The 144,179-nt window shown below is 42.1% G+C and overlaps 1 protein-coding gene across 5 annotated transcripts; it reads right to left on the bottom strand.

Annotated features, from left to right (window-relative positions):
• Positions 1-83,691: 83,691 nt before the first annotated feature.
• Positions 83,692-141,885, bottom strand: DNAJB6 (DnaJ heat shock protein family (Hsp40) member B6). Of its 5 annotated transcripts, XM_041488121.1 has the most exons (10): positions 141,747-141,885; positions 132,752-132,860; positions 131,927-132,036; positions 129,166-129,225; positions 128,689-128,799; positions 117,206-117,340; positions 116,285-116,429; positions 114,743-114,813; positions 93,028-93,231; positions 83,692-85,094 (listed from the first exon to the last, which is right to left on the bottom strand). In XM_041488121.1, the coding sequence occupies exons 2-10, from the start codon at positions 132,814-132,816 to the stop codon at positions 85,012-85,014; spliced, it is 984 nt and encodes a 327-aa protein (XP_041344055.1). In that variant the 5' UTR covers positions 132,817-132,860; positions 141,747-141,885; the 3' UTR covers positions 83,692-85,011. The 5 variants fall into 5 exon arrangements, with proteins under 5 accessions (XP_041344055.1, XP_041344023.1, XP_041344041.1 ...); XM_041488089.1 differs by lacking the exon at positions 83,692-85,094 and having other exon boundaries at positions 85,101-93,231; XM_041488107.1 differs by lacking the exons at positions 83,692-85,094; positions 141,747-141,885 and adding an exon at positions 140,821-140,940 and having other exon boundaries at positions 85,101-93,231.
• Between the last annotated feature and the right edge of the window lie 2,294 nt (positions 141,886-144,179).

Here is a 144,179-nt window from a genome sequence, read left to right as displayed (position 1 = left end):
AGCAAATTCCAGTCTCTAATAATCTTTTTTTTCTCAGTTGAAAAAAAAAAAAAAAGAAGAACATGTTTTTTGTCAGTGTTGATCTTTTTTTTCTTAGTTGAAAAAAAAAAAACAAAAAAAAAAAAGAACATGTTTTTTGTCAGTATTAGGTATTTATCCTCGAAGATCTTCACAGATCTTCTTTTTCTGCATCTAACTTTCTTTTCTGTAAGACACACAACATCTAAAGTGCACAGAACCACACAAATGTCCACAAAAGTTATTTTTTTAGCAGAACGCTGGCTTGGAAAAGCTTATTCAGTTCTCTCTGGTGATTTCCAGGCCTGTAAAAGCAGGATTTATGTAAATGGCAGACACAAGCAGCCCTGCCATACATAACCAGGGCTGGTCCCCCCCTCCTAAAGCAGACTCCTGTACATATATATACAAGTCGAGCTGCATCTGACCAGTGTGAGTCACTGAGACCATCCCATTTTAAATGTTTCTTCAGAATGGATGGCTGATGCTGCACGAGTTACACTATTTCTAATGTATGTCAATTAATTAACAATTTAATGCTGGCTGAAAATGCCATTATTGCTTTTACTTTTGGCTTCCGTGAAAGCTCATTTAATATTATTAAGTATTTTAAGTCAGGGAAAAGTAATTTAATTACTTGTCTGAGTTTCCCTTTAATGCACAGTGAGATATAAAGGGTTGGGCAAGAAGGAAAGGAAGCATAAGGATAAACTTGTTAAAGTTCTCTTTCCCATATCTAGGGTCAGGGAATGCAGTGGCAGGTTAGACCTTCCAGGAGACAAGAGGTGAGTGAACAGCACTGTACCACTAACAGATATTTTTCTAAACCCTCTAATAAGTATTTACTTACACACTTTTCTCTTCCCATACCATCTGCTCCCCTACCCTTCAGTAAGTAATGTAGGTAGAGAAGGTGGGATTTGCTTCCTCTAATCCAAACAGCTAAAAATTAAGTAGTAGTCCCAGATAATCCTTTCAGCTTTCTTCCAAATCAGCAGAGAGAAAAAAAACAGTGGTAAATTACTTAGTCCAGAATTATCTGTGGACTAAGAAAAGAAAAATACAATTCCCAGTGGAAAATACAGGCTGGGCAGGCAGGCAGGACATGACTGAATAGCCTCCCTTGCAGAAGGAAAGCACCATGAGATGTGGAAGGACTCCCACCTGGCCAGGGGCTTTAGGTCTCCCCTGAAAGCTGCCATTCCCCAGCGAGTTCAGGGCTCTGAGCAGGGACACTCATCCCTTATGGGAATGCTGCACTGCCAACAGGCAGCTGCTACACCCAGCTCCCACAAATCCTCACTGGTGTGCCAGGAGGACTGCAGCACAAAGCTGAGAGGGAGGATTGGCCCTGCATAGGCCAGATTTGTGTGAGGATTATGAATAACTGGCACTTTGAATTTAGGGGGAAAAAAAGACATCTGTTTTTCTTTTTTAGCTAGAGACTACAAAACCAATACCAGAGAGTGCTCCAGGACTTAGGTCTGCCCCTTGTACTGTGACACAGGTGTGCTCCTCAGCCATCTTCACCCTTAAATTCACCAGGTACCCAAAATGAGGGTGAAGGTGGTAGGCAGCAGCTCTGGGATCCTGAACCAGAGCAGAGGTGTGAAGTGACTCAGGAATAGATGGGGATGGAAGGCAAACTGTCTCCAGCAAAGTTTGAAGCCATCTGGGGGATTTTGTTGCCATATGGGTTAGCACTGTGTCCATGCCAGAGATGCAGAATCACCTCCTGGCCCGCGGTCCAGCCTTCTTTTCACCGTGTTTCAGCCAAAAATTTCACTCTTATTCAAGCTTTTGGTGAAGGATAGGGGAGCATGTTCCACTCACTTTGTGCCCAGGTTGAGCCAATGAAGGAGCTTTTGTGCAGTAACAGAATAAGCAGCTCCTGGTGTGAGAAGGGACAAAGGTGTGAGGTTTTCCATTGCACACTGTGGCCTCTCCTGACCCCAAAAGCTCTGAGACCAGACAGCAGCCCTTGAGCAGAAGAGGGTTGGAGCTGAACAATGGTCTGCCCTCTTACAGCACCAAACACAGGAGGAAGGAGAGACCAGCACCAGGGAAGCTGAACAGGGATTTCTTTCCCTGCCTCATCTCAGCATGAGATATGCTGACAATGGCATCATTTTGTAAATGACAAGATCTTCTTCCCCTAGAGACAGGGGCATAAATTCATTAGCCAAACAAAGGGCTCAGAGGTAAATCATGGCAGGCCTGGTAATCTGATAAAAAAATAAATGTTTCCTTATTAAAATAAAATTGAAGGCTTTATTATTGTTATTTAAAAATCCTGTCTTCCCACTCAAAGGCCAGCAGGTAAGGGATATGGTACAGATATTTTTTGTTGGCTCTGGGAAAAAGTGAGCTATGGACAGAGGGGACAGGACAGGTTTACACTTTTCACCTGGCTGGTCTGGAGACTTTATTGCTCCTATTCCTTAAGTTCCTTCATGTCTGCCAGGCTACAATAATCCAATCTACTTTCCTTTCACATTTGACTTAACATCAGAAGCTCTGCTGTCTCTGAACATCTTCTGGCACTTGAAGGGCAAACAAATGAGTTTGTAGTGCCTTGCTAACTTTCTCTCCGATATTTTTTCCCTAAGCTTTGTTTATTTTTGGAAATGCATTCTGTTGACCAGTTGCAGCTAATAGGACAGTGCCTATCAGTTTTGACTGCAATTTTGTGTTGGTTTCTCTGCTAACACAGTATTTTCTCTCTATGGACCATACCTTGCAACAGATGTTTATCTGTGCAAATATCTCCGGAGCTGATTTAGAGAGATATATATCTCTCACAGATCTAGACATAAATAAACAACAGCAGGAAAAAAAATAGAAAAAACAAGGAGAATAAATAAGAGCACAGCTATGTGGACAGCCAACAGATGGATAAATGTCCCTCCAGACATTTGTGCTGGATAAAATAGCATCACAGCACTCCTACCAGGCACATGTTCACTTACTCATGGTTGGACATCTGTAATTTTTGGTGTAGGAGACATCCAACCCTTAGCTATCACATTGGGTGTGCTGGGATCTGGGAGTTATTCTGGATCTGCTGGCATCCCCACACCTGGGCTGGCAGCAGTGCCCCTCCCTCCAGTCCCCTCCAGTGATTCCACCAACACAAGGTGGTTCTAACTGGTAGGAAACTGAAAATCTGATAGGAGGGTAAAAGCTGGAAAAGTCATGGGTTGAGATAAAGACATTTTAAGTGATAAAGCAAAAGCCACTCCATGTGCAAAGCAAATCAAAGAATTCATTTACCACTTCCCATGGGCAGGCAGGTGTTGAGCCATTCCCAGGAAAGCAGGGCTCCATCACACATAGCAGTGACTTGGGAAGAAAAACACCATCACTCCAAATGTTCTCCACTCCCTCCTTTCCCCCTCTTCATGTTCTGAGCGTGGTGCCATATGGTGTGGGATACCCCTTGGCCCAGATGGGGTCAGCTGTCCTGGCTGTGTTTCCTTCCAATTTCTTGTGCACCTCCAGCCACCTTTGCTGGCAGGCTGGAAAAGTCATGGGTTGAGATAAAGACATTTTAAGTGATAAAGCAAAAGCCACTCCATGTGCAAAGCAAATCAAAGAATTCATTTACCACTTCCCATGGGCAGGCAGGTGTTGAGCCATTCCCAGGAAAGCAGGGCTCCATCACACATAGCAGTGACTTGGGAAGAAAAACACCATCACTCCAAATGTTCTCCACTCCCTCCTTTCCCCCTCTTCATGTTCTGAGCGTGGTGCCATATGGTGTGGGATACCCCTTGGCCCAGATGGGGTCAGCTGTCCTGGCTGTGTTTCCTTCCAATTTCTTGTGCACCTCCAGCCACCTTTGCTGGCAGGCTGATATGAGAAGCAGAAAAGGCCTTGGCTCTGTGTTTGGCCCTGCTCAGCAATGACAAAAACAGCTCTACATTATCAAAGCTGTTTTCAGCACAAATCCAAAACACAGCCTCATACTAGAAACTGTGAAGAAAATTAACTCTATCCCAGACAAAACCAGCACAGTGATACACCTTACACCATCCTCCCTTTAAATCATTGCCTGTCAGATGCATTTACTAGGCATTTATATTGATTTCCTTCTTTTTCTGAACATTTAAGAGAAGGTTTGGGTCTCACTACAGTACTCACTGCCTTTGGAGCAGGCAGGACAAAGGGCTTTATTATTCCACATCCAATCCTGACACTGCCTAGTCCCACAGAAGGGTGGTTAAGAGTTCTACCCCTACACAGCCATTCCACATAAGATGGCAGGTTTGGGACTCTGAACTCTTCTGTCCCACCAGCTTCTGCCTGGGCCTACATCCCACACGCTTCAGTCACCAGGGCAGTCCTTTCCATGTTTACTGGACAGCCTGGGCTTGCAGTCCTTTCCATGTTTACTGGACAGCCTGGGCTTGCAGTCCTTTCCATGTTTACTGGACAGCCTGGGCTTGCACATGCTACTTCCTTTGCAGCCAACACTTGGAAAGTCATCCCTGCTGGCTCCAGGGAGCAAAGTCTTCCTCCTGCAGCACAGGGGAGGGAGCACTTTTGATAAGGCTGACAGGACACTGCCCTATCTCCACAGGCAATCCTTCTCCTTCTCTGGCTGTTCTGTGGGAGGTGTTCCCACCAGCTTCTGCCTCGGTATTAATTAGCAGCCTGAAGTTTTTTGCCCATCAGTAGTTAAATGCTGGACCCTATGACAAAGCCAGCCTGCTCTCATGGAGGCAGAGGGAGCCAAGATCTCACCTGCAGCATTTAACCCAGACATCAAATTTTGTGGGAACACTGCTCCTGTCTCAGAGGGAGGTGAGCCTGGGCATGTCCCTGCCAAACCCCTGACCAGGTGGTATTGGCTTGGCCAGCCTCAGTCCCTCCCCAGGGAGTGCAGGAGAGAGGCAAGCTACACTGCTGGTTATTAGAGGGGGAGAAGGAATAATTTTCACAGGTTCAGTTAGGAGATTTCAGACAAATTGCTGAGACATATCAAGTGTACATGATGGAAGACTAAAAGGTGAAACTCTGAAAACATGAAATTATTCTTGCTCTCAGCTCCCCTGGGCCTTATCCAGAAAATGCTTAACTTGGCTTTTCCATATAGCACTATTCAGGAACGATGTTCACAGCGTGTTGTATAGAGCTGGGTCTTTATTTTATCCATCTGCATTTTCCCCTCTAATTTATTGACTTCTCCAGTTCTGATGATTAGGTCAGGCAGTGTCACATGCTTCAAGTACTGAGGCCAATTAACACTCTTTCTGGGTGACCAGGATTGCTGATCGATTAAGCTGCTCCATCCCACTGAGATTCCTTGCTGTTGCAAAGGCAGGCACACGGTCACATAAAACACATTGAAATAGAATTAATGAAAAGGCAGGCCTGAATGACAGCCAAGATGGGTTTTTTATTTTATTTCTGGAAGGAACCTAAGGAGGGGTTTATTGGACTCCTCTTCCCAGCAGTTGCAAAGAAAAAACAACTGTTATTAAAAGAAAGCTTTCTGGGGAGGGGGGAAGGAAAATGGATAGAACCAGCTAAAATAATCTCTGAACAAAATAACCCTGTTCCTTCCAGAATACAGTGAAAGTGGGAAATCATAGCAATAATAAAATTGAGGCTTTTTCTAAAAGTTACACACATTTAGCATACTCCCATCTACCCAGAAAAGATGTATTTTTAAACAAAATTCAAAAGCTCATCTTCCTCAGATTTTTTACATATCCAAATGAAAATGAAATAACTGGATACAGAAAGGTACATGACCTTGAAGTGCTGTGCTAACAATATTTGTTTTTTGTACAAAAAACATTCCAGTTTACATGATGTTAAGAGGGGCAAGAGTCTGCTGGATATCCTTGCACTAGGTAAGGAGGGTGGGGAAGAAATGGAGAGGGGGTTTTGCTGCTGGAGGTGACTCTCTGCCCACATGGCAGTGGATCAGACCAGCCTGATCTAGCACCAGAGACACCCCTTGGACATTGATTCAATTTTTTCCAACTCCAAGACAGAATAGCTTAAAAAGCAATCCACATCATTGCATCAAAAGCAAACTCTCATAATTTTCTCTGACTGAATACATCAGAAGAGCACTGGGCATTTGCAGAACTAACACTTCAATGCAAGTGAAACTTGAATGAATAGCAGCACTAACTACCAGCCTGCATCAGAATCATTGGCTTGTCAAACAGTCTGGGTTGGAAAGAGCCTTTAAAAGCCCATCCCTACTGCAGTAAGCAGGGATAACTTCAACTAGATCAGGTAGCTCTGAAAACCTGTACAACCCAACCTTTAATGTTTCCAGGCATGGGGCATCTACCACATCTCTGAGCAACCTGTGCCAGTGTTTCTATACACTTACCACAAAAAAATTCTTCCTTATATCAAATCTAAATCTACCCTTGTTTTTTAAAATCATTACCTCTTGTCCTGTCTCTGCAAACCCTGATAAATCTCTCTCCTCATCTTTCTTGTATACCTCTTCAGGTACTGAAAGGAGCTCTAAAGTCCTCCTGAAGGTTTCTCCAGGCTGAACAATCCCAGCTCTCTCAGCCTGTCTTGGTAGGAGAGGTGTAGAGTGTTCCAACCCTCTGATCATTTTTGTGGCCTCCTCTGGACTGACTCCAAGAGGTCCGTGTCTTTCCAAGGCTGGGGACCCCTGAACTGGACACAGCACCCCAGGGGGAATTGACAAGAGCGGAGTCGAGGTATTTACCCAGGGGCAGCCAAGATGATGTCCCAGCTCAGGTTAGCACCCTCTGGACCAGGCACAAACCCACCACAAGCTTTCTCCAAAGAGTAAAGCCTGACTGCACAAGAGGCATGAAAGTTAACGATGGAAGAAGGCAAACTGTTGCTTTAGTTGAAAGTAACATAGAAAACCTGAAGCGGTTCCTGGGCTGATTGACTCTGTGTGGCAGAACACCTTCTGTGGGACAAGGTCCTGTTTCTAGTCTTGACCCCTCCTCCTGGAATTTTCATGCATGGCAAATCCTGTCTCAGCCTGGCTGAAGATCTGACAGTCTGTGCATACGCAGAATATCCTGTTAGCATCACTAAAGGTTTGGACACAACAGACCCACACAGGACATTGTGAAAATGGGATTGCACTCTCTCCAAACCTTCTCTTGGGTATGTGCATGATTTCCCCTGTGATTTGTACATTCTGGCTCCTTGGGCTGGATGGTCCCTAATGCCAGTCAATTCATCAGCTTTCTGCAAAAAGAGAGTAATTTTGGAAAGCTGAAACATGGTCTTAATTAACATGCTATTGTGGTTAATCTGTTTTACCAATCCCTTAATGCAGAGAATCAATAGTTACAGACATCAAAGTTGATGAGTTTCCTCACAGGAAAAGAAAAATCTATAAAACATAGATGGTTACACTTCTCAAAGCTGCAAATTAAAAACAATGAGTTTCACTAAACCTTACACCAAGGTGAAAGTTGCTGATATTTTAAATAAGCCTACAGCTGGCTCCTGGGCCAAAATTATTGCACAGCCCTTTGAGCAGCAAGAAGACTGGGACAACTGCCTTCATAACCTTCCTAGCTTGAATGGCACCTCAGTACCTGACTAGATGGATTTGCAAAAGTAATATTTTTCTTAGTACATGCCAACCAAATGGCTGTGGTATGGATCTAAATACAACAAATCTTCCAGACTTGTTGAGAAAATTTACCAGGCACAGTATTAAATGGTCTTACAGGACTACAGTTATTGATGAAGACCAAATGTGAATAATAAGATACTTAACTACCAAAAAATTTCTATGTCACGGAGTATAATATTGTTTAGTTTCAAAGTATGCAAGAAAATTCTATCTTTGCAACAATTTTTCATCTTCTTTAATATTCTACTGAAAAAACCACAGAGACCTGGCTAAATTCCACCTGTCCAGGAGGAGTGGAAACGCAGCCATTGGGGGCAAGAGCTTTGTCCCTCTTTGCAGTTGGTTGTTATGGTCTAGCTAAGATAAATAGCTCTCAAATTCATCATCTGTATAGGGTTTGCTCCTTTGCCCCTGCTAGATATGGCCACATTATTTAGTGAAATGTTTTTAAATGTTTTCTCATAGCAGATTTTATGCAAAAAAAAAATTTCTCTCAACCTTCACAAAATATGCAGGAATTGAAGTTTACTCTCTATGTCTATAGACATATAATTTTACATTTATGGTTTATTTAAATATTTTACTCTTTAGCTCTTCTACAAAAAGGCTAAAAGAATACACATACTCCTCAGACAATCTGAATATTGGAGCATTTCCTGTAAGGAGGAGTTGCAGTTCTGGATCCGGGGAGACAAACAAGCTATTGAAAAGAAACTTGTAGTTTCAGTGCTAAAGTTTTGCTGCATTCCTTGTAGCCTCCCTGTGCTAAAAGGCATTTCCATTAGGTACTTACAGCTTAGAAAAGAAGACTTAATCTGGTAGGAGTTTTTTATGGGTATTCAGTGGGACACAAGGAGATTTATGGTGACTTTCCTTGGATATTTGGCAGTGGCATGAATCCCTTTTGGTGTGAAATCACAAGATCAGAGCACATTTACCATAAATATCTAGGTTGTAGCAAGCAGAGGTTTTGCTTACGTTAGATACATCTCACATAGAAATACTGAAAATTTCTAGCCTTTAAAGATTTTATATTTTCCTTGGAGAATAAATTTTACAGAGCTGCCTAAAAGCTAACCAAGAACGGAGTACAGAGCACTGGGTAAGTGTAGTAGTCAATCCCTGCTCAGAAGAGCTTTTGCAATTTCAAATACCTTGTTTAAGCATTTTTTTTTCAGCTGTTGCTGTTTGAACATGGCTTTCAGTGAGGAAGCTAAGCAAACAGGTACCTTCTCTGTAAAGGAACAGCAGTTTTGGGGGTCTCAGAACCTCTGGGCAAATAGCAGAGTTCATGGTTGGAATGCTCACTGCTGCCCCTGGGGCATTCAAGTAACAAAGTTTTTGGTGCCTGACTGCCTAGGAGGTGCTCAGGGTGAGTGAGGGGCAACACCACAAATCCAGGTATCAAAGTAGACCCCTCATTGCACATCTCCTGTTATGGCAGCTTCTGTCAGAATCCTGACTGCTCTCAGCCTGAGTTGGTGATTTTTCAGCTTTTTTCATATTTCAGATTTTTTCACTGGGAGCAGGAGCTTCCCAGTGTGGTCAGTTTTACTGGACTCATATAAACACTCTGCTTTTGGTGAATCTCCAGCCTGGTGTGCCTTGATCCACAATGATATTTCCTATGCTGCCACAAAGACTGATGTCATCATGACAGCATCTGAACAGAGAGTCCCAATGGTCTAGCTCGAGGGACTGTGTAGTCACTGGGGGAATTACAGATGTTCAAAGTGAAAAAAAAAAAAAAAGAGACAAAAAAAAAAATTAGTTAAGTACCATTCCTCCTGGCACTAAGCAACCAAATTCCCAAAGGATCTTCGTAAAGCATCCCTCCTAATATCCATCTCTTCATCTGATTAAAATCCATTCTTTGTTTAAAAATAAATCTTGAATCCTTTCAGTTTTCTAAAAATTCACACTTTTAGCTGAGATGCTGCTAATTGGTGACAACTTTGTATTCTGAGTCTTACTCATTTCTCATCAAATCTAAGAGTCAGGCTTCACTGATTCTTTATGCTGGTGTTAAAAGCTTTACACACTGGATGCACCTTCCCTGCTTTATGAAAAACAGAGCTTGTTTGGGTTTTTTTTCCCCTTAATGTGCATGAAATTTTGAAGGTCATCTCCTCCTAAGGCTTCTGACCTGCCTTACTATTACAGTTTTCATATGTTTCTGTTCTCTTTCTCTGGCGTCCCCTTTCTGACAACTGAGAGAAGACACTGTGTCTTTTTAAGGTCTGCTGGTAAAACAAAGTCACGTCCAGGAATAATTGAGCCCAAATCCAGTGCTATAATCTATGTGGGCAGGATGCAGATCCATTAATTCCATTAGGAGTCTGAGTGTAGGACAATCCTGTGAACAAACCTAGGGAAATCAATGATTTCTGGTGAGTTAAATTCATTGACAGGAAGAGGACTTGCATATGGAATGGAAGTGACAGCACATATAGGATGAGATCCTGGCACTGTCCATGGCAGGGATGGGAGTTTTGAGTCAGTAGTTTAGATTCCACACATGGCTTGTTGTTTTCCTCCCTCCAAGTTTTACAGACATGCAATTATTTGCACAAGTAGGACAGGACTGGCAAATTCAATAAGGCAAGTTTTTGATAAAGGTCTTTGGCTAATTTAGTGCCAAACTTGGAAAAAAAAATATATAGCCTTAGGTTGTTGAGATTAATGAAGTGCATTTCGGAGGTGTCCTGAACTGGATGCATTAGCAAATAAGCCAAGAAAGCATCAGCAGACAAATCAAGCAAAATACTTGACTTAGGGACTCCAGCAACTAAAGAGCTCACTGAGGAGCCAGAAGTAAATAAAGCCACAGTAAAATAGGGATGCAATGGGCTTCTAATTGCTCTGGGCTGAGCAGATACAGAGCACCCTACATGGAAAGAGAGAGAAAATGGGAAATCCCTCTAGAAGGTGCCAGGCTGACGTTGCCCCTGTACAGTAGAGCAAGCCATCTCTTATTATCACTTCCATCTCTCATGCTGGGTTTTTTAGTGTGATAAAGAATTAGGTTTAGCAAATTAGGTAAGGGAAAGGGAATTTGGAAATGACATCCCCAGTGATTGATGATACTAATAAGTGTTGTGTCAAGGAGATCCCCTTCCCCCATCACACAGGGCACATCCTCACACAGCCTTGCACGCTGCCTGAGCATAAACGTCACTGCATTCCACATACATCGAGCTATTTAGAGAGGGGGAATAAAAAATGTACACAACAATATTTATGCATGCAAAGTCTGGGCAATGCTGCTAAGTATACACACACTATTCAGCCAAGTAGAAGAGCGCAAAGAGGGACACAATTTATATGCACAGAAATATGTATATTTTAAAAATCCCCCTGCGTACATATCTCCCTTTGCAAAAACATAATGGAACCAAACCATGACAGATGATTGTTAATCTTGCACTGCAGGAAACTCCAGCTCAGTTCCCTGGTTTTGCTTCATTTGAGGCAAAATTCGAACCATTCCCCTGAGGGGAAGGTGTTGTGCAGAGGAAATTTTTTTGCTTGAGCATGTTCATTCAAACAGGGAGAGCTGGCAGGAGGGTTATAGTAGGATGTGGGAGAGGAGTCATATTTCTCTGCATCAAATGATTCAGAGCAAAATTTGAACCTGCCTGTCACACATCAGTTCTTTAACCAGCAAGCTGGAGGGGCCTGCCAGGGTCGCAAGACTGGCAGAAGTAATAGAATATAGGGCCATATTTGTCCCTAGACTGTCCACCAGGTGAACCACAGCTCATTTAATCATCTTCCCAGGGTTTCAACGGTACTGGATAGTGAAGTGAGGAAATTCTGCATTTGGGGATCTTTAAGTGTTGTTTCAGCTTGAGCTGGAACATTTAGCATATTCTCAGCTATGGGCAGCACCTGTATCCAGGAACTTTGAATAAACACAGGAGTGTGTGGAAGCTTAATCTTTTTGTGACTGCAATAGCACCCAGCTGACAGATTTGGGTGCTGTAGGATACCTAAATTCCATTTGAAGAGCTGGACCTCTGTTGCTATGGTGATGAGAACTGTATAAAAAGCTACACAGAATGGAATAAAATATTGTATTTAAACAGACCCATGGAGATCTACAAGTTTATTTCTTTTTTAGGTTTCATACTCATGCACACTGCTGTGTGCCTGCTATAGTTGCAATTTCCTTCTTCAGTTTTACACGTGGGATTAGGTGACATGGAGTGCACTCTGTTCTCCCCGTGCAGCTGCCAGCCCAGACGGTCAAAGACTTGGAGTACAGCAAAAAATGGAAATGCTGCTTTTGCCCACTCTACAGGAATATGTTCATCCCATAGGAAGTATGTGGTGAGTGGTGCTAGAGGGTATTTAAAAGTTGTAGATGTGTGTGTGTGTGTGTGTGTGTGTGGACTGCAGACTTCTTTGTTGCAGACTAAACTGGGGGCTATCACCACATCTGCAAGCCTAAGACTTCAGTATCGCTCGCTCCGAAACACAGTAACAGTCAAATTAATGCTGACTTCTCTCCTCAAGGTATTTCCTTCTTTCTCCCCAGCATTTTATTCCAGAGCACAACCACTGTCAAGAGATAGAAGGGGCCCCACACACACACTCTCACTCCTTGGTCTCTGTGAGAATCATTTTAGAGCATGGAAAGACTTTGTTCTGCTGTCAGCTGAGGCAGCTTTTTACCACTCCAGCAAGCAGTTTCCTTCCAGCAGGCTCCTTCTGAAGTTATACCTAACTCTTCACATCGTGATAAGAAACTCACAGTCAGCCCATTCAATGTAATGGCACATCTTCTCAGATTGCTATAGCATATGGGTACAATTCCTTCAATTTTCTGGTGCATTGGTTTTTAGAGCAAAACTTTTGCTTTCCTTTCTTTGTGTTCTAGTCTCCTGATCTGCCTTAGTCTCACTTGAGAAGTCTGGAACTGCATTTCAGCTACAAAATGTACTAAAAATCTTCTAGATCACAGAATCACAGAAATGCTGGTTGCAATGGACATCTGGAGATCTCTAGTCTCCATCATTCTGCTCATCACCTGCAAGGGACCAGCCTGTGGCTTTTTGTAGGTGAGATATGCAAACTTCAAAATATGGAGGTTGAACAACATTTCTGGTGAGCTTTTCCTCTGCTGTGCATTCTGCTGAAATCTTTTCTTAATGTTCAGACTGAAACCCCAAATCTCATTTTGTGCATTCTTATAGTGCCTGGAACTACTAAGAAGGGTTTGAGTCTTCTGTCTTTGCAGCTGCCCATCAAGTCCTTTTAGTTACAAGCATGTCCCTTAGCCTTGTCTCCACAAAGGCAGGACAGACTCAACTCTCTTGGCCTCTTCTTGTGAGCCATGAGCACTCAACCTTGTGCCATTTTGGTAGTCCCCCACTATACCTGCTGCAGTTTCTTCCTATCCTTCTTCAGCTGGAGCCCAAACCAGACACAAAATCCTAGCTGGGATTTCATGAGAGCCCAGCGCTCTGTTCACTGCCAGCTATCAGCCAGACATCAAACCACTGACTTCTCCCCATCTCTTCATGAAATCAAGGGGCACCTAAAATCTGCAGGCATCACAGCCTCAAGCACCAGTGCTCCTGAGGCAATTCATGTTGTATTTTCAGCTGTGCCCAGAAGTTTCTCAGTTTTAACAGATCTGAGCAGTTCAACATTCATCTTAGACATGACTCCTGTTGGTACCCACAAATGAGGCATCTGCCTTGCATGCAGGGGAGCCTAAGCCTGTGATCAAGGAGCAAAAGACCAGATGATTCACAGAAAGACAGAAAATAACCAGCAAAGTCTAGGGTGACAACCCACTGCCAGTCTGCTGTCAGTGACCCTACAGATCTTCTCTTTTCCAGCATACTGGCTGCCTGTGACATTTTTTCTTCATCCAACATTCAAATTAGAATGATCAGAGGCTGACCCACAAAGTCTAGTTCATCACGAATTTTTTCTTACTGATTGCATAAATAATCACAGGCAGGAAAGTGCCTTTTACATCAGTACACAATTGCATAAGCTTTCGTAAGAACATAAGGAGGAGTATGTTGAGTGGTAAAGGCATGCTTGAATTGTCTTATTTATCTTGTAAGTCTAAAGGCCTGTCATCTGCAAAGTGACAAAGCTGTCTGTTTAACCTAGACTCATCTCCATTTTCTAACCTACTAATGCATTTGGAGAGCATGGGTAAACAAAAGTATTTAACACCAATGTTCTTTGGAATACTCTTTTCTCTGGGTTCTGAGAGATTTTGTATATTTTGCACCTTTTTTTTTTTCTTTGTGGGATTAATGGCAGAATCATGGGCAAATTCAAGGGATTAGGATGGGATTCTTTCTTAAACAAAAGAAATGTGCAAAAGCAAAGGAATAGGCAACCTGCTATGCAAATCAAAACTATGAGGTTAAGTACAAAATAGACATGGAATTGCCTGGAGGAATATGATGAAAAGAGGCACAGATCTGTGAAAACATGACAAGGATAAGGTTATCAGCTTCCTGCATTCAACAAAATATGGAGACTGTACTGTGAGGTCAGACTGATGGAAAAATCTGCCTTTTGTGTGACCCACCTCATCTTTGGTCTTCAAGGAGAGATGGACAAATGCAGCACAGAGGTTGCTTCATCTCGGTTAGTGAAATTTCTGAATAAATTCTCTCCATTTCATCCGAGTGACGTGTCTTTCCAACAGATGATTGAAGGTCATAGGAAGGAAGATTGGAGACTCTGTTTGGTTAGGCAGTTGGGGTAGCAAATAGAGAAAATGAGTCACAAGCTCTAATATTAAACATAGATGTCTTTCCATTTCCCAGAAAGTGGTCTTTATATGCAGGCTCTGCAGCCACTCAGCCAGCTGGCACAGGAGCCCGAGACACCTTCTGAGCATTCTTTCATGTCACTGTGGCAGAATTTTCCTCTGTTCCCTTCTTTTTTGGCACAGCTATGGAGCCTGCTTGTGGCTGGCCAGTCCCTTCAAGCTTCAGATCTGGGCTCAGCATCACAGCTGGGCCCTGCTGCTACCAGAGCTAATTAGAGTCCTGCAGGTCCCTGCCTTCATGAAGATGTTTTTGTTGTTTTATACCGAGTACCCCATTCCCTGGCTACTGGCACTTATCCTGCTTTCAGCACTGAGCCCTAAAGCTCTAAGACACCAGAGAAGCCAGATTCTCAGTACAATAATTAGGCTGAAACACACAAGAAAAGCAATCCATTTTCTCCTGTCACAGCTAGCATCACGTCTTAGGTCTTCTCTCCCACTCCCCTCCCAGATTGCTGTGTGGTGTGTGTAATGGTAGCATGCTCTAATTAATGCATGCTAGATAGGGAGCTGTGCTGGAAGGCTTGTGAGGTGGATCTTACAGAGGAATGACACTTGTTCACCTCTAATGGGGAAGTTTCACAGGCAGGGAAGGCAAGCTCACAGCTCACTTCTTTGGGGTACAGCCCCTATTCCTGCACATCCCCCTGCTGCTGGCAGTGCTGGCCCACCATGTCCCTCACACAGGCTCAGCTAGCACACTAAACATCCGTTTCTGCTTTTCTTCCTGTATGTTAATGTTTTCTTCTCTGCAGTGATACAGACTGGTTGCTACAAGGTCCAAAGATCAGAGTAAATGCAAGGGAAGCAGTTAGACCACAGGATGCCTCACAAAGCCTTATTCTAAGTACCTGGGCTGTGACTGATTGGGGGAAAACAAACAAAAACTGACTCTGGTCTTAGCTTTTTCTTGGGAATATTTAGCCTTAAAAACATGCACGTACTAAGCAAAGATCAGCCCGAGAGAGATGCTGTATCTCTCCATAAAGTACTTGTGGCATTCTCTTAAGGGTGCTACACTTACATGCCATATCTTATGTCAAGAAAATCGTAGACTCGTCACAGAATCAAAGGATAGTCTGGGTTGGGAAGGACTCTAAAGGCCATCTAGTTGCAAATCCCTGCTCTAGGCTGGGACACCTCTCACTAGACCTGGCTGCCCAGAGCTTCATCCAGCATGGCCTGAAACACTTCCAGGGATGGGAAATGAACACTGACTTTTGCATCCTGAGCACAGGTAACATCAGGAAAAGACTAGCAAGGAAAGAGTAGCTCTTTACTTCTTGTGTAAACTGTGGAGCCTTCAGATATGCAGTGAATGTCTAAAGAGGAAATGGTGTGACAATGATAAAACAAGAGACACTTTCTTATGCAGGTGTATGGATCAGTCTGATGACAACTATCTGGTTAGGAATGGAACAAATCCCATTCTCAAAGAGGCAAAAGTGAAACACTGTTTTACTGACCAACTTCAGTGATAGTTGCCAAGGATTACATTCATGCAACATCCAGAATTATGCCCTTTGTGCTTAATTTCCAGGCAAGGTAAAAACCTTTTTGAATAATGAAAATATATGAATATGGATTGCATACTATGCTGAAGCCTCTGGGGTTTGATTCACTGGGGTGCTGGAGGTGACTAACTGCTGGTCTATGTGCTAACTTCCAAACCAGCCATCTTCCAGACCTCCTTGGTACCTAAATTATATAGATACCGTGGCTCTCCTCCTGTACAGAAATCCCTGTGGCACCTGAATTTCAACTACTGCTGCTCCCTATCTCAGGCTCACAAATCAAACATTTCCCTGCTTGCTGTGCTCATGGGATCTGAGCTATTCCATGCTGCAATAAAAACATACATATTCATTAAGGCACAGGGAGCAAGAAGCTGTAAAGAGTTGATTCTGCAGCCTTGAGGGTTGGATCCTTACCTGCACTGGAGGAGAGGCAGGGCTGGCTGCCCCAGTCTGTACATATGAGTTGCAAATGCAAGGGAAAGGGCTTCTATTACATTGAGAATAATTTATGGGATTGACTGAGACAGCCACATCCTATCTCAGTCAGTGCCCCACTGGCAGAAAGTTTCCATAAAGAGGGGAGATCTGGCTGAGTTTCTGTCCCAAAAACACACAAAGCAGGGATTTTGTCTCAGGGATACTCAGAAGAGCTGAGGTTTGCATGTGTAGAGGGAGGAGTGTTTGGCTGTGTTTTGTGAGAAGATGCAGGGATATGGAGGAAAAGGATGGCTTCAGGATATGGTACTCTGGGAAAGAGAGAAAGTTTGTCAGTGAAACAGATGTCAAGCACCACAGAGTCATCATGCAGGTGAAGGTCTATCTGTGCAAGCACAGTGCCATAGCACCTGGAAAAACTGACCAGTGGAAACTTTTGTATTTAGGGAATTAAACATTTCCTGCTTAAATAAATTTAATTAAAGGGATGAGAAGAGAGTTTAAAAATTTACATTTAAACTTAGAGCATAAAAAGGCTCTTAGTATCCTGATCTGTCCTCGTAAATCCAGCCCCAAAGCTTTTACTCACTTTTTCTATTTTAAGTTAGTATTTTTAACAACTTGTTCCTTCTCTACAGAATTTTCTAAAAATAGCAAGGATAATAATATGGGTGGAAAAACCACAAAATCCAAAGACCCTAAGGGGCAGAGCCAAGAGCACACAAATGATCACCTCTCCCCTGAGTGCATGGCAGGCAGTTATCAGTGCCAGCCTAATTCCCTGTCTCCACTCTTGTGATATCAGCAAAACAAAAGGGGCCAAGCAAATCCCTGGTGTCGCTCCAAGGAAGCTCGAGCTACCTCAGGCCTGGGTTTAGCAGAGTGATGTATGCTAATGTGCAGGCATCTCCCTTGTGCATCTGCACCTGGCCTCGGGTCCACACCAAGTATCTGTCCCTCATCGCATTTCTCTACTTCTGTTTTGGATTCCTGTGAAATATATTCTTGCCTCTTTTGTTTAACCTTTGTCTTCCAGTTTTTGTCTGCCTTGTGAGTTTTGCCTAATTAGGAACCTTTCAGATTCCCTTGTGGCCTCGAGTTTTCTCATGCAGAATTTGGAATTAGTGCATTATTTTGTGGCTAGTTTTCAGGGCCAGGTTCATGCTTTTAAAGTGCTAAAATAACAATTAACAATACTTTGCACTTCCATACAATTTTTTTTTTCCTCTGGGGATCTGAAAGCACTTTATAATCAGCAATTAATTAAGATTCAGCATTATGAGGGGAGGAATGTATAGGGACACATTTCTGCTGTAGGAATGCAGCCGTTTCTGGGGTAGCTAGTAATAACTAGTTTAAGAGAGTTACTACAATATATTCAATACCAGACAGCAGTTTTTAGACTGTAAAGTAAAAAACCAATGCAATACCCAACTGAATTTGCAAAAGAGATTTATAGAATCAGAATGAAACTACAGAAGTTAATTTTGACTACAACGTCAAAATGAAGACCCCTCTCACCCATGGCCAGAAGTGCTGCTTCATGTCCTGCACAGAACCAGCCAGCCCTGATAACTGACTCAAACTGGGCCTTAAGGCTCCCACACATGGTGCTGGGACTCAGATTTGATCCTAAATCCAGAGGAAATAGTGCCACCTACTGAGCCAGCACCCCACCAAGGACCAGGGCTGAGGGTGAATTCCTGTAATAAGTGATACCCACACCCAATATGTAAAATCCAGCATATTTTCTAAGTGATGTATATACAATACATATAGAGATAGACAGGCAGACAGCAGCACAGTGCACCTGCCAGAAAATATGCAAACTTGGGCTTGTGTGATTATATCACTTTTTTATGACAGCAAGGAGAAAAGACCTGAGCATGGACTGAAGCACCAGCTGGGAGCTGTGTACTTTGAGGCCCCACAGTAACTAGCAGTCATGTCTTGCCTTTGCTTCCACAGCCTTCAGCATGTTAATGAAGGAAAGAGTGTTTATTATTTTCAACACTCTTCCTCCCTACAAGGATAGTATTAATGATGTAAGGAAGTAAACAACTCACTGAGCCACAAAGCTCTAACAGTTATTAATTTCTGAGGAACTATCCTCACACCAATCTAGGAGCTGGAGCATTGAAGAATGGTGTGAATAAATATGAACACAGACACATGCTGGTTTACAAATATCAGACACTGGTCCAGTTTGTCAAAACTGCTCCTTTTCAACAGTTTCATATTTGGATGATGACAGCTAAATCCACACAGGTTTAGCCTCAGCTTTGCCCACACTCTTTGCTGCAGTGGCTGCTGCAGGCAGTATGGTTGAGGCTACTGATCCTAGAGCAAACCAAGCACAGACCAACAGGCACCTGCAGCCTCTCTCAGCTTCCATATGAACCAGGACTTCTCACACCACCAGGGTGGTGCAGCCATCCCCCCACTGCTGTTGTGGCTGCACCTTGCCGGGGCAGATCTGCTGGTGGAGTTCAGAGTGACTGGATAAAACTAGGAGAAAGCCATGGCAAAACTTGTGCATGCCTGAGGACTGACCCTGCATGGGTCCCCCCTGCTTGCTGTCTCTTGCATGTGACTCCTGACAGCTTGGCTGTACCCTGGTGTGGCTTGGAAAGAAGAGCTGGTGATTGCTCTCATCCAGGATACAGTAAATCAGGGCTGGAGATCTGGAAAATGGGAGAACATTTCTTCCTGCATTAGGGGAAAGCTGAGAGCTATATAATTCTCATCTTAAATCAGTGTTCTAACTGCTGCCACACAGTTCATAACATAACAAACGGCACCATCCAGTACTAGAATCCTACCTTTATAGAAAGGAGTGATTTCAAAGGCATGAAGACAACTAACATTTCCAGTGAGTCCCCTCTTCTTTCCTCACACATCACAAATATGGGAGACAGGAGCAACCTCTGGAAGTTTTATGGTTGCTTATACCTTTGCATTGACTGCTATCTGAAAAAAAAAAAAAAAAAAAAAATCTAAAAATATTTAGGTAGCTGCTTCCATCTCTTTTTCCTTCTGCCCAGGTCTCTAAAATTTCAACCATACATGCAAGTTAGACCAGCTGGATTCAGGCCTCTTTCATAGATTCATAAAATCACAGAATAGTTTGGATTAGAAGGGACCTTTAAAGTTCATCTAATCCAACCCCCATGGAATTAGAAAGTATATCTTCCCCTAAATCAGGTTGCTCAGAGCCCTGTCAGCATTCCTATTTCCAGGGATGGGGCCTCTACCACCTTTCCAGGCAGCTCGTTATCCCTTTGTGGTACCTCTTCAGGGCTTTTTGTGCAGTGTCAGGAGGTCTAGACCTCAGAGAGCTCTGCAAAATCCAGGCAAAATCTGCAATTCAGGATCAGTTCTCAGCAGAGCTTAAGAGTGCAAAGTCAGCTCAAGGCTGATCCTTACTACAGGTAAAATTCAATTCTGCAAAACCAAAAAAAATATTTAGAGGAAGACTGTGGAAAAAGCTGGGAGACACCAGTTTGGGGGAAGATTGCATTTCTAAGTTGTCTCTGAGCTACCTGCCTGTAAACTTTGTGAGTGGGAACAGGAGATAGGTGAGAAGAGGAAGGCACAAGCCTGGGAAGGAGGACCAGACTTGCTTCTTTAGTTGGTGCTGAGGAGGAAGAAACAGATTAGTAATCATTGTCTGTGACAGTATCTGCCATCATCTGTGCAATAGAGACTGGCCAGGCAGGGACTGGGGACCAGGGACTGGAAGGGCTTGCCATGTGCCTTGTCCAAGCAAGGCAGTCTGCCAGCCACTGCTGCCTCAGGGAACCACCAACTCTGCCTGTCTGCAAAGGCAGTGCTGGAGGAATGAAGACAGAGCAGTAAGTTTTTCTCTTGGAGCATATTTTTTCCCCCAAAGCTCTGTGTTACTCCAGGAACTCATCTTGCTGGAGTCTTTTAGAGACAGAGGATCCTTGTCAGGAAGCTCTGCTGCACACCATGGCAGCTGTCTCTTCTTTTCAACCACCTCTGTCTGAGGTCACTTATCGACCTGTTGGGAAAGGAATTCAATTTTTCTGAAAGGGAGTAGTTTCATTTTCTTATATATGAATTCATATTTGATTGCAAGCTGTTTGTAACATGGTACTGAGCACAGAGACCCTAATCCTCACCAAAGCCCTTAGGTATGTGTTCACCACAGGAGCAAACAAAAATAGTGATTGCATTAGCTACCCACTCAGCAAACCAGGCTGCCATTTAAGGATGCTGCTTCTTGGTGTCCCTCTGCAGAGCACTGTCCTCAAAAATGAACATAATTTCAAATAATCATTTCAGCTTCAGGTTGCTTAAAGCCAGGCACTTGTAAGGGCAGGCTGTCAACGTTCCTGCACCAATTAATGTATTGATAAAGCTTCTGGAGTAGTGACATTAATAGCATTATCTTACAAAGATACCTGCAGGTAATATCAACACAATTACTATTGAATCTGAAGTGGGGAAACTGGTGAGCCTGCCTTAACAGAATTACCAAGATACATTGAATTATTTCTACCAATATGGAAACTTATATAAGAACAAAGCACTGAGTGAGACGTATTTGTCTTTGTTGAGCAAAGCTGAAGCACAGATGTTCCCCAGGCCATTCTGGCCCATGCTAGTGATATATTCAGAGCTCTGGATGTTTCAGGTAAATACATCTTTAGCCACACTCCCTCCACAGTTTCTACTGCTTTTGCTTAAAGGAACAGACCCTTAAAGCAAAGGGTTACTCAGCTACAAAAGGTGATTTATATCTGCAGCACCGCAGGGGAGGAAGCTTAGCCCCAAGGTGGGATGTCAGAAGAAGGAGCTCTTACTGAAGTATAGATGGGCATAAGGCATTCATCCACTTTCACTCCTGTAGCTAAACCCAGTGGCCAAACCAGTGTTTAACAACCTTTGGACTTACTCCAGCCAGTGCAGAGATGTTGGCTTCAGGGTGAGGAGAGTGGGGGATGTGATCAGACAGGAACAGTCACAGGGCATTCAGTGAAAACAAAGGAAAGGATGCTGGATGAGAGAGAGTTGGGATTTGTCCATCTTAGCCCTATGTAGCAAATGCCTCTACTCTCAAAATTTGAGCATGCCCTTATAAAATCTTAATGTGCCCTAGCCACGATCTGTCCCTTTTTCACTTAACCCATGTATGTATGCATGTACACATACAAATATATAATTTTAATATATAATAAGAGACCCATTGAAGAAACAAAGGAGCAAACACCACACAGAGTAAGCACTCCTACTCAGAGACATTGCTTTCCCTGTTTCACTTGCTTTGGCAGACTGCTATATTGTGCAGAGATATCTCCTCACTATTTCCTCTTAATTATCCTTAATTCTATTAAACAGACAAACATCAACTGCAAATAATGCATGCTTAATTATGCAGTGTTGGTGGTTGATACTGTATTATCACCAGCTTTTCTTTTAATATTTTGGCAACATTCAAATGTAACTGCTACAATATGCTTAAATAGCCTCTGTCAGAGTGATGGTCATGAATCCACTGCATGCACAGTAACCTCACCTCTGCCCACAGAAGAGCAGCAGGGATGGTGAAAGGGAGCAGTTTCCATCCCAAACCAGCTTCCAGATGCCCTTGCTCGATATGGATCTGATGGCAGGAGGCTAGCAAATGGTTGCCAGGCGACCCCAGAGAGAGGCAGGAAGCACCACCATGCAACACAAAACAATCATTTTCAAAATAAAGCAAAAATTCTCTGGGTTTTGTCATCATTATTATTTGTAATCGCTTCTGAGGATGGAGAAGGCTTGTCAGACCAGATGGGACCAGAATATATAATGAAGGACACAGTACACTGCACAGGAACCAGAGGTAGCTGAGAGCAATAGGGCCCCAGGACTGTCACTATTGCATTAGGGATAAACAAAACCACAGGGACACCAGTAAAAGATGCATCTATTTTCACAATGACATCACAAAGATGCCATATGACAGACAGAATTTTTAATCACTAAATAATCATCTGGTACAGACACTCTTTACCTGTCATGGCAGACTTGGTCTGGGCCTCCAAGGGTCTAGGATCTTCCTGGGTTTGGCTCTGTCTGTCATATTTGCTACAGAATCTGTAATTCAAACCACAATAATTTGTTTTCTGTGTTGAATATTTCCAGGAACAAGGTGTAAAAAACTTGGCAAAGTGGGATTTCTTTTGTTAGATGCTTTACTTTGCTTTCTTGTCTCTTCCACTTACGTACTGCCCAAGCAGAAGTGGTACATTTTCCTGCTGTTACACAACAGCTTAAATACATCCATAAGCCACCTCCCCATTTCAGAGGACACAAAACACCTGAGCCATGGCCCTGTGCCAGCATCCAGGTAATAAGAGCTGAACCAACTCCTAGTGGGCCCAAAGGAGGGTTTGGAAGTATTTATATAGAACAGTCCTTTTCCAGTGAATTGGTCAAACTGTTTCAAGTAGATTTATCCTCATGCTAATTTATAGGAGTCCTGCTTGAAGGCACTGCATTTGCCCAGAATGAGGCTAAAAAGAGGATCTGGCCCTTGATAAGTATACACCATTCCAAACACAACAAGCCAGGTGCAGCTCTCCTTCCAGACCCCTCCTAAATACTTGAAATGGGTTGGGTGAAATAGGTCTCAAGCCAGTGCTGGCCCTGCTTGAAATGGGAGTTTGGGCTGGGTAGTGTCCCAAGGCCCTTCTGGTGTGAACAGTGCTGGAGTGGTGCAGTGATGAGGAGGAAACCTGGGCACTGGGAAGCCTCTCCAGAGCCCTTGAAGCATCCTAAATTCATATTGGCAGAAGTGCAAGGAGTAGAGATTCCTTTCTTTGCTGACCGAACCAGTCAAGCACTTGAAACACCTTCAGGGTGCAGGAGCAGCTCCTGCATTCACATGGCTGAGTCACACAGGCCAGAGACAGCCTTGTGCCAACGTGGGATTGGCACAAAAGCTGAATAATGAAGAGATGTTTACGCTGCTGCTGCTGCTGCTGCCTTTACTCAGGGACTGGTTTTATTCTTGCAGGCTCTCAGGCAGTCACCATTCATGCACAGGTGCAACCATAAAGGGGCCAAATGTGGAAGGCAGGGTGTGACTAAGCCCAAAAATGAGCGACACAAATGCATTATTCATGCAGGAAGCTTACAATGCTCCACAATTCCTTTCTTCAGAGCAGATCACTCCACTATCAACGTCAGCTACACGATTCTTCATTTCTGACACGTGCCTTTGTTCCTTTTCTACCTCAGAAGTGAGGTGACCTGGGTGTTTGCCTGAAATTGTTGCTCAGGACAAATTTACCAGCAATGCTGGGCAACAGCCGGGGACATTTAGGGGGTAGAAGCAACGAAAGTGATGACAGGGTCCTGCCCTCTTATGCTGTCTGCTCCTCTGAGCACAGGAATTTGTGTGATGTCAGGAACTTTGCTAAAGAAATGTATTAGAGGAAAAGGAGGGTTTAAAAAGGAGAAAGGAAGAGGAGACCAGAGAAAGCAAAGTGGAAGGTGAGGATGGGAAGAGAGAGAAACTTCCAATCAGCATTAAAAAAAAAAAAAATAAAAAAGATGGAAACTTGACTGAGAGAAACTTCCAATCAGCATTAAAAAAAAAAAAAAAATATGGAAACTTGACTATGTTGTTGAAAATAATAGGGGTTTTAACAGTTAAAAGGTTTTAAAAGGTCATTATGCATTTAGCAGCAAAAGAGCAATATGAATTTCTAAGCAGCAACATCTGGAAGATCAAAAGAAATCATACTTCAATCAACATGAAAATCTCTGCTCATTACACACAATCATATTTAGTTATTAATAGACACAGGCTAGACACTGACATTTTATACATTTCATCCCATGATGCGCCAGGGACACTTCTGGCATTTAGTTTATCATTTTCATCAGTGTCATGGAAAGAGTGACCGATATGACCCCAAAAAATCTCACACTGTCAGTCATCGTAAGTGAATTTATCAACACATACAAAATCGGAATCCACATGAGAGTTTTAACTGTTTGCATACTAAATTACTTCATTCTTCACACTTCAAAAAAAAAATCAGTTTTGCATAATAAATAATGATAAGGGCCAGTGGACAATTATATAGGTGGAAACAGTATGCAAAATACTTGGAATTCAAATCTGATGTGTGAATATATCCAGAAGTTGCTTAAGTAATCAGCTCAGCAGCTGTATTAGCCATTGTTAGAGCTTAATACAAAAGCTCTTCAGCTTATATTAAAAGCAGCCCAACTTAAACTGCAGTTGGCACATGTCCTATTAGTATTTTTGTTTTGTTAGACAGCTTCCAATAGATTCAGATGTGCAATTAGGTCAATATTAAAATTAAATGGTCTGTTGTTTTAAGTCAGAATACAAAGAGGTCTTTGGGAGGAAGGAGCCAGTCCAAAAATAATGTTGACTCCAACATGAGCACAAAAACAAAGTGCTGTAAGCCAGCTTAAATCTGTACCTTGTGGTGTGAGAGGGGAGGCTCTTAGCTGAGAATCGTTTGCTAAACTGGCATATTCGATTTCATGACTGATTTTTGTGTGTAATAATTGCATTAAAAAAATAATGAGAGTAGGTTTCTTTCTAGTTTTAGCAATCACTATGGCAAACATGCTGAGACGCTTCAGACAGAAATGTGATTTTACTTCTAATGACAATTATTTTTGGACTGAATTGTAATTTAGTTCGTTAATTAGATCTGTCACTGCATTTTCTAACTCGGTTATTGCATCCTTTGATGATTTTACTAGAATTATACTTCTATTTCTGCCACTTTGCATTCTATGCTTTAATAATTCTTCAGACAAGTATGCTAGGCAGTTGATTACATTTTGTGGCAGCTTAATGTAAACCCTCTCCTGTGTTACATTGATTCAAAAATCATGCTGGTCACTGAACCAACGCAGGAAGCCAATGCTGCTCTGAGGGAGTGAACTGTTCAGAGGATTGTGGACATGCTTTTTTAGTCATTAAATGGATATAAACAGTTACGAGGAATTGTAAATATAAACAAGATTTTTTTTTTTTAAATACCCTGAATGTTCTAAAACTCATTTAGTTATCAGCAAAATGAGATCTTACCTACTAAATTATTTCAGGGCAAGCTGGTGTAGGTTTATTATATATTAATGAAATGACAGATCTTGCTATTTCAACAACTTTAGAACATTGACTGTTTTTATGCAAGGTCTGGCTTTTTATTCACCCAGAACTGTGGGTGTAGCTAGAAATTCACTTTTGGAATAAATACAATATGATCAAAATAATCACATCCAAAAAAACTCCAGCACTCCCAAACTACTGATTCCTCCCAGCCTCCCTGTGTACCAGACATCTGCCAGTCAGGTGCTGTGTGACGGGGATTACAAGACAAAATCCTGCTGCTGAAAATACCCACCACTAAACATAGCTGGTAGGGCAGTGAGTAGCCCACTGGACTATGCTGGCTGTAATTCCACTGTCTGCCCTGCACAGGAGACAGCTTGGAGCTGCCCTGCAGCCCGGGCAGAGCAGGCAATGATCACAGTTTCCCTCTTCTTTTTGCTTGCTCAGAGGAGAAACATTTGCTCTGTTTCTTTTCCTGGATATAAACTGCTTCTGTTGTCTCTCTTTCAAGAGAGGGATCACAGAGCCAAAATTCCAGAAATTACCTAGTTCTGCCTGACATGTCCTTACTCAGTTCTGTTCCACTCCTAAAAGAATGCATTTGATAGAAGATTTTTATTTAACATATTCAGGGATATTTTCAATGCCAGTTTAAGAGCATTTTCATGCTTACTGTACAGCGGGATTTTTTCAAAGTAGCTTTGCAGGCTCTAGGAAGATATCCTTTGAATCCAGTATCTGGTTTGGCTGTAGCAATGCTGTGAATTTCCCAGCAGTCACTTACCAGAATTCCAGGACACAGGGACCAGCTGATCACTTCCCAACAGTCTTCTTCCCACATTTCATTTAATTTGTCCAAGTGGGCTCAATTTTCAATCCACTAAGCAACAGCACAGGGTAAAAATATTTGTAATTCTAATAGATGATTTGTAATTATTTCTTAAACTCTATGGATTTCTTTTCACTTCTTGAAATGTTGGGCTGCAGAACAGAAATGGATATTGCTTCAAAAGGTTCTATAAGCCTGGAAAATGGAGCAATGTTCACGTACCAGGCTGGTGGTTAGAAAGGCCTTGCTGGGGCATGAAGGAAACAGTGAATCAACAATGTTCAGCCCCGTGAAGAGGCTGTCCACTATTCCAGAGACCAGCCCAGAAACTGAGCACTAATTTTCTTTCTTTAAATGCTCTCCCATATGGTTTTTGATCATAAAAGTGCACCTTAAAATAACTAGACTTAATAACATTTGAATCTCAATTGTTAAAATTTCCAAGGATTTTACTAAAAATAACCAATAATTCCTCATGAAGGTGCTTTCCAGTCTCAGAAATACATCCCAAGCTGGTGGGAATGAGTTCATGGGCTTGGAAGTGAAGGTGCAAGAGAGGATGTCTAGGAATTTCTGCCTTATCATCTCCATGAGTTTTTGTCATGTTGTCATGGTTTAATTTTGGCAATTTACCTCCTCTACTATAAATACAGTTTAAAAACCTAAGAGGCAGTTCTGAACCATGGCTTTTCTGAACCAGTTTTGTTTGGTTTTTTTTTAATCTGGTAAGCAAAAATATTTGCATGTCTACAATACTTTCTGAAGAGGCAAGACAGAGAAAGATAAAGCACATGGGCATGAGGGAGAGGTGGGATATTTGGCCAATTGCTGCAAAATTAAACACTTTGAACAAAACAAAGCCGTTTAAAGTATAAAGCTGTAGGAGCACCATATGAGCAGGGCAGGAGGAGGGTGGGTTTGAAGGGCAACAGCAAAGAAAAATAATCACTTATCTTTTAACAACCACTACTTATAACTATTTAAAACTTGGAAAAATCATGTGCGTAACTTTAGGTGGAGGCAGCAGCAAGAGAGCATCTTGTATCACAGTAAAGCCACACGTGTTCCTTGGATGCAGTAGGGTGCTGGCCCTTGTCCCCACAAGTGCTTTCCTCCTGCATGCTCTGCCCCAGACACTGGGAGGTCACAGCAAAGAACAGAACCAGTAAGGACTGGACATGCTCTTTTTCTGGAAGAGAAAAAAGCCCTGAGAAACCCTGAGGCATGACATCCACACTGGGTCAGTAATTGAATGGAAGAGGGGAGGAGGGGGAAAAGGAGCAAGAGGGTTGTCAGGCAAGCAGAAAAGCAAAGGAGCAAAAGCAAAAATGGTTTTCTCTTGGCATGAAAAGTGCCCTGTGACATCTGGTCAGGATGCTTGTGGAGCAGGAGGATTCATACAGGTAAAAAAACCTATCCTGATGCAGGCCTGAAGCAAGGCAAGGTGGGCTAGCTGTGGGAGGACTGTCAGAAGGGATGCAGTCACTCTGAAACAAAGATGCCTCTGCACAAAACTTGTACCAGTGCAACTCATTCCGAAACAGAGTCATGCTGCTTCCAAAGTGGTTTAATTAAGGCAGAATCAAAATGTCAGCTTAAAATAAAGAAAAAAAGAAAAAGAAAAGAACTTTTGTATGAAGACACAAGGCATCTGATGCCAAAAAAACCCACAGAAATTACAGGGGAGGAGAAAAAAAATCTCAACATTTCCATCTTGCCAAAGACCTTTCTCACTGGAGGGAATTTCAGTTGAATTGTTGCCACTGCCAGCAGCTGGAGTTGCAAACTGAGCAGGGGAGCAGCAGGGTTCTTATTCTCTCGCCTTGCTGACCAAGGACTCTGACAATCCAGCTCATTATTTTCAAAAGCTCAGCTCAAAGCAGCAGCCCCAGTGCTTGCTGGGCCCACATTAGTCCATTTACAGCATTTGTACCATCCAGTGACAGGGATTCTGGCAAGAACTGAGATAAAAACCATCTTGGAAAGGAGGTTTGGTGAATGGCAGCCCTAAAGAGCACTTCTAGTTTTTCTGTGCAAGAGGAAATTCAGTGAGAAATCCAGCACAATGCTGCAGCCAGATGTAGTTTTGGGGGAGTAGTGTAAAGGATGGGAAGGAAGAGCTTCATTCCAAGTGGAGAAGCCTTGGGTGCCCTTCTTCCACTGAATGTTTGCTGGAGGTTTATGAACCTCCACATGCACTTTGGAAGGGGAACTGAAGAAACTGAAACTGTGATTGCTGCTTTTGCTCCAGACTGGCTTGAGCATCTGGTAGTTCCTCAGCTGCAAAGCAGCATCTGCCAAGCAGCACCTGCCTTGCCCTCATGCAAACCACAGGCAAAGGTCCAGGCAGCGGCTCCAGAGATGGATTTGGAAATGGTATCCCAATGCCAGACTGGAACAAATCAGCTCACGACAAGGAGAGACTCAGAACACCTGCAACAAAGGTGGTTATTGTTGTTGGATGCTGTTTCAGCTTTTCTAATCTAAAAACAACATTTAACAAAACTGAGCAAAATCTTCTTTGAGAAACTTCACCATTGTGCAAATTTTTATGCCTGAGTTGTAAACCCAAGTAATTAACAGCACTTCAATGGAAACGATAGTAAAAACCACACTACAGTAGTGCTCTGGGGAATGCTTTCCCTCTGTCTTGTTACAGTTCTTTTTTCACAAGTTGGAAATAAATATATAAGTTAAACAAAATAAAAATGCCCACTGAATTGTGCAGATGCACAGCTAATTAGTCACTTAATTTAACCCACTTAGCTTCAACAGGAAAGAAATGCAATCTGACAGTCAAGGAAATGTTTTTCCATTCATTCTAGTGTTTGAAAACATCTACTTTATTTTAATAGCATCTGAATTCAATGGATTGATGCTAATGTTTTTGCTTAATTTGGTTTTAGCAAGGTTGTATAACATTAAATAGGTAAGAAAATACCATGGGTAAAAATAACTGTCATTATGTTTTTGGCAAATATTAAAAAATGTTATTAAAAATAAATATATATATATATTTGTGAATGGATTGATTAAAGAGGTACTTAGCTGGGAAAATTTGCTTTGGGATGAAAGTTGATTAAAAAAAATCATGTGCTTACGGCTCCAAAGAAGACCCTGCTAGAAAACATTGAAGTGTGTGGTTCGTTATATTTGAAATCCGAGATTCCCGTGTTAATGGCTCCCCGGTATTCATTACCATAATGCAGCATTAAACAAGCTATGCTACACTGCCTCCACAACACGCTGCTGTCCATCAGCAGGGAGCAGGGCACTGGGGACCTGATCTGCAGCTCTGTGCAGCCAAAGGCTGCTCTGCTTGTTTTCCCTGCCTTTCCTCTCACCTACAGCACGAGGTGGCACCTGCGCCCCAGGAGCGCTCACGCTGGGCATCGCTGAGCAGGCTGTGCTGCTCCTGCTGCACCTCTCACTCAATACACCCCGTCCACAGATAAGGGCAAAGGCAGCCCAGCCTGACTCAGGAGGCAGGCAAAACTGAGATATGGCCTCAGGGTGAAGGATCGGGGCCAGGTTGCTGGATCCATGCCCACCACAGAAGGGTTGGAACTGAATTTCCCTATCCTGATATTGCCAGGGATGGCAGCAAGAACACCTTCTCCAAGAGCTGTGTAACTACTGCCCTCAGAATCCTACATACCACTGTAATACACACATGTATTACATCACAATGGTTGCCTAAACAAAAGACAGTTTGGGGATTGGGGTACTATTAAAAGGGTTAGTAACAAAATCCACACTGTGTATTCATGGGAGATTTTTGGGAAAGACTTAAGGAAAACTTTCATGCAAAGCTTGGTGCAACTATAGATATGCTCAAATATAATTGGGTGCTTAAGTCTTGGCCTGGGTCCAAAGCTGTAAAGAAATAATATCCACAATAATGCTGACTGCATGCCTCTCCAGGAGCTATATGGAGCCCTACATCTGAGGGCAAGCCCCTGTGGCACAATTCCCTTGTTTATGAATATATGCTCATGCTTTCATATGGGTGCATATATAAACACACACACACATAGATATACTATATACATATACAGCATCTACCATCTAAAGATCACAGGATGCTTTCAACATAACCCTCATGGCTTAGATTCTCTAGTCTGAGCTTTACAGATAATGGGTTTTTTATCTCACTAGTGACTCTGAAAAAAATTACATTGAAATTACTGTGTCATTTCAAACTACTTTGTTATTTATCTGCAAACAGAAAAATATTTTTAAATCATTATATCAGTTAAAACAAAATGCTTCATGTACCAAAATATTTTATTTTTCATCTGATGTTAAGAATTTAGAACTTTTTTGGAATAAATTTTCATGTCATTTCTAGCTAAAATGTACTTTCTAACTAAAAAAATCAAACATACCACCCTGACAGTATTACAAAGAAGCACACTTCCTATGAAATTAGAAAACAAAATTCACAGTAAGATAACATTATTTTTTACAAGTAAATATTTAGTATCATGGAAACTTCTTGGTTCACCAGAAGTTTTGCATAAAATAGCTCATCCAGGTGTGTATTTGGGCCCTGCATATGGTTCCTGGTTTTGAAGTTGTAGACAGACTGGAAGCAGTTTAAGGTATGCCCTTAGTCCCCCAGTCTTTTTGGTGCAATTATATATTATGTGCTGTTGGGGTAAGAGACATTAGGGAAGGGAATACACATGTCCTTGGTTCTTGAGCTGCATTAGTACTGGGAAATGAAATATTTACTTTGGTAATGAATACTTTGGTAATGAATTAACAGTAAAAAGGGAAAGGAGAGTCATTACTTGTCTAAAGTGTAGCAAACTCTTTTGCTGAACCTGCTTCTGGTATGCACCATGGAAAACAAGTCCCTGCACTTTGTCTCCATCCAGCTTTGCTTTTCTCCAGAAGAATACAACACAGGAAATCTAGTGGGTGAGTGCATCCTCCTGCCTCTGTCTAAGGCCATGGCAAAGAAGCTGCTACCTGCACACTGCCACACAAGAGCAGGCAAGGGGAGGATAAACAGATGTGGCCCAGCTCTCTCTGGGATGCTGCCCCTGCATCCAGCTCTTCTCCTCTCATCTTCACTGAACAGCCAGGGAAAAGGGAAGGGAAGGGAAAAAAAGGAAGGAGCTCAAAACCAAAACCCACTGATGTGACTACAGCAACATACAAAAAGCTGTTTATGCCCTGCCTCACACACTGATGTCACATTTGTCAAGCATCCTTCTAGGACAAAACACGGGACCATGGTTAGTCCTGGCACTCTTGGGGTCTCCAGCTGCCTACAGCCAATGGAGTCTGACACTCCCATGTCCAGACTGTTTCCTTCTCAGCTCCCAACTCCAGGGAGCTGAGAAGTAAACCAATCTTGAGGAACTGGAGACAGGTGAAAGAAATCAAAGAACGCTAAAAATATGTTATTGTCATAATGCATAGCAATAGATTTTAATGACTGTTCAGCTGAAAACAGAAGTATCAGCATGTGGAAGAAACCCTGAGCAGGAAATAACAAAAAAAAAAAAGAAATGTCAGGTAATGTTATCATTTGTTTAATTATGAATATAATGGATGATGGTGAAGGAAAAGGTCTTGCCAGCAATGCAGTTTAGTTGGGTCCTTAGTGAGGCATAAGCTTTGCTCTCAGAAAGTCTTTCTTGAAAAATAAATTCATATTGGCTTGAATACAGGCACTGTCACACAGAGTGACAACTGGCTGAGTGGCTGTAAACAAAAGGTAAAGATAAATGACACTACCTCAGGTCGGTGTGTCTGTATGGAAACGATGGCCAATGAGATACCATCGAGGAGAGGCTGGAGCTGTCAGAGAGCTACGCTGGCTCCACTTAACATCTTTGCTAATTATCTGGAAAATGAAGGAGAAATGCACTGCATTTACTTCATTTGATTTTCAAGAAAAGAGGCAAGACTCTCACCTGCTCCTGGGAGACCCCTAATACCAAAGCACTGTCAGCAGGGAGATGGATTGCTCTGAGGCTGCTCAGGCAATTGTTTGGGAAAACGCCCGATGGTGGAGGTGGTGGCAGCAGTACAAAAGAATATGTAGCAATTATCTGCCTGGCGAGGGGGCTGTACAGGAGCAATCCAGCTCTTGACGTAAGCAAAATGCAGTAAAGCAGATAAATAAATCTCTGCGTGTCGAGGGGGGTGTTTTCAGTAAACCTGCAGGGATTTTTGCTCCAAATTATTTTAAGTATCTGTGATATTTCCATGGGGAATTTCTTATCTCCTCCTTCCATTGTGAGGGCATTCATTCACCTTGCAGGCATATAAGTGAGGAGAAAAAGGTGAGACAGCATTCATTACTTGGATGTTGAGGTTTTACATCACAAGGAGGGGGAAGAGTAGCAAGAGGAGTGTTTGAGTGGGCAGCCCAAAGGAGGAGCAGAGGCAGAGAAAGAGAATGGTGAGGATTAGGCAGAGATCTCACAAAGTATGTTAAAGCCAGAAGGAAAAGGACTCCTTTCTGCCTTTTAGATGAAGGCAAGCCTTGCTCTGTTGCATCCTGCACTCCTTACCGCCAAAAACAGAGCAACACTGTTTAAATAAGAGAGGGGAAAACTTCAAGACAGGGAAAACAGAGTAAACGGTAGATGAAAAAAGGACACAAATAACCTTGCATGCTGGAGGAAGGGATAATCCTTCCACAGCACAACAGGCCCAGGGGATAGAGATTGCTTTGGTCTCCTGTGGCTAGAGGAAAGAGGAGGAAAAAAGCAAGCAAGTGCTGATGGGTTTCTCCTACACAACGTCTGAATTTTCTCATTCAGAAGATGGTTCTTAGCAGGCTGCTCAAGAGACAGATCTCCTAACCACTCCCCTGATTTGCTGAAAATTTCTGCTGTATTGCGTAAGTGGTTCTATTGTCAGATGCGGAAAAGAAGACAGAGCAAGGGTAGGAAAACAAAAACAAATTATTAGTAATCTCTTCAAAAATTCAGTAAGTGACTCTAGAACACAGGTCTGCACTTACATCCTGGTTTTAGCAAATTAAGTGTACTATTGTCTTTTCTCAATTTTGTCTTATTTTCCTAAAGGTATTTTTAACAGGTATTTTTCCTGTGCTATAAACCAGGGAATAATATCCCTCTGTAGAGGGGAGTTCTGCCATTTCCTTACAGTGTGCAGAGAGAAGTCTGCTGCTGCTCAAGGTCAATCTATTTGCAAAAACTTGAATGTTGAAGCTGAGAGGCAGGGGATGCTCCCAATAGCCTGAGTCTCATCCTCAGGTTGAAAGGTAGAGCAACAGCTGACGTGGGCTGATGCTGCTTCATGGAAGTCAGTCTGGTTGTTCCCACACCTGCCCTGAAAGCTGGAAATGATGGGCTTTCAAGCAATGTCACTCTATATGTTTGGACCAAACATGTGCATTAGTAAGTGCTGTTGGAGAACAAATAATTAATAAATATGACCATGAGTGTGTCCAGTAACTGTTTCACCAAAGAACCTCAAGCATCAGTATCAAACAGCCTTTCAAACAAATCTTTCTACATTGCCATTATAAAGTGAAAGTGGCCTTTGACTCTTTAAAAGTTTTTTTTCCTCAGCTCTGAGTGGTATAAATGCAATATGATTTCATATGATTTTAGATATGTGATACTGTCCAGAGCAGGCTGCTCTGTATCACTGAGATGCCAACATTTGGCTAGCAGAAGTGGAAACACAGCAGGTAACAATCCAGCAGAGGGAGGCTGATTATTCTGTGCTGTGACCCATGTTACTACAGGAAAATATATTGGATTGCTGGTCTCTCCTTGTGATCCAAAAGAAGGGAAAGTTGTCAAGACACAGTCACGACCCCAGGTCAAGAATTACTGACATGATGGTCTAATAAAACTTTTCTCTTTCCCTATGGCAATCAGGTCACGCTGGGAAACTTGCACCTTTCTTGTCATAAGAGATTCAACAGTCAGAATTCAATCCTATTCCTATTCAAGGGCAGAGATGCCACTGGCATCAATAGGAGCAGCCCTGGTATGAAATAGTTGAAATGTCAAGTGTGTATATGCAGAAAATGATTCTGCTGAAGACTATGCAGATATAATTATGCTGCTCTTTTCCCCATTGCTCTCCTTTTATATTATCTAAGGCAAAGTGCCCACAGAGGACACAGATGTACTCTATTAGATGTAGAGTGAGTATTGTTAAAAATATCCTCTCTAAAACCAGCTAGATATTTACTCCATTGTAACCTCATCAACTGTGACACGATGCAATTACAGATTGTTCAAGAGTCTTGTCTGCCCACTCAGTGCCAGACTGAAAAACAACTAAAGAAAACATAAAAAGCAAAACAGACAACTGAGCATGTGCCCTCCACCAAGTTCCCAGGAGGCTCAGTAACCGAGTACACACTACACATCTCAGGGAAGAGAGTGCCCATCTACAACATTCTTCTTCTCCACAAGGCACTTTTACAACACTGAAGTTGCTAACAGAAGAAAACAGCAACATGTGGGAAAGTAAAGTTTAGACAGATTCAGTGTGGATGAGTCACTTTTGTTTATTTTATTTCTGCTGCACTAGCTCAGAAAAAGGCTATGGTTTTTTTCTGGGTAATGATTTCCTCTCTCATGCTGTGTTGGTGTACCCAGTACTGCGCCAAGGCTCTGCCTAAAGGCCCTAAGGTCTGTCCCTGTAGCACAAACCTCAGGCCTTGTCCTGTAATCAGCCCCACCTGAGCAGAGCATCAGTACATGCAGAGTTCTGCTGAGTTTTGGGAGCTCTGCATGGATGAGACAATCTTCCCACGCAGATCAAGGATTGAGAGTGGGGTTTAAGAGAGAAAATAATAAACAAGAGGATAAAACCCACTGTGAAATACTGGGTAATTTTTTAAAATGTAATTTAGCAGGTGTTTAGTGATTACCCTGAAAATAAGGCACAAACACTTTCATGACTCATATTTGTGCTTCAGTTGAATTCTCTCTTCCATGCTACAGCTGTAATTTAAAACATTTGCTTCATCCTGAGAGGAAAAATGAAGATGTTTGAAACAAAGCACTGCTGCAGAACATACACCCGTAGGGTACACAAAAAAACTACACCACCAGCAAAGGTTGAATTATAATCATGGTTCCTCTTGGGGAAGAGCTGCATTCACCTTCTTGTTTTGAATTCCTCTCTCCTTTTACACTAAAGGCTTAGACCCGGTCAGCTATAAATAGCAAATATTACAGTATAAACAGCTAATATTGCAGATCAACATTTTGGTGTTATGGGGACTGTATTACATTTTTGTCCTAATCTAGTGATGTTCTACAATGGCAGGTCTGTCTTAATGTTTTCATAATGTGAAAGGTAAATGCTGATTATATAAATTAATAACTGGAGGGGTAGCGTGACAAATGACTTCTTGACAGCAAATTGGTAGTGAAATTGTAACTGTTCCTTTGTGTTTAACATGACTTGCTAAATTAAGTGGTTGGGGTTTTCTGTGATTTCACGATTACTCTGCAGAGCACCACATAGGTTATCCCTGCTTTAGCTAGTGGTCCTGAACCTAATCCATGTGCTTCTTTGTAAAGCACTTTCTACATCCTCAAGCGTTATAAAGAGCAACAGCTCCCCAGATAGGAGTTGACCCCACCACTGGAGGTTGGCTGGTTTATGCCAGGTGTGGTCTAGGACATAGCACTGCTTCTCAGTATTGCAGAAATGAGTTGAAATCAAGAGAAAACGCCTCTTCCAAGCAATTCCTTTTGACCTTCTCATCTTTCTTAGATAATTTCTTCATCTTTCCTCATATCTTATTAGAAGACAGCATTGGTTTCTCACCATCCAATATATAGTATGAAGAAATCTCTGGCAGAAAGATGTGGGGAAAGCAAGAGTTGGGAAGTGATTTTTAGAGGCAGAACGTCAGGTAAGTTATACAATGAGTCTATCAGTTTATATAGGTATTCCCTGGTGGAAAAGATACCTAATAAAGGGCTTTCAATCTTTGTTGACAAAAGCTTGAACAAGATTGAATGGCTGGAAGTTAGACAAATTCAACCTTGAAACAAGATGTAACTTTCTGGCTGACAGGGTAATTAAACACTAAAAGATTACCAGTAAAGGTGAGGGTCTCACTACTGGCTGCAGGTTGCAAGGCAATACCACACACCTTCCTAAAAGATGTGGTTTCAATACAACATTAGAGCAAGCCTGGACACAAAGGATCCCCTCCCCCTCTCCCTCTTAAGCTCAGCTGGTCAGATGGAGACAACTGGTCATTTGGACATTGGAATTTTTTTATTTATTTGACTGTTTGAGGGTTGGAGTCTGCTTTCAAAATTACAAACTTGCTGTTACTGACGAAAAGGCACCAAAGATCTGGCTTCTAACCAGACAGAGACAAATGTTCCTAGATACTCTGTATGTATTTCTGGCTTAAATGCATAGAACCATATTGATTAAAAGTTGGAAAGAATTTCTCAGGTCAAATTGAAAAAAAAAATAGTTAAAAGATTGGACAAAGCACTACTTTTACTAATTGTGATCAATTAGGCATATCCCATTTAATAAGCTCTCCATCACACACTTGGGACTACAGCTTGTTCTTTCTGTGTTATGCCTGTGGCATACAACTGCTACCCCTGAAGACTTAAATTCTTTAATCTAACTAAAACCATCATTTAAACCATGAAAATATTTGTGCATCAACGAAAACTGAATAGACAATATTATACAGGAGATCAAACTTAGAGGACCTTACGGTGCTTTCCTATTTTAGATAGAATTACTCTTAAGAAGTCAAGGATTGATGTTGTTTTCCTTTACCACAATATGAGTTTTGATACCAATGCCAACAAAATTCCTATATATGCACAGGGATATTCAAACCTGCCACCTTTGCTAGTAGCTATGAGTTCAAAACCTGATTGAAAAGCTCAAACACAAAATGCTGTAAAAAATGCACAATGCAGCAGCCCACTGCATCACACAGGGATTGCTGAAGGTAAATTGGAGTTTTGCTTGCAAATAAGCTGAGTAATGTTTTAACTATTACACCCCAATTATCTATGCTGCTTTTATTCACACAACCTGTTACCATATCAACATCTCTGCAACACAGGCACTTATTCTTTATGAAACATCCATAATTCTGGTACCATAGTCCTTTCTCCAGAAGGAACCAATCCATCATGATACCTTTTCTTCCCAGGCCACACATAACAGTAGCTGTTTGTAATCTAGTAGAATTATGGCACATGGGATCCACATCCAAAGTGCTGTTATTCCTCTTATCTCACTGTTTTATTTCAGTTTTGGATAAATGGCAACATATTGACTGATTCTATTTGATCACAGAGCATGGACAAAACAGTGGGACATGTCACTATGGTAATCATGGCATACACACAGTGATTTCTGGAGATGTATTAGACGTCTCACTGCTGGTTGGCTGCAGCTTCACAACTCAGCTGCCAGCTGTCTTGGAAAGCTGAAGCAGCTACCAAGCTGCTGTTAAAGCACATTCTGTGGCTCCACTTGCCATGATCCTACCAACAGCTGCTGCTCAAATAGTGGGGAGGCCAGTAACCAGTTGCTTTGGAGTAACTGTTCCTGGCTCATTCAGAAAAAGGCTCTTTCCAGGCTTATGAAAAGTTTTGTGTGAAAGAGGATTGTGTGGCAGACAGCAAAGAATAGCAGGGATGAGATGTTTCACAGAATCTTTTAGGTTGGAAAAGACCTTTAAGATCAAGTCCAACCCTTAACCCTGTACTGCCAAGTCCACCACTAAACCAGTCCTTAAGTGCCACATCTACACATCTTTTAAATACCTCTAGGGATGTTGATTCCACCACTTCCCAGGGCAGCCTGTTCCAATGATTGATAACCCTTGAAGAGAAAACATTTTTCTTACTATCTGATCAAATCCTCCCCTGATGCTAGCTGAGGCTGTGTCCTCTTGTCTGTTGCTTATTCCTTGGGAGGAGACACTGACCCCCACCTGGCTGCACCCTTCCTTCAGGCAGTTGTAAAGAGTGATAAGGTCTCCCCTGAGCTTCCATTTATCCAGGCTAAACAACCTCAATTCCCTCAGCCACTACTCATAATATTTGTGCTTCTGACCCTTCACCAGCTTTGTTGCCCTTCTCTGGACAATGTCTGTCTTGTAGTGAGGGGCCCAAAACAGAATCCAGGATTAGAAGTGCAGCCTCACCAGTGGCCAGGACGGGGGGACAATCACTGCCCTGGTCCTGCTGGCCACACCATTTCTGATCCAGGCCAGGATGCCTTTGGCTTTCTTGGCCACCTGGGCACACCTGGCTCGTGTTCAGCTGCTGTCAACCAGCACCCCCAGGTCCTTTCCCCCAGGGCCACTTTCCAGCCACTCTGTCCCCAGCCTGTAGCACTGCCTGGTGCTGTTGTGACCCAAATGCAGGACCCAGCACCTGGCCTTGTTGAACCTCATACCACTGGCCTTGGTCCATCAGTCCAGCCTGTCCAGCTCCCTCTGCAGACCCTTCCTGCCCTCCCACAGATCAACATTCCCACCCAAGTTGGTGTCACCAGTAAATTGACTGAGGGCACACTCAATCCATTCACCCAGATCACTGATAAAGATATCAAGCAGAATTTACCCCAGTCCTGAGCCCTGGGGAGCACACTTGTGATCAGCCACCAACTGGATGTAATTCCATTCCTCATCACTCTCTGGACCTGGTATTCGGCCAGTTTTTATCCAGTAAACAGGGCACCTGTTCAAGCCATGAGCAGCCAGTTTCTGGAAGAGAATGCTATTGGAAATGGTGTCAAAGGCTTTCTTACAGTCCAGATAAACATCTACAGCCTTTCCCTCACCCACTTAAGTCACCTTATCATAGGAGGAGATGAGCTTGGTCAAGCAAGGCCTGCATATCATAAACCCTTACTGGCTGGGCCTGATCCCCTGGCTGCTCTGAAAAGAGATATTTTGAAGCAGATATAAAGTGAGTTTCCTCAACAGCCTGGATCACCATAACACACTGACAAAATACTCATTTTGGCCTTGTGATCCCAACACACCTACTTCCAGGACATGGGCTTATTTCAATCTAAGGAAGACAGAATTAAATAGATCAAGCAGATGATGTGCCAAATAATGTTTATCTCCAATGCCTGGGCTCACTAGATCTGCTGTAAATTTCTCCTCTCTAAATATCTAACATATGATGAAATAAATGCTGTCACTGTGGAGAGAAAGGTTTGGATCCATAGTAGATTGCATCATATTGGCTGTTCTTTCTCACAGGACAATTACTCTGCAAACAGAACCAAATCCGAAAAACTGTCTGGCTCTAATAACCGTAAAGTATTATGGCACCAGCAGCCTCTGAGTCACTCATCTGTTTCTTCCCAATCTATATCTCCCAATATCCACTATTCAAACAATAAAATGTTAGAACATATTTGCATATTATGACAATTTCTAAATGAGTAGGCCTCATCAGATTGACTAATGCTCTGGCTGAGCTTATACGCTTTGTACTGAAGAAGTTTTTCACCTAGTGCTGTATCATAAAGATGCACAAATCATACCCTACAGAACGTTTACAGTTTGCATGTAACAAAATACATTGCAGTTTTGCATTAGGATTTTTCCTCTGGCCCAAAACACAGCATTCAAGAACTAAACATGCATTTTAAAGGATCCCTGAAAATTTAAAGAGATTAAAGAACACCAGCAAGAAAAGAGTCGTGCAGTGCTGTTAACCTGCACAATTCTGAACAATCATTGCAAAATTCCTTGGTTTTTGGTGCACATCCATGGGACATCTACAGCAAAGTGCCTCTTATGGCTCTGAATTCACAGAGCCAAATGAAATGCTTTGCTTTTCAATTCAGAGTGGTTGTCAATAGTGTTCTTATTTTGCAATACCTTGCTGGGGAAATTTTGTCAAGCAGTATCAGCATGTTCATTCTCCCAAACCAACTCTGCTTCCTAGTCACATGAAAGAGTGCCCATTCTTCATGAAAGGGCTACCAATAGAGAGGTTCATCCAGTTATTACCCTGCCCACACTTTGGTCCTATTTCCTCAGATGTTCCACCTGTCAACTTAGTATTGTATCAAGAGGTAAAACTCCCTTAAGTGGTGATAAACAAAGTACACTCACAGAAAGTACATGGGTGAAGAAAATCCTTGCTGTGAAGACAAGCAAACAAAAAGAGCAGTTGCCCACAATTTTGTTCACTTTGAAGGTCTGGCAGTGAGCCCACAGAAAATCCTAGGAGCAGGATTTTCACTGAAATCCTGGCCTTTAACGAACCTGATGGGGAACATTAGAGAGAGCAAAGAGGGTATGTTTTGAAAAACTCCCAGCAATCCCACAGAGGTGAGCCCAAATGGGACAAATTCATGTCTGGGAAGCCAGAAGGAGGCCCAGGGGTAGATTAAAAAGGACTCACCATATCCTTGTTCATACTAATAACAAGAGCTGCCTGTCTTAGGGTTTGCTAACAGACTGTTCCCAGTGCCCTTGACCTGAAACTCACTTTACTTTTGACATTTCCTGAGCAGCTGGCATTAAACAGAGGGTTTCTTTATCTGGGCTGCAATACTCTACTTTATCCTTTGTTGATTCTCATCAACTTCATCACACTATACAATGTTTGTGGATTAATGTAAACTCTATGAAGATTACTGATAGCATAAACTGGTTGAAATTACTTCAGGAAAAAAAATGTTTTAAATTACAGAAGGATCTTTGTGAAGAATATGTTTGTACTAAAGCACTATTTTAAAGCTATTATTGATAAAAATGCAAAGCTTTTCTTGTTTATACAGTCCTAATAGAAAAGGAGCATTAGAAAGTTTGCATTTTTTAAAGCAAATTGAAAGAACCCTTTGTTTCTAAAAGAAAGAAACTTCTACTGAAACAATAACAACAATAACATTTAAAATTTGGGGGAAAATATAACTTTGTTATTTTCCAATGAAATAGATTTGATTTTTTTTTTCAAAATAGATTAATTTTTTTTTCAATCAGATGCCACAGAAATGAAGAAAAAAAATAGTTCAATATTTTTCCTTTGTTTCTCCTAGCTTCTCCTGATTTCTGAAGATTCCCTCCTGCTCCACCCTGGCCACACACCAACCTCCTACTCATAATGCACCAAAATGTTCCATTTCCTCATTCAGCTCTTTCTTTAAGAGCTGCTTCTTTTGTGAAAGCTTCCTGCATCATTTTTCTCCCTGTTGGTGACTCCAGACCTTCTCTCACTTGAACTATTGTCCAGTATGTATTGTATTCATTTGAGTCAGGTTGTTAGGTCCATACCCCAAAGGCCTCCAGCCCCTCCTTCGCCCCTCAGCGCACAAACACAGCAAAGGGAATTATAAAATCTTAATCAGGAGAACTCAGCAAGGTTCCTCCTGAGGAGCTGCCTGCAAAATGTCCTGGGGAAGATGCAAGGCTTGCTGGAGTTGAGGTGTCTCTGCCCTGAAGGTTCAAGCACTGTTTTGGTGAAGTTTGGACTGATGCAGGAAGGCAAAAGCTGTGCTGCAGACATCATTACAAGAGCTTTCCACAACCTGACAGCAGACTTACAGAAAGAGCTTGGCTGCTGCTGGTGGAATTTCTTGTGATTCCTCAATGGAAAGCATGGGAGAGATGCTTAGGCCATTTAAAGCACTGGAAATATGGATTTGTTTAAATTGCTTATGTGCTTAAGAAGTCGTTTGCTGCCTCTCTGCTGACTATTTAAGCTGTCCCAAATCTCATGGTACGTGCAGCATGTATTTGTATGGGTGTGGGAATAATCATCTTCCAATGCCTTAAAGTATTGTATACAAAAATGAAGATCAATAAATGAAAAGTGTTAACCACAATTATTTGGTTCACAAAAACCATGACCTATATTTCCTGCAAGTGTTAACTGTTAACATATCTTTTGTTTTAGTGCATGTTGCAAGGAACCAATGCCACCAAAAAAAAAAAAAAATCAACAAAAAATCAACAAAATTAATACATCCATATATACACACTTTAGTACCCTGTTTTCAGCTAAACATATCTCAGACATTTCTCAATTTTAAGCACATTGGGCGCTTTAATTCTATAGCCTGGATTTTTTTAATGGAATTTGATGAAAGCTCTTTCAAAAATGGGTGGGATAGACAATGAAGTTTTGTCTTAATCATTTTCTTCAATGGAAAACATTTTAATAATAGAAAATAATAAAACATAAAGACCATTATAGCTGAAGCTCTTAGGGACTGCTTGATTGCCAGAGCTCAGCATAAGTGGTTTTTTCTCCTGTATGCAGTGTTTCACAGACTTTCTTATTTTTTAAGTTGGTTTTTAAGCTGGTATCATGATTTTTACATAACAGATCATTTTGTTTAGCAATCCTAGAAACAAGGCATCATTCTGCTCTGAATCACAGGAGGGTCGGATATATTTCGTCTTCATCTCAGAGCTCTTACTTGAGTATTTACTTCTCCCAGAGGAGAAGTTTACTTGCTGAATAAACTGTTTAGTGTGGAATTCTCTGAAAAACAGGGCTCTGAGGAGGAGCAGGGATATCTCATCTCTCACATACGTGATGAACCTTCAAGGTACAAAGAGATCTCTGCTGAGGTCAATATTTGGATAGCTAAGGGTGCCCACTTTCAGCTGAGTCTGGCCCAAATTACACCACCGATTCAAAACAAGAATCGGGTTCATTATTTTTGCTAGAATTAAGAATTTTTCAAGTCACATTTGTCCATGGAGGCTTAACACAGAAAGGATTGAAACAATTTGTCACTGAAACTGAAACAGTTTGGAAAAAGAAACCCAACCAAGACTAAACTCTGCATGAGCCCAGGAGAGGTGTCTCTTCTGACATCAGTATTCATTAGGTATAGGAAAATATTATCATTTCTGTAGCATAACATCCACCTTACTTCTTAAGAAGATTAGGGGAAATAAATGCTCTGTAGCAACCTGTGTATTCAGGTATGAAGCACCAGAGGCTTTGTTCCAGCTGGGGAGCAATTTGTGGGGAACAAGGTCCAGTTTTGCTGGAAGCGAAGCGGGCGTGTTACAGCTGTGGCACTCACAGGCAACAGCTCCACAGCCAAGGGATTCTGGCACCATTTCCAGACGCCTGAGCCACTCAACCACACCGATGGAAGGTCTTGGGTCACGTCCGAGCAAACGTATCTTTCAGGAGGCCAGAAAAGCCAGCCTGGCTGCTGCGCTCCTCGCACACCGAGGGGACAATTTCCTCTCCAACTGTTGGAAAATACCACTTCTGGTGTTTGTATCCTATTTTGTCTCCAAACCAAAGAGGGGGGAAAAAATAATACCCCGGCAGGTCATGGAGTTCAGTGAAAAATCCTACAAGCTTTTCCTGAACAAATAACAGATAGTGACCTCTGGCCCTGCCTTTGCATGAGAATTGCCATGGGCTTCGGGAGCCACTGCTGCGGCGGGGGACGCGCAAACGGCAGATTCTGATTTAAAACTGATTTCTACACACACACACACCCCACCCGTTTTGGGTTTTTTTAATCTATTTTTTTAGGAACCTAGAAGAAAAGGGGGGGTGGGGGATTGGGGGATGAGGGGGTGGGGGGGCGGGGGGAGGCCTGGCAGCTCATCTGCATTACAGATCAGGCCCTCTTTGAGCAAACCAAGCATCCATAATTCATTACATGTTTCCTGCAGGGCCTGGAGACGGCCGAGCCTCCCTAGCAACAGAGCCATGGCAACAGCGCGCGCCGCCCGGCCAATCCGCTCGCGCCTTACAGCTGCGGCCGGGCCAATCAGGAGGCTCGACACAAAGGGAGGGCGGGTTGTGAGGGAATTGCGTGGCTGGGGAAGTGTGTCCGTGCAATCCTTAGCTGCGAGCGCTGCGTGAAACTGAGGGAAACTTGAGGGGCTTGGGCACTAGGAAGGGGATTATTTATCTGCTTGTTTGGTCGTTTTTTTTAGGAATTTCAGGATGTTTTAATTTGGCCTCCGCGAAGCAGAAACGCTCCTCGAGAGCGTGCTGTACTGCTCCGTGAATGACGCATCACTTTTAGAGAACCAGCTTAAAAATCAGATTATTTCTCCCTCCACTGCACCCTCCAGCAATAATCATTGCGTTGCGGCTTTGCCCTTCCAAGCCCATGGCTTGTCTTATCACACGACACAGTCATTGCTCTCGGGTGACATACAAGAGAACAAAGCAAAAATGCCAAGTTACACAACAGTGGCGGAAACAACCCAGAAATTTGCTGTAGTAGAAGTTGTACCTGGAAACAAAACGTGCTGAAAGCATTGAGCCTCACCACATGAAATCCCTTGGTGGAGTTCTGTGAGCTCTCATTGTAGTAGTGCTACACACACAAAAATGTGTAATTTCCCTTCTTTGAGGGGGAGGAAAGGGATTGAGCTTTGTTTAGATTGAATAAGAGCAGCAAAGGCAGAAAAGCTCGTTGATCACTGAAGGCACACAATGGTACCTTACTGCAACCAGCACGTTCTGTAAAGTATCATTTTTCTCAGAATGGCATAAGGAAGTAGTTTCTTTCCAATATTTGTATTTAACATACATTTTAAAAGAAACACTTGATATCCGTGTGGGTAGAGAGGTTTGTAAATCATAGTATAAAACTGTATCTTTTATCTTCAGGGAAAATGAAAAGCAATCATTTATCCAAACCTGAGCATTGCACTTGAGGCTGAGATACTGTGGGTTATCTAAGTAAGCGCTTCACCCCTCCACCTAAAAGCTGATCTCAAATTCCACTCTAATGCGTATGTTGCTCAGATAGTGAGAGCAGAGATCAGAAGATTTGCTATGGATGCTTCAAAGTACATTTTGGGACCCAGTGCCCCGTATTGAACTTCAAGAGATGATGCATAAATTGAATAAAGCCGTGAAGGCTGCCAGGGGAAGATTGAAAAATACATTCCAATCTCCTCTCATATATTTTATAAAATGTTGCAAACTACCTTCCTTTTCAAGGCCATGCCTTTTGAGATTCAAGAGATGAAAAAATACTGTATCACTAACTTTTTTGATCTGATAAATGGCTGAGAACTCTTCTTTATCTTTCTTTCAACAAATTAGTATGACTAATTACTATGTTTTCTGTTCAGAAGTGGCAGCTTCCCCCTTGTTTGAAGAGAGGCTGTGTTAGGATTTTCACAACAGCATTTTGCAGCAGAAAAACCTGAGATCAAAATATTTATTTTAACGTAAAAAACCCCAACAATAAATCGTCTGAAAACATAATTAATGACCATAATTTTTTTTCTCATGTCAAGAACGATCAATTTACCAATTTCATATTTTGCTTGTAATTAGACGCAAATGAAGATTTGAACATCAGGCCTGTGACTGTTCATTAAAATCATTTAATGAACCTTGTGGTCTGCATAGTTAAAAATCAAAAATTGCCTTCCAAGATGGTGAAGTTGTCCCATACCTTTGTCCTTAACTTTGACAGGTTCCACGTAGGACTGGAGGCATGCTCACTGTGAAAGGCACTGTGCTCTCTAATGAGCTGTTACAATCACACAACTTAAGCTAATGAATTTCTTATCCTCTTATGTGGATAAAAGTTTCTGTTAGAAGTCAAAAGATCTCTGCTTTTTAAGTGGATTTGTATTTGCATTTGGGGAGGGAGGGGAGGAAAGGATACTGCAATGAGTGAAATTCATTGTATGCTTCTTAACAAACAGCACTGTGTGGCAAGAACGAAACCATCACAATTCATAAAGAATCTTCACATGCTCCATTTGAAGTGTGGAATGCTCCAGGGCAAAGACACGGATCCACAGGCACAGGTGGAAGTAGGAGCTCACACTTGGATGAGTCAAGTGAGTCTGTGCAGGAGAGGACCCTGTTCCCCCTCACATCCTTGAATGTGTGTGGGGAGGAAAGCTCAGTGCTGGCAGAGGACCCCACCCGTGTCACTGCAACACTGTGTGGAATAATCTGTCACTTCACATGCAAAGGCTAACATCTTAATTTCTTGGGGGTTTTCTGATGAACAGCATCAGTCCTGAGCTTCACGGATTCTGTAAAGTAACAATACTGCACACTTAGACAGGGATCTGGAAGGATTTTGTAACCATTTACTGCTCACACCTCGCAGCATCACAGAGATGTATTTCACCTAGGCCATAAAAACTGTGTTGTTTCACATATAAGTGCTGCTAGAAACTCTGTGTAATGTCAAGAGCTGGAAGGGAAAGTCCTGAATTATTTCAGTGCAGATTCTGATGTGCAGACTGCAGTCTGAAGGCCTTTCCATAAGAAAGAAAGGCAGGAAGGAAGGCAGACAAGGCAGGGAGGGAAGGGAAGGGAAGGGAAGGGAAGGGAAAGAGGAAAGGAGGGGAAAGGAAAGAGGAAAGAAAAGAAAGCTTTGACTACAATTTAGTCTCCTGTACATGGTCTTGGAGTGTTTCAAAAGGAGTTTTCAGTCTTGCCAGTGAGTTCACATGGAGGTTTTGGGCATATGTTAACTCATGCTGCTGAATTAGTTTCTCTGCTCAGCAAGTGGAGAATTATTTTCTCTACTCTTGTCTTAGGAGTATGTAGAGAGTCTGCACATCTCTTTTGAGCAGTTTGCTGTTTGTGTCATTTAAAACAGTGAAGTCTGAAATTGTAGGATACCTTAACAAGGTAAAAGTAATAACTAGTTACATCTTAGGTCCAAATTCTTGTTCCAAAGTAAGCAGCTTATTTCCCTGGGGTCTGCTTTGGAGGCAACAAAATCTTGCTCGTTGAGTTCAGTGGGAACTGCAACCCCTATCTGAACAAAATTCAACCCAAAGACTTGAAAGAACAGAAGATACCTGTGAAAAGATAGCTCTTGACTCTAAATTCCACATTAGCTCCTTAAAGATCTGCCCAGAGATTAATATATGGACAGAAGCCCAGTCATGGCCTGACCCAAAGCCCATAAAATTCAGCCAGAACACCTGAGTTATTTCAAAATATTAAAATCAGGCTCCAAAGAAGCCACCTACAACAATTCAAACCCCAAACAACAAGTAAGATAGGTGATTTTATTTATTGTATCCTGTCTGACAACACAGAACCTGAATTTTCCGGTGTATTTCACATGATCCTTGCTTTCTTAAAGTACTTCATGGAAGCTCAAGCACTTCATTGGGGAAGTGTTTTCCCCAAATTTCAGGCTGATGTATAGGGAGAGGTCAGTGGATTTGCTGTGAATTTGCAACTGCACTGAGAGTGTCACCAGAACCTCCAAGTGGCTCGAAACCTGTACTTCAGCACTTCACTTTTATTTGGATTTTAAAGCTTTGCTCAGCTAATCCTACTGTGTCCCAGCAGCCTGGAAAATCCCCAGAGAAAAAAACCCCTAGGGACTCCCCTTTTGCTATTGTCTCTTTCCGAAAGGGGCCCAGGTAGTGACTTGTGAGTTCCCTCTAGACAAAGCAGAGAGAGGAAAAAAGAACTAATCTCCCCTGCCCCCCGTGTGCGAGAGAAAGCCGGGGCTCAGCAGCGTGTGTGCGTCCCAGCGAGAGCGGGGCTGGGGCACAGGATGACCTCCGGCTGCCTACCCGCCACAAAGGGACCATGGCATTGACACAGCCTGACTGCTCTCCTTCGGAGGGGACAGATTGAGAGGAAGTGACCCTTGGTGCCCCCCTTCTGCAGGGGACCTTGTGAAATAAGTGTTGCTCTTCTCTTCCTTCCTTCCTTCCTTCCTTCTTCAGGCAGCTCAAAGAATTTAACGATGAAAAAACGCTCGCTTTTGCTTCATCATTCAAAGAGCAAGCAATGAAGAGACTTTTCCCTTGAAAGGGATAAGGAGGAAGTGTAGAGAAGCTAGCCTTAACTATTTACTTCTGTCTTGGGAAATCCAAAACTGGTCCACAGGGTTCACGGATGACAGGGCAGCAGGCAGCAGCAGCAGGAGCTCTGGGTGAGGCTGTGGGAGTCTATTGGGGGTTGTTTTCTAAGGGGACTCATAAAATGATCCCTGCGGCCCCATTCCCAAGAAGCAGGAACATCAGGATGTTCAGAGCTGTTTAACACAACTCCCCGATGGCATCTGGTTAATTCCAAGTGAAAGCCATGGGAGGACAAGAAGGATTCAGGAGGCTGTGAAAAGGAAAAGGCTGATTTGGGGGAAAGGAGGCAGAAATGGTTATGCCCGTGTCACAGCTCTGTGATCAATCTCTGCCCATCCATGCTGAAGTTCACAGTGCCAAACTCAGAAACCAAGGCCAGTCCTGGTAGGTTTGAGCATCAAGGTCCTCTGAGGGGCAGCTGGGGGTGTTCAGTCTGAAGAAGAGGGTGGCCTTATTGATATTTGCAGCATAAGAGATTGTAGCCAGATAGGGGTTAGTCTCTCCTCCCAAGCAAAAAGTGGTAGGACAAGAGGAAATGGCCTCAAGTTGTGCTGAGGGAGGTTTAGATTGAATATTAGAAAAAATTTTCTTAAATGAAAGGGTTATCAAGCATTAGCACAGGCTGCCCAGGGATGTGGTGGAGTCATCACCCCTGTAGGTATTTATAAGACATGTAAATACGGCACTTAAGGACATGGTTTAGTGGTGGACTTGGCAGTGGGCAAATGGTTGGACTTGATGGTGTAAAGGTCTTTTCCAACCTAAAATGTTCTGGGATTGTATGATAAACACTTCATGCACAGCCCTGGTTCACATCTCCTGGCTGTTGAGGGGCAGTAGGTAAAGCCCATGGACTCGGTCTCTCCCCTCCCTCTTCAAAGGAGTTTTAAATGTCTCTCAGATGCACTTGGGGTAAGTTGGGGAGGGAGGGAATGACCTTTGGATTCTCCCTCCAGAGGGAACCTGAGAAAATGACCTTTTGGCCCTTAACTCTGCAGGGGCTCGGGAGAGGTCGGGAGGAATGACTCTTGGTCCAATCTTGCTCACCACAGGGGCTAGGGGAAGGCAAAAGAGAAAGAACTCCAGGAATATGTGATCACGGGAATTTCTATCTTCTTCTGAAAAAGAGGCATGTTTACTTCATAGCCCTTGTAAGAAAAATAACCTGCCAGTGAGAAACAAGCAAGTCCATTTAAAGAAAGAAAAATTTCGGTGACCTAGAAATCAATGCCGAAAGCAAAAGCTGATAAATAAATAAATAAGTAAATAAAACAATCAGGGATGTCGTGCAAAAATCAAGGGGTGCCCTCTGAAGAGGTGTAATCAAGGCTCTGAGCCTTCAGTTATAATGGTTTTGATTAAAGAAAGCTGTGCAGAAGTAATCTATTTTATTTTTAAATGGCCTGATTTTCCCTCACTACTCTCTTGGAGGCTGAACCTAGAACAATTTGCAGAAGGACATGAAGTGTTCAGTGAAAAACAAGAAAAAAGGTATGCATTTAATAAAAAAGAAAACCGACATCTGCTTAAGTTACTTTTGGGGTTTGATGGCACACACTAAAATTCACTGAAAATAACAGTGCTCTGATAAAATAAAAACATGAATTCCTGGCTGATCAAGCCACACAGTTCTGCACTTTTCCCCCAAAACCTGCAATATAATTACGCTGTTGTCACCCAGAGCTGGGCATGGGGCTCATCATGTGCTGTGTACCTGGGGGTTTGTTTACTGTTTTTACTCTTCCCAATATAAAAAACTTTAAAACTTCCTTCCCACAAACTTTATATTTATTCACAATTTTGAGCTCTTCGCTTGTTTCCATTATATCTGAAAACTTCTTCAAGTTTGAAAATCTTCTGTTCTTATAGAGTCAAACATACTTTCTTTGCTTGATAAATAAAGACAAATAGTAGAAAAGAACGTCAAAAGAATCCCAGCTTGGGAGGGAGGGGAGGGAAGTTTACATTTTCTTCCTCGAGAAGGTCAGATGTTTATTCAAGCCTATCTGAGCCTTTTGAACAGAGCCTGGGCTGTGCTGGAAATCTCCTGAGAGCTGCGTTCCTTAGAGAATGGAAGGGAGGGCTGCCTTCAGAAGGGCTGGCCACAGAGTGCTCTGCTGGCTTCAGAGTCTGGCAGTGCCAAAGGTGCACTGAAATACAGGGTGCAGAAACAAAATTTTAAAATACTGTCAGTGCTCAGCTCTTTCACACTTCATTTCTTTTATTGTTAAAATAAGCTGCATAAACTATTGAAGCCTAGAAAAGCAAAGGGAATCCAAAACTTCTACCAAGTGTGCAACTTGGTTTGGTAAGTTACATGTTTTAGTAGAAATCCAGGCCACATCTTCATTTGCCTGTGGTCAAATTTTTGGGAAGATAAAGCAACTTTGATTGCCATTGGTTTTCTTTTGACACCTCTTAATGCTTCAGGCTTACAGTAGTGTTATTTTCACATTAGAAGTTTGACATACAGACTAATGTACACAGAAAGACATCACTGTGTAACTTGGCCTATAAAAGCTTCAACAGTACATTTACAGCACAGCAGAGATGCTTAAAGCTGAAAATCTTAACACGCCTTCATGGGAGGATGGCTGTGAACATGAGCACGGACAAGATGCTGATGTCCTCTTTGCAAAGGTAGGTAAGAGCATTAGACAGTGCCTGCAGCCACAGCTTCCTCTGCCAGGACTAGAGGCTGGAAGTACTTCTCTCCTAATAAAATACAAGAGTCCAAACAGACCTGCAAAATACCATTTTTGTAGAGGCTTGGAAATTATCTTTGGCCACAATGAAGGGGCAAAAGCTTATTGTGTCTTCCAATCCCCAGTCATAATTAACATTTGATTTCTAAAAGCAATCTTGTATGTTCTTTGCAGGAACAGCATGTGTTCTCTATTCAGAGAAAATCAAAGTTGTATGATGTTTACATTGCAGCAGCGTGCTTCAGAGAACAAATGTAGTCATTCAAAGCAGAGCTACTTTTAAGAAATATTAAGACAACAAGGAAGTCGTGGAACAGTGGACCAAATGAAGTTACATTTCTCACCTGTAAAAATTACTTCTGTAATATGCTGTCTGCTGCCTTAGCTTCTGAGGTCTGCAGGTAAAATAAGGGTCTAAACCAAAAGTTACTTAACCCATTTGTGAGGAATAATGTCATGGCACTCATGGCCTTGCCTGTATCTGGACCATCCCTTTCCCAAAGTGACACCCATCCTTTGCAGCCGTCTGGGACCATCCAGCACAACAGCCATGTAGCACTTTTTCTGCTGGGAGACCATTTTACATCTTTTTTAAAAACCTTTTACCAGGTACTTATGCCCTGGTGTGCTGCCCAGTCTGGGGGACAGTTATGGGAAGGGACACCAGATGTCATTTATAAGGCCTGTGGTACCCTAAGGTTGCCTCAGTTTTCTCTGCATAATGCTGAACCATGCTGTGTAGGCACATCTTGTGTTGCTTTTCAGGAGAAAATTTACTCCATAATGATGAGGAAAAGCTGAACAAAATTTGATTTATCCAGAAATAATGTCCTTTTTTCTCCTCTTGAAATCACAAGTTTTTTGTGGTAGCAAGAGACCTCTTTTGCCAGGTATAGCCAGAAGGAGAAGAACAGTCAACTCTAAGAAACACAGGCACTTGAAATAAACTAGAATTCTCCACATAATTTTCCACATCAGCGTGGTGTACAAATGCCCTGGACAAATCCTCATGTTTATTAAGGAGGAAGAGGTTGCTTGAGGTGTCACCTACAAAGCTCAGAGTTGGCTTCAGCAAATGGTTTTTCTCTTGGTTTGTGTCCCAGGCTTGTTTAGTTCATGTGAGCACTTTACAGGTTATGCAGGGATCCCTGGAGCTCACATTCCATGTAGATGAAATGTAAATCCACTGAGTTTTTGCCAGTGATGATGAAAAATGTGTTTAATACATTATTATTAAGTGAGAAAAAACAATGTGTGATGGAAATCCATGTCTTTGACACCATTAAGATTCTTTCTGTTACTATTGGTGAGCACTGGTTGTAAGTCTGTGTGCATTTGTGTGAACAGGACAAAAAATAATAAAAAGATTACTGGAATCACAGAAGTGCAGGGATTCTAATACAACCACCATTCTTTTACAAGGATTGGCTGCCATGCCCCTGGCATGTGTTTTTTGCCAAAATCCCACTGAGCAGTGCATGTTTTCTGGGTGGGTATTGTAACACATCCTAACACAAAACAGGAAGGGGGCATTCTGTGACACATTCTGATTAATTGGTTAACAGGAGCCTCCTCATACTCATTACAGCTATTCAGCCATATCACTTTTGAAATCTGAAGGCACAATTTTATCTGCGAGTCCATATGGCTTATTAGGAAACTGTGCATATAGAAAACTACCACTATCCTGAACCAAGATAATATTTATCTAATAGACCATAACAACTCAGAGACAGTCAATATGGTCTCTCATTTGAGCCTGAATTTTGATATGCATTCTACCTATGCAAACACAAGTCATTTACATTGCAAGCTATCTGTCTGGTAAATCCATGTTTAGGTAATTCTTATAGCGGTGGGCCTTTTTTACAAGAGAGATTATGAAGATGACTTGAATGTATTATAGTCCATGGACTAATTTGGAAATTACTGAGTATTTGTCTGATAGATTGTAATGGACTCTGATATAGCTGTTGGCTTTTATCAGCTAAACCCATATTTTGGTATGTAAGCAAATTTGAAAAAGCAAAATATTTGCAGAATAATCAACCAGGCTGCCCTGTTTGACTTGCAGCATCCTGCCTGCTTTGAGCCACCAGGTTGATGGAAAGAGGGACTATCTGCTACCAGGGCACAGACCTGGCAGAAATGAGCCATTACTGTAAATTCTCTTGTGTCCCTTCAACTCTGAGCTGCCTGAGAGTGTGGAGAGCAGATTGCTGCAGGCTAATGGCTGAGGAGAAAGTGAAGAGGTAACCCTGCTCACTTAATCCCATACAGCTCTGCAGAGAATATCCTGTGGTGAAGCCATACTTGCCCTGAGAGTCCCAAGCAGATCCCTGGCTGTATGTTTAGAAAACCTTGAACAGGTTAGTTAAATAGGCTTAATCATCCTCACACTCTCTGTGTTTTCTGTTCTGTTTTCCTTCCATTGGAAAAGCAAAGAAAAATAAAGAGAAAAATGGAGAGAAGGCAGGAGAGTATTGGAATATGGGAAAAGAAAAATAGCAACTAGATATTGTTTAGGTTTTATTTCAGTTTGGATACCGTTCAAAGTGAAGGATCAGAAAATTTTCAAAGAACACGGGGTTTTGTGAAAAATACACTCAAAGAGATTTTTTTCTTTTGAGGCAGCATTTTTGGCAAATCCCAGCCAAGAAAATTAAGTCTTCCTGAGGAAGGATTGCCAAAATCACAGTGGCCCCTCAGCATAAGCTCTGAGAGGCCACAGTAAGAGGGATGAAGGTGTCTCTCCTCTTCACTGAATGTAGAGGGACCCCACGTGGCTGGTGTAGACTATGTGTCTGCTTCCTAAATGACTCCAGTTAGGGGAGTTGCAACCTACTCAAATTCTGCTTTTTCACCAGATAGTCTCATTGAAGAATAAAGGAAAAGCACTCGGGCAGCACCAGCCTTTCCCACAATTTTCTATAAGTTACCACAGTGGCTCTCCCCATGTATCAATGTGCACAATCCCTTTGATTAAATTGATTTCAGTCATGTTTATAGCATCTCCAAATCATTTGGTGGCATTTCCAGAAGAGGCAGGAGGTGCTGACACCGACTGGAGTAGAGAGAGAGTTTTACTGTGTTGGAACCACACAGAGAATAAGTGATGCTGTGTGCTACAGCTTTGGTAGGTCTTCATGCAACTGTGCAGAGAATTGCAGTTATTATCATTATGAGACATTTATGAAGTCTAAACTAAAATTCTGATAAATAATGTAAACTGAAATGCAAATTTTTATCAGATCTCATTTTTCTGGAGGGATATCAGTAAAATAGCAGTTGACATGGTGCCAATAAGATAGTATAATGAAAGGTAGTATTTCATTTCCTCAAAAATGAATTTAGATTTGATTATTGAGGGTCTGTCATCAACTGTTTAGTTGCTAGAACAGGCTTCAAGACCTACTAGATTGATTACATAACCCAAACCCTTCCAATTAGCTAAATAAATAATCTGTATTCCTCTGTAGCTATTAAAGAAACAAGTTGCTTTGTGGCAGAAATGAAGTGTCACAAAGAAATGAAGATTCTGAGCATAGGGCTTGCACAAATCACTGCACAGGTTTGTCTTACTTTTTAAGAAGAGGATTAAAAGGAAATACACTGAAATGTGCTGATTTCTGCCCTGCCAAGTCTTGCCCATCGTCCAAAGTGAATGAGGAGAGATGAGCCTTTCCACAGTATCCCTCACTTCTGCTGATGCAGCACAAGGCTGTCTAGGAAGCTCCAGGCTGGTTCCTGTGTACTCTGCATGGTAAGTAAGCACATTACATTGCATTTCCATTGAAACAGCAACACAGATTCAATAGTGCATCTTCCTGAGGCTTCCTACATACTTTTGTATTTCATCTGTCACCTCCAGTCTCAGTTCTTGCTCTTCTTCACTTCCTACTGCCATCAAACCCCAGTGATGGTTGTGCCTGATGTTCTCAACAATATTTCTGTCTCAAGCCTGTCTCTGACCCTCTCCTGGCCTTCAGCCATATGTGTAGCTTTTTTTCTCACCAAACTAAATTGCTGCATACTTCTAACCATAGAATGATTCTAAGCACAGCCATCACATCATCCCTCTTTAAGGAGAAGGGATTTGAGACAAACAGTTACTGAGTTCAGGAAAACAGCATTTGACGTCAGTGAGGATGGCCCGTGTTTGAAGGATATATTTAAGTGCTTTGCAGAATCAAGAGTTCCAGTCAGTCACCTATGTGCCTCAGTTTCCCCTCAGTTTCCCCAGAGGAGTTGCCATTTACTCACATTACTGATGTGTGGTGAGCTCCCACTGACTGTGTGTTCATAATGTGCTTGGGAAAATGCCACTCACTTTTCCAAAGGTCTGAATTGCCTCTCTTTAGTTTTAACTGGTTTTGTTAGTAGCCCCCAGTGTTCTTTCCCTGTAGATTGCATCTGTGTGATTTCTTTATGGGTAAAATTAAAATGCATCAGGAAAGTTCCTGAATAACAAAATGCAGCACTTCAGCCACCTGGAGTTTTACTCTGTTTGTATGCCCACTCCTGCTTCAGTGACTCAGAGGTTCCCACTCACAGCTGCAGCTAAGTGGGCACGTCTAAAGGTGGTAGATTGAGAATATATGTTCAAGTACATGTATAAGTGTACATATAGATTTCTGTTCCTCCTTTGTTTCTTCCTCCTGTTCACTGATGTTAAAGTCACACACGTGCAATTTAAACCCCACTATACATTGTTATTTTGTAAAATAATAAAAATGTTGCTCACCTTCATCCCTTCCCTTTCACAGAATTTCACAGCATCATTTCCCTCACTCCTGTTTGACAAGGGACTTTCATAAAGCTAGTGATCCTCTTCTTTGACCATATCCTTGTCATCCCAGCAGAAGTATTTCCTGCACCAGTGTTCCCATGTAGGTCTAAGCTGACAGTTGACTAGGAAGGCTTCAGATCTAAATCAGACTTCTTGACACAACTGATATGTTCCTCACAAGACTGTGGAGTGTCATGGTTTGTACTGCATTATATTTACCTGAAAAATTCAGAATCTGATCAATACCGTAAAGCTCCAAAGTTAAAGGCACTCGCACTGGTGGGGGGGGAACCATGATTCTGGGCTTACGTTTTTACATCTGTTCACTTCAGCCACCCTTGTGCTGCTTTTGTGTTCACTTTCTTTGAATATTCATGTGATTGAATTCTGTGTCCATTAACATTCACAGAAAGTGAACCTCAGAGCTGCACATATATTTGCAGAAGCAGCGGTTTACATTTGCACACTTAGGTATTCATAGCTAAAAGCACTCACTCGAGGAACAAAATCACTACCATTTACCCAGCCAGTCCCATGCAAAACTGTTTATTACTCACAAAGAACTGATTTTTGATCCTGCTATAGAATTTTTTTGTGCTTGCTTTTAGAAAAAATTGTGTATGTAAATCACTACTTTCCATACATTTGTGCAAGTAGAAGAAAAGCTTAGACAGATTATGTATTAGGAAGTATTTGTTTAGAATTTGGATACTCCTGCCACAAAACTGTGACCTCTAGTAGATCTTGGTGGTGTAGAAACTATGACACACATCTGAGCAGATACAGGCTTTTCAGCAGAGATGTTACACATCCACCTGACACAGTTAATTAAAATGTCACTTGTATAGGAGTAAAGGGAGATGAATGTGAGCCAAACAGCTGAGCAGAGAATTTTGTTTTGCCTTTGAGCAATTCACTGTAATTTTGTTTAAACACAGAGTTGGGGGGAGGGGTGGGGGTTCCATTGTATTGATCAATAAAAAGCTACAAAATTTACCCTAAAAAAACCACTAGCATATTAAAACTATTTTCTTCACAACTTAGACTTACTGGTCCCAAACTTTCCAAGCTTGTTCTGCGCAGTGGCCTGACACACTATCATCCCTGCCAAGACCTCTTGTGATTTCAGTGGAAGTTGTAACAATCTTGCCAGGAGGGTGTTTAACACCCAAGGTTTCACTAAGTGACAACGTGGGGTTAAGCCATACTCCATCAGGGTCTGTGAAGTACCATGTGGTTTGTTGAAAATGTACCCTAAATGCAAACACTGAGTTGGCACAAATGCCAGGAGTGTTTGATGGTGTGTGTTGATGGCACAAAACTGGGAGGTGTTCCCAACAGAGAAGAACTGATATGGGGTATAAGGAGGGATTGCATTGTGCTTTGGACTGGAAATAATGGAAACAGGGTAAAATACATTCAAGGTGCAAAATATTAACTGATACATTTAGAGCTAACACCCAAAAAATAGCTCCCATAAGATGGGAGCCTATCAATGGAAATGACTGAAGGGTCATGAGCTGATTGTGTGGCAGCTGTGAGCCACCAGCTCCAGGGCAGTTGTGAGAAGGCTGCCTTCAGCTGTACCAGGAGTGAAATTCCATGGGGAGCTAAGGCTGTATCAAGGTAAGAGTCATGATCTTCTGGGCTGGTCTAATGGCTCACTCCTGCCCTAAAAACAGACATGAGTCTTGTGTCTTTTCCAATACTCAGACATGGCTTCCACTATCTCCTGTGCGCTATTTCTGTTCTCCTCAATCCCTTCTCATGGTCTTCTGCTGCCTGTCAGTCCAATCTCCTGCAATTTTTTGGTAACCAAGGAACAAAAAATGGGGTTTTCTGAGTGAATGAGCTGCATCCATTTGCAGAGGGATTCAGAGAGCCACATACCTACCACATAGTTAAAGACAAGAGTGTGTAGAAGACAGCAGAGATGGGGGAAAGGGAAAGGGAAAGGAGTGGGCAGTGATTCTACTGGGAAGTGGCTGTCAGGACAGTTTATCCCATTTTGGGAAAACTGCTGCCACAGTGGCTTTGAGTCTGAGAGGAGCTCATCTGAAGCATTGCACACTTGGGATTGTCACACCAGGATGGGTCTTTTGGTGGTGCCTTTGCAGAGCAGCCAGAGAAAGGAGGTTCAGACTGCCTCACTGCCCTCCAGAGATGCCCCTGGGACAGTCAGGGGTTGGGACTTGCCTGCCCAAGTTGGAAAACATATTGTGCCAGTTAGCAGCCTCTGCGAGAGGCTTGCTGCCAGACCTCCAGTTTGTGATAGCAACTTGTCAACCAAAAGCAGACTCCAGAGTCTGCTGTGCCAGCACACAAGTGCTGCAAACACCACTATATGGTCCTTTTTGTAAGCCTGTTAAGGTTTTTCTGCCCTCAACTGAAAACCTGGACCAGAACCTTCCTCCTCAACTCAGTAGAAATGTAGTGATTTTCAGCTAAGTGTATTTAAGACCAAGGTATGCAGGGGATCAAGTAAACTCAATGGCAAAACAAAAGAAGGCAATTAGTAGGATATATGGCCAAGCTCTTAATTACCGCATTGAAAGCAAATGGTCACAAGGATACAAATACAAAAGACAAATCTGCTCAGGGATAGCAAAAAGCCGCCAGCTCCTAGACGCCCCAAGAGCCTTTTCAGCTATCAGACCTAGGAATCAAGAGCTCCTGGAGACACCCTACCTTCCAAATTTCTCCCCCATTTCCAGGTATTCTTGTATTCCTGGTGTTGTACCAGCTTCAGGAGCAGGTGCCCTGTTTTTTATCCAATAATCCTTTCCTGGGCATTCCTTCAGCATCAGGTGCTTTCACCATACAGCAACTTACCCCTCTTTGTCACAGAGCTTTGACACGTGTTGCACAAATTATGTCTGTCTCAGGATCCAGATCTGGAGTAGTGAGGGATCCTTTCATGCCATCATTTTGCAGGAGCTGTGCCATGCAGTGCTCTCTCGCCCTGCAGATATTCCTTCACTGCTGTGCCCAAGACTGCAGGTCCCAGCATCCTGGAAGTGGTGTCTGAAAGGATCCAGCCCAATGAGGAGGAGTGCCAGGGAACACATGCAACCAGTGCAGGAGCATGAGGAGGCTGGGGAAAACATGAAGGATGAGGTGTTTTCTGCTTTTCAGAAAGAGAACTGGGAAATAGGTCTGGGAAATAGAGCAGGAGGTGTGAGAACCGGATGATTTATGGATATGTACACATGAGAAAATGAGAAGCAAAGTTTCAAACTGACAATTCATTTGGGTTTTTTATTGATTATAAATTGAATCTGCAAGCTATAATTAATAACCTGAGCCTGAACCATACCTGTTATAGAGAGTTGCTAACACATCTCTATAAAATGTCTAGCAAGGCAGTAGCTAAACATAAATTCTGTGACGCTTATGATTCCCAGCATGTTACCAACTTCCTATAAAGGCAGTCTGTTGTTATAAAACATGGCAACAGGCAAGGCCATGAAATGCTTCTTGAAAACATCTCTTCTAGCAACTATTTTCAGTGTTGCTACACTTTCTGTGTAGCCTTTGTAAGGTTTCTGTGGCCCATTTTCACCTCTTTCCTCTTTATTCTTGAATAAAATAAATGCAATAGTCATATGAGAAGGTATGTTCAAAGACCATTAACGTTATTTTAATGCCTGTGTTTATGTCATAATTTACACTGTTTCCTTTGGACACAGCTATTTATACCCACAGCTGAAAATTCAGCTTGGGGCTGAATTTGGGCCTGGGGCTGTGTGATTTGGGCTGAAGTGGCATTGCAAATTTTGACTTTATGGATGGAGATTTTATGTATATACATATATATACAAAACTCTTTTGCCTTGACAGGCCTAAAACGGGGGCAAAAGCACCTAAATGCTTTTATCTCTTCTCTTACACATGACTCCAACAATAATATAATAATTTTCATTTTAAAGTGCACTAATGCCATTTTAATCATTTTTTGAGCAACTAACGCAATACAAAGGAAAGGATGAAATTGAATATTTGTGGCTGCAGAGACAGATATCATTATTCAAGGGTAGAAGCATGTGAAAGGGTAAAGGGGGTTTAAAGAGATACTCTTTTGTTGTACTTAACACTGATAAATGACATACAAGTCAGGATAACAGGGCAGAGCTCCTGTCAGGGAGACAGTGATAAATGTGGAGGCTGGGACAGAAAGGTCCACTAAACAGAAATCTGTATATGACACATTGTACATTTGATAGACTTGTCTGCATGGTCTGAGCCACAAAGTGTTCCTCTTGGCTCAAATTATGGCCCTTGAGCACATCTTATACAACCACTGAGCTCATGTTTGTTTTCCCATTTCTGTGTGGCAGCAAAGATCAATTCCTCTTAATCAGTGCAACACACAGGGCTAAAACCAGTGAGGGGAAAATGCTCTTATACAAATATAATTAATATCTCTTTCAGGCAAATCATTGTGTAACATGGAACAAAGAGCAAACAGACCTTTTTATTATTACTGCTGTCTCCTTTTAAAAAAAGTCCATCGTCATCCTTTTAATCAAAATATTTATTTAAGAGAAAACGAAATCTCCTATTATTTCTTTATGAATGAAGCAGAAGGTCTGTGATTTGTGCATTAAGCTTTCTACATCCCATGCAACATGAACTGTACTTCTTGAATATCCTCAGCATCAAGAATGAAGACAGAGGAGTGGAGACAGTCAGAAAAGGCATTTATGTCCTCCAGAAGCAACTTTAACAGTTCACAAAGACCAAAAATCCAAGAACCCGCTCATGTGACATTCACTGTGCCCTCCTAAGAGATAACCAAGGCTTGTACTTTCAATAGGAGCATGCATGGAGTCCGTGTGACACCAGGTAAAAACACGAGGAAGATTGAATTAAAGCAATTCTGCAGAAGTGGTGGAGGATTAGAGACTGATTTGGGTTCCTTAATGGACACATATGTTTTGACTGCCATGTTCTGCCAGTCTCGTTGAGTGCTGTGAGTCTGGTGGTGCAGGGAGAATTGCCAAGTTCTAGGTGGAACACTTTCTCTGTTACAGCAGGTCGTGGGTGTATCATAGCTTGGGTGAAGCTGCCCTAAGGATCTGTGGGGACCAATATCATAGGAGCATTGACTGGTTTGAGCTGGAGGGGACCCTAAAGACCACCTAGTTCTGGCCACCTTGCCATGGGCTCGGCCGCCTTCCACTCAGACCAGGGTGTTCAGAGGCCCATACAACCCAGCCTCAAATACTTCCAGAGATGGGGAATCCACAACTTTCCTGGGCAAGTTGTGCTAGTGCCTCACCACCATCATAGTAAAGCACAGTAAAGAATTTCTTCCTATTACCTTGCTCTCTTAGTCTGAAGCTGTTCCCCCTTGTTTTATCTCTTCATGTCCTTGTCAGAAGTCTCTCTCCAGCTCTCTTGTAGCCCCTTTGGGAACTGGAAGGTGCTCTGAGGACTCCCTGGAGCCTTCTTTTCTCCAGACTGATCAACCCCAGCTGTCTTAGCATGTCTCCATGGGAGAGGTGCTCCAGCCCTCTGATCATCTTCATCACCCTCCTCTGGACTTGTTCCATCGGGTCCATATGCTGACACAGTTTAACAAAGATGAGTCACAAGGGCAGTGTTGAAACCCAAATTGCAAAATTATCCAGCTCCATATCTGCAAGTGTCACCACTGGCTGCTTTTGTCCCTTGCCATCTGCAGCACAGTTCCAGGGAGTAATGTGCAGAGGCACATCTGTACTCCAGGCATGCTCACCTCTTGCTTCCTGAATTTAGGGCTGAGAAAACAGATGGGAAAGAGCTCCCCTGTCCAGCACTGTGCAGAGGAGACAGGGACAGCAACACAGGTATCTGTGTTCACTTTTCTGCAGAGAACCCCCTTCTTCCAAAGTCTTCTGGGAGATGATCTGGATTCTGGATGCTGATCTCTCTTGTAGGAGAGATCAGCAACATTGCTGTCAAAAATGTTTTATAGGGAAAAAATATTGGAGGCCTTCCACTTAAGTGGCTTCACTTTCCAAGCACTCACTAAGTTCAGGAACAGGCTGTCCAAACTGTTCTGTAGAGGAGAGAGGGTAGAAACCATCTCTGCAACCATACAACAGAGTTGAAATTCCAGGGAAGGGTTCCTGTGAAGGTGGCCAATCTCAAGACCCTTTTATCAGTTATCGGTGTGGGAGGTGTAAGAGCCACAGATTTCAACACAGTGAGGCCAGGCAGATGGGTGCCCACACAGAAACTGTGGATATGGGGGTAATCTTAACAAGAAACAAGACCCTTTAATAAATCCTGCCATATTTCAGACCCCTCCTTTACAGGAGCTATGTTTAAGTGTAATAAGCTGCCCCTTCAAAGCATCCCTTTTCATAACACGCTGCTCTGACACCACAGCTGACACAGTCCAAACAGATTGACTTGGGGAGGGAAGAGGGAGAAGGGAGGGAAATAATGTGTTGTCCCCTGCATGCTGTTTTCTGTCTTAATTTGCTACCTCTTGCAGTGTGGGTGAGAATTGGTATCCTGATACAGAAATGTCCTGTTAGTCCCCGGAATCAAAGAGAGCATTAAATAACAGACCTCACCTCCATGGTTTTAAAACTATATTACAAGAGTTTCTCTGTTTAAAATGTATTTCTACTACAGAGTCTAAATATTGATTTCAGGCTAGAAAATTTTGCATGTTAGGATAGAAAGAGGGAAATATGCTGCATTTTCCCATTTTTTGACTATTATATTATCTTTTTTGTTATTAAAATAGTAAAAAAGGAAGAATTTGTCAACTGTTAGCTGTTGTGTATCTTGTCTTTTTCCATTTTAATCCTGTAAATTTTTGACAGGAACTGAAATAAGCTCTACAGGGATTTTTTTGAAGAAGCAAAGTCTATTCAATAGTAATGTAAAATGCAAATTAAATATTTGTTCAGTGTTTAGTCGTTCCTCAGAGACTAAAAGAAATTCTTCATCACGACCTCTATACTGACCTTCACACCAAATTAGAAAGTTATAGTGTTTATGTGGAACCATATACACTGTCCCTGTTTTAAAGAAGAAATTAATATTTTACAACGATTGCAATCTGTTTCAAGGATCATTTTCTGAGATCTCTGCTTGCTGAAGACTACAATTTACCTTTTTACAATTTCATTTAATGATCTGACATTTGAGACACTTCCTAATTAATTCTGTCGCTGCCTAAGCCAGCTGTGATAAATATAACCTGTGCATACAGGATTACATTGTGGCTTTCAGAAAATACATCCAGTGAGAAAAGGTGAAGCTTCCATGGTAGGACATTTGTGTCATCCATACTGGAAACAGGGAAACTGAGTAGCCACTACACTGAGGAGCTGGTGTGAAAGGCTGCGCAAAGAAAGGGTGAGAGCAGAGACTGCTTTGTACTTTCATGGTTTAAGTTGGTTTTTAGCACACAGAACCAGCTGTTTCAGAGTTTGGCATTTGTAGGATGCTTCTTTATCAGTAGTTCTGGAATGGAGCTCATTGGCTCGGCTGTGGTCAGCCTGAGGCAATCCAGCAGGAACGTGGGGTGTGTAATCCCCTTGGAAAACCAGAGGGAATGTCCTGGGCATGGCCAGAGCGTGGGCTCAGCTCATGGCTGGGTCAGCTGAGGGATGCTGTGGTTAAAGAAGTCAAGCTACAAAAATGGTGTTTGCAAGGCAGCAATGGGGTCATTTTAAAAATGGTTTTGCAAGCAGCAGCTGTGCCAACTGATGACACAATTTAGTGACCACTGGGCCACCAGGCTGAGCACATTCTTTGTTCTGTGTACAGTCAGTCATGGACCTTGCTTATCAATCAGAAAATAAAACAGCATTTTTAAATCTGACAAACGCTCCTGGATACTGCCCAATAATTATGCACAGCATGTGCAAACTTCTTTTTTATATCTTTACTTCCAAGTAAATATTTCAAGTGTTTTTTCTCCTTTTGATCAGTGAATTAAAGCAGGGATGTGAAAGGGAAGTTTTTCGTGCCACAAAAGTTGGGGGCTTTTCATTAAAGAGCAAAAATATCTAGAATAAGATTATAACAGATCTTGAACTGTTCATTATTTGTAATATAACAGATCCTGCTGTGGAGGAAATAGTAATTGCAACAACTGGAATAAGTCTAATACTTCCAAATTTCTGTTTCTATGGTGACTTCAATAAATATTCTTTTCAAGATAAATTTAGGTACTCAGGAACATAAATGCTTCCTGCCTTCTGTTTCACACAAAAATGGAATCATGTTTACACAAAGATATGTTTTAGATACATTTGACATATTTTCACTAGATTGCCACTTTCTTGGTGACTATTATTTTTTTCTGGAAAAGTAGCAGGTAGCCATAAATACTACTTCATTTAGATTAGAGAAACTGTGATTGCAATAGCAGGACTAGACCTGGTGTGGGAAAGGGAAAATCTGCAGCTTCCAGGGACCCAGAATGAGATTATTTCACTTTTGCTGTGGCTATCACCCGCAAAACCCTCAGCAGCAGGAGAAGCAGCCTGGCCAACAGAGATTATTTGGTTGCCTAAATGTGTCTGGTGGCTGCAGACTCAAGCTATGGCTGTTCCCCACTCAGTCCTGGTTCTTTTCTTGTGTCAGCAGGGCTTTGCCAGAGCAGGAATTCCAATATTGTTTCCCCATTGTTAAAGTTCTGAGCTTTAACTCTGGTCCAAAGTGACACAGACATTTTTCCTTTCTTTCTTTTCCTCCTGTGCCTATAGAACCAATAACTTTATGTCATGTTAGTTCTTTGATTTTAAACTAGAAGTAATCTGCAACCGGAAAAATATCAATTGTGTTTGGAGTGTTCCATCGAGAGGGAGCGGGAGAGACGGGGCTGGAAGTGCTGGAGCAGGTTGCAGCCGAGTTTGGTTTTATAGTGGAGGTTTCCCTCCAGTGGCTTCTCCAAAAAGTGCAGCATTGAAGAAGCAGCTGGGGTTTTATGCTGAAATAAGACTGACTGAAATAAGGTGCTCTCACATCTCCCAAAGCTAACCCCATGCTCTGTTACCCTAGGAAAAAAGCCAATGAATGAGGCAAACTGATGTCTACATTCACAGGCCCCAAGGGAGCTCACAATATCCAGCCAACAGGAAATTTAGGCCTATCCTTCTGTTGAATGAAAAAGTTATTACCATCTTTAATTTATCCTAATGATGTGCTTTGGTTTTCTCTAATAACAAACTCCTGAATCCAGTTCATACCTCAAGGAGCTTACAATCAAAAATAAAAAATATGCAGGAAATCAAAGAAACCATTAATAACTACATTTATTCTGTATAATAAAAGATTTGTATAATGTTCTATGTCAAAGGTGAGGGGCTTTTTCTTAAGCCTTATGGCAAAGTATAATTAAAAGCTCTGAAGGCAGGTAATGATGTCATGTTGTGGCTGTTTGCAAGATGTCTCTCCCAAGCCCTAGGGCCTATAGAAGAAAGTATACAGGTTCTTGTTGGAAAAGTGAGTGATGTAGGAATGCCACCAGGAATGATGGCACCCTGGCAGGGAGAAGCTGAGGCAGAAGGTTGGGAGCTGGCCAGGCTGTGCCCAGAGAGCTAAGGCAAGAGGCTGGTGTTCAGTGTCTGAGAGAGAGGTGTCACTGTGGAAAAAGAAAGGTGAGAGGCGATCCAGGCTGGAGAATGACCTTTTGTAGGCCATGGGTAGGAGCAGGGTAGGATTGAATTTCTCAAGGGTAACAGAAAGAAACCTGCAAGGATCTAAGTGTGAAAATGGGCTGCCTGGAGGAGAGGTTTACCTGAGGGCATTGCTGGGAAGGGATGGCTGATAGAGAAGTCAGAAATGAAGAAGCATTGAGATTTCAGTAATCACAGCTCAGCCAAATCCCAGCTCATACAATGGTTGGGCTGGGAGCCTGAGTGACAGGCAGAACAGCCTTATCACCTGCCACGATTAGGAAAGGATGCGGAAAGGAGGGAACATTGAGAAGAAAGATTAAAAACGGAACAAAAAGCAACTGACCAATCACAAAGATGTGCCAGAGTTTTAGTCTGGACAGCAAAGGTAGCATCCAAATCCTGCTTAGGACACAGAATCCGAGGGATCTGCCAGGGTGGCTGCGTGTAGGGCCCTGTTACATTTCACTGTCAGGGTGAGCTCTGGAGCCCAGAGTGGGGATCACGTGGCCAAAGGCAGGTCAGAACTTCAGGGTGATCTCCAATATTCCTGTGGGTCAATGGATTGCACTGACCAGAGCTCCACTGTCTGCTGTAGGTGCTTAGGCAGTAGCTCCAAGGACACAGCTACTTATGGGTGCTTTCCACCCTAGGAACCCAGTAATCCAGATGTTGTCAGCATTGAGAGCACACTGGGATCAAAACCGTGATGCCCCAGAGAGGACTGGAAAGAGAGATGATAAAGGAGCAAGTGGATGTAAAACGGGAGATTCAGAGAGGGGCAATATTTAGTTCTAAAATTTTATGTAGCCTGAGTGAGAAGGTTTTGAGTCCTAGGTGGAGTTCTTTGAAAGGCAGTTTTTGTTTGTTTGCTTTCTTTTTTATCTATTTATTAGATTTAAAGTTGACACTTTAATCTGGAGACATTGTTTTCACATCACAGCATGACCCGTCACTGGCCAGGTGAGAGAAATTTTGACCACAGTTTAGCAAAGCACACTGCATGCAACTTAAAGACTGGTCCCGCTGAAAGCCAGGAAACAATTCACACATTTGAATGCATCTAAAGACTTAACTTGGTTTTAATCATAATCACAGAAAATTACTCATTTAAATACTACCAGGGATTATAAATCCCTTCCCTGTGCTCACTGATTTTTACAGCACTTGATTTTTTAGCATTTAACATTAAAATATAAGTGTTACGATTTTTATTTTTGGATGTGTTTTTACTTTGCTCTAGAGCTGCTTAATTCTCTGCCATATCTGGAATGACATTTGCCATGGATGTCAGCCAGTAAGTTTGTGAAAGTTTTTCTGGTTCCCTGGAAACCTTCCCTAACATCCCACCCTGCCCAGAGTTTAGACAATGACACATCTCAGTGTTACATACTTCCCATGCCTCAGTTCTGAAGGGATTTTTCCCCTTTGCATATGAAGAGCTGACATAGCCTAGATCGGCTTTTGAGACATTCTTGGAATAGTCAAGATGCTCAGTGTTTAAGAGAAATATTTATTTTACAGTTCACAGCCAAGGGCAGCTGGCCTGGCTCAGAACCCGTTGACTCCATCAGGAATTGGCTCTGGCTGAAGGAAGCTGCTCCCTGCCTGCCAACAGATACATGGCCAACCAAAAGTGTAAACCTGAGAACTGGAGAATTTGTGCTACCACTTAATAAAAAAATATGAGTTTATCCAGATTACACAAAGGGAACAGTGCTTGGCCTGTAATTTTAGGAGGATTTACTTTCCCCAAGACTTAGACAGTTTAAAGTGCCCCTGAAATGCAGATCTGAGCCCCAGTCTAATGCGCCCTGACAGAAGAAGGGACACATATCAGTAGCATTGAATACCGGACTCTCCAACCTGAGAGAGCCAAGCAAGGGATAAACAGCCCCTATGGCAACATTTCCAGAGGATGAGTACTCAGAATGAAAGGAATTAAAATCAGAATACTAGTTGGTGTACTTTGGGGGAAAAAAAAAACAACCCACAATGATCTAAAATAATATTCTTCAGGTTTTCTCCACATAGTCAAGTCTCCTGCACTTCCTCTGACTGTCACAGATTTCCAGCAGATTTCCCAATTCCCAGCAGTTTTCCCAATTTCTAAGCTTTTTGCTCTGCCTCCTGTTTGCAAAGCATCTGTTTCTTCCAAAATAAGGAGGACTTATTCCTGCTGGTGCTATCCCTTTTACACATAAAACAACCTGGATAGAACAATAACAACCAGATGTGATATATGATGTATCATAATCTGTAACAGCAACATCTCTCTCCAGCCCAGGAGGGTTATTTCATTCATCAGGTGTAACGAGTGTTCAAGCAGTTTATGACACATACTGCTTCACACAATCTAAATGCAGCTATGTCATTATATCAGATAAATCCTCCTAAGCAAGAATCTGTGCTATTACACACACACACCAAAAAAAAAAAAAATGGTGTCTGTGCTACTCCAAGGGCTCAAGCTTTGCCAAATGAATTCAATTGGGATTTAGGTTAATGGTTTTAAATATAATTATTCTACACTAACAGTGAATTTAGGATTTTCTAATATTAGTTCTGCTCCTCTGCCGGGTCAGTAGGAAGGTTCCAAGGCCATGCAAAGAGTAAGTAGCTCCCATGAGACCCCTGGCAGACAGACTTTGGGGGTGTCCTGCTAACAGTGTGATTTTATTCTGAGTTTGGGAAGTCTGTAAACTATATTTAGTAATAAAACCTACACAGATTAGAAGCAAAGAGAAGAGACAACATGAGACTTAACAATATTGTGGTTTCCAGACAGGGGTCGAGGTCAAAGAGCATTTCCATAGTGAAATTAGCAGCCATCATTTCCATGTGCCTATTTCTTGTCCCCAGCCATACATGATGCTGAAAGAGTCACATATACATCACGAGCAGACTGGTGAGAGTTTCTGACAATGCTCCAAAAGTAGGCAATGATGGGCAAATGACAGCTGGGAACTGGCAAATTTCTGGTTTCCTTCTAAGATTTTAAAATATGAATGGGTTTTCCAGGGAGGGAGGGAGTTACCAGTAAAATATTTCCCTGGCATCAAAATTATTAATCTGAAATAATTCAAGGATGACAGTGGTGGTCTGCAAAATCCAAGTTGGAAGAATTTTTAAAACAAGAAAACTAGTAGGAATAGGGATTAGAATCACTTTACTAACAATAAGGAACAATACAGATATGTTTATTTTGAAAGGTTATCATTAGTGCCAGTCGTAAAAAAACTTGGAGCTAAACATGTAAACTTGTAAAGATATGGAATCCATTGTGATCACATATTGAGCAATGAGCAATGGATTCTTTGATACAGTTTGCCTCAATACAGCCCTATCTAGACCAACAGCATCCTTGAAAATTATTTGATAACATAATATTCATATAGTGAGACAATTGTTTGTAGAAGTCTTGAAGTTAAAAAGAAGTGATGTACATTCAAACTGGATTGATAGCTTCAGAATAAATTCCTATTTTAACTTGGATGAGTTATTTAGGTTTATAAGCAGAACTTGAGCACTCCAATGCCTAAAAACAGCACTGTTGCAAGTCAAACACCTTAAGGAATGGCATCAAGATAAGGTAAATTGACCTCAAAAAGTGTTATAAAAGGGGCTAAAACCACCATTTCCATATGAAGCTCTCCTATGGAGAGGACTCCACTGATGCCAGATGTTAAGGTCAAGCTTTCCCACATTTATGAAATCCTGGAATTGCTGTTTGAAATTTGCCCAGTTACTCCTCTCCCTACAGCAGCAGATAATGCTGTTGAAGCCTCCAGGCAGCTGAGGGAGGTGAACTTGCAGCTACTCCACCCCAGCAGGAGGTTTCATCCCCTGAAATGGAGACCACCTTCAGGCAGGTGGCCTTTTCAGGGCCGGCTCTGAAGGTGAGGATGGGCACGGAGCCCCTTGGTGGTGACCCCCAGCAGGAGCTCAGGCTGCTGCACAGACTTGGCGGCTGCGTGTCTCTGAATGCAGAACACGTAGGGGTGCTAAAGGAAATCTCCAAGGAGAACCTGGTGAGGCCCCAGGCTCTGGACACTGTCAGATTTAGCCAGGGAGGGCTGGTGGCTGAAGGCTAGGCAGGTAGACTTTGAGCTTTGGCTTTGGAATTACTTTTTTATCTCTTTCGTGCCCTGCCCGTAGGAAGGAGATAACAGGTTTTTCTCCAACTGTTGATAAAGTGGCAAAGAAAATTAAAAAAATAAATAAATAAATAAAAAAGGAAAAAAGAAAGAGAAAGGGAGACAGTTATATAAAGCTAGACAGACAGAGACACATTACCTCAACAACACCAGAATCTGGGCTGAAAAAGAGAGAGAAAATTGTGTTTGTCCTGGAATTAATAACTTTCAGAAGAGCAAGTTGAAAACCCAGTGGACTACAAATTAAAACCCTATCTGTTCTCTCTTTGGGGGAAAACTGATTAAAGGACTGAATCACAGAGGGACAGTGAAGGACCAGCCGCTGAACACACAGGTCTGAAGATGGGCAGGTGAAGATGCTCAGTTACACAGCCCTGGCTCAGTTTACTGTCCAATGACAGCAGAAGCCATACAACAAGAAAGACAAGGGATGCACCAACTTCTCTGTTTCCCTGGAAGGTACCATCAGCCCAACCTGAGAAGCTGCAGAAACGAAGAAGAGAGGGCTGGAGCTGGGCTGAGCCTAGAGGAGATGGTCCCTGGAAGCACCTTGTGAAGAAGGACAGGACCAGAGCAAAGAGGGGACTTGTGCCAGAGCAAGCAGGACTGCAGAGCAGTAATGTCACCAATGCCCTCCCCTCAGTGCTTGGACTCAAGGACACACGTGAGCACAGGCACAGTCTCAAACATGAGGGCTTAGTGAAAAAGTGCTGAGTTTTAATAAGGAATCATTTCTTCACACTGCAGTGATCATTTGCCCAATTTCTGCTGCTGGTAAAAGCAGTGATGCTGTCTGTGGGACAGGGAGGTGCCCGGGGCTGAGCGTGGGGCTCTGCACAGAGCCAGCGAGCTCGGAGCGCGCTGAGCTGTGCCAGCTCTGCTCAGGCCATGCCTGGTGCTTGTGGAAGCCTGGGCAGATTCAAACAGCTGAACACTGATGTGTCTGGGGTCGGGAGCCCAGGTCAGAGAGGATTAGGAGGAAGGAATCCTGGCTGCTTCCAGCTCTCCTGCAGCAGGCAGCATCCAGGAGCCTCTGTCACCAGCTGTGTCCTGTCCTTCTCACAGCCAGGCCAGCTCACTCTCATGTTCAGCAGCGTGGGACATGGCTCCTCAGAGATTTACCCGAAGGTGTTAAATGTTTCACACTGCCTTTGGTCACTGTGCAAAGCAAAGCACTTTTAAAATTGTTAAAGTGGACCTGGAAGGAGGGCACAGGCACTTTCCTGCTGGAAAGACATCACTTTAGGGGTAATATTGTGTATTTTTTTTCTTCCAGTCTTTGCCACAGCTGGAAATGATAAAAAAATCCAAACCCAAAACTCCACCACTTTCTGTTTAAGTTGCTGTAAAAATCCAGTCCCTGGGTGCTTTGATAGGAGATAGCCTAATCCTCTTCTTGCTTGAGTAGTCTCTCCAATTTCTGCTGTAGAGCTGACAAGTCCCTTTGGGGTTTATGGTGAGGGATTTTTTTTTTAGTCTGTTTTTTTTTTCCTCCTTTTGCTCTACTGATTTTACCTCAAGGGAAATCACTGAGGTTTTGGGGTTTTTTACAAGAAATAGCTTCTTATTTATTTAGCTAAGATATCTAATTCCATTAAACATAGCAGCTTTAAGGGTCTTTTTAAACATTCCTCCTTTTGCTCTGGATTCTTGACATTTTACAACATCTTTTTACCACACTAGTTGGCTTGGATAGTTAGAGTTCCATTACAATTGTCTAATAAGCAGGAAAATGTAATTAAACCCTTCAGAGAGGAGAGTCCAGGGTCTGTTCCACTCCAGTGGGACTCATCCAGTGTGCTGGGCAGAGCTGAGGGAGAGCCAGAAGACAACTGGGTACTTTGCCTCTGCACTAACCCTTGCCCCAAAATGCATGTGCCTACAAAAGGGCAGGTCACAAATACAGAAGATAAATAACTGAAGGAGTTTAATAACTTAATTGGCAATGGATGTGCTGAAATTTTCCTATAAATCAAGATGGTGTGTGCCTATAGCTCTGCTCCATGTCACATCCCAGAGTGCTGGACATCAGGAACAGCTGGACAAAGAACTACAGGCTGAATTATGCCAAAGGGCAGGAATGTGCTGCTCCTCCAAATACCATTTCAGCTGCTCACTTTTGTTTTCTCTTGACAAACAAGGGATAAGTTAATTACATTATATTGCAGATAGCTGGGGATGGAAGTGAAATAGAGCCCCTTATCTCTGGGAAAGCCCTCGGATGTGACTGTGGCTGTACAAATACTTGCACTGCAAATACAATTACTCAGAATGAGAGGGGATGCAAGGAGAGCCACAAGCAGAGGGTGGAGCAGGGCACTTAGCAGACCTCACCCATCTCCCTCTCCCTCTCTGGTGTGTCTAGATTTCAGGGATAGGGAGAAATACGCTGTCTCAGTGTTGGCTCTAAGGAGAAATACCCTACAGGATTTAATTTCACCTTTATAAGCTGAAACAAGGCTATTTATTGTGTATTATTCCAGATTGTTTCCTTGTCTGTTTGCCTTGTGAAGCAGCATTTTTGGTTTCTTGGTCTGCAAAATTAATGGGCTAAATACACTGAAGTGCAAGAGATACAGGGAAACAGAGAGGCTAACTGGAAACCACTCTAAGATTGGCTCAAGAAATCAGGAGTAGACTCAGGAACTGCATGAAAATCCTCTGAATCCCAATCCCTTAACCCTGAACCCCACCTTGTAAAGGACAGAGTTCTGCTTGTAATGTGGCCAGCATCACACATCAAGCCACTTTCTGCCAAACAACTAAACTGGTGCACCACAACACCGCCTCAGCTTTGCTTTTCATATCTGTAAGGGCAAATTCCTCCAGAAAAAAACAAAATACTTCTTCCAAAATAATATGTTCAGCAACCTCAAATGCTCAGGAATTGCAGAAAACCAGAAACACTCAAAAGAAAGAGATACTGGTTTTTTACAAAGCTGATAAATCAGGCTGATATGCTGGGAAATTCAGCTGTATCAAAAACAGGTTGAGGTAGTAGCTTACAAAGCAGAAAGCACTTGGCTGATGCCAAAAAACTGTTTCAATGTTGGTTTCCATTTGACAGAGTCAGGAACAAGCAACCTCTTCCCAGGGGGAAGGCAGACCTCTGCTTTATTTATGAAGTCAGGAACCTGACTGGAGCATGTTAAGCTTTGTGGAGCAAAGCTCCTGATAGGCTCATAAATGGTGTCAGGATTTGGGGGTTTACTGTGGGTGTTGCATTCACTCATCACAGCAAAGTGCTCCACGTTTGGAGCCATGCAAATCAGCTGGTGAAGGCTGCTTTAGGCTAAAGTGCCTTGATGGGATTTCTTCCCCACTGCACTTGGAAAGATGCATCAAGATTTAATTCACTGAATATCAGCATATATTAGTGCAAATAGCACAGCAGCTGGCAGGACTAAATTAAGGAATGGTTAGCTCAATTCAGAAAAGCATTGTGCACTCCAGAAGGTTTAATTTAAATAGGAAGACCTTTTGGAGATCTTTTATAGAGGACACATCCTGATAATGTCATCAAATTATGACTGGATTCTGAGGTTGCAGCTTCTGTTACTTGGCTTCTCTGTTTTCTGATCAAAATAAAATATCCCCTAAGAGTGAGATTCAGGGTAATGATGCACATAACAATACTCCATGTTACATCCATGAAGCCTTAAATTATTCCAGAATCTGTGTTGGTATAATTAATGTTTAACACCTCTATAAGTTCACATATCATTATTTCAGTAAAGGTATTTATCACTAGAAATGCAGTGCTGAAACACAGTGCTGAGTCCTGCACCAGGTGAGCACACAAGTACACACACAAATACATCCCCTCCAAAAAGGGGCAGCAGAGTGGGAAAAGCTGCACCTGCAGGAAATGCATCCACATGACAGAAATCCCAGACAGAAGGCAAGGGTCTGATATAAAAAGCATGGTATTTATTTTAAATTAATCTTCAAAGTGTAAGAATACAGCTGTGTCCTGGGGCTCTAATTTCAGATAAGGAAACAAAACTGTGCACTCCCTTTGACAGCTCTCTGTCTCTTATCCAGCTCTTGCAAGTGGAAGAAATAAAATACACCAAAATCCCCTTAACAACAGTGTAATTATGTTTATCAAAGTCTGTGTAATTACAGCTACCCTGGAAGCTGTATTTATGCCATTTCCCCCACCAAAACCCATTCCTTGTGGCTAACTCAGGACAAACCCTGCATTTAGTCCTGGCCAGAGATGCTCCTACCTGTGCAGAGACCCTGGAGCCAGACAGGCAGTTGTGTAGAAGCTGCTGCTGTTTGAGGCACTGAGTACATTGAAGTACTTTCTGTATGGATTGATGCTTAAAAGAGATAAGTATTCCAGTTGTGGATGGGTGTTTCTCTATGAAATTCACTCTGGGCTTGCCATGAGATCATAACTTAAATGCAGGCATCATTAAGTGAAATTATATGGTCCCAGGTAATGTAGCAGATCAGATTTTCATCATATTCTCCTCTTGACCATAAAACAAAGGAGTTCCACTGAGGAATCCCAAATCAGGCTTACATCCCTCCAGTTTGGCACTGCCTGAACATAAACTCAGAGGCCTGAAAAATAAAAGCTCTGTCCAAAGATATTCAGAAAACTCCTGATTCCATTGCTTTAAGGTTGATAAAGGCAATTCCAGTTTGCTTCAGCTTCCTAGCTGCTAGGACAGTATCCATCTTCTTGGCCTAATAAAAGTAGGTAAAAACATCCCAAAAGATGCTTAAGGTCCATATGCATGTGGATGTGTATGCTTGAATATTTATTTCTGTGAAGAAAGACACAACTTTAAGGTATTCTCTTCAGCTTGAGCAGAAATTGGCCCCAAAGCAGAGCAAGCAGGCTGGCAGGAAGGAGTAGTAAAACTAATCCAAAATACAACTTTACCTGACAGAAAATCGGCTTTTTTAAATTAATGGTCCAACTCTTCCTGTCTGATGTACCTGCTTTCTCCAGGAACATTCATCTTTGTCAAAATACCGTAATGAAAATATCTTGATTCACTGTTTTTCTGAGCAGCTCAGTTCTGTATAAGGAAATAATTTGGTCCCTGTGTCATTGGTCCTTCGTGCAGCAGTAATAGGTGTATGCTCAGTGTTCAGCCTTTCCTGTACAAATGTGCAGGTCAACCTCTTTGGTGTGGAGATTTTTAACCAGTAATTTTGCAAAAATAATGTGGCCTCTTATGCATTGTAGGACAGAAGTTGTTGACTGATTTGTTGATTCCTATAAGGTGAAAATTCCACCCTACAGGGAGGGCTTCTATAAGAAGCTTCTGGAAGCTTCCCCTGTGTCCAGCAGAGCCAATGCCAGATGTTTCCAGGATGGAGGTGGCACTGGCCAAGGCTGGGCCAGGTAGGAATCATAGCAATGCCTCTGGGATAACATCTTTTAGAAGAGAAAAAAGAGTTATTGAGCAGACTGTGGCCAGAGAAGAGCAGGGTGAGAATATGTAAGAACATCTCTGCAGACACCAGGGTCACTGGAGAAGGAGGGGCAGGGGGCTCCAGGCGCCAGAGCTGAGGTTCCTCTGCAGCCCTGGTGAGGCCATGGTGGGGCATGGCCCTGCAGCCCCGGGGGACTCAGCGGGGACAGGGGTCCAGGAGGAGACCCATGCCTGGAAAGAAACCTGTGAGCCCACGGGAACCCATGGAACCCATGGAAAGCCCCTGCTGGAGCAGATGTTGTGACCTTGTGGGGAACCCACAGTGCTGCAGGCTGTGCCTGAAGTACTGACCCCAGGGAAGAGTGACCCCAGAGCTGGAGCAGTTTGTGGGAAACTGTCTCCTTTGGGAGTGACCCCTGGAGCAGGGGAAGGACCTCTCTCCCTGAGCAGCAGCAGAAACCATGTGGATGAAGGGATTGTAACCCCATTCCCCAACTCCTGAGAGCTGGCAGGGGGAAGAGAGAGCCCAGGAAGAAGGAGTGGGGGAGAGGAGGATGTTAAGGGAGGGAGGAGGCCAAGGGTTTTTAAGATTACTTTTACTTCTCATTATCCTGCTCTGATTCTGATGGGTAAATTCAATTAACATCCTCAAGTCAAGCCTGTTTTCCCTGGCTGTTAATCTGTGTGTGATCTCTCCCTGTCCTTATCTCAACTCATGAACCTTTCCTTGTATTTTCTCTCTCCTGTGCAGTTGTGGAGGGAATTGACAGTGGCTTTGGTGTATGCCTGGCATCCAGGGCCAACCCACCACACTGTGGCTATTTTTAATTTAAAAAAAATAAAATCCAAAGAGCTGCAGGGGATTTCTTAGTTCATTTGCTCTATGAAAAGTAAAAAAAGTGTTCCCAACTAGGTGAGACCTTTCTTTATCTGTCCTTCAAGAAGCTCAAGACATTTTCAGCATTGGCATTAGCAAGGAGAGGGCCCACTTCTGTTCTGGTTGGGGGACAGCCAAGGCCAACCAGCTGACAGCAAAGATTGCTGAAAAGGAGTAAAAATGAAACAAAAAAGTAGAAACAACATCACAGATCTCCCCAGACATTTCTGGGTAATGTGTTGCACAGCTCTTAGGGGAAGAGCTTCTCCTTCCCTGCAGTTAAATTGGTCCATTTTTGTTATCAGTACTGTGGGATTTTAGTCATAAATCCTCAGTGCTGACCATCATCTCTACCATGAGTGAAGGGAAGTGACAGCAGGTCCCAGGTCAGCTTTCCCCTTTCCCCTCCTCCTTCCACGCTCACCAGCATCCACCACTTGTCCTTCCCTGCCTGCCTGCTTAACTCCACACCTACACAACGGCTTCCTGCATTGGCACCAAACCCTTAAAACAAGAACAGATGTTTTCCTTATCGTATTTTTAAACATTTTTAATGAAAGCTGAGCCTAAAAAGAAAAAAAAAAATTATATATATATATATATATAATTTCTCTGCAGCACTAGACAAACAGCCTTCACGCTCCAAAGGTAAAAGCCTTATTTCAGGAAAGCAAGCACGCTGATGGCAAAACACAGACCACTATCAATTGCTGCTCCCACAAATCACATTTATTTTCCAAATAATAGGAAGATTCATTGTTTTCTGCCAAGAAGTGTCACTTGGTAATAGAAGCCAGTCAAAGCAACAGTAATTTTCATGCCATAAAAACAGTATCAAGACCATTCACTGAGTAGGATGAATGCTATTGATCAGGGGGGAAAAAAACCTATAAAAACAGGTGACAAAAGCAAAGAAATTAAGTAATGATGTATCAGGTGTGTAATGAAAAGTCTGTTAACATTTCCATTATTCAGCTTCCCTCCCTGGATGCCTCCTCTGAAGTATTTATGACCCCACTAGGAAACCTTCTCCTCAAACCAGGCCTGTAAGGGGTTAATGGTGTGAGACCAACACTTAGAGAAGAGCAGTTCAAACCATTGTACAAAAATGAAGGGAAAGGTCCTGCCCTGGCCTCTGTTTATTGACTCAGCAAAAGCCCCAGAGCATTTCACTGAATTGACTTTTTCTGCTGCAAAAAGACACAGGGCTGAAGGGATGGGGACTGCAGAAGAGCTGTGGTCAGGAGAAGGCAGGGCTGTGGGAGAGGAGACCCCTATGCTTACACCAAATCTGTCCCCTGCATGGGGGGCTGGAAACTACAGGGCCCCTCCACTGAGTCCACTAGCAGTCAAAACAAATAGCACAACAAGAAAAGCTGAGCATAAAAATCCTTTTTCTTAATATTTACCTAAACTTCTACCAAAAAAAAAAACCCCAAACCATTTCCACTATGACCAGATACTTCCAGACTGCCTGGCTGAGAGGCTGTTTGCTTGTGCAGCCTTGGCAAATCCATGGGCATTTCAGCTGGAAGCAAAGCACCTGGCTGAAGGTCTCACCAGACCAGTGGTAGAGAGGAACCAAGATCCATTGGTTTCCACCACTTCCATCATCCACATCCCACAAGCATGATTTCGTACTCAGACTTCTGCCACGTCCTGAAGGAATGTCCTTTGTCCTTGTGAATGACCACCAAGCACACAGCCAGCAGGGACAGAAATGCAAAGCCCACCTTGAGCACTTCTGCCTGTGTGCCGGTGTCTGCCACTGTCTGGATTAAACTGAGAAGAACAGGGGCCTGTTCTGAACCTCCTGGCTTTCCAAATGACACCTCCATAGTCTGACTTCTCTGCAGCAACAGGTGATGGCATCATCACCCCCTTCTAGTCAGCGCCAGCAGAAGGTAGTCCTAAAATAAAGGCCATCTCAGAACCTTTCCCCTCTGCCAAGAGAGATAGTCTCATCCTGATGACTGGGGTTTCTGAGCACGTATAATCCTTTCTAGGGTTGGTTCTCTTTTCTGGGTGGAAAAAAAGATTCTGAGGCAGCTCATTGTTAGCAACTTAAAAAACCACATTGCTACATGACAGACCAAAACCTATCTGCTAAAAGAACCTAGGAAAAACTTACTAATTCCTGCGTGAACCAGTGGTTGTTTCATAATTGGGCTGGTGGAAACACCTATAGCTCTCTGCCTTTCTCAGCTGACACATCACAATAAAACATGATATGAGGTGACTCATTACCATCGTGTTCTATCACATCCATCTCATAATGTAACCTCAGACTTGCATTACATGAGCTGAATAATATTTTCCTAAGAAATCATGATAGAAAAATCTGTGGTTCCAAGGGAAGTAATTTTACTGATTAAAGAAAATGCCACGACCAAACCTGAATCCTGCTGAGAAAAATAGGGGCTCAGGTGCACCCAAACACCTCCTCTCTGTACATCCCAGCAGGGCTGTCTGCTGGAGCAGAGGCACAGCAGGCAGGGGTCACCCATCACCTGAGTCTGTGTCTGCACCCAGGGCAAAAACATATTGAGCAAAATCGCATTTACAGTGGAGCTGGATCTGACCCAGAAGTGCAGAGCCAGACACACTCTGGGCTTTGACAGGTCCTGACACAACCTTTTGGAGGCTCAGCTCAATGAGCTGCTTTTGCCTTTGCACTTCAGCTATCACTGTTTGCTGTCCTGTGCCCTCCCATCTCTCTGGATATTCCTATCACTGACATTTCCTCATAACTATTTCCCCAGACAGTTAAGATTTCCCAGATGATGTGGATGACCCAAAAACCCAGTAAGTGAACACTTGCATGCAGCTGTCCCTGCTCAAAAGATGCTGATGGGAACAGGGAAACTCACAGCCCAGATTGCTACAGATGGGAAATATCTTCTACATACTGAACAAGGGGTTGGCAGAGGAAAAGCCATTGTACTGCCGCCGGCAGAAATCGGGGACACGTGGAGTGACACCGCCCAGAACTCCCAGCACTGCCTGCAGGGATGTGTCACTCCAGGAGCATGGTGCCTTCCCAGGGTTACTGGACCCATCTCCCTGGCTGGCAGGGATCCTTCAGGCAGTGCCAGCTTTCTGTGGGAGCAGGCAGCCTGGCAGTGGCCGCAGACCCCCAGCCCCGGTGCTGCCAGCCAGGCAGAGGCACAGACAGCGAACGCTTGGAGGAGCAGGGAGTGGAGGCAGGAGCTGAGCCTGAGCCAGGAGGAGCACATCCCAAATGCTGCCAAGGAATGTCCCATGACGTGATTTCAGCTGAGGGGGAGGGAAGGTGTGTGGGACCACGCTCTGGAGATACCATCACTGCCATGAGCTCATGCGTTCGCACCCCAGAGCCTGTGAGAGCCTGGTGAGACCGAGGGCAGCAGAGCCTGGCCCCACGTCTGCCCTTCCTGCATCCCAGGCTGTGTGTGGCCACTTCTTTTCCTGTCAGTGGAGTATTAGCAAGCTGATAGCATGCTACTCATGCTTGTCCAGATGGTCAGCACAATTTATGGAGCTGAGCCACTGTTCAACCATCTTTCCCCATTCTGAGAGGGTGATCAAAGGTAGGGAAGGCTTTCTGCAAGGAATGGCTCAATGTGCTGAACCTCTTGAGCCGTAAGAGTTAACCAAAGGCTGGCATGAGTGTACAATCACGAGTGCCATGGAAAAGGTGAGTGAGAATGTGGTGAGAAGTGTCTCTTCCCATGCTGGGACAGAGGAGGGGAGGAAGCCAAAGGAAGATGTAGGAGAGAGTTTTAAAACACAGCACCTATCTCATTACCCTGTGGAGTCACATGAGGAATGCCTTGTCAGAGGACAATGAATATTGAGCTGCTTTCTAGGTTAACAAGTCAATGGGGAAAAAAATACTGGGCAACAAAAAGGCCATTTCTGGATCCAGGAGCCTCTGACCCCCAAAGTGCCACAGCTGGGAAAACACTTTGGTGAGGTCTAACAGGCTTAGCCTGTTCGTGTGCTTTCCCCTAGGCAGCCACCATTAGTCACTCTCAAAGACAGGACAGTGGGCCAGGCAGCTGACAGGTCCTTTTCATGGGTACAAAGGGTGACTCACAGCCAGGGAAGGCTCCAGTGTGGTACCTCCTCCCCTCGTCCCGCAGCGGTGAAACCCGTGTTGTCACAGCTCCACCAGAATGGCAGGTTGCAGCTTGTGTCTGCTGCCAGGATCAAGGCAACCACCTGTGCTGAATGTCCCTAACAGCTACTGTGGGAACTGGTTTTTTAGTGCTCCAAAACCTCTCCTCAGTGCTCCTTCCCTTCCTTGGCTCTGAGTGTGCAGTCTGTACAGAGGCTGCAAACCATCTCCTGGTCTGACCTAGCAATATGCAATAGCACTGCTCATCTAAACACATTAAACTGTCCAAAAATGCCACACATCTGAACTCAAAGAATCAGGTAGAAACACATATTTTATAGGTTTAACCCCATTAAATTTAAGGGATGTATGTACATAAAAGCTTTGGTGTGATCCATGATTTTGCCATCTCAGTTTTCATCTCAAAAGCCTGGAAGTAAGTTTTTGTTTTTAAGTCAATTTTCCCAGCTGTAATCTAAAAACACCATAGAAGACTTCATTAAATTTCAACCACCAGCAGCCTAAAGAACAAGCAAATTGCTCAGCATTGACTGAAGGATGAGCACTTCCCAAACAAGGGATGGAAAAAATGACATCTGCTGTTTCAGTAGAAAGGTGCATGTGTGTGCCAATGGAAACAGACACTGAAGAGATGCAATCATACAGACAGCCAGTGCAGTGAGGTCCCATTCCCTCCTTGAAAAGATCCTAGAAAATCCATGATCGCTTCCAGGCAGATATTGAGGCGTTTCCCTGAAATCAAAGCATTCAGACTCATTGTCAGCACAAGTGCTTTAATCTCCTGTCACACTCACTTCTTACTTTTTGGCCTTCAGGAAGAGGCAGGATCCTGCCTATCTCAAGTCTGGGACACTTGAAACTGTAGTTCAAGATTTGCCAGATGACATGGTCAGTCTCTTCTTGTCATGATGAGAGCAGAACCTACCCCATGCCTGGAAATGTCATCTCACGTCAGCTCAGCCACTTTGTAAGTGCTTCACCCTGTCAGGAGTTAACAGCTGGTGGCTGAGAGGGCACCAACAAGGTACATAACAAATCTGACACTTCCTAGCACCCCACCTGATCCTTTTTGGCAAGAAGAGCTTGTGAAGAGACAAAGTGTGCTGACACAGGGCAGATCAATCAATCATAGTTCCAAATATGAACATTTACTGAGATCTGTATGTGACTCTAAGTGCCCTCTTAATTCTCATCAATGGGGAGGAAAATTGCCTTGCCCAGAGTTTTTAGTGCAGCAGGTAGCAGTGAGAAAAGTTTTGCAATGAGTGGTAAAAAGTCTCTTAAGACCAGCTTCCCCCTTGGAAAGAAAAGAATTAAATATAGGTAATCATGGGCAAAAATGTCACCCCAGCCTCCCGTCAATGTGTGAGTTACAGGGCAGCAAGGTGCTCCCCAGGCAAGGAAACATGAGAGAGCCCTAAAATGTGAGCTCAGCTTGGACATAAAAGAGAACTGTACAAGACAACCAGGATCTGAAGTTCAGGAAGGACTAACCTGTGCATCCAGGGAATCCTGTGCAACTAGCACACAAAACAAAAGGGGGAAAATGGAAATTAATAGAATTCTTTACAGGTAGGAAAAAACCAATGACATTTGATAGAGTAACAAGGTAATTCCACCACTTGATAGGCACCAGTTTGGTGGCACATGGTGGGGAACATTCCTGAAGAACAAGTGGGTGCAAGTCACACATTTCAGATGTGGCTGGGAAAAAGCAGCTGAATGCTTACCTGATGATTACTGCACATTTTCTAGATATTTGACTCATCATCTTTTCAATGTGTTGTTTCAAAAAATACATACAAAGGCTTGTGAGATAGTTTGAAATTTGGGGAAAAGGGAAGTCTCTGTAAAGGCAGTCAAACTGGCAGAAGGAAACAGAGCTTTGTGTTACCTCTAGGAGCAGGATGTACAGGTCTGCAAGCTGCTCATGAAGGTGGCACCAGCACGGAGTAGCTGAAAACTTGAAAAACAGTTTATCATTCTGACACCTACACACTCTGAGATCATTTATTTCAGGTCAAAGTCTTGCCGAATCTTCGTTCAAAGAATAGACAGTGCACATCTCTGAAAGGTGTGGAAAAACAACTGAATTTAAACCATTTTCATAGTGGCAGCTTCCAAGTGAAGAGCAGGAACATTTATCTGTCAGCCTTGTGTTTGTTTGCAGTTGTGTCCCCTCTATCTCAAAACTGGGGTTTTTCCAGTGTTATCTTTTTAAGGGATACCTTTCAGTTTATCCTTCCTGTTACTCAACTGTTATCTACGCTAGTAAATTTATTTTCTTATGGGATATATTTCAGGTCTTGGAGCCCAGGTATCTGCTCCATAAAGAATAATTTTGCAATATATTTTATACATCACATCAGGCCCCATTTTTAAACTAGCTCTGTTTCTGTTCTCAGCTCTTCTCTGGGATGGGCAGGAATCATTTCCCAACTTTCCCAATATATTTATTCACAGCCACTCTTGGGCCAGCATCATCTGTTATCAGTTGCGGTGTCTCACACCCACCTGCATTTTTTCCTACCCTGACACATATTTAAGTACCCACGTCATCAGGCAGCTTCACCTGTGGCAGAAGGATGCACTGGGACACAGAACCATGTGCCTGCTCCTACAGACACAGCAGCAGCTCCAGGCTGTCCTGGAGGCAGCACAGCCACATGAACACTGTGCTACAGCCACGCTACACTTGAGCAGCTCCCCTTCAGCTAAAATCCAGAAATAATTGGGCTGAGAAAGAAGGAATAAGGCTCAATGGCTATGGGCCCACATCTCTTAATTTCCAGGCAAGCTCGGACAGATTCTAGGTAGTTATGGGAGAGATGACGTCCGTGGTTCCCTCCTCTGGGGACTCAGTTTCCCAGGAGTTTCTCCCAGTGGGTGTAGGAGGCCACCTGCGAGCAGGGCAGCACCCTTCCAGTGGGGTAAGGATGCCTTTGTTGAGACAGGCTTTTCCTCACTAATTTGGAGCCTGCCTGCAGGTCTCCTAATTAATGCTCTACCCGCCTCCATCGAGCCTAACACAGGGATTGAGTCAAGGAAATATTTATGTACCAAATCCCTGTCTGCTCTAACTCTTCAAGGCACATTCCTGATCTGGAGCCACGCTGTCCCATTACGTGAGGCTGCTCACAGCACAGGGACAGCCCTGGGGAGACCAGGCCTGTGCTGGCATCACCTCTCCCTTCCTCCACCTCTGCTGCTTTTCCAAAGCATGCACCATGTCCCCAACAAATAATGAGCAGTAACAACTTTAAACTAATGTATGGAGGGCATTTCTCCTAGAATATGGAAAGCAACCTAAGCAGGATGCAGTTCATTTTTGTGCATTATCCAGGATGAATATTCCTTGCACGGCAAATGTGCAATCTCTGCTTGAAGTATACTCTCCTCATAGTGATGTTTCCAGCCAGAATGAACCCTCATTTTCCAGTATCAGCCATTTGACACAGGGACTGTATTGATTTGCTCATGGATTTAACAAAAGGAATTACCTGGAATGCTTGTGGGCGTTGTGTGAATGAGGACACTCCCCCCTCTGCTTACAGCCTGAACTTTAGTGGAAATGAACCAGACAACTGATGCCAGTCTACAGTACAGTGCAAGAGGACAAAGTATAAAGGCAGATTTTCTTTATTTTTAAATATTAGTAACACTGCATAAAAAAAAAAAAAAAAAAAAAAAAAAAAAAAAAAAAAAAAAAAAAAAAAAAGTGGTACTTAAGTGACAGAAAACCGGTACTCAGTCCTTATTTGATTTTAACCATAATTTACAGACCCTAAGAGAGTTCACAAATGGTTATTGTGTGTTATATGGTGCCTGCAGAGGGTTACGTTGGGTAATTGAAGCTAAACCATTCTGATACCGGAGACACCAGAATTTGTTATGTCAAACCATGCTAGAATGCAGACTTGGCTTTTCTGTTTAGCTCCTCTCTTACACCATTATGTGCATTCCTGCATCTTTGAAACATTAGAGTGAGTGAGTTTCTCCAGGAACTGTGGACTTTCAATATTGCCAGGTTTAAGGCTGTTACATCAACAACATATTGGCAAGAGGAAGACAAAAGAAACAAAACAAAACCATAAGCTGCTAACTCCTACCTGGAGGTTAAAAAAAGGAGACAACACACTGACAAGAAACATGCAGGTAAATGCTTAAGGCAACAACAGAGGGGCTCTGTACACACTAAAAGGTTAAGAGAAGCAATGTGTCATGCACATGAGACAAGTATGGGAAGCAAGGAAGTCATCTTGCCAGGAAATATGTATTTCTTTTAAATCTAAGACATCTTTTCGAGCTAAAAAAAAAAAACAGTCCTGCAATAAAACCGATGCAAAATGCTTTCATACATAAAGGTATAAGTTCTTTGCAGAAACAAGTTGATAAAATCTAAAACGGATGCTGAAAAAATGTTTGTTATCTAAAACCTACTCAGGAGAAACAAAGAGCAGTCTTAAAGTAGCACTTGGATCATTTGTCTCTAGGTTCTGAAAATAAGCTTTTAAAATAAGGAATGATTTCACTAAATGATTCATCAGGAGTCAACTAAGCCTAAAGAAATCAGTAGGAGTGCTTACAGGAGACCATCATTACACTACATTTCTTAAAATTAAAAGATATAACTTCATGATACAATTTAATATGAGGGAACATTTTAATCGAGACAGAACTGCCCAGCCTGGGGAAAAAAAAAAAAAAAAAAAAAAAAAAAAAAAACCTAACCATAAAAGTCACTTATTAATCTTGCATAAATTACCCTATAAGAGCTCATGTCTCAGTCCCACTCCCAACATGAGTGAACAGGATTTTTCTTTCAACAGGCCTGATTTGATGCCAGTGGCCAAACAAGCAGGCATTTGCCTTTTATATCCTACAAGACAAATAACAAACACTAGACTAGAGTTGCCTTAGTCCCAGGGAAGGAAGAGGTAAGAAATTCTGTAACTCTTTCCAATCTTCAAACATAACCCACGTCTAACCACGACCTGCCTCGTCTGAATTCCCCAACCTGAACGGGCAAGAAAGCCACTCCGTGAAACTAAAAGGAATAACATAGTGCAATTTTAGTACAGTTTTAAACATGAGTCACTTTCTTGGTAGCAGTGTGAACAATCAAAAAATATACACAAAAAAGAGGTGTGCTCGAAGGTAACATGAAGTTGTTGTCATTATTTTAAAGGTATTGGCATGGCAGAGAAGTCCATTTTAGTAATTCGCTTTGGTTGACTTCTTCTTCTTCAGTTCCTCTCTCTGCTTCTGCTTCCTCCTCTTGCTGCCTTCTTTGTATCCTGAGGAAACATGGCTTGTAAAACACTTTTCACAGCATTTACAGACTTTTCTCTCTAGCAAAAGCACATGTTCTCTGAATGGTTTAAAGAATATTAAAGAAAAGGTCTGGCTTCCTAATGGGTTGTTTGGGTTTTCTTTAAATTGCAATATCCACTATATCCCCCGTTCTACTATATCCCTTAATTAGGATAGAAAGAAAATACTCCCAATCTTTGAAGTTTTAAAAGATATGGAGAACTTTCAAAATACTTCAAAGCCATTCAGGAAAAGCTTCAAAATTAGAGCACATGCAAAACCAGAATAATTTTCAAAAAGGAAGCAATAAATAAGACTTATGCAGCAGGAGCAATTTAAGTACTGGCATTTCCTGCTCACAGTAGTCAGAATTACAACGATATTTGCATTTCCATTTTAAAACTAGGGAATGCCAAGAATCCTGAGTAAATAAGAAGGTGCTCAGTGTTTACCAATATATATTTTATATGCTGGTCATCAGCCTGCTCATGCTTAACTATGCACCACAGGTTATATTCAACTGCAGCCCCAATGGTGCATGAAAGCATTGAGTTCAAGCAACAATTATTTGCTACAGGTTCAGCAGGCACACGCTTCCAGCCATGTGATCATCATTCCAATGGTTTATTACCCCCACAGGGATGTGTAAAACAGTTCTTGCTCAGCATCACACCTTTTCCTCCAAACTTGCAGTAAAATCCAACTTGCTGGCAGACTTGCATGGGCAGTGAACTGTGTGAACCACCACATCTACCCAGGTGCACTCATAAATCTAAACTGAGGGCCAGTAAACGTTTCCCTCAGACAACCATTCTGTGATGTTTGAGACAGCTGGAGGGATCTTTCAGCTCAGTGGTGCTCTGTCACTGGAAATCAGCACAGTCCAGTGACCAGGGCCAGCACAGAGCAGAGCAGCCCCTGCAATCCAGCTGAGAGGCAGGGCTGGGAGTCAGAGGAATGGCTCTGTGGAAAGGCACAGCTCTGCCTGTATGGAAATCTGGTTTTTTCCTCTGTCCTGTCAGCAGGCAGGCAGAGATGGCCCCAAGGAAGCAGTTTCACCAGTGTACCTGGTTCTCCATCAATTTATCAATAGCAAAATTAAGATGGGAAAAGGAAGTGGTGGGAGGCCAGGGGGGTACAAAGCCCCACTGTGGCTGCAGTTTGCTCCTCACTAGAGCTCCTCCCAAGCACAGTTAAGAGATGTGCCCACAGCAGAGCTGAAGTTCTTCAATTTAAGATTTGGGGAGAACCACGAGGTAAGTCTTTCAGCTAAAACCATTTGAGACATTATCAAAAGCTTAGAGGAAATACACTCACTTGTAGCAACGGGAAACTGTTCTAGGTTATCACCCTAGCTCCTGTGCTGTACCCACAGCATGATTTCATCTTTTGTAATTATCTGAGTCAAGAGGCAGAATATTTATTTAGAAATTCTGCCATGAGCGATCAGCCTGCACGAAGTCAGAGTGGAAACCAGTTTTCTTGTTTAAGGAAGAGAGAAACTAGCAGTGCTTAGCAGAATTGCAGATGACACTGGGTTTTCCCTGCACTCTGTCACCCCCTGAGCTAAACTCCTGTCCCTGTTCACTGTGTGAACATCTCCTCACTAAGAACTCCATCCAGGAATTTTCCTTCCACGTCAGCCCCTTGGTCACCTGTACATCACCAAAAATAGGATCCTTCTGCATTCAATTCACTGAGCAAGGCACCCATCCCTGAAGGGCTCAAGCATCTCCCTGCTTTCCCACAGAGGTCAAGGGAGGCGGAAGAGATGTGCTGACTCCTGAGAATCAGTCATCTGGGGGTGTTATTCAAAGGATTCCTCCCTTTACTGGAAGGAAAAACTGCATCATATCAGCTGATCAGAACTAGCTCATGTAATAACTATGAAACAATAACACAGGTATTTGGGAAAGGATCATTAAACCCTAGCAAGTATTAGTTTCATCATTTTTTTCATTTTTCATTTTCAAAACAGTGTCAGTATTTCTAAAAGGTTTCCACAATCAGCCATGATAGCATTTGATGCTGCTATTTTATATCATAATACTTTTTTTTTTTTTTTGCAATGGTCCATTTTCTTCAAATGCTTGAGATTTTGAAAGCAATTCTAGCAACTGTTTCTTAAAAATACTGAGTCAATGTAAATTATGACTTGAAGTGAATGCCACATAATTTATTGTCTTATAAATGAAACAACTCAAATGTTAAAATATTGTGGTATGAAGATATTTAGGCATTTGACAACATGGTCTCCTACCAGCCTCTGGTATGATAAGGCTGAAAAGTGGAAATCTTTCAAGTGTTATCACTGACACACAGAAAGAGATTGCCCAAAGTGGGAGATAACACACAAACACAGAGTATTCCTCAAGAGAAAACTGCCAGGTCTTTTCTGTTTTGAGCCTGCTGTGATAAATAATTTCACTGTCTGCCATTTCCTTTTCTATCCCCACCTAAGAAGAAAGGATAGGTCAAACTTTGCCAGGCTGTTGCTCCAGCGATGCTGTGCTGGGTGATAACAGCCAAAAATCTGATCCAAACAAGGGAAGCAGCTCCTAACATAAATAAGAATTGCACACTAAAGATGAACCCCTTCAGTGTCCATTTCACTCCAGTACTTCAACCAACACTAATTAAAAGTATATTTAGCTGCCTTGGTTACAAGACTAGCCCCAAAGTCATGAGACAACAAAATCTGAATTAGAAAGCAGCAGCCCCATGACTGATCACACACTGCAGTGAGACTGGCCAGTCACCAGCATCCCAAAGTGTCCATAGAAACTTCCCATAGTAAGTGCCAGGCTGAACTGCCTTCAGCCAAACAGTGCTGGCCTTGGACAAGGCTGTTCAGATTTCCACCCTTAGCAGCAATCTTTAGCCACCCAAACTCTGGAAATACCTCACGGGGCAGAGGGAGAACAGGTTGCCAAGAGCTTCCCCAAGCTGTGACATTTGGAAAATAGATTCACTCAAATGCAGATAGAAATCTCCCTAAGTTGGTATTTCTTGCTTTTGTCAGCTGCCAGGGCAGAGAGGGGTGCAGCAAGAATCCACACCATTTGGAATTACACCTGCTTTACTGCTTGGATAATTCTTGTCTAAAACAAACAGCATCAGCTAACCCACTCCTTCCATGTCATCTTCTCCTTTTCTACTTCAGGAAGAGCCACAAGGAGCACATTCAGGAGCTATTCCAGCTTTCATGAAGCTGCTGAAGGCTGAAAACAACTTCCAGAAACACTTAGGTGCAACTCCTTCAACCATCACTCAGCAAGGACCCAAACAAACTGGAAAACTTTTCTGCTGTGTCCCAGATTGACTTTCCTTCTGGCTTTCTACTTCCCTGCCATCTGCACCTCCCAAAGTCACGAGTTTGTTCAGTCACTGACTGTGAAACTCATCACATTCTTGGGTGGCAGCTGCAAGGGAGGCGCGCACGTCGGGCGGCCGATCCCAAGGCACAAGTGTCCCAGGGAAGACACTCCTACCCAGTGCATTTCTGGCATCCTGCTTTTTCCTGCCCTGCCTGACATCTGCCTGCTCTACCAGGATGCAGAGAGTGGCCACGGGTCTGCTCCACCTTCCTTCTGCCAGCACGGAGCAGCGTAGGAGTCAGCAGAAGGAAACAAGGTGTTCAGTCACAACTGACAATGAACACAGCGTTGCTGCTGCTTGACCCACATCAGTGAGCAAGAAAGGCCACGGCACGATTTTTATAGAAGATCTGCCAAGGTGAAGACTTTGGAGGAGCCTCCTTCCACTTTCAGAGTGAAACATTGAGGCTGGGTGTGGGGGGGATTCATATTTTCTGCTCAAGTCTCAGAGAAAATGTTCTCCAAGATCTACCAACTTTTTGCTAAGATTGTGGCCTTCCTTCAAAGCATGGAAGCAGCCATGGCCCCAACACCCACAGTGCTTTAAAATGGCAGTAAGGCACTTTCAAGCTGGGTTCTGTAGTTCTTTTTCTAATTTTCTGGTCTTAGAAATATCTCTCTAGTCAAAACAATAAACTGCTGTTTCAAAGGCAGCTGGCTTACTTCTGAGTTGCAGCCACCCTCTGTTATTTCAGACTGACCACACTCACATATGCCATTGTAAAAATTCACCCCAGATCACAGCTTGAGTATAATTTCATGTGTGACTCAATTTGCAATTACAACTTTACACTTTCACATCCCCTCCCCTCAGCCTGAGCCACTGCCCAGCACACAGCACAACCTGACCTACTAATTCCCTCTCCTCATCCACGGCTCCTGCCTGTGCCACGGAGCATCGTGGAGAGGGAGCCTTTAGTCAAGACCTGGGGTGACAAAACATCCCACCCTGTCTAGGTATGCTGTTCCACTATTCAATTATCCACACTGTTAAATCCAAGGGGTGAGTTCTCCAGTTTCACTGGCCAAACTGGTGATGTAATCCCAACTTTGATGTTTTAGGGGACTGAGAAGCTTTAGCAACTTGCAGGGCCCTTCCTTCCTGGTTGCTCACCACGTCATTTTCTTTACCAATTCTGCCTAGAATTGCCACAAGAACAAACCAAGCCAGATATCACCTGTTTGCCTCCTGTAATTAGGGTAACACAAGCACTGAATAGATTTCCAAGGTTTTACTCCCAAATGGCAAGCAAAAGCTTGCAAGGCTGTGCAGCCATGGAAGCCCTTCCACACATCCCAGCTGTCTTTGATGGGTAAGAAGATGATTTTGTAGCAGCAGCCAAAACACCATGAGTGAAGGCAGCTCTGGGCTAAGCCTGGGGGCAACCAGCCACTCTCCAAACCCACCAGCCAGTCTCCAAACCCACCAGCCAGCCTTCCCAGCCCTGCCCCACACAGGCACAGCTGTTACCCCATCCCACTTGCACAGTTACAGCCAGGGGATGTGGAGCAAAGGGAGGGCAAGCACCATCTCTGCACCTCCAGCATTCCTCATGTATTAGACTTCCACAAAAATCAGTGGCTTTGCTTTCCTTTCTTTTTCCATTACATGCCCAAAACGGAGTTTGTGATGGAATTATAAAGTAATTAGTTTGGATAACAAAGCACATCACTGTTACTAGTTAGTAAAGTGTAATTCAGGAAACTGCACGTTGGTAAAAAGAACAGAGACTGAATTAAAGATGAAATGAACTACAAACAGCTCAACTTTCCAGCAGAGGAAACCATGCCAGGAGAGGATCAAGATTAGTTAAGCTAGTTCTTTTAGAGTGGTTTCCTCTTCACAGATGCCAGCAGATGAAAATGCAAGAAAAAATGCATTATTAATGTTGTAAGTTGTAGGTTAAGCAAGCTATTTCTTTGAAAAGGAAGAGCAAACCTTGCAATATTATCTTCCAAATAATGAAATTTGTATAATTTTTTTTTTTTTTTTTTTTTTTTTTTTTTTACTATTTTAACAATTAAACATTTCAGTCATTCTTGCTGGATAAAGGTCAAAATCTCAAATCCAAAGCAGTAGTTTTTAAGGGGTAGTTACCACTACCTCTGGCATTAACAGCTGCCATCCCCAGGTCTCTGCTGGCATTAGCACCACTTTGACACAGCTCAGATCCCCCAGTCAGCTGGGTATCACACTATCAGGGAGCACATCACTTGAGTTTCTGAATTCTTATTTCAAAAATTCCTTTTTGGAGCTACAGAACTGTTTGATATATGCAGCAACTTCAGAGCACAAGAGGTGAAGTTTTATTCTAAAAGGCCATTATGAAACCAAGAACAGTTTCCAGAGCAATTTCTACTAAAACACAAAGTGTCCATGGTAGATGGAGAATTAAATTAAACTCTCATTTTTTTGTTAAATACCCACTGTGATAACTGGCAATCCTGACTAAGGAGAGGATTCATCTCACCTCTGGATATTGCCAGTCTAGAGGATTTGGCCAGCCTTTCCTCTTGGGCACTAGAGAGATGCCACTTCCAGAGAGATTCCCACCACATAGTCAAGATGAAACCTGTCCTGTCTCCTTCATTTAAATTTCCTACAGACTTACAAATCAAAATTCAAACAGTCCCATTCCTAGAGCTGGGAAAAGAAAACTTCACTGCAGGTGAATCATCAATGACTGAGGGTTTGCTTGAGGTGCTCCAACTCGGACAACATCTGAAACTGCTGCGTGGTCCCGCTGCCAAGGGCCCCACGCTGGTGGTGGCAACAACATCTGATTCAGGGTGGAACTGCACCTGGTTTGAGGCCATTGAACTCAGCTATTTCCCAGTGAACTGAGAGGGCTTTGGAGCAAGGCAGAAATTATGCCATTCTCTCCCGACGCCGGCCCGTGGAAGCACGGCAGTGATCGATGAGAAGCCAAGCGAGTCAAGTGGTCTCTGAAATTACAGAGCTGTGCTGGTGAAGCTGCTGGCTGGGCAAGGCACTCAGCAGAGGTGAACACCCATGAAGGGGAATGGCATTACTGGCCAGGGCTCGTGCACACACTCCCCAGGGAGGGATTAAGACACTCACGTAAGTTTTTATGACTGACTCGACCAGTCCTTCAGCAGCCCTGTCCATTAGAGGAACAGCAGGCAAAATATTTAAAGCAACAGTAAAATCTTAGTCTTACTGCAATCAAGTTTTCACCCTGAGTCTTTTTTGGCAACTCACAATCTACTGGTAGAACAGAGCATTTTGTGATTGCACTAATACTTCTGGAAATTAATTGCAAACTTGTGCGTCTTGGAGCATAAATAAATTCACAGCAAAAAGTCCTAAGCAATCTTAAAAATTGCTCCAAAAATTGCACAGTGCATGTCAGCTGCTCCTTGGAATCCATTGCAAAATATTGTGATTGCAGAGACCCTTATGTGTCCAAAGGCAGAGCCAAGATTTTGTTTTGCCAGCCACAGACACAGGAGACCAAACCTGTAGCCCTTGTGTGGGAGGCTTCAGAACATCAGCCCAGAGGTTACATTCAGGCCTCTGTAACTTTTTTCTTTTTTTTTGTTTTTAAAAAGGAAATATTCAACTTGGTCATCTTTAAAAATACAAACAGCAACTTATCAGGAAGACATTAATCTAAATTATTCTATTTTTTCAATGTGTCATCCATCATAATATTTTTAGGTCTTCCATACAAAAGACATTGTCAGGTTTAAAGGCTCATAAACACATTGGAAGTTGGTATAGCACTGGGAGTACGTGAGCACCTGTTTTGGGATACAGTGCATATTTTTCATGTGCTGTGTTTACCCTGAGAAGCCTCATAGGCTCACACTTCCCAGCACTTCACCTGATTTCACACTACTGAGAAGGGTCCTTGCTTTGGGCATCCAAGTAGAAAGGCATCTTTCATGTATCAGAAAAACCTGTCCTCGCAGTCCTGGATGATCTCTGACCACAGGTTCCAATTAAATCAAGTAGTTAAGAGGACTTCATTGTCCAAGATAGCCTCTGGACTACATTGCCACAAAATTACAGACTGGAAATATATCAAAGGACTAATTACTTCCAAAAATAACCCAGACAATTGCCACGTTGCCACGTTTGCCTGAACACTCTCAGCCTCCTCTATTAGGATTCAGTTGCCTAAAACTGCAGCTTCTAGAAATAGTATCAACTTGCTGAACTTCTCCTTGGACAAGGAAGCCAAGCACAATTTAAGTAAATGACTGTGCAAAGTATTGTGATGAGTTAACCTCTAAAATTCCTTCACTTTTAACAACAAAGAGCACAGGCACTTCAGCAGCACAACAGTATTTGCCCTGGATCCTTAAATATCCCAGGGCGTTAGTGAATCTAGGCTAAATGGAAGATCAGAGCTAAAGCAGGATGAAGGCGGACAAGCTGCTGTTTATTATCTACCAGGGCACTAACATTAAGTCAACACACAGCACCAACTTCTCGCATGGCTTTTTGAGTTTGGCTTTTGACTATGTGATGGGTCCTTCTCTGCACGTTTCTCACCAACATGCTTGTGCACACCTGATAAATAAATAGGGGCCTCGAAGCTGCTCATAACCCGGCTTCTGTCTTGTTCTTCCACCTCATCACTACTGTAATGGCAGGCAAAGCGGGGCGAGTTGCCGGACTTGTGAGGCTTCAGCAGGCGGTTGGTGGGCTGGGAGGGCAGCGCGTGTTGTCCTCTCCGTCTGCACTCCTCGGCAAAGGCTTCTTCATCTGCCTCCCCTGCAAAAAGCAACAAACGCAAGAAAGGTGAGCTGCACCCAGAATGTATGAATTTAGCCTGGAAAAAAGGCCCTCAGAAACGGGCTGGGTGTTAGGGGTCACAAAGCTCGTGTCTTGGCCGTGGTTGGTCACGGACAATGCTGTGTGTCTGCAGACTGGGGAGGGTCTGGAGCAGAAAGCTCCATCAGTGGCCGGTCACTGCACCCAAAAAAGCCCAGTCGGCATGATGCCTTGGGAGCCACTTTTTCCGTTTTTTTCCCAAAAGGCAGGGTGAGGGAGCTGAGCACATGGCCCTGGACAGGATTTCTGTCCTGTGCAGAGCATGTCATCCCATTCCACCTCACCTGGACTGTCCTGCTCAAGGGAAAGGTAAAAGAAAGGGAGAGATAAAATACCCAAGCTGGCTACAGGGGTGGTGGGACAAGAATTGAGCCAGCATGGGTTCAGAGGGGCCAGATGTTGGACATCACAGCTGGAAAGATGGTGGAGATGTGTGATGGAACACATGAAGACAAGAAATCATGTTGAAGCTGTGAGAGGTATACACAGCCCAGGGGCAAGGCAGGCACACACAGCACAGACCAATGCACACAATGGAAATAAACCCCAATGTTTGCAAAAACTGGTATGAAAGATGAGATACTCCCATCATACTCATGCTGTGTTGCAGATACTTTCCTTTGCTGCAGAAACTGTAACACTGCCACTGCTGCAAAGCAGAGAAATCAACTACCATAACACACACACAAAACTCAGCAAAACCACACACTGGAAAACAAACAGATCCCAAAAAGTCAACAAAAGATGTTCAACAGGGAAAATAAGGGGAGCAAGGGGGAAAAGACTTGGAACAAAGGTGTGTACCACATTCGTCTCTTAAAGGCTTTTTAAAGTTTCATTAGTTCAATTACTTAAGTACTTCTAATAGAGCTGATGAAATATGGCATCATTTTATTTTCATCAAAAGTGGTGTGTCATATTCTGGAAGTTTTTCCTGGGATGTGCCCGGCATCAGCTGCTCAGGGAGGGGTGTGTGCTCCCAGCTAATGCGTGTGCTCTTAGTTCATGGCTGGAAAATGCTTTGAAGATGAAAAGGGCACCACGTACGCAAGACGGGACAGAGCAGGAACCCCCGCTTTGTGTGTGCCCCACACCACCACTTCCAAACACAACGGGCTGCATTGTCTTTACCTTGTAATTGTACACGGGGAGATGCGTCTGAGGGCATGAGGAAAAGGAGGCAAGGTGTGTTTAAAAGTCATTTCACAGTGCAGTGAGGCACCCGAGGCCCTGCAGCAGAGGAGGACTCCTGAGCACACAAGGGCTGTGCTTGGGTGTTAGCAGAGGACGCTCCTTCCCAAGTGTTTAAATGCCCATCCCCACCTCAACGCTCCTGCTTTTATACCCCGGAGTCCCCCACAGTTCCAAAGGCACAAGCAAACACCACAGAAACACGAGTGATGACGAGACAAGGATTTCTGCATTTAGTCTCTGGCTGCCTGCATGACGCCAGTGTAAAACCCTGGGTGTGTGGCTCTCCTTGCAGTAGGAGAGGACTGCCAGGATGGCACAGGACTTCAGCTACGAGAGGCAGGGGGCAAGGAAAAGCTCAGGGAAGGCCAGATGCAGAATTGCCGTCATTACTCGTAAGAGGCTACAGGATTTTACATACTATACAAACAGCACTGAAGCAGGTGTCAGGCTGATGATACCAGGTCTGTGAAGGTAAGCCTATAAAATGCCAAGACTAAGAAAAGAAAGCACATGGAACCTGTTTACATCAGCTGCACATACAAAAACCAGTCAAGAGAGTTCACTTCCTAACAAATTATGGTGCACCAGAAGTAGGAGATCCCTCCTCTCCCATGGAAACACAAAGTGAATGGATTTCTTTTTCATGTGCAAAGTCTTGCTTAATGTATGTTTAAAATTTATATTTTCAAATAGATGCAGGAATGGGAAACATGCTGAGGCCATCCTTGAGGCTCTGGGTGTGTTTGTGCATCACAGAGATGTCCCAACAGACACACTCACACAGCTCCTCAGTGCTGGGCTCAGGGAACCAGCTCACCTTTGCAATCACAGAACACTTCAGCTGGAAGGAGCCTTTAAAGCTCATCTGGTCCAACCCTCCTATAATAAACAGGGACATCTTCCACTAGATCAGGGTGTCTCAGGGCCCCATCCAACCTGCCCCTGAATGTTTCCAGGGATGAGACACCTACCAACTCCCTGAACAACCTGTGCCAGCGTTTCACAACCCTCACTGGTAACATTTCATCGCTGTATCTAAGTCAACCCTCCTTCAGTTTAAAACCATTATCCCTTGTCCTGTCACTAAAGGCCCTACTAAAAGGTCTGTCTCCATCTTTCTTATTAGCTCTCTTAAAGAATTTGAAAGGATTAAATCCATCTTGATCACCTAACAGAGTCCTTCAGTCTTCCACATCCCCAAAGCAAAGGCAAATTTTAGTTCAACAAGTAGATCCCAAAAAATTGCCCAAACCTTCCCCCCTTATGAGCTGTGGGAGACCAGGATGGCACCAGAAATTAGTTAAATGTAACATCACATCAGCTGTGATTTAAATACTGAATCAACTGCAGTGCTATGCATGGCATGAGCTGTCAGATCTTCCTCTGATCACCCACCTTTAGCACACCTGGCACAGCAAAACTAAAGTGTGATTTACATAAACTATTCTCTCCTGTTCTACATACTTGAAACATTCGAGCCAGACTGTACCACTGCAAATAGAAAACTTGAATAGAATTTACTCTGGGAGAAGTCAGCCACAAAGGACATCGCCACCAAAAAGTGCTTAAATTCTGCTAGAGCTTTGTCAGCAGTGCTCTTTGTCCTAGAAATGTCTTTTAGGAAGACAGCAGGTATTGGGGATGGGGAGTGGATGTGAAATACCTGAGTTCTGAGCAGGAATATCCACCCAAGGAGCACCTTCCAGGAGTGCTCAGGCTTTAAACATCCCTCAGTTCCCCCAACACCTCCTTCTTGCCACCCCCTGCACCTCCACACCCACGTGAGAGCCTGGGCAGCCGCGCCGTGACCCCAAGCAGGGACTGAGCCAGGTTTAAAATAACCCTTTTTGCCAGCTTATTTTTAACCCAGCTCAGGGCCTGCAGCCAGCTCACCGTGCAGCCACCCCAGCTGGGGCAGGAAAGGGGGAATTGTTGAGGACAGCTGGAATCGGCATCCAGGTTATGGTGTTAAGCAAAAGATCTTATTCTACTTATGCAAATAATAATTAAAAACCTAGAAGTTATTTCACTTGCAAAACCAGTTTGGAGAAGTTACATTTCTATGGGTTAGTTCTGAAAATTACTGATTTGGTATTACCAGTAACATTTAAAAACAATAATTAAGATTTGGTTTTGTGCTGCAGCAGGTTCTCTGAAATGAACAACAGCTTCCAGAGAAGAAAAAACCGAACAAGAGTTGTAGCATCCTAAAAAGCTGTGTTAGGGCTAACAGTTAGCAAGAAGGGCTGGAAAATAACTTCTCATAGCAAAGAGGTGCTGCTTGGCAGTGGAAAACAGGGCTCCTTGGAGCTGTAGCAAACCAGCAGAGGGCAATCTTGGCTGTGGCCAGGTGTCCTGGCGGAACAGCCGCTGCCAGCCCGCACTTGGGCGGTCACACCGAGATTTCACACGGCTCTCGCAAACCTGGACCAGGTGGGGGCTTAGGGGAGCCACCAGCTACACCAAAGGGTCTGTGCGTGATCCTGGAAATTTGCCTTAATCTGGTAACATATCTCAATAGAGCAGTGTCCCACGGTGATTTTATGATGCTTGTATGCCCAATTGTCTGTTCTGTTTATGCTGGATATTACATTCTGAGGATAACACACAGGAATAAAAACACCGGCAGAGACGTGCAGCTGAGCTGGGACAGCCGAGTCTCGGAGCGCTTCACACCAAAGCAGTCCTGCACGGGCTACCATTATTATTTAGTGTTACATTTAAGTGATATTCATGTATGTCCAGAAATTGAACTAAAATCCTAGCAGGAATCAGCAGTAATTAATGGCAGGACAGTAATGACAGAACTATGCCAAACCAGGGTAAACATCCTGAGGAGATGGAGCTGCTGATTTGCATTTACCAGCTCACTTCCCACACGGCAGCCCTGCTGCTGCCTGCTGTGCTCTTACACACCTCACCAAAGAAATACCCCTAGAACCGGGGTTTTCCCCTCTATTATGAAATGAAAAGCAGGTGCACCAGTTTGCTCAGTCCAAAGGAACACTTCCCTAAGGCCACAAACACCGGAGAGCCCCTGGTCCCGTAGGCAGCATCAGAGATGCACCTGGTGAGGGACATCCGGCTGTGTCTAAGGACACCACAGCTCTGAGCTGTGGAGGCTTCAAAGGTGGCTTGCAGGAAGCTTCCTCCATTCAAATCTTCTTTGAAGGATGGCTCCCGAAGTGTCTTTCTAATACTTCAGACTCTGAAGTTAAGGGGCAGTGTAAACTCAAGCAAGGCACCATATTGCTGCTTCAGCCAGTCTGAGGTTCCCCTGAGCTGGTCCTGATGCATGCTGGCATCACAAAGAGTGCAGAAAGCTGGTGGGGGGGAGCTTTTCTTGAATTCTTCCCCCCCTCCTGTTACAAGGGTTTGGAATTTACCCCGTGCTTGCCGAGAACCTGGAGTTTCTGATGACTCAACTACATCCGCTGCTGCCACGGAGAGCTGAACTGCAATGGAAGGAGCAATCAAAAGTGAAAGAAAAAGATCCCCATTTAAACACATTTATCTGAAGTTGATTGCACTGTGATCTTTGTAACCTGTTGATAAGAATTTTCTACCAATATACTTTTCCATTGTTACAGCAGCTCTGGTATTAATATTTACCTTGACAGAAGCTACCAGGGTTCTTCCTAGACTGAAGTCCACCAGTTGCTGGGAAATCTTAGGCTTTACAGGAACCAGTTTAATCTGAGAACTCATCTAACAGATCTGTCTACAGGCCTGCGTTACTCTGGGCTGAAAAAATCCTGGAGACTAACTGGATCCTTTGTTTCTTCTCAGGAAATCTAATGTCTGATAGCACAGAGAAGACAGCAGAAGACCAAGTGACTCTATTAAAACACAGAAATGGTCTAATTTAGGGGACCACACCTTGAAAGTTGTTTTCAGAAGGTTGCTAAATCATCAGTTTTCTTAATTCCTGTTGGAAACGACAGATGCTCACTATAAAACACCCAGCCCAGGGTATTTTCCAAAACCACGTGAACACACACACCCCTCACCTCTCCTGAAACTGTAGACAACATGCTCAGCCAAGAAAATACTCCCTCACCATTACTAGAGGCTATGTTGAGTAAGTTCTTCTGATTAATTGTTCTTAAACTTGTTTCTAAATGCCAGGAAACGCTAACACTGTGACGCTTAGCAGAAGTTATAAAACCCTCTTTCAGCCTGGGCTCTCTTGGGTTTGTCAGACTCGGTAGAAACCAAAATTTGTATCGAGCCCTCTTTGGAAAACATCTCTGAGTTTGACAGTGACGGCCCTTAAAAATCTCTCTCTTGCTATTTGATGTGATGCTTACAAGAAAAAGCAGCCATTTTAAAATCCTCTGTTTAAAAAGATACACATAGTTTTGAAAGCTGAAAGAGCCTGAAATCACTCAGAAACTATCCAGGGAATGCTGCAGCAGCTGCCCCATCTGCACCGTCGCTTTTGTAAACTGTAAAGAGAGATCATTTCAACAGTGACGTTTATCAGCCGAAGCACAGGACAAACAACGAGGTTTTGAGTCAGCTCACAACAGATCAGTGTCTTTCACCAATTATTGGCAATCATTTTCCTTCCAGAGCAAATGCACTGGGTGTTACAGAGAACACAAGGTGATTCAGGGTTTCCTGGTGTCTGTCTGAGACTCCTGTCCTCCAGAATGCAAGGAAATATTTATCCAAAGCGGTGCCTGGAGTGCTCAGCTGGGTAGAAACGGAAGATGCCAGCAGCTCCCAATCCATGCCCTGCTCTCAGTGTCCCACCCCCTCCTCTCCCTGTCTCACATCCTGCACTGGCTCTGACGGCTCAGCTCTCTCAGCACTGATGGCACTGCACTCGGATGTGGGTTATATCTCCCTGCTTCAACCCAAAAACTCAAGTTTATAATTAGGGGACTTGGGCTGGCCTTTCCCAGGCCAGGACCAGCACTACTATCTCGCCTGCCATGCAAGCCAGGCATTTCCTGCCAGGGGGGAAGAAAAATCCTGAAGTGGCAGGAGACGGCAGGGGAGGTGGTGGCAAAGTCCTGGGAAGTGATGGAAAACACAAGGGTGTGGGATTTGGGAAAAGGCACAGGCTGATGGAGTGCTATTTCTGTCCTGGGAGAGGCCTGGCTGCAGCACCTCCGGTGTCCGGGAAAGGGCAGGGCTCAGTGCTTTCTGCTCGATGCTCAGAGCAGCCCTCTGCCCTTCTGGCTTTAAAAGCCAGCAATGGACTTGCTCCTTTTATTTCTGCCCTCGCATTCATCTGCTCCAGTGCCAGCTCACACTGTTCCTGCCCAGCTGTACTCCTGCAGCACAGACCAGAGCAGGGAAAGCCCCACGCTGGGTCCTCTCACCCTCCCTGCCCTGCAGCAGCTCCCTTAGAAAGTTCAAGCTTTAGATTTTCCTTTTTTTTTAGGTAGATTTTACCTACCACCCCCATCCACACCCAAGAACCCCATTATATCCTGCATTCAGCTCAGCATGTACCAACACGAATCCTGCATTCCCAGCACATCACAAGCTACTCAAGGCACATTTCACCACAAAGATTCCCCATTCTGCAACAAACTGGTAAAATAGAGTGAGTTTTCAGCACACCAACCACAGCGGTGCTGCTTTGAAAGGAAATGCCATCATGCTGCTCCCCATGGTGGCTATCAGGAATCAATGGCTAAAGCCACTCCTCTTGGACCAGGTCGAGCTCTGGAGCCTGGCCTAAAGAGAGGGAGCTGCTGGGAGAGCATGGATTTACTTCCTCCTTGCCAAAACTTCCTCATCAGAACCTTTTAAAGCCCAGTGAATTGGTCCTACACTGTTTCTGAAATGAGAGAAGGCACAGGCTGAGCACACCCAGGTTTCTGCAGCTATTTTCCTTCTGTTAAAGCACACCAGGGCATCCGTATGGATAACGCCAGTTGCTCTCATCTTAAAGATCTGGGATGTTGGAAATGCAAATGGCAGGAGGTAACATGAATCCTCACGTTTCCAGCAAGCAGAGAGATGACCCAATTTGCATGCTCAAAGGGAATTTTATTAATTTTAAAAGACTTTATCAAGCAGGGGCCTTTTATTCATTTCTGCATGAATTTTGAAAGGAAGCACAGAATGAGGAACGAGCTTCACAGCTTGACATATATAAATACAAATTAGCAAGATTTCAAGCTTGAAGCTTGAGCAAATGGACCTGATTTTTAAACAGCAATCAAGATTACTTAAAAGATTGTATTTTCTACACTCTTCAGGGTCATGTCAGAGGTCTACCCCAGTTTCCTGCAAGTCTCATTGCACAGCAAGACACTGAAGTGACCAGATCCCTTTAACAACTCGTACCAGGGGCTCCTACTCCTGGGGCTTCTCTCTCCAACACACCTCACACAACAATGGCTGAGATGGAGCTCAGAACACTGTACCTCTCTCTGTCTCTCACGTGGCTACTCTTCCTCCAGAAACTGTATCACTGACATCAAATTATTTGATTTGGTTTGATACTTACAAGAGCAGACAATGATAGGACAAGGGGGAATGGCTTTAAACCTGAAAGGGGGCAGATTTAGATTAGATATTTGGATATTTTTACTGTGGAAATTTCTTTTTGGAAGTAATTTTACCTAGCACAGGTTGTCCAGAAAAGCTGTGGATGCCCCATCCCTGGAAGAGTTCAAGGCAGGTTGGACAGGGCTCTGAGCAACCTGGTCTAGTGGAAGGTGTCCCTGCCCATGGCAGGGCATCAGAACTGGCTGAACTTTAAGATCCCTTCCAACTCAAACTGTCCTGAAACAAAGAGGGTTTTTTCATCTCAGCTATATTTCAACCTCAGACAGAAATCCCCGTGGGTTTCATCTCTGCCATGAGGAAGCCTCACAGCCCAAGTTTCACTTTGAAATTGTATTTGAAGTGCAAACCAAAATCCTACTGAGGAAAAAAAAAGGAAAAAAAAAGAAAAAAAAAAAGAAACCAGCCCTTGTAATGAAACCTAATAGTCATTACTAGAGGAAAACAAAGAAATAAAAATTCCACAGTGCAACTGCATGCAGCCCTGCCAGGTCCTCCATGGTGTACCAGACACAAGGTGCCTCCCACCAGTGTTTCCTGTGCCCCCGTGCCCAAGCAGAGCCCAGTGGACCTTCACATCTCTCACACTTGTTCTCCAGAACCTCCCAGTTCCAGATGAAACAGCTCCCTCACTGCCCCCAAAGACAAAACTTCCCTTCTTGTCTTCAGCCCTTCTAGGAGTTTCCACCACCAGGTCAAGCAAAATTGGCTTCTAATTAAAAAGCTCTTCAAACAGCAAAAGCTGAGGAAAAGTGCTCTTCTACTTTTGCAACAGATCTTTATACCTCTTAAAAACTAATGAGTTGAAGTATCAAGACGTCATCTTAAATTCCCATTAGTGGCCCTCACTAAAGGAGGAACTTCAGAAGAGTTCTGAGCAAGCCCTAATTTGCAAATTGTACAGCTGTGTTACATATTTTTCCATTGATTATCAGCTTTAAACCAGTCTTCAAAACCTTAATGCACAGCAAATCCAGATTACCGTAAAAGAAAAAAAGATACATCAAGAAAAAGCCATGCAGTTAAATTTAAAAAGAAAAGAATCTCATGAGTGACTTCAGAAAAATGTGATGAATGACTTCTCCAGCTGTTTTGTCAACACTTCCATAGTAATTTGGCAAAAGCACAAAATCACTAAGTTTATACTTTCATCAAATGGCTATTAGTGCTGTTGAAATAGCACAGACACGAGACAGTAAGTGAAGCTCCACGTTTCATATTGCACTGTCCACGCTCCGTCTGCAAGGTCTCATCTTTTCAGGTTAATAATTTGAAAAATATTCTCCCTTCTACCCTGAGGCTTAAATATGACACTGTGGCTCTGACACGAAGGGTTCCACGTATTAATTACAAAAAGAAGAAGAGATACCTGCCCTTTCCAATTATACCCCCCAACATGCAATTTATTCCTCATCCATCTATCCCTGTAGGACTACAGCAATCAAATCCCATCTTCCAGTGTGAGCACACATCCCTGATTTACAGAGCTCCAGAGACCATCATCTTTAAATGACCCTGAAAGCATCACATGCTCACAGTAACAGGACATCTCTTCTGAGGCTCAGTAGGTTTCAAAGTATTTCATGAACTTTCACCACAAAACCCAGTTCCCAATGTCAGGAACACTAAGTCATTAGCTGCTGTTCCATTTTTGACATAAAAATGACAAGCCTGAATTTTTTTTTTTTAAATAGTTTTTCAAGTTGACATTCAATAGTATTTTTGACTAAATACTATATTTAATTATGAAACCTGTACAATTAGCCTTAGAGGAGATATGACTCCCAAACTGCACCAACTTTTGTTGCTTGGCATCTCCAATCCATCTCAAAGTTTCCAGATATTCTTCCTTTCCCACCCATAGTAAAGATCTATGCCTTCAAACCCACCACAGTTTAGAAATACAACTAATTTTTCAAAATCTGTCAATAACAATGTTTATAAATGCAAATGTATGCACACATATACATGCAGGTATTTAAACAGACAAAAATAAATAGTTCCATGTATGCTTCTCAAAATGAACTTCTGACGCAAAGAACCAATAAAGAGAGCACAGAAACAAAGATTTTCTCAACTGAAAAAAACCCCAAACACCAAACCAAGAACATGACTATCACCCAACACTAACAATACTTACAATTCTCTTTTGTGCCTGGAAACAGTATCGTCAGTTTATAGGCTCCTTCTGCAGAGATCCAGTGGGAGCAGGCAAGATTTTACCAAGAGAGCTTTGTGAGTTTTGGAAAGAGAAGGAGAGTTTGAAGAGTGACATTAGTACCTCTTGGTGCACCCAGGAAGGCCAGGTATCTCCCAGGAAGGCCACCCCAGGGCTGCCCATGCCCGGAGCGAGGGCTGCTCCCATCCTCCTGTGTGGCTGCAGTGGCAGCATCCCACCTTCTCCTCTTCTCACACACCTTGAGGTCCGTGGGATGAAGCACCAAGGGCAGTAACAACCACAATCTCCGGGGCCAACGCAAAAAAGGGAGGACCAGTATTTAAGAACTTTCCATACAGGCAGACAAGCCGGAGTGCTCCACATTCCAGAAGGGTGGAATGCACACTGGAGAGCCCACTGGCTCTCGGTGGAGAAGTGGATGTGAGCTGGGGAGGGCTGCACCCACCAAAAGTGCACAACTGAACAGCACCTGAAGTTGTCATAACCAGCTTCTGCTCAGAATCACCCATCATTAAAAATGTACCCTCATCTCCTGTAACTCTGTAATGGCAGTGAAAGCTTTATGAAAGAATGTTTAAGTGACTATTTGTCAGTGGGCTCCATATATCATGGTATAAATATTTGAAAAATTATAAAAACCAGTATCAAAACTGCTGTGGTTTGAGCTGTGTAACTATGATTTTGCAGCAGCCCAAAGTGCAGCATCCAACAGAGCTATTCCACCTCTTCCTTGAACATCAGAAAACTCAGAATCTTCTCAGAAACATTTGCCAAGAGTTTTACTGAGTGTGAAGGTGTCAAACTCAATTTACACTAAAGCATTTCTCCTCAGCCTTGTGAAGCAGTGTGGCTCCCTTTGCAGGGTTGGAAATGTCCTGCAGACAGCACTGTGACAGAGAGAGCAAACCTGGAACAGATCCACCACAGGTAAGGCTGATGTTCACCTACATTTGTTAACATGCAAGTCAGTGACTGACAGAAATAGTCCCCGATTTGGCACATTTGAGAACATTTTGTCACTTTCCAGTTAAAATTCTGACCTTGCTTGAACTGCTGGTATTGGATACAGCCTGGTATCTCTACAGAAACAATCTCCATTTACAGTAATATTTAAAAATACTAAATAGAAGAATCATGAACTGTTTTTCTAAGGAGAAAGTTGCTTAGACAAGACTGAATAGTGGACTGGAAACAGAATTGGAGCCAAAAGGGCAGCAAAATTGCCTTCCAGGAGATGGAATCTGTTTGCAAAAGCCTTCAAAGCACTGAATTCAATTGAGAAGATAAATCAACAAATAAAACCACACTGTTGTAGCAGCAATAAATAGACACCGATGACAGTTCAGCTGGGACCTGAGTGTCCACCTCTACTCCAGTTTTAACTGAAAATCTGGAGGACCTAGATTTTAAAAGATTAGCCAGAATAGTCACAAAAATAGAAAACCCAAGAGGCTTTGACCTCTGTTAACAATCTATCATCTAACCTACATGAAAGCTGTGCTCTAAGTTGCCAGCTTGGCTCTGTGCCCCTTACAGGCCCAAACCCAACAGCAGAGACACTGACAATTTGGGTAATTTTGCCACCACACCCAGAAAACACAACAGCGAGCTGAATCTAGAGCCCAGCGTGAACCAAGGGCTGGCTTTTGGTCTCAGGAGGAGCTGGGAGGCGCAAGGCAAAATTCCCCCCCACAAACAGCTCTCATAAAAGAACTTTCCACTATTGGAAACTATTCTGTGCAGGGCAACAAGCACCTCCCCTGCAACAGAGCAGCACGGGCATGCACTTGGCTTTGTGATTTATTCCACGAAAAGGGTTACCAGGGATGTAGTCATCACCTTCTATAAACATTTCGAGGGCAAAACCACACATGTGATCTCAGAGCAAGTGCTAGAGGAGAGGGAAGAGTGGAAACCACGTAAGAGTAATCAATTCATCTAATGTTCTCAATTCGGTTGATCAAGAAGAGCAGGGAGGTTTGAACACCTGTGTCTTCTCAGAAAAATGTTTTATTTCCCTGAGTTGAGTTTCTTGTTTTTAGGAGTGATTACAAGAAGCATCTTCTCAATTAGTCACTGCATTAGAAGCCACTTAAAAGTCACTTTCTGTTCTATGACACTTTTCCAGACAGTTATAGCTATTAATAAATAAATTATTAATGGCTACAAAACTGCTATGAGAAAGCTTGAGGACAAATTACTCTACTTTCTTTTAACCTTTAACCAAAAGGACTTTCTTCCAGTTCTTTCAGGCTAATACTTTCAATATAGATCAAAAGTAAGGCAGTATTTCAAAAGTACTTTCAAAATTACTTAGACACACCCCCCTTGCAATAGATCGTGCAATTTAGATACTACATAGGAGTAGCTGACATTGATATGTAACACCTATAAAATATGAATATGCATAGTAAAGTACACATCATTTTCTTTTTACTTAACAGTGGTAAAAACCAATCATCTACTTGTAATTTTCTACCTGCCTCTCAAAAGAAAACTGTTTAGTCTACAAACACCAGACAGTGACTGTAACAGGGGACTTGAGTTGTACAGCAAACAAAACTGCATTTTCCACCTCTGGAATAGGTTCCACACAGAATGCAACTCAAATCTTTGAAGGTCCTTGGAAAACAGAGATAAAATTGATGGAATTGTTTTGCTTTGACAACTTCCAGTTCTGGTACATTTAAAAACAACTGTTTTTAACAATTTTTAACAGTTTTGAAGCCGTTTACTGCTAATGAACATTCAAGGTGTGCACTGGCTACACACTTTGCAAACTACAGAAATGTTTCTGTCTCTTTTAGGCCAGAAAAGGGCAGAGCAGTACAGCACGTACACTTGTTTGCTTTTCCATTAACAAGATTCCTTGTGTCACTACAGCTGGCCCTGTCCATGCTGGTGACTGGAAAAAGCCTTACACTTTTTATTACTTGCTCAGAAAGGAGACTGCACAAAGGCTATTTTCAGGCCTGAATATTCAGATCTCAAAATATGGTTCATTTGACCACTGAAGAATAACATTCTGGAGTTCCAGTGCTCTTCAAGCAGGATACCTTTCCCGAAAACTTGGAAGGACTCAAGAGATATCAGGATTTTACCACACGATAGCTTACCTTTTATTTTGTTACAAAGTATGTTTGTTCCTTGTATGACCCAAATGCTGATGAATTATAATTCTAGAAAGTTGCCTTTCCTCAAGTTCTCCTTAGAAATAAAGCTAACAATGCAGCTGTGGGTCTGTACAAAACCCAAAAAATCATCCACAGAGAGGTTTTTCACACACAGCCCTGTAGGACAATTCCCTGGCTATTCTGCAGAACCATTTATCTGACATAATGCAGTCTTAGGCATTTAGCACAATACCAAAGGTGATTCCCTTAACAAAAAGCCAGCTCTTTTCATCACAGTCACTTAAAATTCAAAACACATGTATTGCTAGCCACATGAGATTTAACACACACTAAAAATAAAAAACTTTAGACCATTAAAACATTGCCCACATTCAAGAAAATGAATAGCTTACTCTGAAATGTGGATATTTGCTGTATCATTACATTGATTAACAAGAGACATCCTAATCTTCAACTGAGGAGCTGGGATTAGGCTGCCTCAAGGTGTGCAGTCAGTAGTTGGTGAGAAGACAGGAACATACACAAGGGCTCATTGTATTGCAAATTCCAAATCTAATTCCCTGGCAGTCATCACAGACCTCACCCTGGTTCCTCCTCACTTAACATCCAATCCAATCATTACAATAAAGCAACTTACCTGAACAGATCCAGAATGTCTTCTCCCACATGAAGTCCACTCTTGGCACCTACACATCCCAAACTGGATGCTTTAGGGCAATAGTCATCAGGCTGCCCCAGATGCACGTGGTGTTGGCTCCTCTCTTCCCAGCTCCCCTGCTTCCTCAGCTCCTCCCAAGAGACAAAGCGGCCCCCACATCACAAAAGCATCCCCCAGTCTGAAAACCACAGTAAGGGAACATGACCTGTGCATCAATGGCAACACAACAGGAGGGAAGAAGCCAAGGTACAGCCCATGGAGGAGGGCTGGAAGGAACACTGTGCTCCATGGTGCATCTCGCTCTGTGCCCCAGGCTCCCAGAGCTTCCACCACTTCTCTGTGAAGCCCAAGCACTCCCTTCTCACTACGAGATATTTTTCAGAAAGCTGGTCTTTAAGACATGAAAGCCAGAGAAACTACTGCTCTTGGCAGCTCTTTCCAACAGTTAATCATCCATGTGTTAAAAATGTGTGTTTATCTTCTCATTTGAATTTGTCTAGCCTGATACAAATATTTATACTCTTCTTCCAAACAAGGCGACCTTTGATATGCAGAGTTTTTTCTAACTGGTGTACACATTTTTTCAGAATCAAAGTGGAATTTGGCACACCATCCACAGGCTGCAGAAGCACCTCCCTTGCTTGTGCTGGCAGGGGAACAGCCTCCAGAGCAGTGCTGAGCCTGGGCAGCCAGAGAACAGGCAGAGTTCACTGGAGAAGGAGACACAGACAAACACCCACCACTTCTGCATTCACTGGGATAACTCGTGATCATGTTTTCCTGATGAGAAAGGCAAAAGCCAATGAAGAGAATAGTCCTTGAAATTTATGTCAACAGCACAAAACAAGCTGCATTGTTTTCCTGCTTCCCCCTTACTGGTTTAAAGGACCTTAAGATTTGCTGTTCTTCTCAGGGGTACACCATCCAATCCCAGAAAAGACAGAAGTAGCACTAGAGGTGTTTAATAAAAGAAACATTTTGGTGGTTGTCCTAACTCTCAAGGTCAATGTCCCCAAAAGAAAAATCTTCCACCTCTTTGCAATTACTCAGGAGCTCAATCAAAAACCGAGGGCAGGAGGCTTGTGAATGCTACTCCTGCTTGCAGGCAGTACCAGATACAGCCAAAATAGCTCCAAGTGAATTTCTAGCTCTCTACTGCTCTCCTGGACAGCCAGCTCCCACTTGGTGTTGAACAGATGAATAATGCCATTTCATTATCCAAGTGCAGTACATTTGGTGATAAGGACCTGACCATATTTCCATAGGAACCCAGCAGTAGGAAATGAGATTAGCAGAGTAATTCTCAGGGGTGTCTGAATGACTACCTAACAGGAGATGTCCAAGTAACTCAAAGCACCAAAACGCCTTCTGATGAGAGGCAGCATTATTACAGAAAGCCCGGCCAAAGTCCTCTGCAGACAGGAGGCCTTGTCCTCTAGCTAAGAAATGCTGCAGGAAAGGCTGAGCCTTGGCCATGTAAGTTTTCTCCATTTTCCTTCAGAAATACTTTCACAGAGAAGTTCAAAACAATTTAAAAACATCCACAGTCTAGCTCCCCCTGGAAGGAGAATGACAGTGACGGATACTGCAGAATGCTCTTACACAAAAGCAAAGCACAGTATTTCCATTGCTGAGTATGACAAATATCACAACAGGATGAGAAATGCAGATTTAGTTACTGTGAAGAGTAAAAGGCAGCCTCCAACTACATGTCTAGGAGAAAACTTTGCCAGGGGTGGCTATGGTGACAGTTATGCAAATGTGTGATAAATTAGCAAGTTAATCTCACTCTATATATGTTACAAAGATTAACATGGACTTGACGTGTATTTCTGGAGGGAAACCAAAAGATGGATGAGGCTGCCCAGCTCCTCTACCAGATGTCTCAAAGCCTCTGCAGCCTTAGGACTTTTTTTATTACTGGGAGGTAAATTCCCCTCCTGCACCACAATTCAATCAAGCTTGTGACTGGAACCAAGACAGAAGATTCCAGAGCTACTGCTTTGCATTTTCAGCTGGTTTAGTAACACCTTCAAGCAACTCCTGTAACTACTGTTACAGACAGTATGGCCATCACAAATGTGTGTTCCACAACATGAATTCTACGACCAGCCACCCCGGCTGGATTTCTCTCCCATTCTAGTAACTCAAATAAATTTATAAATAAGAAACAATGCAGGAAATTTCAAATTTGACTTTAAAAAGAAGGAGGAACTGAAGCGTTCTCAATGTACCATGTTATCTGTTCTATCATATAACAGACCAGCAAGCTCATGTGAGCTTTTCCAAATCAGGTGTTACTATTTCATCTCCCTCTAACATTCAAGTGAATGAAAGGATTCAGCTTTACTTTCACTGCTGGTAAACTAGCAGCTACAGGGTTTTGTTTTTTCTGTTTTTAGGAAATTCACTTAAAGTTGGCTGCATTGCAAAGAAGAGCCAGAAAAGCCCTCATTTGAGATCCAGAGGTAAGGATAAGCTATAGGCCAAAGCCAAATTTTAGGAGTTATTACCAGAAGCCTCTAAAAATATGTTTTCTTGACTGTCAGTTTTAAGTCAGGTTCAAAAATTACCTCATTTTAGTGAGTTTAAAATTAACTCAATATGCTGCAAAGTTAACTTTATTGTAAAAGCCAGAGAAACTAAAGAGAATTCTATTTAATCGTCTCCTTCTGATAACATGTTTTACTTATCTTCTCAATTAAACATACTTTAATCCCCACCACAACATTTTGAATCTGACAACATCTAAAAGTCTTCCACTTCCTTTATGTAGTAGGTAATTAGCAGTCAGGCCATCAGTGCAATCTACCTCACACCAGGACAGCTCAGCTTTCAGGCCTGGGCACTATCACCTCCAAACTCCTGCCTATCTTTTGGCCACAGCAGCATGACAGTGCATAAAGTACTCATGTGGGTTTTGATTAACTTTCTACCAGCTGTTTTAAGTGAGATAACACCTAATGCAGCACTGAGTCTGCCACAACAGAGTTTTCAGAGAAGTTTCAGTGAGTTTAAATCAGCACAGCTTGCAGATGTTCAGGGTTATGGCTCTGATCATCACAGGATTTTAATTCTTTCGTGTTTTTTTTTTTTTTAATCTGACAGCAGCATCTCAAACATAAGGTTTATTATTATCTTGTGAATGTATGACCTATATAACAGAGTATAAACCAACCACCTTCAGCTCTAACCTTTCAGGAGTGCACTCCACTCAGCAACCAGCTCTAGCCAAGGTGTATTTTTCAAAACCAAGTAGGAAACTCACTAGAATTAAAAATTCAAAGGTACAGTTTGTAACACTAACAAAGTCAACATTCTTCATTCCAGCCCTAGTACCACATAAGGACCATTTCAGCATTTCAGGTGGAAGATAAGAAGTTCTGTACCTACAACAACCACTTTAAGACAAACAGTAACAAGAAAACCCAAACTGTCTATGTTGAGGCAAATAAAGTCTGTGGTCATAGTTCAATCATAAAGTAAACAAGCCCTGAGGGAGCAGACAGTGCAAACAGGCTTTCTTATGTTAAAAAAGGGTAAATTTCAAAGTTTGGTTACTGCTGACTGACAGGTTACTGATGTCCATATTGCCATTAGCCCACGAGAATACCATGACTTGAAAATAAGCCTAATTACCAGAACATCCAAAAATCACAACCGAATAGGCAAATTTTCCAAAAATACTAAGAAACACTTCCACAAAAAGGTTAACAAGTATTGTAAGTACTAAGCCCTTTTCAAAGGTTCTCTGACCACAAGCATCAAACAGCTGTAGCATTCATTGTGCAACACAACCATCTTCAGAAGCACTATCCTGTTACAACCACAGATTAAACTCAGGCAAAGGAGCCCACTGCTCAAACAGAACAGAAGCAGATTCAAGAACTCACATTTCCAAAAATAAAAAATAAAATCTCACATTATCACTGGACTATCCCACAGATGGTCTGAAACACAGCACAGCTAAATACAAAAGACAAACCTCCAGTTACACCTAATGCCAAAACACTGAAGGAGTCAAGGAAACAGGATAACCAAACACAAACACTGAGAAGAGATACAAACCCTCTGGGCTTAGAGATGATGGGTTTTTAAATCTTTTACAATCTTGTTTTCAGCATTCTAACTCAGCTCATCAATTAATCACAAGTTGATACAGGATCCACCTGACAAATGCTACGCACACATTCTCTGCAGAGCAGCTTTGTCACCTACACCACAGACCAACCCCTCTGATTCTCAGCAGAGGGGTATTGTGAGAACTGAGCACTGCAGGAGTGCAGCCATTTTACAGTGTGAAGCATTCCAACACAAAATCCCAAACTCCTTCAGTAAAGCCAAGTGGAAGGGGTAGGTGCCATGCAATCTACAGAGAGACTGGGGTTAGTGTGCTGCACTGGGATTACTGCCATGCACAAAGGACTGCAAAGAGATTGCACCAGGAGAAAGCATTACAAAGTTCTTGTATCCACCAATGAACTTTGAAGCAGAGCATGAAAGACTAAATGACTTAGCAGGTTCAAAAACTCCATCTTGGTTTTTCCAAACCGCTGTTTTTCCAGGAAGCTTAATTTAAATGGGATGGTGTCCCTAAATATTCAAAATTAATCCCTCATGTATGAAAAGATGGCACTTTTAATCCAACAGAATCTGGTTTTGGAAGCTGCCTCATCCCACTGTACATTTGTACCTAGCATTTGCTGTCAAGAACTTTTTCTGTTGTTAATTATTTTGTACTATTTTGGCCAAAATTGAAGTTTAAGGAAATGTGCTGCCCTTGATTATCTATCACTTCTAATAAATAGGTCTTGTACATCCATGCAAACTATGTATTAGAAAGGAACAACATAAAATTTTTTTCAAAGCAACCTAACAAGTGGGTTTTCAGGAGAAAGCAACTAAATTCAGCTAAGAAATTCTCAATGTTACCGTGGATTTATTTTGTGTTTTTTAAAAATGAGCTGGATGCAAGAAGTTGCATCAAAAAAAAAATGTTGGATGTGATGTTATTTCAAAAAACACACTGAAGGAGATGGAGACTGTTAGGTTTAGATCAAATAAATGATGACAAATTTTTCAACCTGGAACTGGAATTGCTGGTCCAATGATATATTTGGACCAGGACCACATATCCAGTTCAACTACCAGCCTATGGAAATGCTGGTGTGTGGGTATGTCATTCCTGCAGGAATCTACTGCCAAATTCTGCCTTCTGCTGACTCATTCCCTGTGTTTTGCCAGTTTCTACCAAGGAAATGCAGCGCTGCCATTTTAATGCTGCATTTTGGCCAGCTCTGACAAGCAGTTTCAGGGATCTGAAGGCAGAACAGAGACTATCCAAACAACTGGACCTTGAGCACATTTAGTGTTAAAAAATTTCACTACAGAACCCTGGTGTGACCTGTTTGTGTGTAACACTGTGAGAAGGATCACACTTTCCTAGGTAAGAAGATAAGCATGTGGGTACAGATCTGCCACCCTAATTGTGTTCTTAACCTGAGCAAGGTAATTTAAATGTTAAAGAAGATGACTTGGAATAAAACTAGAAGGCGAAGTTTGGCACTTTAATGTAAAACCTATGGGTATCCAGAGGAAGGCATTCAAACTCAACTCCAGATTGTCCTAATTTTATTTGACTTCGTTAATCAATTTTAAAGCACTTTTTACAATTTACATAATTTAAAGGAGCACACTGCATCCTATAAATATAAATTAACATTTTTAATAACTCCAGACATCACAACAAAGCCAAATTTTGAAATAAATTTCATGTTTAGTTATCTGGATCAAGAAGTAACATACATGGGGAGGGGAAAAAACAGCATTAACAAGAAAACACTGTTTAATTCTAAACTAAGTTTGTGCTTCTACATCAAAAACACAACACTGAAGTGACAGGAACTCTGCAAAGAACTTGAAAAGGTATATAACTGCTTTAGTCCCAAAACCAAAGTATATATTTATTTTTTCTTCTACATGTTATTTTTTTCAGTTCTATCAAATTAGCATTAATGGTAGAGGGACAAAAGTACAATATACTAACTTTACTGCAAATACAAATTCTGTAGTAGCAGTTTGTTAGCTTGGTTTGGCTTAAGTTGAAATGGTTTTCCTGCATGAAAAACAAGAGCATATCTTTTCAATGTATTTAATAATCAACACATTTGTTAGTACAAAGCAGATGGTGTTCAGCAAGAAGGCATTAGGTGATCATTTGAAAACACCATGCTTTTTTTTTTTTTTTTTTTTAAACCACTAAGCCACCCTGAAGAGTTTTGTGAAGGCCAGATGTTCAAAGCTGGTGCACAGATGAAAGCTGCACATCCATGATCTATGCATGGAACTATCCAGAACCTGGCAGGTGTTAACATTCACCATTAGTTACCTGCATGCTTTCTCTGTGACACACCAAAACCAAATCATCTTTCACTAAACTTTGAAAATCTGGTCTTAGCTACAAATGAACACTTTACTCCATTAAATTAACAAAGGGCATTAATCCATCTTTTGATTTTTGGTTGAGGACTAAAAACAAGAGTGAGATATCATAATCCTAATAATTTTGTCCAAATCTTCAAAGCAGTTATTTGTTCTCAAAATAGCAAAAAAACTCATCATTCTCAGTCTTTTTGCAATTATTAAATGTTAAATAAAATTTATCAAATGTTTACTTATATTTGCTACAGATTATTTTTTGAAGCAAATCTCAGAATAACTTTAGGAAACTTTTTAAAATAGAGTTGCTTTAGGCCTAGACTTAAAATAATTACATATTAGGGCAAAAGATGGAGTTAGAGAGTCAGCCTCTGAATGCTTCTTAAAAATAGGTGCTTCAAATACAGATTTAGAAATGAAATTAAAAATCATGTTTTCACTCACACTGAAGAAAACATCTGCAAAGAAAAAAGGCCCTCATCCTTAAGACTGAAGAAAAAGATGGTAGGGGGGGAAAAAAAAAAAAAAAAAAAAAAAAAAAAAAGCACCGTTTTCCCAAGTTGCCCAAATCACACACAGACACAGGAAGGTTACAAATGCCATTCATGAAAGAATGCACCACAAACATCAGCATTTATTCATTTTGAATTTTTTTTTAGCAAATGACAAAAGACTCAGCTCACTGGCTTCACTTTTGTTTACCTTTTGCTTACATTACACATTTAAACATTTGTCAAAACTTACTAAAGTTGTCTGCATTCATGCACAACTAGAAAACATCCTTAATTTATTTAAACCAGAAATGCATTACCAGAAATGTATTAACATTGTTCACTACTAAACATTAAAAAAAAAAAAAAAAAAAAAAGTTGAAATTATTAAAAAGGTTATCCTGGAACTGTTAACTTCACAGCAGACTTGAACTACTAATTGGCTCACATTTCAAATTGGAAAAAGCAAGATTCATGCTAGTGTTAGTGTACATCTCGCCCTAGCACTACTGAAGGATCATGGTTCACCTTGATCACAGATAAGAAAAGAAAAGTGCATACAGAAGTTTACAACAATTTTAAGGACAAAAAATGGTCCAATTGATGTGGTCCCAACGATTAACTCAAAAGTCTATGACAAATACGAGCTTCTGTGAGCTACTTATACTACTTAAGATTGAGTACGGATATACAGAAAGTTGAATTCGTTTGAAATCTTCAAAAAATGTTCCTGTCAATCCTCAAATGGTGGCTGTTAGAGCTTAAAATTTCTGTTAAATGCGTGCGTTGAATTACTTGTTATCCAAGCGTAGCAGCTGCTCCTTACCATTTATTGTTAGCGACCTTAACTGGCCATCTTCTTCAACTTCTACTCTCTCTTGTCCATTCTCAAAAATCCTGCAGGACAAAAACACCACGAGCCATTTTAGAGCACTGCAGGCAATTTCAAACACACACCAGACCTTGGGTTTAGATAACAAACTGTAAGGGAGCAGCACCTGCTTAATGCAAGTGTACTTGGCAAGCTTTGGTATTTACCAGTGCCGGAGCTGGCACCAGCACCCATCTGCATTTCCCCACTGCTTAGTCAGGAAAATTGCCTTCTGGAAGTTGGAATCCTCCAGGATGTAGAGATCACAGTTACAGCTGCCACCTCATACATTGTCACAGTTGTGCTCACACTACACTGTTATCTAAACCTAAATGCCTTGACAGATCAACTGCGCAATCCTGACACTGCATTTAGTCCCTACCCATTTGTTAAATGTATGATGTTCTAGGTCCAATCACAATTTTGTACACAGGACAGTCTTAAATCCACTTTTAATTTGATCAGAGCAAGTAATATGTAGACCTACTATACACCAACTTTATGACCAGCATGCATGTTACAAAATTCAAGTATCCCTGGATTGAAAAGGGAGATTATTAAAGATCTTTTGAGTTTTCAGATTTTTCTGGAATACACTCACAAAAATATCATGACCACACCAGCATGTGATCCAGAGGCTGTTATTAAGTGGTCAAGATGATAGGAGCTCTCCAGTACAACAGCTCACAGAAGCACCTTGCACTTACAAGTACGGGACCAAGTTAACAAACAAAACCAATTCATCCTCCCTCACTTTTCCATCATTTTCTATTAAGTAATGAAATTACATTTAAATATGCATTTAGTACTCCTATATTGATTATAATATTCCATGTAGGATTTTCTATAGCTAGCTAAGAATTGGGTTTCCCAAATACAATGATTTCCCCATCACAAGCATGAAATGGAGAGAAAGTACACTGTGTACAGGACTTGAAAATTCACTGTCCAACAAACAAGCACATTTTTCTCCAAAGCAGGCTTCAGTTTCTTATTTAATTTAACAGACAGAAAAAAAGTTACTAGAAAGACTTCACTCAAACACTGCCTAGGAAAGCACCCTAAGCAGATGCTAGGAAAAATTCTTTCATAACATCTGCAAAACTAAAATTCTTCCCAGTTCCCAGTTATAAGCTTCACAGTCCGTAGACACCAAGCACACTTTCCTTACACAAGTTCAAGCTGACTGGGCAGACCACAGTCAAGGAACATAATAAAAGATGCAGCACCACACAGGAGGTTCTGAAGCCTAAAAGAGCTCCAGCTACAGCATTAAGTAACTCAACAATGCCAAGAAGAGACAGAGAACCCAATAAAGTATTTCAAAATGTTTTTAAGATTCAGAGAAATCCAAGTAATATGATGAACATAACAACAAAAGTAAAACATAAAACCTTGTGTGTGTGTGTAAAGATACAATATATTTATATGCATGTAACTATAGATATCTAAGTCTCTCTACATATAGTTTCATATAAATATATTTATATCACTTGCCTCTTTGTAATAATTTTTCTGCCATTAACTATTTTAGTTGAGGTTGATACTGATTTGAAGTTTCCCATTCCACTGCCACCAAATGACGTAGAGGAGAATGATGAAGTAAGGCCTCCATGTCCCAGGGAGCCAAACGAAGTAAAACCTATTGAAAAAAAAAAGCATTTGAATAAAATGTAATTTTGCATGATTGTGGGAACCAAATTTATCATCCACTCAGACTACATCCTACTTTCAGGAAGCCCTCAGCTGGTTTCATCACGCAGCATCAGTGATTAGATGGCATTAACACCAGCCTGAGAATAAAACCACGGCTCCAGCCCAATCCATTTCTCTCATATGGACCCACAGTTCAAGTTCCAAATGCACAGCATTGTCCAAAAACCATTTGCCAGCTCCTCCCCTGAAAAGCCACTCAACGTTTATCCACACTCTGCTCTCAGGGGAAAGCCAGCAACTCTAATGACTGATCATCAGCTTTAGTGCAGATGTTGGGATGCCCCGAGCTGGCAGACAGAACAAATCCTGTATCAGTAACACCCCAAACAATGCCCAGATTCCTTCCCAGCACTCTAACTAAGTAGCACCGTGGGATTTAGGCACGTTTTTCAGGACGTGTAATAAAACTCATCACACTCCTGAAAGCAAACAAAACAAAAGCATTCTAAAGCCATGAAGAAACTGTAGAATCAAAATAATAAAAACAGAAAGTTCCACTTCTTAGAGATCTCTTCACTCTATATGAACTTTCAGGTCCAAATACTCTAACTATGGCTTAATTTTCATTTACACCTTACAGACAGCAGCTTAATTGAAAAAAAAAATCAGTCACAGAATTGCCTGAATGGAGAAGCCAGCTTGTTGTATTACAATCCTTTATGAGCCAAAATTGCATTCTTTCTTAAATATTATGGTATTTACCTGTGTCAAATGGAGAGAAACCACTTCCAAAAGCAGGGAATCCACCAAAGGCAGAGAAAAATGATCCTCCACCACCTCTGTTTCTGCTTCCCCTTGGACCCCGCCTGCCACCGAAGAAGTCCTCAAAAGGGTCTTCTACGAAACAGAACATTTAAGAGTCAATATTACTGAGTGATTCTGTATGTAATCATTAGGGGTTATTTAGTAAAAAAAAAAAAAAAAAAAAAAAAAAAAAAAAATTGTTAACAGGCAAGATTCTTCCTTTGAAACATCTGAGGCTACTGAACTAGGATTCCCCCAAAAGTAATTGCTATTCTCCTTCTGGTCTAAATTCTGCTTGCTTCTGGACCTAAAAATAATTTTATATATATAAAGTAGCTGATTTCCTTATTTTACCTGTTTAGCATTAAAAACTGGTAAACATAATAGAAAATATTGCATACAGGTACCTGAACTTTCCAGCTTATTTCTATTCTATTCAAGATTTATTGTGGATCACCATGATCTGAAAAGTAACTTCCAGATAGATTGTATTAATTATTGAAATCTAAAAACAGCAGCCAGGGACTGATGACTCATAATCCTAAAGTGTTCCAAGTGTTTAATTTAGCACTTGCCACATTAGATACTCCAAACATGTATTCTGATGCACATTTAGCAGCAAAGCATGAAGGTTTACACACAGTGTCCCAAGGAGGCATTCAGTCTGTACCAAGCAGGAAGGAGAGGGCAAAAATAGAGAAAGGGGGTCATGGATAAAATGTTTTTCAAATTCTAGTTCCACTGTTATGTCATTCAGAACAGCTATTGTCCCACCCTCACCAGGAAGACAATAGTCTCTTTCCAAAAAGGAAAAAAAAAAAAAGATGGGGGAGGTGTTGGGCCATGGGGTACAACACCAGCACCTATACAAGCAGTCTTTATTTACCAGAATTATCAGAAAACTGCTTTTCTCTAATTCTCTTGAGACAAAGAACAACAGAAAAAAATTGCAATCATAAACCAGAAAGTCAATAAGCATAATACTTGCATTAAAACCAGAAAAGTTTAGCAACTACAACTACTCTCTTCATCAATCACAACTCTCCCAAAATGAGTGTTATTGAGAACACCAATGATTTTACCAAGTTCTTCAGTACTGGAAGTTCAAAATAAGCTTTTAATGAAAACTGAAGAACCTGGTGATAGCAGCAATAGAGGTATGAAAGCAAGGAAAGACTTGTGACTGCCTGACTGTTCAGAACTACAACTGACAAAGTGAAGGTCAGAAATGCAGTATTTGTTCCACTTCTGGTACCTCCACAAAAATCCAAGCTGATTTGTAACAAATCACCAAGTTAATACAATATGCATTATGCATCATTAAGTAATCAATATGATAATAAAAATATGTAAGTTACCATCTGGTTTATGTGCAATTACTTAAATGTGAAACGCCACAATGTATTTATGCTGAACAAGGGCAGCTGCTAAAAAATACCCCTACCCCCCTCCCAACCTTCATAGTTATTGAGTAAAACAACACAGGAACAAACTTTTATCTTACATACACTAGCAAGCAAGTGGTAAGATTTTTTTCTACCTCGGACACTTTTTGTTTTGTAGCTTCCTTTTCTTCCATGTAAAGCAATTTTTCCTCAACATAAAGATGACCCATTAGTACCTTTATAGAAGCAAACCAACACTTAATGTGGAAATGTGGGAATTTTATAATTTCCAAAACAAGCACTATGTCCATTTTTAAAATAGGCTAGTTTTGTCAGTCTATCATATCAACCAGCAAGTACAACCACAGCAGTTAATTGTTTTGTAGTCCAATTTATTCTCACAGGAATGACTCATGGGTTAGTTATGAAGGTCATTCACTCACGTGTACAATGATCTATATACTATATTACTCCCACTGTTAAGCTTTCTATTTATAATCCAAATTTTCTCGTTACCTGGAGTTTGAATAAAAACAAAACAACCTATCATGTAAACTCTGAGTTTTTAATCTCCCACAGCGTATCAGCCTATTCTCCAAGTGCATCTCTCCTCCCCACCACAACAGCTGCAGAAACAAAGTTATTTAAGGAAGATCATGGACTCTCCTAGAGATCCCTGATATCAACCCAGCTTCTCAGTGGATTATTGCCACACCAAAGCCTAACCAAGACTTGGCCATGCCTTATCAGCCTGCACAGCAAAGGAAGAGGTCAGCACTTGGTATCAGCACGTGTTCAGCCGTCAGGTGATTGCTGTCAGCAGCCTGGGAACAATTCTCCAGCGCTCTTCCTGTAATTCTCTCAAGTGAGACACAGCAACCACTCTACCGCAGGGCACTGCAGAATGCTCAGCAAGATGGATTATGCTGAGACAGGAAAAGGGGCAGGACTTGTCAGAGAAACTATTCCTTTATGATTTTGACAGCCAAGTACAGCAGGCAGAAGAAAAAAAATACCAAAAGCACTGAGAGAAGGCAGCAGGAGGCTGCTGCACTATCATTTGTTGTATCTATCACCAAATACACATTAATATAGCTAGGCAGACCCTGTTTATGATTTTTGCTCCCTAAATCAGGATGATTAATAGCACCACTCAGCAAATAATAACATTTCAGCCCTCTAAGTCTATTTTAGCAGAACTTTTCCATCCCTGATAACCTTTTCACAAAAAAGGCCTGCTCCAAACAGTACAAATGCAGGGTGTTGGGGTTTTTCTAATGATTCCTCTTACTGTAGTCATTTTGGTACTTCCAGTCAATTTTTTACTGAATGTGAGCAGCATATCAGATTAAGAAAGCTAAGCAGCAAAAAGAGAAGGGAAAAAAAAAAAAGTCAAGGCATTTCTAAAAAGGGGAAAATACTATATAAATACAACTTCCAAGCTTCAGAAAATCCAAATGTTAAACCAGTGATACTTAAGAGTATTACCAACCACCGTCTGGAGATAAATGCAGTATATTATAATCTATTATAATATTCTGGTATTACCAGAAGCTTATGGGAGGACAGAGTATTAGATTCAGTTTCAATAAAAATGCTGGAGTATATTTCTAGTGCAGAATTTGCGGTGCTGTAAGAACAGCAAAGATCAAGAGAGAACAAAAGGTGAGAAACCTCAAGAAAGCCAATAAGAAAGACTTTTTATCTATCAACAAAAGCAGATGACATGAACTTTTTAGAAAATGGCAAATGCTTAAGCAAAGAACTCAGGGTAGCCCATTACCAAAACACCAGGCAAAATGAAGGACTTCAGGACTCTTGCTGTTACTAGGTAGCAAGACTCAAGTTACAGAAGCCAAAATGTTAATGTGGATTTTGGAACACAAAACCCCCAACAACACAGAAGATTGTACACTAACAAATCTGTCTGAAAATAACTGAATTTCAGGTTATGTTTCCAGGAAAACTTACTTTTTTCAGAAAAATCATTGCCAATTCAAATGCAACAACTGTCTTGATCCTCTGGGTAAAACATTAAACCTGCTCCCTGCAAACCAGGGAATAGTACCTTGCTTTTCTGTAGTCAGAGGAAAAGCATTTCACCTCTAAACAGGTCAAATAACAACAACTACTGTAATAAATATCACACTGAAGCGCAAAATAAGGCAGGTCATGATCTCTCCACACTGAGGTGTCCCCAGCTGTAACACAGAAACAGGATTTTTTCCTTTTCAGCTCGTGGCAGAATACGACTTAAAAGACCTAATTGTTTTCCCTTGCTGCCTTGTGATCATAGAACCAAATAAGTTGCATTAATTCACTGATCCAAAAGAAAACACTGAGTTGTTACTTTTACGTTGCACCCATGAGCTAATCTCTGATTAGCACTGATTAGCACCCATGAGCACTGGAAAGACTCGTGTATCAGAAAATAAATGGGCAGGAAAGCACCACACAACAGAGGAAGGGAGGAAAGGAGTCAAACCCCACAATTTGAAGCAGCCCACAATGCAGCTAAAACTCAAAATTCATTATAGCAATCTAAGGCATTAGCTGAAATTACAATACATGATAAACTACAAGTGTCACATTTCCTATGGCAGTCACTTCTACCAAGACCCCTGTATCCTGGCTGTTGCTTGGAGAACTAGATCAGGAATTGATATGCTGAAAAGAACATCTCCAGATGAAAGCAAGTTCATCCACATCAATTCTTTGCTAGAGTTCACAGTGTGGCTGTGAAAGCAAACTGTGCTAGATACAAGACAGGCAGCAGCACAAGTGCCCAAGAAGGGTCAAAGGCAGCACAGGAAGATTCTTTCCACCATAGAACGATGCCATCGCTGAGTGCTGAGCACATTCCACTGCAATGCCATCATTCACCTCCAAAAATCAAAGGTGTTGAGATAAATGGTGAGCTGTCAGCAAATGCTCTCCCATGCATGTACTGTCACAGTCAGAGATGCTGATAATCTTTTCAGGACAGCGTGCAAAGGGAATTACCCTGTCCAAGCAGGACCACTGCTCAGGCCCCACTCACTGCACCACCTCCCCAAACAGTGAACCTTCTTTCCTTTATTCTTCACCACCAGAGCCTCACCACTGCCTCTGCCAAAACACAGCACCTGAGCTGAGTGCTCCTGCTGCAGATGCAGGAGGGTGGCACTGGCACAACACAGGATAATGGAGAAAGGATAAAGGATGCTGTGCAGCTCCTGTGGAAGGGCACAGCCAAACCCAACGGCATGGAGCGCTGCTGCAGTAAGCAAAGGCTGCCTGCCCCATCCTTTCCTCGTATCAAAAGCATCCTGTAATGACTTTACACATCCTGCCAGAAGAGAGTCTCAAATGCAGGTCTGAACTGTGCTTACACAAAGACCTGCAGACACAGTACCCAGAATACCCACAATACCTAGACACAATACTCAGAATTCTTGGAGTAGGTGTTTTCTACCTTGTATCCTGTCTGAAAAAAGTTTCAAATATGCTAATTTGCAGTAAACACACACAGAACCTCATGCTACAGCTCTGGAGAGCACTCAGGCACTAAAAAACATACTATCACAACTGGAGGGGCCACCTGTAAGCACTTTTGTATGGAAATATTTTCTTCCTTACAAACTAGGCACACTGTTGATGCCCCTTACTAAGGAGAGACACTAAGATGTTGTTGCAAGCACTGTTGCTTCATGTGCCTAATGTTTCAGCATGGTTTTTGTAAATTGGTCTTTTCATAAATTAGATGTGAAACAGATGTTTTTCGCACTCATTTAATAAATTACCAGAAGAAGCATTTGGAGGTCCTTCTAGTGATTTATAGCAGAGATCCTGGGATTCATTCATTTCTAGAAAAGGAGACCTAAAACATCACCTTTGAATGCCATCTAAATGGTAATTACAGAGACGCTGGAGTATGCTAATTAGCATTTCATACTTATCAAATGAATGCTCAAATGTTCAGGCACACCTTAAAAATGGAGGCAACTTCCATTACCTTCCATTTCTTATGACCTGCTCTCCTTAGAAGATGTTCAGCATTTGTGCTCTGACCAATTTAATCAGCTACCTGTCCAAGAAAACTGAATGAAAATATTTTCTTGGGGATTAACAACCTCAACTGGACTAGGATTCCCAAGACACTCTTTGGCTAGTATGCTATCAAACAGTTTCTCAATCTAGCTAATGGGACATTAGACAAAGATTAAAGTTTTAAGATAAACATGAGAATTTGGAGCAAGGCCTCCTCCTTTCAGCAGGGCTAACTATGTATTAGTTTGGCCATGGAGCCACAGCACTACCTACTCCTGTCTGATAATGCTGTCTGGGTGAGACAATTCCTCTGTTTCAAAAACCCTCTTTGAACCTATCAAGTTACTTCTGAAAAATTCATAGTGAGACTTGGACCACTCAGATCTAAGACTGGTGGTTATGAAATAAAAATGCACATTCATACCAAAGCAATGAATGCACATGCAAATCTGTCAGCACTTCATAAACTGCACCAAAAGCAGTAAATTTACATCAACAAAAAGATTCATTACCAAAAAGACACTGCTGTTCAAGATAGCTTTAAATGAAAGTCACCTCCATTTTCAGTTTTAATAACCCATTTTACTAACAAATACATTTTGCATTAGAACATTTAAACAATCAATTATCAGAAATTGGATAGCATGTGAATTAAAACCATGATCTGATTCTTATGTGAATCTTTTGCTACAGCAAGACAACTTTCTGTCCTTGAGACAAGTAGTTGGATTAAGCTGTCCCATTCAGTAAAAGCATCCTAAAGCACCTATCATGTAGAGTTTGCAATGATTACTGCACATAAAATTTCCTCTCTCTTGTCAGGTTAAAACTCTTTTGCCTGGATACTATAAGTAACTCACTATACTTTTCCAGAATGGTCCTGCTTCTTTTTATGTAATCAGTATTACAGTAATCAATCTGAAGTAATTCTGACCTTTGATGAAACCAAACTACACACCAGATAACCAGCTAGCTGACATTCTCTGTGACAAATATTTATATCTAACTAGTTGTATGAAGGTTTGAAGCTTCATTTTACCTTTCATTTCCAAGAGTAGATTTTTAAATATCTCATAAACCAGGTAACCAGAATTCTCAGGGGAAAACTCCACAGAATCCCTATGGGCTTAAATGCATTTGATTAAACTACATTGTGAATTCTACTTCACAATCTAAAAAAAACCATTTAAGACATTTATATATTACCATCTCCAAATGTACATTTAGAAACCACAGCGAAACTGTCAAGGCTACAGTCAATGTTTAAAGAGACCCACAAACAGACTTCTCCTGGGACATCAAAGTCCATAGGGGGCATCCACCAGGAACAATTTATAATGTCACATTAGTAACATATTCTGCCAGGGAGAAAAGCCTGGTTCCTTGTGGAATTCATGTAACTACACACCCCGGCACTGGAAGCAGTTTGAAATGCCCTAAACCATCCTGTCAAGCTTGTAGCTACAGCTGCTGGAGGATATTGGTCTGCTGTAGGCCCTGAGTTGTATTTCCTAGGCCACACACAAATTATTCAGGCATCATTGATACATCTGGAGTCTGCTGAGATGGTTTAGGGTGTGTATGCAGTTCAAGTGTAGGAAAAAAAGAATTAACTCCTTAAGGAGTTTCTGTTGGGTAATGTTATGGTCATGCTATACCGAGATCATCCATCTTTCACAGTAACTCCTCACTGATAACACCTTCCAACACCGAACCCACTCTTGAAGTGAGAATCTGAAAAGCCTCTAAACCAAAACCAAATCAATTCTTCAACAGCCCAGAAACACAGCCCAGCCCACACCAAAGCACATCATTTTCTGTTCCTCAGCCTGAAGCACCAGTCTTTCATCAATACACTTCCATTACCAGTGGTAACACTGGAACCTTTCTCTCCTGTGAACTGTTACATTACAGAAAAAAAAAGGTCCTTGAAAAGTTTACATGTAAAATACAAATAAAACACAACACAGAACACAAACCAAATCAAAGCAAGCACCACATGGAGTAGGATATAGCTGAAGTATAAAAGTTTAAGTACACTGACATGAAAAACCCTTACATTAAGAGTAAACAGTCAGAGAGCCAGAGGTGTATGGGACAGACTGAACAGCAGATCACTGCTGTACCAGGGCAGTACTTTGCAATGCAAAGTGTAGTGCTGCATAGGAAACACCAACTTTTCTTCCTGTCAAAAGGATCAGCATCCATCCATACGTCAGAGGCTAAAAACTATCTCTAGGAGAGCTCACCAGGAATACTCACTCTGCTGTAACCACGTGCCACAAAAAGCAAGCCCACAAATCTCAGAGTAAGAGTTAAGCATCTGTCATAGGACCAGATCAAGTTTTAACAAGTACTTGCCTTCATGCACCCCTAGATTTACAAAGAATTTGCCTGGAAAAAAACAATGAAAATAATCTGTGACTGTCTCCAGTGCAACACACAGCATCTAACATTAACTTTGCTCCATCTGGAAGTGTTCAGAGCTGTCTCCAACAGTATTACAGATTTTCATTTGAAAAGTCTGAAGGGACTCATAATTTAAAAATCTACAGTCTCCTCTTTCCTACAGATGAATAAAGATGCCTCTGTTTATAAAGAAAACTTTCTGTAACTGCAAGAGCAGTGCAGTATAGTTCAGTAGAGTTGAACAGACTGAATTCATAGCACCATTTCAGAAATTCTTCAAATCCATAAATTTACAGGAATTATGCATATGAATGCTGCTCTTTACATACTCAATGACAATCAGGATATAGAGAGGCCCACCTGCATTCTGTGGGCTTCACTACATGCCACTTCAAACTGCATAAAAAGTACAAATGTTTTAAAGTATTTATTCAATTTCATCTTTGATTCCACCAGTACACATTTTTAGAAAACATGACCTCAGTACTTATTTAGTGGCTTAGAATATCAATTGTAACCTGAGTAGCTCGTTAAGAAGTTACTAATTCCACAGAAAACTCATCAACAAGTTGAAAACTCCTCATTTTTAGAAGATAAATTCTCTTATTATTCAGGACAGAACTGTTTCATTAGTGTTTCAACCTAGCAGAACCTATAAGGGCTGCAGTTCACCAATACAAATATTCATGCTATACATGCAATTCTACTGCTTGCTTTTGGAATTACAAAATGCACTACATTCAAATGAAAGCACGCATATTTTTATGTTGTACTATCTTGAAATATCCATGTATGTGCAAAGACCAATTCAAATACTTTTTACAGAAATTTGTGAAAAAAAATTGTTTGGAGTCACAATTGTTAGAAGTCACAGATTTTTCCATGTTAGAGAACGTCTTAAACATTTTAAAGGAAAAAAAAAAAAAGAAAGTGCTCACTTTGAAACCTTCCAGCTACAAAAATTTCAGGAGCTTATGCTCAAAATCCAAAGCTTAACTAAGGGTTTTAGGCCTCTGGTCACTGACACTGCAACTATCCACATAAAGTAGAGAGGCAGCTTAGGAACGATTAGTTTTCATTAATAGGAGTGCACACAACACTGCTGCCACTGCCAGAACGTTGGCAAGAAGCAGAGCCTGTGCTCAGTGCTCTTATCTTCCAGCTGACAAAGACAGTGATCAATACATGAAGTAGATAACCTGCTTCTGAATAAATAAATAAATCTGTGTGTTAAGCAGGGGGAGAATGTCTCTCTAGGTCACTAGTGCAGAGGTAGGTTGTTAAGTCCACTGTTGCCCAAGGCAAGATGGATCACAGCCTCTACACGAGGGGCTATTGCAGCTGCAGTATCCCAAGGAACACTGGCAGCAGTGGTACCTCCATTTGATAAGGTGGACAGCTCTGTGCACTGGGCTGTACAGCCTTCCTTCTAAGGAACCCAAAAGGCAGGGCCTCAGCCTTCTTTAAGCCTATCATTTATTTAACAGCAGAAACTAAACTTCATGGCTTTAAGGTTAATCATGAATACTGACATTTTCAGAGACAGGAAGTTAAGTCTTCTGCTAGTCTTGATGAAGTAAATCCAATCAAAATCAAACACAGCCTATGTCAGTCTCCCACTAGTAGCATCTCACCTATACAATTTACTATAAAGATATTTGATTGAGAACCAACTATTTTGTTTAATAGATCTTCAATCAAAAAATTAACTAACTAACTGAACACTCTCTCCCAGCTCCTCCACACTAGCTTCCTACTCAACACCTTGCTGAGATTTTTCCAAGTTTTCTATCACACAATCACAAAAAAACTGAGTTTGACAAGAACCTCTAGAGCTCATCCAGTCCAATCCCCTGCTCAAACAGGATCTACTGGAGTGGGATTTCCAGGACCACTCCATATGCCTTCTGGCTATCTCCAAACATGGAGATTCCACAACCTCTCTGGACAACCTGCTCCAACACTGCTGCCCTCACAGTACAGATGAGCTACCTTAAGTTCAGGCAGAGATTCCTGTGCTTCCATTTGTGGTCATTGCCTCTGAACTCTCAACTCCCTTCCCAATGCACTGATGAGACACTCTCATCCTGAACTTTCTCTATACTGAACAGTTCCAGCAATTCTCCCAACCTGTTCTTCATGTGAGAGAAGCTCCTGTAATTATCTTAGTGGACTCTTCACTGCACTCTATCCAGTAGCTCTGTTTCTTTTACTGTGGAGCCCAGAAGTGAACCCAGTACTCCACATGTGTCCTAACCAGTGCTGAGATCACTCATCTAAATTGAAATCCTTGCCTAGTATTTCCTAAAATTCTTATTCTGCTGCAGACAGTGAAGAAGTTGCATTTACGCAGTTCAGAGCCCATTCTACTCATCAGTATTTTGCTAGAAGTTTCCTCCAATCTTCCCTTTCCTACTTTTAGCTGATTTCACACTGGATCCAACTGCCCAATTCAGCTGCCTATCTTCTACCAGATTCTTCCTCCAGCTACTCATCTAATCTCATCTAATTCATCAACTACCATTCTACTGCATTCAAACTCTAGCCCTTCAACCCCCTTTCTAATCCTTCATTAGTCATCTAACAGCTGACGATCCTGAAATAGCAAACCAGAGAAAGACAGAATTAAAATCTGAGCTGAACTACCTCCTTAATGCTGCCAAAGACAATAAATTACTTATAAAAGTACTAAAACATTTACAAACATTATTACAGAGCTAAATCAATATCTACATACTGAACAGGAAGAAAGCCTGGTTTTTCAAGTACACTTCTTACAGTTTTCAGTGTGGAACTTTCTCACAGTAAATACTGAATAGAGGATCTGTTCTGCTTTATATGTCAGCATTTTGCTGAGTTGAACACACACACAGAGATTGCATAAGAATCAGAGCACCTCTGAAAAGACCTTCACTAGAACAAGCAAGAAGACCTTCGGCAAGAGGGCAAAAAGATTACTTTGACAACTTTTATCACATACTGCTTCCTTTAATGAATGCTTCCTAAATGAAGAATTCAGGCCTCAAGAACTATTAATCTGAGTCTCTAAAGGTTCTATACCCCAAGCAAACAAGTGACATGAATTTGGAGTGTCTAGATTATGTATGCAACTGTTCCTATTCTGACATAAGAAAATCAGTCCTGCTAGGACACAAGTTCACACTGAGAGTTACGGTGTAACAGTTATAGTTAAGCTGTCCCATTCAGAAGCTTTCAAAGTTTTATTTTTTCATTTATTTACAGGTCAAAAGAGAGAAATCAACAGACTAAGTTAGCCTGCTCAAATTCTCAAGAGAAAATTCCAGTATGCACTTTTTCTGTTGAATATGATTTCCTTTCAACTTAAGAGACATGGCAGACATCATTTTATGGTTTAGCAAACCAGGCCTTCCAACAAAACATTAACTGGCAAGCCCTACCTGTTCTGTACTATAAAATTAACCAAGAAACAGGTATGAAACAAAAATTTCAAATCATACAGAATCATACAGAATACCAGTTGTTTGCCTCATTTTCAGAACTATTTCTAATAAAACTACATTCGCTATGTTTGTTTTGTAAGAGTGAAGTTTTAGCCACACTTTAGAGACATGCAACTAAAACCAGGGGATCCCTTACCAAAGAAGTCAAATGAAAAGGGGTCCCTTCCACCAAAAAACTCCCTGAAGACATCATCTGGGTTGCGGAATGTAAATCCAAAATCAAATGGATTATCATGATGATTTCCACCTGCAAACAAAAAAAAAAAGGAAAAAAGTTAAATTTCAGTTACTTTCACATATTCTTACTTATAAGAAAGTTCACACCTATAGAGTACTTGAATAATCTAAAATTATAAACAATTCCCAAAATTTCTCTTTCAGATATCATTTAACTTCAGTACACACATTACTTCATTACTTTTTATAATAGTTTCTCTGTTTTCACATAACAGCAATACCTTTTATAATAACTAGAAAAAACTGTAAAATAATTGTAATCTTGATTTTTAAAAGACTGAAGTTTAGGCCCTAGTACAGGCATTTCCAGATTCCTGTCTTGAAAAGAAAGCTGCAGAAAATAGAGAAAACAAAAAACTGCTGGTTGTCAACATACCTCCACCTCCATTTATTAGGCCTTCTTTTCCATATCTGTCATAGATGTCACGCTTTTTAGCTACAAGGAGAAGATGTACATCACATCAGTAAACAGGTTTGTTGGTTTTGTGAAAAAGTGTGTAAAAACACTTAACCAGCATTCTCAGTTAAGCATCTTCTCAAAGCTAGCTTATTTAAGGAAGTTCTGGCTGAGCATCTTCAACAAGAACTGCCAAAGCAGTTCAGAAAGAACAGTTTAGTTCAGAGAGAACAGTTACTGAAATTCAAACTTAAGACCAGTAAGTTCTAGAAAGTCCAGTCCTGATGTATAAGAAAAAGTTTGGTTTAAGAAAATAGAAATTTGCCTTTAAGAAGAATATGGCACATTTCTTCTTTGGACAGCTACCATGAAAACCTTTAAGGCTGCGAAGGACCTCTGGACTTCAACCTGCTCCCCCACACAAGTCTTACTGTAAAGTTGGTCACATCTTGCCTGAACAAAACACTGATGGCATCAATTTCTGAGATAAGAATTCTACAGGCTCTCTGGAGAGCAGTTCCAGTGCTCAGGCATTCCCTTCCTGCTATCCCACTTGCAAACCTTGACCATTGCCTCTTCCTTTTCTTGCACAAGGCCAAGCCCCTTGTGTGGAGGTTATGAGAACAGAAGACCAGTGTTTATATGAATGACTGCAAACCCCTAAAATTAATTATAACCACTTCTGCTAGCTTAATTGTGGGATACGGTATGGAGAATGAAGTGATGTTCCAAAATGCCATGGAAGGATGTGACTCAAACTGCTTGCTCTCTATTACTTCAGAAGGCATGGAATGACATTAATTTCATTGCAGACCACACAGTATTCATGAGAAAGGAGAGAAAAATGAACTCTACACTACTGCACAAGATCAGATGGCACTTTGGTACTGGAAGGGAACCTGAAGTCCTTAAAGAGGCAGACAGACAGCTCACTTTGCCTGCACTTTTGTGGGAGTATCAGTCAAAAACCAATCAGGGCATTTGATTTTATTCTCTTAATATTATTATGCTTTTCCCAGTGGAATCTCTTCAGTGAAAGATATTTTTAAAATTTAAACAGCATCACTGAAAGAACATGCAGTTACCTCAAACAGATGCCGGAAAGTAAAATACTTCTGACTAACAGGAATTAAAATTTTATATAATGGTTATCATCTCAAATAATAGGAGCTTGCAATAGGTTCACATGCAGACAAATCCCCAAAGCTTGATACATTATCTGTACTGCCCTTCTAGACAGCAGTTTTTAAAGAAAGGAGGTTAACATACCCATCAGATTATGAAGAAGAAAGCAGCAAGGTAGATAAACTGCCATGGGCAGGAAACAGCAAGGGTGCCCTGAGGGCTCACAAAGACCAAAATTCATCTTGAAAAATGTTCCATTTTTGAAACCACAAGGTTTCCCATAAGTGAAGTGTGTTCAATGATCACCCAATTTCAGTTTTGTTTTTTTTTTTTTGCTTATGTAATCCCTTACAAAACTATTCTTCAGCCAAAAATCTGTCATCATTCAAGCCTGTAATGGTGTCAGAAAATTTAATTAAGTTTGCAGAGCATTTGACTGCCTCTCAACCACTGGGCTAAGGATTCTGGTATCCCTGCTGCACAAATGATTGTTAAGACACCAGCAACTTAGGATTTGGCATAAATCCAAAAACTGGCAGCACTTTTAGAAGCTGTTCTAAAATTCTAGCACTGTACTGTTTCCAAAGAACTTAGAGATCTGTTTAACAACCAGACCAGTATCCTATTTTTATCCTGCCCAAAAAAATTAGCTTAAGAAGGATAAAGTACTCTAAAAGACAAGTATACAATGAACTAATGATAAATTAAGTTCTTTTTCTCCCCTGTTAATTAAATATCAAAACCAAGCAAAGAAACACAGTGTACGAGACTGCAGCTCACTAAATCAGGCTGAACTCTGAGAGGTAATCTAGATGCTGCTAGAGCTTTAAATATAGCTTTCCCATGCTCACTGTCTCAGGTGAAATCAAGGACACTTCAGAAATAGCATATAGACAGCTGCAGTCAATTACAGAGGAAAATAATCAAAGTAGCTTAAATCACTTTGTTATGATTCAGGCTGCTTTTGTCAGAACACTGGCAAAAGTTAATGATACTCTTCAAGGAAAAAGACATGGGTGAACTGTAAACTGCATTCCTGCACTACATGGGTCAGGCTAAACACCTCTTTCAGAACAATTCAAAATAAACACTATCTTTAGTATCACAGTTGACCGAACTTACAAAATTCACTCAAATGAAATTCAAACTTTCAGCAAGGTTTACAGTATGCTTGGGTTTTGTCAAGACTAGTTTACTGTTACAAAAACTAGAAGCTGTAGGCCCAACAGTGGATACTTCAGAGTTGGTCTAGCCTGACTTTAGAGGATAAACACAATACCCCTATATTGTCAGTAACACTGGCCTCACCTGCTAACACAAAATTAATCTTGGGATTCACAGAAGTCTCTACAGAAATGTCTAGCAGACACTGAATTTCAGTTTCTAGTAGTCTGATTACCTATCTAGAGAGATCCTGACATTTTTGATTCAAAATTTCTGCTTATTCTGTCTTATCTGCAAGCATCTTTCTCTTTCCTTGCTTTTCAAAAGGAAGTAGTCAAGCTGGATGGTGAACCAAAATTACAATATCCTTTCAAAGCATCACAGATCAACACTTTCAGTCTTATCCCCAGGACAGAGACAGGCAGTTCAAGAGCCCTTTTGAAATACCTACCATCTGACAAGACTTCATAGGCCTCAGCTACTTGCTTGAATTGCCGTTCTGCCTCATCTTTATTGTCTGGATTTTTATCAGGGTGCCATTTCAGTGCCAATTTACGGTATCTGAATGGAAGGAAAACAAAGGATAATTTACTCTGAAATAATAAAATATGCTATAGAAATAAACACAATGCTGTCAGGTTAAACAGGTTGTCAAGGATCGAAATAAATTCCTGGTGCTTTGTATCTTGCATTTAGATGTTGGGACCAACAGATCCTGCAGGAACACTAAGAACCCCCTACTCAGACATGTTTTAAATTAGAAAGTAGGTTTGGGGTTCCTAACTTATTCTGAAATTATTCTTGTGCATTTCTGATGATCCACATCTGCGAGACCTAAGCAAAACATTCCAAAGTATCTCTGCTGTGGGCTTCTCCTTAGAGCTCTGTAATTATTCAATACTACAACCAACCAAGAGAAGCATCAATAGGGATCTGGTATGTTAAAAGTTGATAAAGCTCCAAGAACAAACTCATTGCGACATCCTAACATCAATGCCTTCTTTGACAGCTACACCTGCACACAATTCCTATCCTCAAACAAAACATTTTAGGCTAAGTGTTCATAACTTCTTACTTAGAGGGGCAAAGCTAAGCCTGCCCCTAGGTTGATGTACTCTGCAATCATCCAAGATCACAGCTCAAACATTTGAGTTGAAAAAGTAGCATGTGCAGGAATTTGCAAAAGAACACAGGAAGACAACGAAGCGTGAATCCAAAAACCACGTTATTATATCTGTCTCTTAAAATCCGTAACATCTACAGCAGTGATACTCACGCTTTTTTGATATCCTCTGCTGAGGCATGCTTCTGCACTCCCAGAACTTCATAATAATCCACCATGTTTCAAGAGTTCTTGTGATAACAACAGCCGAGTCTTTCCAGCCCTGTAACAACAACAACAACTTGTAAATAAAGCTTGTCCAGTACTGCTACTTCATAAAAGTCAGGTAGGAGCCTGGTATTGCCTTGTGTCAAACCTGACTGAAGAAAGACAAAGTTCAAATGCTCCAAACCCCAAAAAAGAAAACCACTTTACTTTAGGTCAAGAGATCAAACAATTACTTTAATTCAGATTTTTATGTTCTTTAATCCCACTGAAACACAGTACACAAACACACAGATATATAGCAGTTCCTGAAACAGATTAGACTGATAAGCTAAATTTAGTCAGTATTTTAAGAAGGGCATCTGGATCACAGTTTTGATGTAGATATTAATAACTCTGAATGCAAAAGTTCACCTGTCATCTATGACACCTGTCATGTCTAAAGCACATATGGGCATAAACAAAGGGATCCATCTTTCACATCTGTTCTTCAGAACATTACTTCCACTGACATACTCCCTTCAGAAAAGCAATGTTTGTGCAGGTCTTGGAAAATTAAAACTTAGTCTTGGTGAGACAAAAAAGCCTTTCTTGTACTCAGACTTTGACAAAAAATGTGCACGTTGCCAAAGCTACTGAATACCATTTGCATCCTTTATAGTTACCAAGAGAAGCACATAACCAGGCAAGATTGCTCCAACTGCAAGGTAACCAACCAACTCAAGTGCAGAGGCACCTAGTGCTTGTTAGTATAAAAGAACAGTTACCACAGGCATCCTGAGAAACCTAGAAGTTAAAAAAGTAATTTAAATATTGACATTTCTTGTCAACATTAGAGAATAATTAAAAGGAACAGTTACACTGACCATTACTCCAACTAAATAACTCTAAGATGAAAGAACCTTTCTAAAAATTTTCAAGAATTTTACATGTCTTCATGCAATGGTGCCCTTCTCTCCACCATTAAAAAATCTCCATTCTGGCAAAACTTCCAAGCCCCTTTCCATCCTACCACTGCTGGTTTGTTTCAATTTAAGGAATAAGGAAATAGTGACCTTTACCAGTAGTTATCAACTTGTTGCAGGGAAAGTCACCTAAATGCTCTCAGAACATAATACAGTAATGTATTAGTCACATTTTCTTATCTTGTGCATCAAGAACAAAAATTCATTGAAATAACAAATAATCTTTCCCCCCTCAAGTCATTCAGCATTTTTCATTTTAGCCCAGGCAGTCTCAGTTTCCTTTTCTTTCCCATAAATTCTGAAAGAACCAAGTATGATGTAGCCTAGTGAAATATTCTGAAATCAATTTATTGATTTTTACATGTATCTTTCAACATTCTGGGATATAAACACTGAAAAAAGACTTCCTTTTAAAATAAACTGGTACATCTTCAAAATATGTTCCTGCTGTAGGTTAAAATTTAATTAACTTTAATTATGGATTATGGTTACACACACATTTCCTCAAATGGCGAAACCAGTTTAAGAGATACCCTGCCATGCTTCTTGCCCTCTCCAAACTACTTACAGAAGCAAACGTATTGGAGGACCCATGTGTTTAAAACTTGCATGGTTTTAGCAATCCACTTAACCATACAGTCCCACAAACACAAAATTAAAATGTAGCAAGTAAATAGCCCTTTGAAGAAATCTCCACATCAAAAAAACCCGTAAGGGTATAGTTAATACTGTGACCAACACCAAAGGAAGTTGGGGGACATACATTAACATTAAGAATGCCAATAATAATATACTAATGGCAGGGTTCAATATGTAAACATACAGATTACCAAAAATATCCCAGGATATCTGCTATCAACTGGCCTCTCCAGTCTTGCTGTTTCCCACACAACAATTAGAACAACTCTTTGAACACAGAGGCGAGGAGCTAAGTCAGTATGGTTAAGTGTGTTATCAAATCCCACAGCCAGCCTCATGAACAATAGCGTACATGCAACATATAGGTTGCAAAAAGAAATCAGAAGGAGGGAATCCAGTATGAGTCAAGCTTAAGTCTAGAGGTCAGAGTGCCTCCTAAAAAGAGAGACAAGCCTAAAACTAGTAAGCAAACAGCAAGAAGCCACAGAACAAGAGCAGATACCATAATACTAAGTATTCTTTCCATACTCTCCTTTTCTTACATACAAGATTTTCAATAGCTCTCCTCCCAATTCTGGTACCTATCTTAGAGGGAAAACTTAAAACTCAAGCTTCTAACTAGGAAAAGCAACACTTAAATGTAAAAAATAAATCACATCCTTTCCTACTGAACTTTGTGCATTGCAGGTAGTCGTATTGATTTCAACACAGTATTTTTTTTAAACTTTCCTGCTTGTTTAAAAGCAATGTTGCAGATCTGTGATGTTCAGATTCAATATAAATACCATATATCCTAGATAACAGAAGCCTGATTTGGGAAAAAAAAAAAAAAAAAAAAAAAAAAAAAAAAGCTGAAGCAACATGATCACCTCTTAACAGATAATTGTGACCCTAAAAAGCTATTCCTTCAAGACAGAGAAATTATTTGTTTCAAAGAAATGTCTGGGGATTGCATATTCTGTCTTTAGTGAGTGTAAACTGGTCAGTTTTCACTTGTCACTAGTATAAAGTTTGGAATTAAAACAAGCCAGAAATCTCCTGAAGAAAGAAAGAAAGAGAATATTAAGAATTTGTTTTGTTTCTTTCTCCTAATCAAAGTGTCACCAAAGTCAGGTGACAGGAAGCATTCATCTCTGATACCCTGTTATTTCTGCCTGCTACTTATCATAAAGCATAAACTGTACTGCTGAAAACTTCAGTTATCATAGGAACTTTTTGTACGTAAAAAGGTTTTTAAAATATTTACAAGAAAAAATTCTGCAGCTTCTTTTGTCCAGCTAAAGAAAAAAAAAGTCAGCTCGTATTTAACCCCTCAACAGCTGGACAAAAAAACACCATGCACACCCACAAAACCCCCCTCGTCCAAAATATCCAACAATATTCACAAACTAGAAAAGACCTCTATCTGCAATCTTTTCAGGACAGAATTATTTAAAATATTCACTCAAGAAAACAGCCACCATTAGCTTATAATAAAGCAGAATATGAATGATCACTGACTTAGAAAATAGAAGATGGCCAATTAAAAAAAAAAACAACTGGTACTTTTAAGACTAGTAGAAATATGCATGGTGAAAATCCCTCAATGTTTCAAAGATGCAAACCATATACCTCCCTGCAAGAAACCACCCAACTGTCCCAATCAAAATGACATGACAAAAATCTTCTCCAGACACACAATCTGTCAAATAATTTGTCTCCAAATATACAAGCAAGGCTCATTAATTGCCTAATTAGAGTTTTTAGAGTTTTTTCTAAAGCCAGGAGGAAGCCAGCTCACATTAGCTATTTCCTGCCTCTATCCACAGAAAATCTTCAAAATTTCAGAAGAAAAGACAAGCCAAAAAAATAAACCAGCTGAAAGGAGATGTTTCATGGCCTTCATGTTTGCTCACAAAAATCTGTAGTTCCCTGAGCTGGGAACTGCACTATGCTTACAGTCTGCTATCGGCTACTCCAACTCCTTCTCTGGGGCACGAAAATCAAACAGGCAAATGTTTATGTGAACCAAAGGTTTCCACAGTTTATAGATTTCTCAGGCATCACAGCAGAAGGCAGCTTTGCTCTGCTTTACAGAGCAGTCGCCCTGAACTACCAGCTCAATGCAAGTGACAGAGCCACATGACAGGCCCAGGCCCTCCCCACACAGCTCAGCCAGAGTTACCAAAACCTGGCTCATAAACTCTTTACATAAAGCAGCTCATAAAAAGCATGAGAAGTATTGCAGAAGACATATATGTAGAGAGCTCCAAACTTTTATAAGATCAGATGGCAGAGAAAAGCAAGTAATCACACAAACAACCAGCAGGGATGACAAAGAAGCACCCCTAACTAAATACGGAATGGGGGAAAGCATCCAAACGAGAAATTCTTTAGAGCAGCCAGGAGGGAATTCAGACAGCAAGGGGCATGCGACCTTTGCAGTCAGCTTAGTCAGAAAAAGTTATCTATTTCTGGCCATGAAGCAATGGGCAGCACAGAGAGTCCTCAAAGATGCCAGAATAGCTCGAGCTTAGTGACTCCAGCAGTCACCTGGAGAGCAGGATGGAGTTCCAAACTCCTGATTCACAAAGTTCACAGAGCAGGCACTCATCAACATCCTCCGCAAGTCCCACAGCCACCCCAGTGCCAGCACCTGCCTGCTTTCCATGGACTTGACTGAAGGATTGCATCCTGCTGTCAGCTCTGAAGGAACAAACACCCTGCTCTGAATCCCAGTTCACTTTGAACTCACAAAAATTCACTGTGCTAACACGAAAATTCCCACAGTTTACCAGAAAAGTTTTAAGAGTAAGAATGCTAAGGAACAAATAAAGTTACCGATGAGTGCAAGAACACAGAGCAAGAAAACCTGTGCAAGTTTTGTGATTAATAAACCTGACAAATACATTTAAACAAGGCACCAGCATTAATTTTTTCCTCCCACTTATACATACACAGTGCAGTGCAGACTAAAGCATATTAACAACTTCAATACTTCAATACTTTTACTTACCTAAGCTCAGAAAAACTGTTTAAAACAGTTTAACTTCACAGGCTCCTGAAATTTATTCTTTCATGGGAAAATGTAAATTTACCATATAATTTAAATTAATACAATGTACTTAAATAGCCATGTTTATGCTCATTATTTTAATACTCCCTCAGTATCCCCAGGAGATGAATTTACTAAAATGCACATTCCAAAAAGCTTAGTTTAATCTCATGTTTACAGCAAACATCCTGCTTGTATGTCAGACAGCAGAGTGGATTTGGATACAGTTATTATGATACCAGCTCACACAGGGAGAAGGCAGCTGGGCTGACTGCTTTACCTTGCAGTTCATGTTCCATTGCAGAAAAGCCAGCAACAACAAAACTCCACCACAGCCAAACAAGAGACACCTGTACAGGACACCCTCACCCCTTAAGGCAGCAAGCTACAAAGAATCCTGTCCACTCCTCTCCTCCCCAAGGCAGCAAGACAACTCTGGCACGAATTACGGGGCTTGGTCTGTACTGCTGCCCGGCACGTGGAAAGCCCATAGAGGGCAACAAGTAAGAAACCATTAAAAAAGAGTGAACCAACCAAAAATAGAAACAGAAGAAATCCAAAATCTTCATCTGTGAAAGAAATGTAAACTGGCTCACAAAAAACAGGAAAGGATGTTGATCAGTCAACAGGCCACCCTCACTCCCTTGGCTGAGACTCTCCTGCTTATCCATCTGATCTCTGATAAAAAGGGACTTATTCATGATCTTTCCTTAAAGCAAAGGAGCACTTTTCCAAAACAACTCAGGTGTCCAAATTTGGAATTGTGTCGCAAATATCTGGAACACTGTCACTCTCCTAAAAACTAACCATAAAAGGCTATTTTATACAAAGTAAAATCTGTATCTTATCTTAAAAAATATATGATCTGCATATGATTAAGCAATTAAAAATGGTGAAAGCCTCAACTGAAAGACATGGCCCAGAAAGTTTTAGGCAAATAATAACATGCAATCAGATGATCCTTTAGGGAAAAGAAAATATTTCAAAGTTTCTACACATTTCCCCTGAAGTGTTTTTGAGTCATGATAACTTTATTTAAGCCAAAAACGAAAGAAGAAGAAAAAAAAAATCTTCCTTAAAGCAAAGAACAAGTTCTTTTTCAGAGTGTTGATAGGCTGTCATGGATTCAAACTACATTTTAAGATAGAAAAAATATTTCTAATCAGAAAAGTTAAAGTTTTAATAAATACTGGCTACAATGTAGCTATGAATGGCTTCAGACTTACTATATGGCCTTTAAGATCCTTGTTAAGTACTGTCCTCACTAATATCAGTGGGATTTCAGTATTCAGAACAAATAGAAAACATAAAACCTACAACTAGTAACTGTAGGAGTGAAATGCATATGCATGAATTATTTCTTCCCCAGCAGTTAAATAAATAAAGCAGAATTATTTCATTAAGTCTAAAGTATGGAAAATCCAACATACATCCAAATGTATTTCATTCAAAAGAAAATAGAATTTAAACTGGAATTTAGGATCTGTGTTAAATGCTGCCAAGCTGAATTTTTTTTTGTTGTTTTTTTTTTTGGGGGGGGTTTTTTTTTTTGTTTGTTTGGTTTTTTTTTTTTTTTTGTTTGTTTTGTTTTTGTTTTTTTGTTTTGTTTTGTTTTTACTGAAATATGACCATTTGGGGATTCTCAACTACAGTTTAGTTTTAAATCTATCTTGAAAAAAACAATCATCATATGCAAGATCCAACAAGTTGTGACAAAGCAAAGCAATTTCTCACTAATCCTTCCATTGCTTGAATAAGACAAAGGAAAAGCTTTGTCAGGAAATGTTTCCAGCACACAACTGATGAGGTTCTTTACAAATGCTATTAGAGAAATGGAGCACTTCCTACTTAAGGAGCACAATGCTTAAGCATAAACCTCACACAGCTAAATCGAAAATTAGAGCAACGAATTCCCTTGGAAGCATCCCTGCAGGGCTCAGAAGCAGGGGATGTGCCCTGGAAGCCTGGAGCGGCCCCGGCTGCCCCGCTCCAGCCGCGCTGACATTTCCGCCCGTTCCGGGCCACGACTGCGACGCCTCCGGGCCGGGCACAAAGAATCACCGCCCTCGTCCCACGCAAGCTCAGCTCACACACCTCACTGCGCCAGCGAGCTCGGCACGGATGCAGAACAAACCAAAAACCTGGATTTATTTCTCGTGTACGGTTAGGAACTCCTATATCCTGCATAAGATGATGATGATTTAACTAAGTTATCCCATCTACCCGCATACATTCCAAAACTTCTAATGGATAAAAAAAAGAATACAGTCGGTAAAGAAATCTATTTATCCATTTAAAAAAAATTCAGTAGCAAAACACATTAGCCCTCTAACTAAAAGTTCAGCGTCACACAAAAGTAAAGCCCTTCCCTCCTTCTTCCCAAACCCAGCCAAGATAAATCAGCAAACTGCATCGATCTGGGAAGGACAGAGAAAATACCAGAGAGAAGCTGTCTGGGTAAGAATCTGCTGTAGTTTGAAGCACAAGTACTACAAAGACAAGCCCGATGGACAAGGGGAACTCTGCAGTTTACAGATTTAGTTTACATTATTAGTAGCACTGCAGTCTCAACAGTACTGACAATAAAAGAAGCAATTTAAATGTCTACTCCAATAGAGCTTATTTAAAAAAATTTAATACTAATTTAACTTCCATTTTCAACACACTCTTATTCTCCACTGAGAAGTCAGCACAGACACCAAGAGGAGTACACAAAGTTAGACCAGTGTTGTGCAGTAGTTAAAATTCTGGTTGTTTTCAATAAAAAAGTAATCGCAGAGACAAGATCTGTAAGTACATTTACTCCAAACAAATCTTCTTTGACAACATAATCCATCAAACTAAATGGTATTTTCACTACTAGGCTCTTGATCACCAGCTGAACATAAAATCCCTAACTGGAGTGCAAGGATCTCCAAAGAGTAAACAGAAATTAAGGTCAGCAGGCAGCAGTGACTGCAACCTCTGCTGCAGGACGGGAGAGGCAGAGCCTTGCTTCATCCCAGTTGTTCCCTTTGTGTCAACACCTTTTTCTTATCACTTTTTGACACTTTATACCCTATAAACTCTTGGGTTTGATCACTGACTACGCAATGACACAAGCCTAACCATTTGCACATTATAAATGCAGCTTTCAAGTTACCATACCTAAGTAAGTAGCAGTTTATTATTATCACAATTTAGAACAGATCTGTTCAGTATTTTGAATGATTTCTAACACCTTTGTTAGCAGAGCTGAAGCACACGTTTTCAGCAGCCAAGGAGAGCTCAGACAGCAACACAACACGAAGTGTTGGTGCAAACAGGAACGCGAGCCGTAAACCCAGCCCACTGTCCCCTCCGGAGCGCAACAAACGCTGACGACAAACAGTGTTCCTTACCTGGCAGGGTCAGTTTTCAACTCGGCTCGGAACCTGGCAACAGCGAGCTCAAAACACCCGACCTCTGCCGACCTCACCCACAACAAACCTCCCTCCTGCCCCTACCCCGAGCAAGAATCACTGAGCAGAACGTAACGAAACTGCTTCCACCGGGGGTGGATAATCCTCTGAGATCATCCAGTCCAAACATCCCCCAACACCGCCACCGTGTCCCTTAACCACCAACCCACCCAGCGCCACATCCAGCCGCTCCCAAAAGACGGTGACTCCAACACCGCCCTTGGCAACCTATTCCAATGCCTGACCACCCTAAATGTGAAACATCTTTTACATTATCTAATCTGAATCTGCCCTGTCTCATCTTAAGGCCGTTTCCTCCGGTCCTCTCACTGCGAGCACGGCCAAAGAGTCCGGCCCGCAGCTCATGACCGTCTCCTTTCAGGGACTGTAGAGAAAACGAGAACACGATACCGCTCGCAGGCCGCCAAGGCAGTACCCTGCGACAAAACGCGCTTTAAGGACAAGATCTGTTTAACGAAACGAGGCTCGCCCTCATCCCCTCGAAACTGACACCACTGTGAGCAAGGAATGGAAATCCGGAATTTTCTTCTGCCTTGCGGCGCGCAGGCGGCAGCGCGGGCCGGGACCGAACGTCCCGGGGCTTGTCCCGCTCCGAGTGCCGGGGACAGCCCTGGGCAGCCGCGAGCTCCCTGCGATCCCGGAGTTCCGCCAAGGCCAGGCAGAGCCCCCACGGCACCCGGGGCCGATCCAGCACTGCGGGGCCTGCGCCGGCCGCGCCGCGAGGCCCCGGCACCAGGGACGCCGCTGCCGAGCACCGCGGCACGGCCAAGCGCCCGCTCCCCGCTGCCTCTGCCTCCCGCACGGCCGCGGCCGGGCAGCCCCGGGCCCGTGTCGCCCGCACTCACCCGCCGGTGGCTCCTCAGCGCGGCCGCTGCTCCCGCCGGTCCCTCCCGCCGCTCCCGCCGGGACAAACGGCAGCGGCCGCAAACAGGAAGCGCCGCCAGCGCGCGCCGTCACTTCCGCCCCGCCGCTTCCGGAAGTTTCTGGAATGGCCCCGCCGGGTGTCCCGTGTGAGCGGAGAGCGCTCCCTGCCGGCGGCCGGAGGCGCTGCACCGAGCCGGGGGCGGGACGGAGGGAAGGGCGGGGCTTCGTGAGGGCAGCGCTCGGGGCGGGGCAGGGTCACTCTCGTGTGTGTGTGTATGTATATATATGTGTATATATATATATATTTACACACACAAACACAAAAAAAAATACACACACAAAAAAATACACACACAAATACATATGTATATGTTTGTGCACTGCGTGTTTCAAGTGGCAATGGCTGCTCCTGGCTCCACAGAATCACAGCCTGTCTGGTGGGCCTGATGGTGTTCAGTCAAGGGCTGGACTCTCAAATTTTTTTTTTCCAACCTAACTAACGATGTGATTTTGTGAAGCAATGCCCAGGTGTGCAGCCGAGGGGAAAGGAGAAGGAAAAACAAAAAGAATAATGTTAGGAAACATTCTTTGAGTAGGTGAGTTTGGTTGCTAGAAGTGAGATGGCAAAATTTCTTCTGCTTTTGTGTCTTTACTCTCAAAAACTGGGGGTGCCAAGAGGACGGACCAGGCTCTGCTCGGTGGTGCCCAGCAGCAGGAGATGAGGCCATGGGCAGAAAATTATGCACAGGGTCTCCACTGAACATGAGGAAGAACTTCTTTACTGTTTTACTTCTTCTACTTTAATTCTTTGCTTTTTTACTGCACTGTTTCAGTGCAGGTGACCGTGCACTGGAGCAGACTGCCCAGAGGAGCTGTGGAGTCTCCCTCACTGGAGATATTCCAGAACCATCTGAGCACAGTTCTGTGCTGGATGCTCTGGAGTGACCCCGACTGAGCAGGGAGGCTGGACCAGACTGACCCTTCCAGCCTGACCCATTCTGGGATTCTGTGAGGGGAAATGCAAAAAGTGATGCCTGTGCTGTAGGAAAAGGTGGAAAAACAACAAATTTAAGAAACATTGTTTGAATAGGTGAGTTTGGGTGCTCAAGGTGAGATGACAAAATATTTTCCCCCATGTGTGTTTAAGTTGTAGCCTCAAAAGTTGTAACTCAGCCACACAATTCCTTTGAGGTCAGATTCCTCTCCATGCATGTAGCACCTGGACAGAGCCCTGCACTGGGTGAATGTATTGGAGCATCCTTTGTGCTATATTCAAGTATGTTGTCTTCTGAGTGCCATGGCTGAGAGCAAATTACAGGGCAGCAGAGTTATTATTCTGTTTTTAAAATGTGGACTTTATCCATGCTTTAAATTGCTGTAAATTTCTATTTCTTGCCCCTTATTTAAAAAATGGAAGCATTAATTTATAGATCACCAAAGTGAAGTTAGAGAGTTTCCATACCTGAAATGTATGCTTCCCAAATAAAGTCAATTAAAAGGCTAGTCATTATTTAGGAAGTGTTTGTGTGGGAGTGGGAGTTCAAAAAGACAAAAGCCGGCTTGGAATAAAGCAGAGGAAAACCTAAAACAAATCAGCAGGACAAGTAGTAGGACAACCCTAAGTATAGGCTTGGGGAAATGCAAGCTTCAAAAGAAATATTGTTGATTGTCGATGCCAAGTTGTGGTCGTGGAAACAATTCTTCAAAATTAGAGCAGAGAGACACCTCACTCCATCATTAGTTTCTCATCAGCAAGCAGCTGTGAAGTCCAAGTTGTTGTTCCACTTGGAAAGAAAAAACCCAAGGGATTAGCAGGTTAGACTGGCTCTTCCTAAGGGGTGAGGTTCAGACCTCAGGATTCACAGCCTGGCAAATGCAAAGGCAGCTCAGTACTGTGAGGTGTGGGAGGAGACCATATAAAATTTTGATTTAATCCTTTAAACGTTTCTTGATGTGGAAATAAAGGTTTTTCCCCAACCTTTCATAACTGATTACAGGGGAGAAAAAAAGTGAAGAGTCCTAAAACCTGAGCTGCAGTAAACAAGGCAGAAGTTGCACCAGTTAGTTTCTTTGCTTTAATAATTTAAAGAGCAGATTTTATATTTACAGTTAAGATATGATGGATGCCAATCATAAAACTTTCTGTTTATCCAAGCAAGCAGAACATGGCAAAGAAGCATGATTCCATATGGAACTAGAGGGCTGGAATGAAAACCCTGCCTGCATCAATGCAACCAGGACCATGGCTTCTTTAACACAATTGTTATCATTACATTAATCTGCCCAGAGATTTTCTAACACTGTTCTGACTCTAGACAGCACAGCCCTGCTTTAGCATCCTTCAGATATAGGAATAATATTTGGGAAGGCTTAGAGGCCAATTTTGCCTTTGCAGAAAGGCAGGTATGAGAAGC

This window comes from Pyrgilauda ruficollis, unplaced genomic scaffold (assembly GCF_017590135.1).
Source record: "Pyrgilauda ruficollis isolate IOZ18807 unplaced genomic scaffold, ASM1759013v1 scaffold12, whole genome shotgun sequence".
In the NCBI taxonomy this organism is placed as follows: Eukaryota; Metazoa; Chordata; class Aves; order Passeriformes; family Passeridae; genus Pyrgilauda; species Pyrgilauda ruficollis.
This window is presented reverse-complemented; position numbering and strand designations above follow the sequence as displayed.

Bases quoted from the DNA above. Each gene is read 5' to 3' on its own strand.
- DNAJB6 (XM_041488089.1), bottom strand. From the start codon at position 132,816: ATGGTGGATTATTATGAAGTTCTGGGAGTGCAGAAGCATGCCTCAGCA. The intron at 132,037-132,751 runs GTGAGTATCACT...CCTTCCATTCAG, and splicing joins GCAGAGGATATCAAAAAAGC to ATACCGTAAATTGGCACTGA. The intron at 93,232-114,742 runs GTAAGGAGCAGC...TGCTTTTTGCAG, and splicing joins AAGGTCGCTAACAATAAATG to GGGAGGCAGATGAAGAAGCC.